Source organism: Phalacrocorax carbo, chromosome 4 (genome assembly GCF_963921805.1).
Source record: "Phalacrocorax carbo chromosome 4, bPhaCar2.1, whole genome shotgun sequence".
Taxonomy (NCBI): Eukaryota; Metazoa; Chordata; class Aves; order Suliformes; family Phalacrocoracidae; genus Phalacrocorax; species Phalacrocorax carbo.
This window is the reverse complement of record NC_087516.1, coordinates 56,843,801-56,987,979: the sequence shown is the minus strand read 5'-3', so window position 1 is coordinate 56,987,979 and position 144,179 is coordinate 56,843,801. Positions and strand designations below refer to the sequence as shown.

The 144,179-nt window shown below is 45.0% G+C and overlaps 1 protein-coding gene and 2 long non-coding RNA genes across 4 annotated transcripts; 2 read left to right on the top strand and 1 right to left on the bottom strand.

Annotated features, from left to right (window-relative positions):
• The first annotated feature begins 29,321 nt into the window (after nt 1-29,321).
• On the top strand, nt 29,322-111,491 carry LOC135313120 (uncharacterized). Of its 2 annotated transcripts, XR_010372715.1 has the most exons (6): nt 29,322-29,803; nt 39,580-39,653; nt 94,234-94,552; nt 106,952-107,028; nt 107,132-109,025; nt 109,636-111,491. It is a non-coding gene; the product is annotated as an uncharacterized LOC135313120 (long non-coding RNA). The 2 variants fall into 2 exon arrangements; XR_010372714.1 differs by having other exon boundaries at nt 107,132-111,491.
• Nucleotides 111,492-115,691: 4,200 nt separating this feature from the next.
• On the bottom strand, nt 115,692-121,139 carry LOC135313119 (uncharacterized). The gene is made up of 3 exons (XR_010372713.1): nt 121,070-121,139; nt 119,111-119,225; nt 115,692-116,745 (listed from the first exon to the last, which is right to left on the bottom strand). It is a non-coding gene; the product is annotated as an uncharacterized LOC135313119 (long non-coding RNA).
• Nucleotides 120,366-142,513, top strand: CXXC4 (CXXC finger protein 4). The gene is made up of 2 exons (XM_064450043.1): nt 120,366-121,523; nt 138,874-142,513. Exons 1-2 carry the CDS (start codon nt 120,432-120,434, stop codon nt 138,916-138,918), a joined length of 1,137 nt encoding a protein of 378 aa, XP_064306113.1. The 5' UTR covers nt 120,366-120,431; the 3' UTR covers nt 138,919-142,513.
• Nucleotides 142,514-144,179: the final 1,666 nt, after the last annotated feature.

Genomic DNA, 144,179 nt, shown 5'->3' with positions numbered 1-144,179 from the left:
CTTGTATTCACAGATGATCTTCTCACTTGTCAAGGTGAAGCTGTGGGTCCTGGTCACCTCTGGAAACCATGGCCACTGGCTTCTGACGTGCAGGGACATGCAGACACTTACACAGGGCTACTTTTGAGAAGAGAGAGGGACAGGAACACACTCTGAACCCATGACAGGGCAAAAGAAGTAGCATGTTCTGGAACTGATCTGCCTTATCTGTGTTAGCTTGTGTGAAAATGCAGCAAAGACTCAACACCCAGTCTCTAGGAAACTGAACAACTCCAGCCATTTTTTTTAATCCAGAAGCAAAGTTGTACGCTGTTACTGAGGCAGATTTAATCAACAGGAACCAGTGGTGGAGGGCAGTAACAGATAAGCAGAGAAATTCGTCCCAGAATCATTGTAATTAAAAACATCTGGGTGATGTCAGCCTACCTAAGAGGCCATTTTCACGAACAGCTTGGGAGCTCTCCTAAAACCCTTGTACTAATTGGCAGGAGCAAGCCTTTGTATTACCTGCCACACTTTTTTTCTTGTGTGTGTGAGTGTCTGTGCAATATTTATGGGTTTGATTATTCCCACAAATACTGTTTCCCTTTTTTCGGTGTTGGAAAACCAATGCCACTTAGGAATTTACAAGGACAAATTGATGGCTAGGCTCCTCAGCAGATGGAAATGTTTAACAAATTTCTATATCCACTGGAGAGATTTACCACAGATGTATCTTACCCAACGACTTCAGCCAAGTCTTTATTTGTACATGGGGAAAGGTTCTTTTTTTTATATGAGACTTTTCTTTTCACTGACACCGAGCAGAAGCAAAGAAGCTGTACCTCTCATCCCCACCTCCTGCACAGCAGAATTGGCTCTGATGGATGCAATTCAGATGGAAAACAGGCAGAGTTCAGCTTTCCTTCCTGGGATGTATAGCAAGACTTTCAACATCAGTACCCTTTAACTGGAGAATATGCCCTCAGTGGGTTGGGAATAGCGTCAGTTAAATTATTAAATAGGTGAAGAGAAATAGGTCACCTTGAGGCCAATGCTGGAGTAGAAGTGAGTTTTCCACCGGAACACCGGGAGGGTTGAGCCAGGCTCTGAGCACGGGAAGGGACATCAAGCCAGTGCCGATGGGAACTGGGTGCCCCTCTGCTTTTCTCTGGGACAGGAAAGAAAGGGGTGGCCAAGCTCTGTACCCTCCCTGCCTCTCTCCTGTATCAAAATCCCATCTGTCATCCTGAGGGGATGAATGTAACCTGGTCTTCTGCATTTCTTGCTTTGCAGCTTTATTCCTCACCTCTGCATGCATCTTCAGGTGGCACCAAAAATCTCTTCTGTGCATCCTTGGGTCAGAGGCGCAGATGGGGTGGGGACACTCTCTTCAAGCCACCGCAGCGCAGAGGAAGCGTGGCTTACTGCAGGCAGGGGCCCATGCTGCCTTTTTGGGGACTTAGGGAGGTGCCAAGGACTCCCCTGCCTGAGAAATCAGCCAAAGCAGGTATAGCCACAGGATGTTTTCCCTCTCCAAAGGTCAGTAAGACTTTCTGACAAGGAAGAACTAATATTCATAATGGCCGAAAGGGCTTATTGTTGTTTTTTATTATTAAGTTTAATTGACAGCCAGCCACGATTTTTGTCGTTTGTAGGACTTGTGTTACCCCCGCCAACAGCTAAACTTCACAGCTTATTGGTTTGTTTTACAGTCTGAGTAAGAGTCATCCTCATTAATGTTAACGTGAACCTGACAAATAAATGAGAGCTCAGGCCTTTTTCAGATGCTCTCCTTGTTATTTTCTGAGATTTGATGCAGGTGAATGGATGCTTCAATGCAAACTTGCTGCCACTATGAGGACCAGTATGAGAGGGGGCGGCTAGGGTCACTGGGAGTTATTGGAAGACATGCTGTACAGTAAAATGTCACGGACATCTCCATTAATGGACTGCTGCAGGAAATGTTAACTGCACTAAAATTAACCTGGGGTATTGTTTAAGCATTTTATCAGACTGATCTAATCTGCTTTTCCAGGTGTTTATAACATAACCATAGATGTGGTATTTATGCATGCTACAAAATTCTGTGAAACTCTGCAAATGTGTTATGCCAGATATTGAGTTTTCTCTGAGTAAAAGGTCTCTCTGGAGCAGAGAGGACTTGCCTTGTCTTTTCTGTACAGAAGTACTTAAGGGTTTTTTTAGGGTGAGGCCACTATAATACATCCCAAGCTCTTTGTGACTGACTTTATGGTTCTCTGCAGCAGAAAACTTCATCCCTTTAGCCCCATGCTTTCAGAAGCAGCCTCTAGCACGCGATGCTGCGTGCATCGGGGAGGGTGGTTCTGGCCCTGGCTCGCAGAGGTGCAGAGCTGTGGCTGCCCCAGTCCCTGGCGGGATCTTCTACGGCTCTGAAACAAGCCTGTCGGCTGAGCATGCCACAACTGACACATGAAAAAGCTAGCAGCTGCTCTGTAGTTGTTTTAAACAAAAGGGAAGAAAAAAGCCATATTCTCTGACCTTGTTGCTGCAATGTGTTCACCATATTGTTTTTCCTGACCCAAAGGAGGTTGCATTTTATAAAGTGCACAAATAGCTCTCCCAGTAGCCAGGGATATTTTGAAAACATTTGATTTTTTCCTAGCATGCAGTGTTTTGAAATTATTTTAAGTTTTTGCTAAATAGAAAATAGGTTTTCTTGAAGAGATCTGTATCGTAGGAATATGCACAGAGGTAAACCTTGGCAGGCATTAAAAATAGACAACTTAGTAACTTTATTCTCTATCAAAATGTGTTATCAATACCACAAAAACAACGGACTGCATTTGGGTGAGGTCAGACATGCTGCCTTTTAACCAAGCTTCAAGACAAGCCATGTGGCGGCAAAGCCCACCTATGCAAATCCTTAAAAGCAAAGAAATGGCCGGTTGGAGGGAGGCTTGTCATCAGCCTGACTGCCTGGTCCTGCTCTTCCTTCTCTTGCAGCCCCCAAAAACCCCCTTTCTCTATGTAGGGGGTGAGGACATCCTGCCAGCAATGTCACATGTCCTGTCGGGATTGCTGCATGGCCAGGAGGGAGCAAGGTTGTTGTTTGCCCTGCCCTCCCAGAACTAATTCCTACCCTGGGTCCCCAAGGTGACTGCAATGCATCCCAAAAAAATGAGGAGGCCAAAGGATGCGCTTAGGAAAGGCGGAGAGGGCTCATCTGGCTGTGTTTGCTGCTTTGCTCCCTCCCAAGGCAGCGGTGGATGAGAGGCACAGAAGCCTAACTTTCGTCCAGTTCCAAAGCCTTGTAAAACGTAATAGACCAGATCAAAGGCCTCAGCAGCTTAATAGCTACTTCCCTCCTTCCCTGCTGGCTTTTTGCTAAGGCGGTACCGGGACCGCAAACCTGAACCAACAGGTCAAGAGCAAAATCACGTGTTTTCACAGGGAACCACATTTGTGCTTTAACAACAGGGAGAAAAAAGCCCAAGACCAACAATTCGCTGAGTGCAACAGCTTACTACTTATATAGGCATGTACAAACCTGAGAAGATGGCTGGTCCCACAGCCTCTCGGTCAACTGGAAGAGGGCAGGGGAGGTGGCGAGGATTTCGCCACCCTTTGCATCGCTCATTGGCCTCAATCCTCTCGGCTTCAGTGGTGCAAACCAGCAGTACCCGGGATCCAGGATCTGCCATTTCTAAGAGCAAAGTGCCATGGGGGCTGGTGGGCAGTGCACCAGAGGGAAAAGAGATGAAACCGCACGTTCTTGTCACGGGGATTAACTAGAAGTGTCTGCTGGTGTGTGGGAGGCAGGGGACCTCTAACAGGCATGTTGCTTGATGAAGTGCTGCTGTTATCACACGGTATGGCTCCCGGGAGCGATGTCTATCTCATACCTTACTGTTTTCCCTGCTCCCATGCTCCACAGAGTTATTTCTGAATAACCCAGCTCATTTACAAGGGAGGGTTGATTGACAGGCAGCTTGTTGGTCATACTGGCTGATGCAGACACTGCTGAAAATTAAAAGTTTTAACTTTGAAACCATCAGATGAACAAGATCAGGATTTATGCAAAAACTTGCTCTATAGCAAGCAGATGACTATGGCATGATGCTTCCCATATATTCTTATTCACATTTAAAAAGTGACTTTACATCGGCCATTCTGGGGTAGTTGGTGTCTCTGGAGAAGATTACCTGCATATGGATCCTGGCTAATTCGTTGGCCTCGAATTTTGCAGCAAGTTTTCCAAGTGAGCCATTTTTTTTGACAGAGATGGGAATGGAGGACAGTGCCTGGGCAGCCCATAAGAGTAAAAAGCAAGGGAGGATCCCATCGGTTGCAATAGCCCTTGGCTATTTCAGCAACACTGGTCCTGAGTTTGGTCCTCAGAAGCATAGCTGGGGTAAACACTGCAGTTGTTGCTGTGATTTCACACCTTCCCCCTACAGCCTCCCACTGCCTACATACCTATACACAAACGCCCCCACATATATACCACCACGAGGCTAAGCCCTGGCAGGGTGCAGGTTGTTTTGGAGGTACTGCTTTGCAGGCTGGGTCTGCAGGGGGTTTCACGCAGGGCCAAGTGTCCCAGGCTGCCCCACGGGGTCCCCTCCCTCAGCCTGTTGCCGCACCGGCCCAGCATGGCACAAAAGCAGGCCTCCCAAAAGCTGTGGAGTGTGGGGAAGGCCTTTTACCGTGTTAGTGAAGAGAACTGAAGGCAAGCCAAATTATGGCTGCTGTTATTGTTCTGAATTTGGAAGGAAATTATCTTGATATCAGGTGTTTTATAGCATGCCTTAAAACATCCTCTGATTTTTTTCAAATTTCATGCAACAAATTTTTTTTTCCAAATACAGACATCAGAGTTTAGATTGGTAACAGTGCTGCGTTCAGGCTCTGTCCAAATATCCTGCTCAAGCTGACTAATACCCCTTGGCTAGGCAGCGGGTTTGCTCCTGATATCCAGGAGTGTTGCACAAATGGGAACACACGACAGACAAAACAGCCGTATTTGGAGGAGGCTGGTTGCTACCATGCAGATGCCCAGCTCCAGCCTGCACGTGTTGTAGGAAAGGCATCTCTGTCACTTCAGAAAAGCTGGAGATCTTTAAAAGCTAGTGGTGCTGACCATCCTTGGAGACCCCACCTGGCTCCCCTCCCGGCTCCCCCACAGCTGCCTGGCAGGTGGTGACAGCTCTGACAGCCACCGGGAATACGTTGGGTCTAAACATCTCCAAGCTGCTGTTTAGATCATTAAGAGCCTGTTTGCATTAGGACAGGGGAAAAGGAGCACACAGGAAACAAAAGAGCTCCCACAAAGCTTCCAGCGCCATCCAGCTCAGCTGCAGGTGGACTGGTTGCAGAAATCTCCTGCGATGGTTTCTGAGGCACCTCCAGGAGTCAGAATTGATGAGCTGTTTCTTCTTCCAGCCAAGGAACATGGGGCAGCTCATCAGAGAGCCCTGAGCCTGCTCCCAGCTAACTCCACTTGCAAAGCAGCTAACGGCACATCCCGCCCGCCCTTCTTACGCATTATGTGTAGAGACCCTCTGTGCAGCAGGGCAACCTGCCCGGTACGGGCCCTTGTGTCAGCCCTTCGCACTCTCCTGCATTGCGCTGGGCGCCAGCAAAAGCCAAAAAGCCCATCATCCCCCCAGCCAGCTTTGCAGCCGCACCCTGCTGCTGGATTCTGTGAGGATGCTGCTGCCAGGGCTGGTCCCCGTGCTGAGACTGCTGCGACCACTCCCTCCCCAGGCTCCACAGAGGGTGAAGGCAGCTGGGAGAGGGGAAGCTGAATTGCTGAGACTGCAGTTGTGCATTTGGGGAGGGAAATGGGTTGCTTAGGTGAGCATGCTTGCTTTAGGTTTTGCTGCCTTGGCTTGTTCCTGTATAGTGTGCCCATAGACAACCCAGTCAACTAGGGTAAAGTGGAGCACGGCTTACCAGCAACAGGCACATGCCTCTAGAAATAACCCTCTATTTCCTTGATTGCGGGGTTGGAGCCGGGACCAGCCACAGCCACACATGTTGGCCCATCGGTGATTAAAATCATGGAGCATTCCCTGCTTGGGTGCCTGGGACATGCAAGGGGTCTGCGGGAGCTGCCGCCCTCTGACTGTCTCTCCCTGGGCTGGCCCTGGCCTGGGCTGCAGCAAGCCCAAGCGCAGAGGCCGGGAAGAGGATGCATTGTGAAGCACCCCAGTACCCCACCAGCAATGTGTTTTTCTTGGGGTGTCACTGTAGGATGATTATTTGGGTTGCAATTTGTTTTCTTTTAACATTTACAGTGTGAGTAAAGAACATTTTGCACGGCTCAGCTTTTAAATGAAAACCAAAGCAACTGTGCAGGGTGTTGCCAGCCCTACCCACTGAACTACTTTTAGCTTTAAAAGACCTTATCAAGTTGAATGCAACTGACAGGTCATACTTCGAGGAAGTGAGCCAAAAATGTTTTCACTATTTAGTTGGGTAAATTTGAGCGCTGAGCAGTTTAACCCCCAAAGCACCCTCCTCACCTGCTCCATGTGCCTTTTAAAATCGGTTTTGTAACAGACAAAATGTAGCTTGGCTATTTGTGCATTGAAACGTGAGCAAAAGTCTGTGTTTTCCACAGTGTTATAAATAGATGAAAGTTCATTTGGTAAAAGGTAACTGGGGGGGAGAGGGGAAGAAAACCCCCGAAGGTGATTTCCATCAGTATTTCCAGGCTCCACTTCCACTGTTGTGCAATTAAGTCCAATTCAGTTGATACATTGGTTATCCAAAATGGAAAGACAGAAGGTTTATATTGCTTTCCATTATTATGGGTATGATGAAAGTACCACAGGCCCCCATCCCTGATAGAGACCTCTATTGTCTGAGACACAAAGCTCAGCAATAAACACAGTCCCCAGGGGAGATTCTCAGCTGGTGTAAATTATCACAGCAATTAATGTGCTATTTTGTAAGTATAAGAATTTACACCAGATGGTAATCTTCCTCCTGGCCTGGAAGAATTACTGATTTTACCACATGATTCGATAAATGCAGCTACAATTGCAAACTACTGTGATTTACATGCTTTGCTAAGAACCTTCTTCTCTGCCACGTTCCTCTGAATTAAGAGGATTAAGGGCAACATTTAGGTTTTCCCTCTTCCGTACAACATGCATCTGCTAAGCACCTACCTTCCAGATGCAGCTGGCAGTTTTTAGGCATTGCTCTTCTATAGGAGAGCCTTCTCAGCACCCCGCGAAGGCAGACTGGCTGTGCTCTGGAGACCTCACCTTCCTTGTGCTGTCTCACTGCCTGGTGTCACAGGGGTCTGTTGCTCTGGAGCTGTGGGGTTTTCCAGTTGCTGCCTTGAGGAGTCTCTGAAATTATCTTTGGAAATGGAATGGGAATGCACACTTCATAAAGCAGCATGCAGAAGGGGGTGTGTTTCTGCAGCTGTGTTGTAGCCTGAAGGGTGAGGAATGATGAGGTTGGTGGGAAACCTTTCTTAGGCCCCCTCCTCGGCATAGTAGCTGCCACCACTTATTTCTCTTTGCTTTGAGACAAGCTCCCAAAAACCCTGCAGGGTATCCTCATCCAGCACCTTAGGGAATTTGAATGTTTATCTGCTATTACTTTTGTTACCCCATTTGGGATTTGGTGTGTGTAGGACACCAATATGTTCTACTCTGCCACAGCTGAAGTACTCCTGTCTTCCCAGAAGCAGAGGTGAAGGCTCTTGGGGAGCTGCTTTTTAGAGATGCATATAGGGCTTCCACAACATCTGAAGGAGGATCTTCAGGATCTGCCTGTGGATTTAAGCACCTAAATTATCTAAATCCCTCTCTAGCGGAGTGAATTTTTTTTTCTTTCTTTGGGGTGGTGGGCTTCTGTTGTTTCTTTTTGTATATATATATTTTTAAAGCTATGAATTACACTGTGATTACTCTTAAGAGTGAGGACTACTTTTGTGTACTTTACACCTAGCACAAATATGTGCTAGGTTGAATCCTGGCCTGGTTTTTAGCCTGGAGATGTTCCAGATGCCACTGCTATTACACATGTGCAATGGAAACAGGATTTCTTTAGCTGGTTAAGTACTTTTGGATCCTGGAGGATGTAGACATTACTATTATAATAATGGTTATGGTAATTTCCAAGATAGGCGATAAATCTATTGCTTAATCCATCTCTTCCTTAATTAGACAGTAAACATAACATGAGTATCTGGAGTAGAAGGAGGCACAGTAAGATCAGCATTTAAAATCTAAAATTCAGATTATCTTTCGCTTTATGAAAATGGGGGGGGGGGGGGGGGGGGAAGGACTGTTTAAAAATAACAAGCTCCAGTGATTTCTGTGGGATCCTCTTGTCTTATCAAAAAAACACAGATTCAAATTGCAGAAGCTTTAGTGGACCCAATGGAGAAAAGTCTTAAGTTTAATCCTACCAGGCATTTTAAAACCATGAGATGATACAGCATGCAGATTTTAAAAGGCAAAATGAAATGCTTAATCTTCATCAGTTAATAAAAGGCCACTCCAATAACACAGAATATTATGTAACTTTGAGGAGAGGGTTTAAGTGGTTAGTGCAACCAAACTGAAGTGGGATGGCAAGCGCTGGGGGAGAACCGCAAGCAGACGACGTGAGCAGGGGTTTGGGTTTGACTCGATGTTGCAGGGTGTGTGCATGCAAAATCTAGACCTCAACATGTAAGTTAAGATCCTGGATCACACGGAGTCCACTTGCACGAGAACAGCCCAAAGTGAATCAGTAACTTGAGAGCAGCAGGACGAGCCATGCGCATCCCCGCGAGACTGAAGCAGGAGCCAAAGCGGTGCAAAGGGGTGGCTTGGCCAGTTTGGCTTGTACGGAGATGGATTGCCAGTCACGCTCTGTATTTCTGTTGTATTGCCTTCATTTTAACCTGCTGAAAACAGTTTTTCTGTAAGTTTTGCAGCTAATTTTTCTGGTTCAAGATGCCTTTCAGGTGCTGATTTAGAGCTCTCCTGCTCATGAGCTGGGGCCCTTGTAAAGAGCTCTGTGCACTTGGCATCAAACCCACATAAGCTGTTTTCTCAACCAGACATAGAACAGAGAATAAATTACAGATTTTGCAGTAAAAAAAGGGGCAAGTCAATCCGTTTAAAATTTCACCCAGTGTTAGCTTGCAGATGCTCTGTTAATGCTGTGTAACTTTTTATTCCACCAACTTTTAACAGGATGCATTTGAAACTACGCTGTGGCTGCAGTTCATCCCTTCCTCTCTTATTTTTCACCCCTGTAAATTTTTCTTTCAATTAAAAAAAAAAAAAAGCTTTCTACACTCAAATCAGAGTGTTAGACTCTGAGCGCCTCTGATGCAACAGGTGGTTTTAAGAAGAAGGAGGTTTGAATTTAAGGTATTTTTAGCTGATTTGCAACATAACAAGCGGCTTAGGTCTGTGGCCTTAAATGTGAATGACAGGGGCTTGTCACTCATAAAGCCTTATCTGATGCAGAAGATTTCCTCCATCTGGAGGTTGTCTGTTTTGCCAACTTTTATCCTACTGCTGAGAAGCTGTAAAGGCTCAATCATTAATTAATAATATCCTAAGGATATTGTCTTAAGCCAGTGCAGTAAAACAAAGCATGGATTTATTGAGTTGTTTCATTTTTCTGCCTTAAAAGACTTGGAAGAAAAAAACAAATCAAAACAAAACAAACCCCTTACACACAAAAAAAACAAATCCCAGAAGGCTTGTTGTAGTGATAAAATCTAGACATAGTGAAACTGTTGCATGTGCTGGAGCATGGCGGGAGAGGTTCCCCCCTGCTTCCCGCTCTGCCAGGAACAGTGTATACAGAACAGCCAAGCTAGTTTAGAAAAAAAAACACCCCCTGCAAACTAGGCTGAAAGCAGCATGCAGCGGTGCCTCAACAGCAGCCTCCAGGATGTCCTATGTGGCCTTCGTGGGCCTGGCTGCAATGGACATGTCCAGCTGGGCTCAGTCTCTGCAGAAGCACTGCTTTCAGAGATGTGCAGGTTAATACCAGCCATGGACCTCCCCTTCCCCAGTCACCAGTTTGGTTTTTTCTTTTTTTTTCTTTTCTTTTTTTTTTTTTAAGGGTGCTACTTTTAATTTATATCAGCCTAACTCAGATTAAAATTGGGATCGGTATGTCATTGAGTCCACAGACCCATGTCCTGATGGGGTATGAACTGGTACCCTTTTACTTAGACCTGCTTGCATTCAGTTCATATTCCAACATAATTGTCAGGCATTAGCATCCAGATGAGGGTATTAAAAGAGGAAAATTAACGCAGCATTTCAGAGATGACATTCAAATACAAAGTCCCCACCGTTTTCTTGACTCAAATTCTGCAATTACAAAAAAGAAAAATGAGCCCATTAGGTGCTGGGGATCCTTTCAAGCTGCAGGGCAGCCTTGCAGGCGGGGAGCGCAGCAATAACGCAAGCCGCATTTTGTGTTCAAACAATGTTTGACAGCATTAAATATAACATAGGCTCATCTAACCTTCACATCTCCATTCAGGTGCCTGACAACGGCAGCAGTGTTGTTTATTATAGATTGAAGTGCATTTTCCATTTCCTTTGACTAGCTTTTCTTTCCCCTTCGGAGCACGGTGGAGAGATCTAGACATGCTTTTTATGGTGCATCGAGACAGCTAGGAGTATTTTCTTATTGCTCTTGTCTTTTCCATGGTGCAGGCTGTCCCCTGCAGCTGGCCGTGTCGGCTCAGCATCTCTGTGGCCCCACTGGGAGCTGAGTCCCGTGCTCCTATTTCAAGGGCAGCGTTGAGTATTTGGTGAGCGGTGAGAGGCTATTTGGACGGAATGAGAAATGAAGGTGCAAAAGATTTGCCACAATGGTGCTATTTGACTTTTCATGCAACCGGCAGCAGCGTGGAGGGGAGGGAGCAGAGGATCTGGGGGTCGATCTGGCTGCGGGTTAATCTATCCTGGCAGCAGAGCTGTCAATGTATCTTTGCTTAATGGGACCCAGAGATAATTGGATTTAGCAGTCAGGGCCCAGCCGTGAGCCCTGGGGCAAAGGGGCTCGTAATTGGGATTTCCCCCCATGGCGGGGGTCGTGGTGTCTGCCTGGCTGGGAGGTGGCTGGGGAGAAGTCGTTGCTGCAGCCTCTCTGCTTTCTGCAGAGCTTGGGGTAATGAGCCAGAACCCACAGCTCCATCCTCAGGGTGAAATCCCTTTTGATCCCTTTTGGCATCACCTTCTTCTGCTCCCTGTCATCTCAGCAGATTTCCTCCCTCCCTCCCGCAACGCCCTCCCCCCCCCCCCCAATGGATAATCTCAAAGGAATATTTTAAGAAAAAAATTGTACTGATATAAACTTGTTTTTTCTTTTTTAACTGCAGTCTTATACAGTGTTTTGAGCCATCCTTAGGAAATAATAACTTACAGAAGTCAGAGTGAAAAGAAAGATGAAACACAATTATCCCAAAAAGTAATTTAAAATGCAAATTTGCTGAAGAAACGCAACCCCCTAATTGCTGCGTTCTCTCTTATCATCTCTTCAAAAGCTCTGCATGCTACCTTCCTCCCTCCGGGAAGGGCCTCAGCCGCGGCTGTGCTGCCACACTCTGACCTCTCCGGCGAAATACGGGTGACCCGAAATAAAACCGGGAGGAGAGAGGGGAAGGAGGGGGCTGAGGTGCCTTCACCCCCTGAAACTCAGCAGTTCATGGCTGGTGCCCAGAGCGGGTTGCCTGCCCTACGGACAGGGGTGGGAGCTATGGTTTATAGGGCAAAGGCTGTGAATATGTAGGTCTGGAGAAAGCTAACCTGCTGCGCGCTCTTTCATATAGGTCTTCAATGGCAAAAAAACATAACTGCACTTTAAAAAAGTTTAGCTGAGAAATTTGGAAAGACTCCAGCTCTTGAAGCACCTTTGAACAGAGCCTGGTAAGTGAAGACCTAACAAGAATATATTTAGCTGTGGAGCAAAATATTTGTACCTCTGGAAAGTTGTCCTTGGGGGCTGAAATTCCCAGTTGGGCTCTGTAGCGGACAGCACCGATGCGCTGCATGGACCACCGTGGCCTCCTGGCCAGCACTTCTCCCCTCTGCTCATAGTGGCTGGGGGCAGAGGGGTCTCTCTGGCATCCTCTACCCTTGCTCGATGCACGGCTGCTGCCAAACGTTACAGTAGAGGTGCCAGTCTTTGCCAGCCGGCACGTGGACCTGTGGCTGTGGTCTAGCCATCAAAGATGTCCTCAAGGACATCATGGAGTTGATTATACCTCATGGTCTCAGGCAGGCTGGCCTTTCATAAACATGTCTAAGCACTTTCTGAAGCCATTTGTACTTTAACCTTTGCAATAACCCTGTGCAGTTAGTCCCCATGGTTTTACTCTTATTTCTTGGGTGGTCTTGGAGGGTCCTGGGCCAGGCTTTGGGCTCAGCATCTCACAGTGAATTCAGAGGAACTGGGTATTTCTAACCTGTTCAGCCATACTCTGGCCTTTTCTGCTTGTGGTCTGGGCCACTTTTTATTCAACTATGCTTTGTATACAAATTTGAGGTTTGAAATAGAAAGCCCCGAGGCTTTCTGATTACTGAAAGGCAGTGGAGTCATCTCAGAAGCACCATGGGAGAGGCTGACACCTCCATTTTCACTGCACAGGCTTCCCACGGTGGTGACAGCCAGCGAGATGGCACGAGTTACTCGGTGTGTCCCTGCCTTCCACGGGACCCTGAGGTTTGCTCCAGCATGGGAGGCAACAGCAACAGCAGATCTCTGCTCAAAGGCACCAAGCAGCTTGGGACCTCTGGCCAAAATTGCAGAATTACAGGTGGGATTTGCTGGCCTCATGCCTGCCACAGTTGCAGGACCCATACTTTTCCCTTTCCAGCCCACCCTGTGCTATAGGGTGCTGTGTCTTTGTCTGAAATTTGGCAAAGCACTGACTTTGTCTTTTCCCTGGCAAAGTTTCACAGAGGCTGGGGCACATCTGGGATAACAGGTAGGATGTCTCTGGTGCTTGCCTGCATCTTGAGCTGTGGTGGGTCTGAGGTAGGAGGTTTTTCTTCTGCCTCTAACCCAGCGGGGTGCTAATGCAAGTAGCAGAAAAGCCACGCCAGGGTATCACATGTTTAATGGTCCTAGCCAGGCCCTGGAAAAGAGAAGATGGAAAAAGGCAGGACTAGGGATGAAGGCAAGCATACGGCAGTTTCCACTCCCACATGGAGCTCAGGAAATAATCAAATGTGTTGTGCTGGTTCAAACACTCACTGAGTCCCAGTCTCTGTTCTGCCTCTTTCCCATCACAGCATGAGTGGTAGAGCCAAATCAGTCCATTTGGTGACTCGCAGCTTAGTTTAAATCCACCTCCATCAGTAATGTGTGTTCAGATTCTTGCACTGAAGCGCCTGAGCTGCATCCTGCTGTGCTGGTATCCAGGGTGGGAGCTGAAGGACAACAAGGGGTTGTGGGACCAGCTTCTGGGCATCCATGCGTAGGACCTGCTGTTGCAGTGGCTGTTGATTGCTGCTTAATTTTGCTTATTGTTGCTTTGCTTTTTGCAGGCTCTGGTCTGCTTTTTAGGGTTGCATCCTGCACAGCTGCTCTTCAGCCACATGGGACTGAGTTCCCTCTGTTATTCCCCACCAAAGGCGTACCTGAGCATGATGAAGGCTTCACAACCTCCATGCTGGCTCTTAGAGGATAGATTTGTCATTGTAAGGCATCGGGATGCTCTAAAAAAGTGAGCATCTGGGTTCATCGGGGTGGCTGCTGCCGTCTCCTCTGGGTTTGCATGCGCTGGGGGACACCTGTGGTACAGCCAGTCCCACGCCAGTTCATTCTGTGGTGGAGAGGGGACAGGGCTTTGCAGGCAGGCTGGCATGTGTATTGCTATCCAGGCTGCTTTGGGTAAAATGACTATTGCTTGGCACATCCAGCTTCGTGTAACAGCATGAACAGCTTGCTTGGCAGGTACAGTGCCAGCTGGACGCATGGTCACAAATGTAAGCACAAGGAAGAAGCATTCACGTAATCTGAGAATCAACACCTGACTCTTAAAGGCCAGAGTGTGTTGTTTTTCTTGAGCTGAGATATACATTGGGATCTTGAATCATTAATGCAGCCTTATGCTGGAGATATGTATTAGATGTGGAAATTTTTGGTGTTACCACTTGTTGGTGACCTTTTTGAGTTGGATTTTGCCAGTCTCATTGACTTAATCAGCACTTTGTTGAACAAAGTCTCACATTTTCTCTGGAAATACTTATATAGCACTACTTACCTTGTCACCTAATGAAATGGTTTAATCTGTCATGTCATTATTATTGCTACTGTTACTGTGCCCTTCAAGCACTGCAGTGTTGCCTGGACTTCTCACCGTGCAAGGGCCGGCCAGGAGGGTGGTGGCAGCAGCAGCAGCTGGCTTAAGGAGCTTATAGCAGCAAATTAAAATTTTCAAGATGAGCTTCCAAGTGTAATTTTTGCCCCAAGCCTGGGTTGGATGTTGTACCCATTCAAATGCAGGCATCGCCCCAGTCCTGAAAGCTTCTAATGGCTTTCGTGCAAAGGTCTCAGAAAGCTAACCACAATGCACAAACACTAGTTAGGAAGCTGTTTATAAAGCCAAAATGTGGGACATCCTTAGTTCATGTAGATGGGGGAAGGCAGCAGGCACTCGCTTGTGTGCTAGCTGTGATATGACTCTCAAATTTTGGAGCTGGAGGTTGGGTATTTACACTCAGTCAAGGGAGCCGCAGCCGCCGGTCGTGGCTTGACAGCAGCAGAGCTGAACGAAGATTATTTATTTCCATGTAGCAGAGCGATAATGAAAAACTTCTTGCCTCAGACAGGCATGGTGCTCACCTGGCTCCTTCTGCGCTGATGGATGGGAAAGTGAATGAGGTTTTACTTGCCTGTGGAAAAAAAAAATCCACAAAGAAAACCAGCCTGAGCTCACCTCGTTGGAAGGGCTGCCGGGGACTTTTAAAGCCATTTTTGGTGGTAGAGCAGTAGTGAAGTAATTATTATCTGAATGCATGCATACACTAAAATGGGTATGTTTTCTAAATGGTGTCTTTTAAAGCAAAACTGAGTAGTAAGTAGGAATGCTTCCCTGCAGGCTGGCAGAAGGACACAGTTGGTATCACACGTTTTAGCAGCTGGCATGTTAATGAGGCCATTTTTATTGAAATGAGCTAAATACTATTAACATTTGTGGACTCCCAACTGATTTCTGAAGCATTTATTGAACTTCAAAAAGTGCTTCAAGAACCAATTAAAAATAATTTTTTAGATTTGATAGAAAGAAGACCAAAGAAAATTGTGCCGTCACGTTTATGTTTATCTGAACAGATCTTACCTTTGTGTCGCTGACTTTAAACAGTTTCCTCTTTTTTTCCTTTCTGTGCTCTAAATAACACTGAAAAATATCTCTTTTGAGAAAGTGGTAAGGTAGTTTGTAGCCAGGATGATTTTCTTGGTGCAGGTTCTGTCCTGCGTGGGAAGATGGTTGGTGTGTAGCTGGAAGTGAATATATGGCTCTGTCATACAGCGATTGCACTTGGCCACTTCTATCAGTGAACTTAAAGTGTATTTAAAATATTAATGAAATTATTAATTAAAATATTAAAAAGTTGTAGATAGCAAGAAAGCAATGAAGCTCTGTCTGGCTTGGCATTGCAGAAAGGGTGAATGGGAAACGGTGCTTCCCATTTCTCCTCTCCCCAGGCAGATCTGGGGGAAACCCTTGAGCTTTGATGTGTTTTGGGAAGCCTGAGCAGCCGGGTCTGGGACCAGCGGTGAGGGGCTGCTTGCCATGTCAGCGGGGCATCTGGTGGTTCAGCATGCCCAACCCCACCATGGCACGGGGAGGTGAGGTGCTGCCGGCTCCTTGGCTGCTTCCCTCTGCTACGTGAGAGCTGCAGCCAGCCCAATATTTAAAGCGTTGTGACAAGCTCTAGTATCTTCAAGGCAGAGTCAATTATTCGGTGCTAAGGTGAGGGGCTCGTTGGTAAAGACAAATGTTTAAAGGAACAATCAAGCCACGTTCTTGAAAGCGACATTAATCTAAGCAGCGTGTCAGCCCGCAGATGCTAGTGGAGTCATTATCCCAAGCTGAAAAAACAGCCTATGCAATTTTATTTCCCTCGTTTTGTATTTTTTGTCACAGCAGGCATTCATTGCCTGCAAATATGTGTAATGTTTATCAGGGACAGTCAATGGCAGCCCCAAGCCTTGACGGTGTACTGGGGTGGTAGGAGCCAGGCATGCCTTGGCAGCCAAGGGTACCCTCCGAGCGATGGGCTAACAGTGTCCAGCTGCGGCAGGTGGGGGTGAATTCAGAAAAAAGGATAACAGACCAGTTTGTTGAAATAAATCTGAATAAGGATGGCCAGGCCATCCCCTGGCCTCCCCCAGGGGCTGCAGGGGCATAGGTACTAACTGTCAGACAGGCTTTATGGCCAGAGTAGAAAACCTGCTCTTCAGGAAGGCTCCCAGAAACGCAAATTTGTGCATTGAATGCTGTTTGAGGGACTGACACAAAAAACTGGTGTGGGACTTTTAGTCCTTACACCAAGTGCATCTTGCCTATTTACTAATGAATCCAGCCTGTGGCAGAGAAATGCTGTTGGCTCCATTTAGCAGCTTTGGAGAGGAAGGCAGAGTGTTAGGGTATGATCTACGGTTATGTACCAAAAATACGGGCTGTTAGGTCTGCATGCAGCCTGCGAGATTGCCGCGTGCCACAAATGTGCAACTGTGCAGCAGCTAAAATGAGCAGCGTTTCTGTTTCTGTACCCATTCCAAAAAGTTGTATCATTGCTTCTAGTTTTATCTCATGTCTAACCTGACAATTACTGGCGGCTAGGGTGATGATTTTTTTAAATTGTTTTCCTCTGAAAAAAAAAAAAAGACAACAAAACAAACCCTCAAAACAAGCAAAAAGATCGCACGATGAAAGCACAGCACGTGCAAAAATAAACCAGTAGGCAGGAGAAAAAAAAAAAAGACTACTTATTGTATAAATATGCCTAAAAGTGGTTGGTTTTTTTCTCATTTGACTTGAATCCTTTCCCAAACTTTAAAAATAGCCTGGTCGGAAGGAAGGAGAAGGAAACCAGAAGAAACAGCCTGTCACTCCGGTGCCTTTAATAGCAAACCTGCGCTTCTCCAAGCCGCCAGGCAGCCACCCAACCAGCACTTAGGTGGCGGGAGCGTGACACACAAGCGAAGGAGGCCAGAGCTCACCAGGCAGTGAAGGAAGGAGCTTCTCCCTCCCATAAATGCTGGAGATGGACGTGTAAGCCTGGCAGGCCAGGAAAGCGTGGAAGAGAGGAGGCGAGCGGCTGTGGTGTGGGCTGGAGCTGGGGCAGCGGCACAGGGAGTTGCAGGCTCATCCTGCCAGCAGGGAGTAATATCCCCCACCTGCTTCCTTCACCCTTCCTTGCTGACGGTGTTCCCTGCATGCTTGTGCTTCCAGCTGCCAGGGGTTACAGCACAACACTGGAAAAAGCTTGGTGCACCCTACATGGAGGTTTTGGGGACCTGTCATGGCTGAAAAAGTCAGCAAACTACAGCTGATGTAGGAGAAATTCCTCGGTTTATGTTTCTTCACTCTTCTGAGTCCAGTTTTGTCACATGAAAAAGAAATATGGATGATGCTGTTGCCTAAGTTAGTTGCTAAATACTGATCTTAATTATTTAGCCCTGTGGCAAAATCTGGTTTACCTGCTAGCTGTCTCTGAGGCTGCACAATTGCTTCAGGCTTCATCCAGGGAGGACTTTATCCTTTTACCATTATGAACATCACGGACTGTTTCTCAGCGTGTGAGATACAGCATCCTCGATGAAGTGCACACTGACTTCCCTTCTGTTGGGCACAAACACACACATGAGCACCCAAGGCGCACTTCAATTTCTTACTCTGTTACCCTATCTGTAAATGATCTCTATATTTGTATTTTGCATTTATTTAAAGAGTCCCAGGTCAGTGTTCTGGCTGGCACAATTTGATCTCTTTTCATTTATACCATTTTCATTTTGCTGATGTAGCACAGCTGTGGATCTTGACCATTCTCTTTAAAATACAGATTCAAAATACTCTTAAAATGCTTTGAGTACTTCCTGAATAACCAGAAACCATCTTCCAACTCCTTTTTGCTGAGGTTCACATTACTCACCCAATTCAATTGGCAGGATGGGGCAGTGTGCAGGTAAGCCTGCTAAACGAGGGCCATGAGCATTACCGTGGCAGAAATCAATCCAAGATAGATATACTTGTGGCTGTGCTGCAATTTCAACACACAACAATTAACACATTTAAATAAAAAGCCCAGCTGAGGTGTTTTGTGATAAAGGCAATGTTCAAAAGTTCCACAAATTAATCCCTGGGTAGGTCTGGGACTTCCCAAGCCTAGGGGCTGCTGTGGCGCTGGAAGTGGGGCAGGGGTAAGGGCTGGCTCCAGCCCCAGCATCGTGCAACCAGGCACAAATCCAGTGGATTATTGTTTGTTGGTTTTAACATTGCTTAGATGGCTTGCGTAGGTCTCTCTAGATGCTGAGTGGTTTTACGGCAGCTGCTGCCTGGAAAGCTTCATGTGCCAGTGTCCTAATCTTCAGTCATTTAGGTGATAGATTTACTAAGATTAATAGCTCTGTTTGACTGGAATGGGATTGTTCCCAGTAATTAACCGTGTAAGAGTTTGCTGGAAGATGATGCAGCTGAAGGTCTGAAGTCAGCAACAGGATGTGATAACTGATAGATGTTGGATGAGGCAGAAAGGATAACTAAGACGATGGCATTAGTGAGACAAAATTTCAGTTTAATTCTTCTTACTGCCATACAGTTTCCCTCCTATAGTTTACTCTTGGTCCTATTTCTGGCGGTTTTTTTCTTTCTACAAGTCTCCATTCTCCCCTATTACTGTTCAGGGAAGTCTACCTCATCCAGTCCCTGGCTGTCTCAGTGCCGTTGCTGCTGCAGGGAGGTCCTTGCTCCTCTGCCCAAATTGGCCATGAGGAGTGCTGGCAGTGCCTCCATGGGAAGCTTTGCAGTTTGGATGCTGTTTCACTTATTTTTAATTTCTTTTAAATGAGGATATGTACTAGCAGTGGGGACCTTGCCCACAGGACCCCAGCATGCCAAAATGAGTGGAGCCAAATGGCACTGGTTGCAGCTCACTGTCTGCACCATGCCGCCAGACCCGAGCAGCGTTTGCTGAAGCTGGGTGAGCGCTGGGTGGGATTGCTGATTCTTATATGACACAGTGAGAAATGTTAAAAGGTGGGGCTGGATCTTGCTGGCAGAGAAAGTAGGTGGCTGCTGATAAGCAGCAAAAAAAAAAAAGATAATTGCTGTTTATTGCCTGAGAGGGCAAATAGCTGCTTTCTCTGCACATGAGAGCTTAGAGTTGGCACGGGTAAAGATTATCCTTCCTCGCTGCCTCCCATGTGTGAGGCTGTCCCTGGGCGAAGGTCTGGGAGGGGAGGGTTTGGCGAGTGGGGAGTGACCTGTACGGGCACTTGAGAGGGGAGATCCCAGAACAAACACCGTGGCCAAACCCCTCTCCTCTGGGTTGGCTTTACCTGCCCTTTTGCTGGGAAGGAGTCTCCCTTTCTGGGACAGACAGCCCTCACCCAGCATGTGTGACGAGGAAGAGCTTCAAAGAACTACTGAGATGAGTGGGCTCCCTAAACGCAAGAACAAAAAATGAGCTCAGACAGGAGCTGGCGTCTCCTTTATTACTCACTGGGTGACAGCACCAGCCTCGGCTGCTGTACACAACCCAGAGGTTTTAACTCGAGGAGACTTATTCAGTAAATAATGTTTTCCCTCCTTCCCCCTCCAACCATTCCTCTCTTCCAAGGCACGGGTGCCTCCTCTGTCAGCTCAGCCCTTGCCCAGCCCTGCATGCGGGAATACCAAAGCTTACCTCCCTACCCGTGCCTGCCGGCGGCTTGCCCAGGGCAGCAGCAAGGAGCCAGGGGCTCCCCCACAGATGTGCGAGGGAGGCAACAGTCATTCTGGGGACACTTGCCCAAAACCAAGCAGGCTTCTTGGTATGAGCTGCTGACGTGGTTTAAATGGTTAGTTTTGGTGAATTTTTGCTGTTCTGGATTTTAAGCAAAGTTATTGTTCTGCTGCTGTCTCTTCAGGAATGGTGCTGCTATTTTTTTACTTCCCTGTGAATGGCAAAAACATAAAGCAAGCTGGCATCAAGGATTGTGCTTTAAAAGACAGGAAAGAGAAAAGATAAAACAGCTACATATGGCAATATGGACAGTTTCCAACCTAATGGAAATAAAAGAGTCCGATTTTTGCAGCATATACTGAGAGTTGAACTGTATTTTTATGCAAATGCTACAGAAAGTGCAGCTCAGCAAAGACTGTTTTCCTAACATTGACTGGAAAGCATTCTGAGCGCCTAAAGACTTACATTTTCCACGAGAACTTGGTGAGAAAGAATATAAAGAGGTAATAGAGCGTCTAAAAACATTATGCCTACCACAGTTGGTTTTTTTTAATCCAAGTTTCATCTCGAGAATCTGCTAAAAGGAAGAAATACTACTGAGACTTTGACGAGACTAAATAGTGATTATTCCTTGCTATTTTGAATATTATTTTTTTTTGAATGCAGGTCAAGAGCAATTTGTTTGTGGAGTAAAAGACCAGAAAATCAGTGCATGTCTGCACAGCACGATCCAGCCCTGAGGGCAGCTACCAGAGGTACCTTAGGTACAATATAGCTTTAATAGCATGGAGCTTTACTTATCAGAGGGGAAAGGCAAAATATAGCAGCATGGCACTGTTGCACAGTGGTAATTCATCTCTGCTACTGAAAGGGCCCAGACTCATCCAGGTACCCCTGCGTCAAATGACAGTGTGCCATGTCGACTGAAAAACTCATTGCATGAGGTGAATAAGATGGTACCACCATCAGAGGGAGCCCCATAATCCAGAAAAACCTTTGGGATAGGGTAATTGTGATGCATTTTGGTGTATGGATGAGTGTGGCTCAGAATGAGGATGATACTCAGAGACAGAGCTGAAGGATCCAAGCTCCTTCATGAGCATGGGAGGGGTGGGCTGACTTCCTACGTATTCTGTTAACATGAAAATAAATCACATGGCGTTAAGCCTGGGAGTCTGTGCAGGGTATTCCAGGGAGTATATAAAAGGAAAATATCTAGAATAAGTCTGAAGGAAATGAACTTGCTGTTACGGTGACCCAGAAAGGAGAGAGAAGGAGTTTTAGGCTGCCTGCCTGTCACAGTAACTTCTCAATAAACCTGTTTGCCATTAGAGTTAATTGTGACTGAAGGTGACCGTCTCCTGCTGATAAGCAGAAAGTGGCAATATATAAGCGTAAACTGGACTGAAGAGAAACACGCTAGAGACCTGCAAGGGAGGGGGATCTGACAGGTAAAATATAGAGCCATATTTAGGACAGACATTTGTTTTATAAGCAGCACAACAGGAAGGGTGGAGCGAGCAGGCGACACTATTTCTCAGTTTGTGCAGGCGAGGCTATTGCCGTTTGTGGAGGGGTGGCTGGGTGGATTGGAGGGGCAGTGAGGTGCATTACAGAGGCAGGGTGTCATTTCCCCTGTGGATGTCAACATGGGGGCTGTACCAGCCGTACATGCTCCCAAGACCCACGGCAGGTGAGGATTTGTGGGAACTATAAAGTCACTGCAAATGGATCAACACCCAATTCCCATAACATAAGATTAATTCACAGAAGTTTTGAGAAGGGGAGAAATCACATCTCCAGGGTGGTCGGTCCCAGGTCCTCCAAAAAGATCTGACAGTAAACATACCCACGGGGCTATTTACGACATGACATTAACCCTCAGAGTGACCAATTCATATGCCACAGGATGAGGGGGTAAGAGTTAGCTGGTTTTTTTGGATAATGTATTAATGAATGGGATAAGCTCAGAGGAACACTTCTAAAAGCTGGAAGAGATTGCAAATACATGGCTTTACTATTAATAGAAGTAAGCACATTTCACTCCACCAGACTTATCTGGAGCACTGTATAGGTGCAGAAGCAATCTGCTTATAAAAAGGGAAAACAAAAATGACTGAGAATGTACCAGTACCACATAATACCACTTCTGGTCATGTTTAGCTTTGATCAGCTCGATGTCTGGCTTGTTTTAAAAGAATAAAAAAAATTTATTTCAGAAGAGTGAAATTAAGTATTTTGGCAATCAAATAGTTTGAGTCCTTTGATACATTTTATTCTTTAGCATTAACGTTAGTACTTCTGCTGGAAGGGCTGGTTCCTGTCATTTCAAACATCTATTAAGAGATGAGTAAGAAAAACCCCATATCATTATCTTACCGAACATTTTCAAAAACAGTCAGGATTCCTCTTTAATACTGCTCGGCTTCCCTCCTTTCACTACAAAAACCTTTTGTCTGTCATTTGCAGATAAACGCTAAAATGGCCTGTTGGGATGAAAATATTGTCCTCATCACCAATCCAAAACTACCACTAGAAGCATTGAAGAATGCACGAGAATACGTGCTTTTCCACTGGCAGAAGCCAGATAGCAGACAGTGAGTTTTGTTAGATAACCACTTTACAAAAATATTTTTTGAATAGTCCCTCAGAAATGCTTTCTTGTACTCATGGGGTGGGGTGGGGGAGCAGTTCAGTGTATATTTTCTGTTCTACAGGCTTTTTTCTTAATAGTGCTAAAGAAATTGTTCTGGAAACAAGAAATAACTCCATTTTGGCTATAGTTATACACTCTGGACTTCAGGGATGGCCACATTACCTCACCGGCAGCCAGCTTAAGCCAGACTACTTTTAGGAAATTGACATTTTCCTCAGTTCTTTGCCAGGGGGAATACTGGGGACAATAAAAAAAGCTTACAAAGAGCCATACCGGTGTAATTACCCGAGTAGGACCAAGAGATTATTAAACTGAAAAGGAGGGAAAAAGTAATTTTACATGCTTGCTACTTTACCCCAAGGTAGACACCAGCAGCAGTTTGAGTCCTCACAGCAGGGCTGGGGCAGGGCATGCTGTCACCCGGGGACATGTGCCGTGCCACCACGCGTTAATTTTGCAGAAGGGAGAAAGCCCATTGCTTTCACGGGTGGCTGCTGCGGACTGCTGGTGCTGGGACAGGATGCGCAGGACAGGACCCTCTGCTGTAAAACAGCCCAAGCGCTTCATGAAGCAAAATTTGCTGAAACCAGACCCAGCTAACCCCTGTGCTGATCGCAGTCCCGGGCTGCCCACCCTGCCAACAGCTTCCCTTGGCTCACACGCGTCAGCTGTGCAGAAATAGTCCCCAGGCACCTCTGACATAACGCGTTCCCCATGCTGAAATCAAGCAGATTCAAAATGTCTGTCAATCCCCTGTATGGGTTCCCGCTTCCCCCATATAATGCCCTAAGTTTCTGCTCAGGGCTGACAGTACCAGTATGGAATTGGGTGGGACAGGGAAATTTGGGAAAAGGAGTGGTAAGAGATTTTTGGTGCTGGTGACTTATTAGGTAGAGGTTAAGGTGGTGCAATGGAGCGACACGCTGATTGATTGTCTAGAGAAAAGCTTAGAGTGGATGTAATATGTGGCCCTGGAAGTTAATAAAAATGGCTTCACCTTTACTGATTTTTCTTGTGTCAGAAAATGATAGCCAAGGGAAGGAAAGGATGGAAAGATGTGCTGGGTCCCAGAAGAAATGAAGAGCAAGAGAAAAATCAGACATTGCGTTCCCGCCCTGATGCCCAGCACTGACCACTGTGAATTCAGAAAGCTCCCCTAAGGTTAGGCTTGTGATTTATTTTTATATTGGGGATGTCATTTGGGTAACATACAAGGGAGAAGTGTGCTGTATTGACAAGCTGTGCAGATGCTTTAAAGCTTATGGTGCTGCTGATTTCCAGCCCGCTGGGCAAAAAGCGTTTAAGATTTTGTTCTTCGTTTCAATCATGATTACGGCACAGTAGGGGCTGATGGTCCTTTTGTGGCCGCTTCCCCGGAAGAGTTACTGGTTTTTAACTTCTCCATGTATATCAGCCCCCTAACTGTTTGGGAATGGCTTATAGGAATTAATATCAAAGATAACTGGAGCGATCTAAAAATACTGGGTAGAAATTAATTGAAAAACTGAATTGTAATAATCTCCTTTAGATTTTTGCAGTGGGAAGAACAAATTACTTAAAACTGATAACATTCTTCATCAGAGAGATGATACCTTGCTTCACTGAGAAGACAAACACCCACATGCCTTCAGGAAGCAGGTCCTTAACACACCATGAGCGCCCACCCTTGCCCACGGTGTGACCGCTCGCTTGGGCATGAGCCATGGTTTGGTCCAGGTAAAGGGATGCTACCCAGCTGATGGCCCACGGGGAACCTGGCCAGATAGTGCTTTCGTTGGTTTATTGACCCCCAGGCAAAGGCAGGAGAGGGTCTGTGTTAAGTCCTCTGTGCTCCAGGTTTGGTGCATGAGCAGAGGGCTGGGGGTATCCCTTCCCCAAAGGGGGAAAGGTGGCCCTGGACAGCCCTTTCCCTCTTTCTTTAAGGGCTACACCTTGCAAGATATTTATACCCCAGCTGCTGCCTCTTCCAGTCTCCCACATTTTTCAACTACATGATTCAAAAAGGAAAAAAAAAAAGTCAAATTGTAATGCTTAGCTTGCTTTTCCTAGAAGGATGAAAATTTGCTCCTTTGGAAGCCATTAGGATTTCCAAAGATTACTGTTTAAACAGTTATCTCTTATGGACTGTCCCTGTAAGTCTCAGAGCTGTCTGCACCTTTACCATTTGCCAGACCACAAGCAGAGGGGGAGAGAGAGCTTTCCTTAAAGCTCTAGCTCTGGGATTCATGTGATGAAGCTGGATTCTCATTTTCCATTGAAAAAGCAACTTTTCAGCTGCTCTGATTGCAAAGAAAAGGTTGAAAGTGTAAGCCCGGAGTACGCAAAGCAAGAGAAGCAAATATAAAGACTATGAGGGGTGTTTTTCATTTAGTCCTATGTTTTGAACTACTCCTTTCTCCAGAAGGCTGATTCATTCTTTCAAAAGGATTGTGCTGGCAATACTGTATTTTTTTGTTCCCCAAGGGATAACCTCAGAGCTTTTCTTTCAAAACTACTTTGCCCAGTTTAGACATCTCTTAGAAAAACTAAATGAGAAGGAATTTGTAAGAAAAATTAATGATCTGCCACATAATTTTTCACAACTTTGTACACGGATGGAGTGGGTTTGTAGAATTACAGAATTGCAGTGACTAATAATAGTAATAAAGTGTCTGATTGTATTGTGTGGTTAAAGATAGTCATAATACTCTCATTGTCTTTGCCATTTTCCCACTCATTGCTGTGACATCAGCCCATCCCAGACCATCACATCATGCTCATGGCTGTGTCTTTGTTGATAAATAATGAGTCATTATATGCTCTGCTCTGAGTTGTGCAGCTGTATTGCCCAATTTTCCTTTCTTCGTAATGAAATCCCCCTTTGCAAGGATTTAGTATGCCTTTAAAACAGCAAAGTTTAACTGGTGACAAATATGCATTTCAGCAGGAGGGATGTATGAAATAAGGTTCTTTCTGGATGTTTGACACCTGAGGTAGGCTCACCTACAGTAACTTATGCATTTTTATTAATGACAAAACGCCACCGCCAGTTTGTATTGGTGGCACAATCCACCGCATACCGAAGCCATGATTTCCATGGATTGTCCCTGTATGGCACATTTGATCCAAAGACCCAAAGAGCCCTGCTGCCACACAGGCATCAAAACTCTGCATGAACTATTTGGATGTTTACATGTAAACAGATACACAGGGAAGCTCCATGTTTTCTCCACAAACACCAAATTGATTTAGTAACACTGAAATCAAAGCTTTTGCACTTCAGCATGCTGCTACCCACACAGCACACTCAGGAAGCTCTCCTAAAAAACTTGACATGAAATCTAAAACAGATACCAAAATGTATTAAAAAGTGCAAGAAATAATTGTAATGTTTTCCAAAAATTCAAAAATACTTATGCACCCTGTGCTCTGACACCGAGAATGCTGAAGAAGTACCATGAGCAGCTTGGCACTCTAAATAGCTGATTTGCATGGTTGGGAGGTAGTTGTTTCCTTTAATTTTCATTTAAGAGTATGACCAAGCATGTGGCATAGCAAACTTCCAGCTCTGCAGGCCTGCTGAACTAATACGAGTTTCTTATCAACAGCCAACGTGCAATCCAGCATAACTACTTTATACAGAAGAGGTGCAGGAGGGAAGATCTGAAGGTATAACAAATCCTCAGGGAGGTAGGACATGTGATGTGTTTGGTTTTCTTTCCTCCATTTTAATCAGTTATTTTGCAACTCACCTTTGCAAAGTGTGACAGATCAGGTGGCCCAGGGAGCGGCAGCAAGCGTTCATGGATAAAGGAGGGACAGCTGAAAACCAGAACAAAACATGTGGTCCCTGCTCACGTCTCCATGCCCTCTCTTTGCTTTCTCTAGTTTGAGGGCGTCAAACCCCAGCCCATCAGCTGCCAGATGTAAGCTGCACATAGACAGGGGTCTGATGTGAACAAACCCTTGGCCAAAATCTTGGCCATAGGTCTTGCTCTGCTGGTGAACACCCGTGGGGCTGCAGCTGTGTCTCTCAATGGCTTTCCACCCAGCTTTCCCCATCTGTAAGCATGGAGGTGTAATACCCATCCCATGAGCGTGATGTAAGATGGTCAGGTAACGCACAGGGGTGCTGCTATCAAGGAATATCTACCCTTGCAAAATGCTGCATACTGGTGTTCAGGGGTGGTTGAGTGGGGGTGGTTTATTGATGCCCATCACCTTGCTAGCAGAGCCTGTGTGTCGCGTTGAGCGTGCCCTTCCTTGTGATCTGGCCTGCAGTGCCTCCTCACGCACACCTCTTCCCTACTTGACCCAAAGTGATCTAGGAAAGCCCCGTCTTGAATGTCTCCCAGAAGGATCTTGAGTGAAGCGTTCTCACCCCTGCCTGTTTGTCGTGAGCTAGCCTGGGGCTGGTGCCAGGGTGCCACTTTCAACTTGCCAACAAACCTCCTGCAGAAATTAAGATGTTTTGACTGCGACAAACCAAGGTATTTCAGAGCAAAACAACTCCGTTGGCTGCTTGTGTGCCTGTTGCTTTCTTCCCCATATCAGAGTCCCCTCCTTTGGGTTTCTGGGGGCTGGGGGGCACCACAAAGCCCTGCTCGTGGTGCATCAGGGATGGCAAACCTATGGAAAGGCACCCCCTATTCCCTAGGGTCTCCATTTAAAAGCCTTTCTCATGCAGAAGAGGGAGTGGGTTTGGGCAAACAGAGAAGTGGCCCTGCAGCCAGGCATGGGAGATGAGCTGACTGGCCATTCGCTGCCTCTCTCTCTGTTCCTTCTGATGTATTTTTGGGTGGAGTGATCGCAAATTTGATTTGTTAAATAGGTTTAAAAAAATGTAAATGATAATTATAAAATTCCACGAGTCTTTTTTTTCCATGATAAATTTTATGTAGGTGGCAGTTAAAATAAGTGATTACCCCATAAATACCATTTTATTAGCCTAGTCAACGGTGTAGCCTCTGCTGTTCTGAGATTTTTATCTTGGAAAAGGGAGGGAAAAATCCTTTCCCGTGGATTTATGTTGCCGTAGTGGCGGCTGCTGCTGCTCATTACTTGCTGAGTAATTTGGGGGGAACATATTCTTCTAAGGCTGGCAGCCACGGGTGAGTGAGTGTGGATGCTGGTGGGGGCTGGACACCGTGTGCCCATGCAGGCACCGACTGTGCCCTGGCCGGTGGTGGCCTCAGACAGCACATCAAGTGCTCCAGCTGATGGTTTTGGGGTAACAACCTCATGTTTTCCACAGCCAGTCACTCCTGTACACAAGCTCCTTCCTCCTCCAGCAGCAATGGCCGGGCAGGCCAGGACCCTACCAACATCCTCGTCGCTAAGTTGGAGAGAGATGGGTTTGGTGGCTGGACTATTTGATGGACAAGGAATTGGCTGGATGGCTGCATCCAAAGACTTGCAGTCAATGGCTCAATGTCCAAATGGAGATCAGTAACAAGGGATGGCCCTCAGAGGTCCATGTGGGGACTGATACCATTCAATATCTTTATTAATGCCGTGGATGTTGACATAGACATGACGTGGGATGGTGTGCTCCCTCGGCAAGTCTGCAGATGACAGCAAGCTGGGTGGTGCAACTGATTTTCTTGTGGGAAGAGATGCCATCTGGAGGGATCTTGACAGGTTTGGACCTCATGAAGTTCAACATGGCCAAGGGAAACCTTATTGAGGCCTTTCACTGTGTAAAGGGGGGCTTTAAAGACATGGGGAGAGACTTTTTACCAAGGCCTGTAGTTGCAGGACAAGGGGCAATGGTTTTAATTTTAGATTGGAAGTAAGGAAGAAATGCCTTACAATGAGGGTGGTGAGGCACTGGAACAGGTTGCCCAGAGAGGCTGCAGATGCCCCATCCCTGGAAGTGCTTGAGGCCAGGTTGGATGGGGGCTTTGAGCAAGCTGGTGTAGTGGAAGGTGTCCCTGCTCACTGCAAGGGGTTGAAGTAGATGATCTGCAAAGGTCCCTTCCCCCCCGCGCCATTCTGTGATGGGAGCCCTCGAATTTCAATTAGAAAACCGTTAAAGACAACCCTCCTCCGATTTCCGAGCAAGGGGCCGCGGGGGCTGTCCCCGCAGGCAACCCGCAACGCCGCTGCCGCCACGGGGGGCCCGGCCACGCCGCCGCCGCCCCCAGCTCGGGGTCCCCGCTCCCCCCGCCCGGGCGCCCCGCTCCCGCGGCCCCGAGGCCCGGCCGGCGGCGGCGCCGCCGGGGCGCTGCGGGCGGGGCGGCAGGGGGCGCTGTGGCCCCGCCGTTGCGGCGGCGCGGGGGCGGCGGGAGCGTTGATCCTAATTGGAGCCGACGCGCGGCTCCTCCATAATCCTCCGACATCCCCCCGCCGGCTTGTAATTCCTGGGCGGGCGCTGCCGCCGGCTCCGTAAGGGACCCGCCGCCGCCGGGGCAGGTGTTGCCGCCGGGCGGGTCGCGCCGCGCCGTGTGGTGCCGCCGCGGCTCCCCGCCTCCCCGCCGCGGGGGGCCCGGCGGCCATGTTGTCCCCTGGCGCGGCGGCGCTGGCGCGGCCGGCGGGTGGCGGCTGTAGCGGCCGCGATCCCCGGCGGCGTGACGAAGCAAAACGGTGCGAGGAAGGCACCCGCCGGCCTCGGAGGGGTTAATAATTAAGCATTAAACGTTCCTTTATATCCTTAATGGGCGCGCGTAGCTCAGGCGTTGCGCGTGCGAGCGTTGGTGTCGCTCCCGTAGAGGCGGGAGATGGCGGAGCTGCCAGGCGAGGAGCTCCCGGCCCCCCCGACAAAACCCGGCCTCCCGGCCGTGGCTCCCCGCGTTCTGCTCCCGCAGCCGGCCCGGCCGGTTCCCCCACGGCGCTGCCCTCCCCGGGAGCCGGTCCTTGTCCTCAGCGAGGGGTTGTGGCACCCCAGGTGGCGCGTGGCTGAACTCGGGGCGCCTCAGGAGCCTTTCTTAAATAGACTGAAGGGCGGTCATACCCTGCTCGGTGCCTCGCAGGGTAGTTGTGCTCCTGTGCTGTTTTGAAGTCAATATTTTGCTGGAGAGACTGGCTGGGCAGCATTTGAAGGAAAAGTACAGAGCAACTGGGTCAGGCCCTAAACCCGCATTTGCGTAGGTACCAGTACTTCCAGTAATAACGCGAGTGACTTTTCAGGCTGCGTTGGAGCTCTTCCTTTGGCATCGGCAAGGAGTCGCGGAGTTCAGCATGGCTGCTGGTCAGTAGAGGAAGATGCAAAGTGCCCCCTCTTCCCAGCCATTGCATCTGTCCGGGGCCTGTCTGAGAGGTAGAGATTTTCGCTCTCTGCACAGCGAAGGGTTTATGTTGATTTTGCGCCTGGGCTGTGCGGGGCCCCTGGACCTTGCACAACTTATGTGCCAGGGCCAATGCAACATGTGGGTGTGTCTTGGGGCATGGGACAGGGATACCAGAGGCTACTGGGTCCCGGTTCCAGGCTGGTATTAACAGATAAGCACTATCTGCCTCTGTATTTGTGTAGATACTAATTTTTTTCCTCTCTACGTGAGCATACAAATGAGTCTTGCTAGGGCCTGCATGGTTCTGCAGGTTTGCCAGAAGTGGGAATGTGAATTGTGCAAGCTCAGTCTTAAAGGTTTGGACTCTAAGGTTGTTTCCACCCTCGTTTTAAACAGATGTAAATCTAGAGTTTGCTGAAGGAAGAGTTATGCAGCACAAAACCATTGTGCATGTCTGTGAACAGATACAGCTGACTGTCAGAGAAATAAAAATAATGAAGTAGCGGTGAAGAAGCCGGGCACCTTACTTTCAGCCATAATAAGCAGAGTTTCTGAGAAGCAGATGTTCTTCTCCCTCTTGCAAGTGCTGGTCTCTAGCTGAACATAGCTGAGAAGGCAGTGAGGTCCCCGAAGCCTGTGTGAGGCATGAATGTATATACAGGCTGTAATAGAGGCAGAGTCCCTGCAATATGATTCTTACATGCAGAATTACAATATTAGATACACTGCCAGATGTGTTATAGACGTGGATTGGCTTTACAGGAAGCTACCTTTACATGTCTCCTCATGTGTTCCATAAGCTATTAAAGCAAGATTAATGGATGTATTCTTCTGCCGCTTTGTTCTCTCGGGCAGATTTATATCCCTAGGTGGGTCCTGTAAGCACTGGTGCCATACATTACACCTCCTGCTGATTGCTAGTGCCATAGTGTAACATGTAAAAGGCTCTTTTAGTCCTTTACAATAGGTAGTAGTGCCATTTTCAACAGGACTGGGCAGCTCTACTGCCCAGGGTATTGTGTAATAGTGGGATTGATGAAGGTTCCTCCTGTCTTTTCACTTTAACATGCTACCTGATCCCAGAAAATAGATGTGTACTGAACTGGGACAATGCTTCTCTGACCTTTCGTGTGCTCAGAACAAGCATGAGGAGAAACTCTACCTAGTCTACCCCTCTGTTTCTGCATTTGGACTTCAGGTAAACCTGGCCTCTGAGAATACTCCATTCTCAAATGCTTCTGTTTTTTTCTTGTGGCCACCTAGGAAAGACTGTTTATTTTATGGTTTAAAGAGGTTTGCTTTACAGGAGTTTCTAACTGTTTGCTGTATTTAAATAGCTTTTCTGTTTCTTCGCATTGACTTTCTTCCCCGTGTAATACCTGTGTGCTTTCTTCTCTGGTATCTCACAGTCACCTAGAATGGAAAGCAAGGATGTATTTATTTATCTTTGCTGTTACACTGTCAGAGAACATCCTGTATTCCCCAACAAGAATTTTATTTTTCCTTTTTGTGTGTTTACTATTGGATCTTCGCTTGTGCTCCCAGCCCCTGCACATTTTAATACCTTTTTAGCTATTCTCTTTTCAAAATCCATCAGGTTTTTGTTTCCTCCCCCCCAGCCCCTGCCTGTACCTTCTGGAGTTCTTTCTGAATTTCTTCTTTTTCATTCTGTGGCTGTTTGAAGTCCTGGTTCTGCTTTGTCATTGTGTCTTCCAGCTCCTTCATGGTGGCTGTCAGGTTCCTCTTCACAGCTTCACTTTTTAGCCATTCTCCTCCTGTGCAAAGCTGCTGGTAAACTTTGAAAGAGCTTGCTGTCTCTTCTAGTTGTGCTTCTAGGATGTTCAGTTTGCCCACACCTTTTCAGTTTGGAGCTGAGTATTACCCAGAGTTGGTCACAAGGCTTTTTATTCTTCTTTTGAATGTTTGCACTTGCAAATGCTGAACAAGCCGAGTGTCATCCTGGGAATGGTACGTCTTCTGTAGTGTTGCTGCTCAGGAGTATGGGCTCATACTCCTCTGTCGTTTATGCAAGTGCTGCAGTGGTTTCTGTATTCAGTAATTGTGTCTTTTTGTAGCTTTAGTAATTTGTCCCTTAAAGCCTTGGCTGTCTAGGGAATGTTAAACAACAATTTGCATTGTGGTCTTGTGATCCAAGGCAGCAAACTCTTTTGTGGATAGTAGTTGGTAGAATATAGCATAAATATTGGCCAGTGCCTTGTTCTGCATGTAACATGGGCTGGGAGGAAAGAGGTTTAAATAAGCATTTACCTGTGTCCTGCTGTCTTCAACAGTGACTTACATAAAGTCTGGGGGACTGGACTTTTTGATTCGGGATTGAGCTGGAGACTTCTGAATATCTCTCTCTCTTGTCATTCTAAGCGTATTTTGTTCCAGTTCTGTATATATATACTTATGTATCTGTTTCTTCTAGTAAATGGTATTGCTTATATTTACAGCGGCAGTTCTACAGACTTCTGAATTTTTTCCTTTTTGTCCTTCTGAGCGAATTTCATTCTAATTTTGGTGTTTGTATTTATGTAGCAGAGGGTACCTCTTCATATTTACCAAAGCCAGTTCAGCTGTAGAAGCTCGTTCTGTGGAAGTAAAGGAGCCAGCTACCAACCCAAACAGTCCTCACAGAGCTGTTGGATAACCGATAACCAGCGTGGCTTAAACCCAAGTGTGCTCACGCCAGCCATGCATGTAAGTAACAAGTTACACAAGCTTGTGGGAACGCACTGGTGGTATCTCATCGACTTTGCAGTAACCAGTGGAATCCATCTGTACCTTTCATTTCACAAAGGCTCTATAGCAGGAGGGAAAAAGAATTCAGCTTCTGAGTGAAGAACTGTGGCTGTGGTTTTACTTACAGGAGAACAAAACAAAGGGGTCAGTAGTTATGGTGAGTAAGTGAGGCTGCTAGTCTGTCCTTCAAAGGTATTTGGTCCTCTTCTCCCTTCATGGGAAAAAACTCAGCAATCAGATTTTTCATCTATAGTGATTGAGTAGATCGGTTTTCTTACTTGAAAACTTGGTTCTTTCTTCTTAAAAATCTGGTCACTAGATCTCTCTGGTTCAGACTGTACAGTCCTTCCTACAGCTAGACTTCAGCAAAATGTTTTTAAGTAGTAGGTTTGCTGAAGAAGACAAATTTTCCAGGGAGACCAGATCTACTTTGGTGTGATATGAAATTTGGTGAAGGTTTATTACAAAAAAAAACCCAACCCAAAATCAAAGAAAGGGAAGAAAGGAAAGGTTTAAAAAAACTATTTAATTTTGTGGGCATTTTTTCCTTTTCAGGTCAAAAACAGAACAGAGGATTTACTACTTTAAAGGCAAACATTTCCCCCCCCCTTTTTTTTTTCTTAGCTAGACCACCCACCTTAGCTTTATTTTAAGTAAATTCAACTGAAATTTTTTCTGCCCATGATTGTTTTTTGTTTGGCTGTTGAACCAGGTAATCCAATATTTGCACCGCTCTCCCTCGAGCTGCACATAGAGGTAATGCTGTCATTATGACAGGTAGACCTCAGGAGATAACGTTGAAGCACGGGGTCTCCTAGCAGAAGCTCCCTGGCCTTTAAATGTTCACTCTCAGATCTTCAGGATTTCCCTGCAGACTTCTGGACTATGTTATATTAGAGGGGGTTGAAGTGTCGAGGGGGTCTATGCTTTCCCGAAGGAAGGCAGAGGAAAAATGGTATTCTGCAACAGGGCATGGAGTTCCTGAACTGTTCATGAGTATTTTTCCCCTAGGTGAAGATAAGGCTTCTGGTGCTAAATGGTAGCATTTACTCCTATATATATTTGAAGTTTATTTTCTTTTTAGTTTATGGGGTTTTTAAAAATTGTTTTGAAAACATGGTGACATACATAATTCTTTCTTGCTATTGGTTCTTGCTTAGGTCAATGTACCTTGTTCTGTTTGTACAAAAATATTTGTTCCTAATTAAACTCACCTTCTTCTGCTTGTAGCAAAACATCTTGGGCTCATAAAAACTGCCTGACCCATGAAGCTGTCTGCTTGGACAGACAGCTTTTGCAGATCACTCAGTTTGCATGTGGAAATTCAAAGTTTTTCCTGTCTGGCTTAGATGGTTAGTAGTATAAAATTTCTAAGAAAATGCTCACTGTTATAAGCAGCTGTAGGTTTTGTGCTTGTGAAACCTATTTACACAAATATTATAAGCCACCAAAGTCTCCACCCAAATCTGCCACAGTTACTCAGATCTTCCAACAATTACAATCTAATTAGACCCGGCATTCAAAGTTGCCTCCAGCGTTTGAAACAAAAGTAATTTAGCGGTAATAAAAGTGGTGGATTGACAGCTCTGGAGGCTGAAATCAGCTTATCTGCAAAACATACCCAGGGTGGAAAAGAGCTACAAGAATCACCACAGTGACTGTCTGAAGGGCTTGACCCCTTGCCTTGAAATGACAGCCTCCAAGGGATGAACATATGGGTAATTTTCTACAGGTCCCTCTACTGCCACTGCCAAGAGTGCTGCTAATTACTGACAATAATTAGTATATTGTCTGTGGCATGAATACTTTTCCACTAGGAAAAACACCTGATTCATTGTGTGATAACAATCAAATGCCCATCATGTAGCGATGGTGTTTATGAAGTTAAGAATTATTCTGAATTTGAACCGCAGCCTGTGAGGTGAAAGGCTTTATCCTATTACCAGTCCCCTGAATCACTCAGTCTATGGTGTGTGAGGCACAGGGCTCTGATTACCAATTCATTTCATAAAGGCCAACCATTTAAAATTCTCTCAAACTAGCAGATGCTCGAGGAATGAAAAAGCACCTGGACACTGGACAAATATCTTTTTCTTCTTCTGGGTTAATTTAAAAAGAAAACTAACATTCTTTCCCCTGACAAATGAGACTTTCAATCAGTGTTGAGCTGTTGCTGCAGAAGGATAACCCGTCTTTGCTTACTTGACATATGGGATTCTTCCAGTTCCAGAGGTGGAAGTCATGGTTAGGGTGAAGAGCACTTGAAAAAATAAGCTGCTTCATGTTACCAGTCAGTGAGAGGAATCATTTGGATTTGATGTGGAGAAAAGAATAGGCGACCCACCCGCTTCAGTTTCTCGTGGTGTTGCTGGATTCTTTTATTGCTCTGCTTATAAGCACAGGCAGAAACAAGAAATACTTTTTCTTTTTCCCTTTCTCTCTTCAATGTCTCTCTCTCCTCTTTCCTCAATCCATTGGTTTCTGTGCTCTGAAATACTGAACTGTAACATAGGAAGGACCACCAGTGACTTCTGAAATCTGACAGCTCTTAGCTTTCCTCCGGATGCTGAGTTAACATATGCCTTACTGTGGCAGGCAAACCTTAATTCAGTTGGCAGTAGGATTACAGCAGGTATATTTACCCTCAAGAACACTCATTTTCTGTATGTAATTATCTCCTCATCTGCTGAGTCAGGAGGAAAATCAAAATTATCCTCTGTTTTAGATTATGTTTTCCTAGGACTGACATGAGAATTCTGGGTGACATTCTCGAAAGCATCCAATTTATATAGGATCAAAAGACTCTGGCTTTCAGGGGATCATCTGCTCCTCGGATGTATTAGGGGCATTAGAAAACAGTACCTTTGGTTTCTAACATTGGAGATGGAGGCATAGATAGAAGATTGCTGCCTTCATTGCCGTCAGTATAGGATAAGATCATAATTTATGTTTTCAGATGAGGCTTTGAAAATGACGATCTTGTATGTTCTAACTGGAAACCAAGTTGCCCATGGGTCTTGTTTCAAAAGAGTATGAGTTTGCACTAATTCAACTGTATTTTTTTTTTTTTGCCCCTCTGCAATGTTTCGGGTTTTTTTTTTTTGCCAGCCACAATCCACTCCAGAGGAGGAAGAAGGTTGGGGGTTTTGTGTGTGTGTGTGTGTGTGTGTGTGAAAAGAGCTTTTAATTTACACTGGGGGTGGCTGGGATTGTGTTCTTCTTTTCTGCAAGATTCCTGTGTTGGATTCACAACAAAATCAACACAAAATCTGCTAATTACTATTCCCTATTTGAACACTGGGTATAAGCAAGACACTTTTCTGCCACCTTCATCAGTCTATTCCACTTAGCCTACAAGCAGGTTCAGACAGAGGCTGTCTCTCATTCCAGAATTATGTATGCCTCCAGTATCCATCCTTAATGATCTAGAAATACTACGCTTATCCCACTCACTAGCCAAGGCTGATGGGGAGCAGTTGTACCTAGTGATACGCACTGCAGGTCCTTTTCTCATCCAGTTCTGTTCCCTCATCTCTATTCGAGAAAAGCAGAATTTCCTCGATATAACCATGTCTGTGAGCAACTATGACAGCCAGCAGCCTGTCTCCTCATCTCTGACTGCATGTAGCTATATCAGCAATTTGGCCCAGCATCTAACCCAACACCTCCTGAATCTCACCAAAATAACAATACAGATGGAGTAAGATATGTAAGATAACAATACAGATGGAAGCATTTAAGTTAGTATATGGTTTGTAGAGTAGTTTGGGATCCTGTGGATTGATAAATGCTGTGTAAGTTTAAAGGACTATTTTGTCTCATGCTCACATAAACTTACATTCCTTGGCTCTGCATTTTGCGGTGTGGATTAAGTTATAGCAGGTCTGTCTGGAACACCCATTGAGGCTGAACAGTGGTGTGTCTTCCGCTTCGTTGTTTAATATTAGATGCTTTATTATGGGAATTTAAATAAAACTTGACCTAAACAAGGCAGGCCTTCCTGCTATTTTTAGAATGTTATGTCATATCCCATGTCTGTGTTTCACAGACCAGCATGTAATTAATGATGTGTGTCCTTCCTTCCCTTGTTAATTGATGCACAAGCTTTTGGGAGGTATGTATCATTATCTAATGTAATCATGCAGGAATGTGAAAAGCAGAAAAGGGAAGAAAAGAAAAAAAATCCACATGCCTTGATGTCTTATCACAGTTGAAGCGGGAGGTGGGGGGGTGGGTTGCCCTAGCAAGTTCAGAACTGGACTGCCTCACAGCATTGCCAGGATCCACAAGCTTTGAAGAGTCCCTGGCTCCAAATGCCTCCATGATCCTGTTTAGAGAAGTTGTTTTAAATGTGTCTGTTCCTTCTCTTGCCTCTTGCCCTGGCACCTGGCAAGAGGGCAGAGGAGCCTCTCCCTCCATTTTCTGCTCAGTGATCTCCATCTCACTGTCGTTTGCTTTCAGGTTGGAGGCAGGTGTGCGGGAGACAGTAGGTTCCTTTAATCCCTATTAAGAACAGCAGATCACAGTAGCCCCTCTGGCCTTGTTCCCTATGACTATGAACTAGCTTTAGCAGCACAGAGATTTAACCTTTCTAGTGGAAATGTAGTGCCGGTCAAAGGTCTGCACTCCATCTTTTAGGACAGTTTCTTAGCCGTGTGAAGTTAATCGTGAGGCTGTGTCCGTTCCAAGTCACAGATTTTAGCAGAAGGCTTGTGCTACAGACTCACCTTTCTGCAACTGTGCCGTCTTCCCTGGGAGACATCCCAAAGAGGAAAGCCACAAACTCTGGCAGAGGTGCAGAGCAGGCCTCCGGCCCCTCTTGCATGCTCATGTTCTCACCAGCCTCCTCTTCCCACCACCTACGTGGTGACCAGTGGGAGAGAACAAGCAGCTCTGGGGTGCACTGTGAGCTCTGTGGGGATAATAAGCAGCTCTGTGCCTCTCTGTTATCTTTAAAACCTACCTGGTGCAGTCTGTCAGCTGTTTCAGGTCCTGTCTGAGACCACAGACGAGGATGAGCCAAGGTGCCTGTGCTACACAGCGCTCTGGCTGTGCCCCTGCCAGTGCATGCAGCAGATAGGAAGGGCTGATAGGGAATAGCCAGTCACTCCTTCAGCTGTTGCTCCCCAGTTTTGTTCCTCCATCTTTAGTTAATTTAGATTATACCTAAAGTGCGTCCACAACTACGTTTAAGCAAAAGCAGTTGCCATAGTAACACTAGAGATTTTCTAAATGCAGTCTATGATGTAAACAACTAAAATGACTGTCACCCCAAATAGTTGTTTATTTCTTCTGTGTAGTTTACTGGGTATTTAAATCTGTTGTAGCACACACAGATTTACCACTTCTAAGTATAACTTGGAGGAGTAACACATTTTTTCTTATTGCTTCCATTTCAGCAGATCTGTTTCCATGTCAACAGCTCACATTGATAAAGAATTGACATTCTGACTGCATTTGGCAGTGTAGGCTACAAGGTGACAATTAAAATAAATCAATGTTTCTAATGATGCTGATGTTAAAACCGTGCCAAAATACTGGGATTCCCATGCGCAGTAGCCAGAGATTGGTTCTTGAATCTGCAGAGAGCGAGGCAGGAATTCTCATGAGAACAGACTTTCTTTGCAAGGTTTTCAAGCCTTGCTGCTGACAGATGCAGAAAGACTGGGAAAGCAGACTCTCTCTTACAGAAAAACGCACCTAGCACTCTGTGTGTGCGCGCGCACATGTGTGTTTGCTTTGGCTCATCCACTTCTAATCTAGGTGAGGTCTAGAAAGGCATAAAGCATGCAATAAAAAATAGAACACAATTCTTGGACTAAAAACCTGTTTTGAGTCAAGTTTCTGGCAAAAATTGTGGAGCAGGAGGGCTTAATTAACCCCCCCCCCTTCAACTCCTGATTTCCTTGTAGTGATTATATGTATTGAAATTACTGAGGGACAAGAAACACAGAAGGGCATTTTTTAAGCTTGCAAGCCTGTTCAACAAAGACCCGCACTTCAAATTGTGTATTTGGGGGATGAAAGTGGACTGCTTTTCTCTGTCTGCGTGAGCAGCATATAGATACACAATTGCCACAGTTGAGGTGTCATCAATGTGTTTGTTTTCCCTTAGTGCCTAGAGGGGCTAAGATCAGTGGCCCACTGTATCAAGCACCCTGTTTACACCGGATGGGAGAGGTGGACAGAAGCCACAAGAATTCCCAGACTAAGCAGACAGCAAACAGGGAAAGGAGAAAAAATGTTATTCCCATTTTACAGGGACACAGAGGGATTAAAAGGAGTTTTTCAAAGCTGCAGATAGGAGTGGTGGCTTCCAGGTGATGCAAGCTCCCTACCTGCAGTTTGGATGCTAGAAAATCCCTTATCTGGCATTTGCTCAGGGTCATACTGGAGTCTCGAGGCAGATGTGGAAATTCAGCTCAGCGCTTCTGAATTGAAATATGCTCACCTTCAAGGGTGAGCAAAGTTTGGGAATAGATTTCCATGGAGGCATTCAGCTGTCTGAAGGCTCTCTGCCTAGCTTGAAGTAGGTTTGAATCTATAATTTCGGTTGCATTTGGGGACCATACATACCTCCTAATGTTAGGCATCCAAATGACATGTCTAGGGATCTTAGTTGCTGTGGGTTCTTTTGGTAGCCAGTGCAAAGGAATAGTTGTGTCCAAGCAACAGTTCAGATCACCTTCAGCAGGTGTCTAGCACTACCTGATACTGCTTTGTGAATGTGTAAATTCACTTGTTATGTCTTTCATATCATGGGATCATACAGTTTTTGTGGTTTTGACAGGTCCACAAACTTACGTTGCCTAGTGAGACTTCTATTTTTAAATCAAATTCTTAGACATTATTTTAGAGAAAAGAAGCAGGAATGCTGGTAAAAGTGATGTGATTCCTGGTACCACTGAGGTGTACCAAAATGCGGTGAGTTTTCACGCTCATACATGTACACAAGAGCAAACTCCAAACCCCCCAAACCAATTGTTTGTGTAATGGAGAATGGAGATGAATATATTAAAACCCCCACATGTACTGATGGTAATGATAATTTTATTTCCAGATTGCTTTCTTCAGAGGATCTCTGAACATTTCAGAAGGACTAATGAATTATGCCTCACAGCAGCCCATAAGGTGGTAAGTATTATTACTGTATCTTGTAAATGTGAAAGAATTGTGGGACATTGATAAACAGAGAAATTGCCAAATCAGTCAAATCTGTGGCAAATAACTTTTCCCTGTAGAAAGATACCACTCTTTCTGACACAAGACAGGTACAATGTTTATATGTTTCAGCAAACAAGCCATTGCTGAATGACTTTAATTTGATTGCACAGGAGTGAGACACTTGTAGGGCGTATCCTGTGAATGTCACTGAGGTGCTATAACATAAAAAATAGATTGCAACGAAGAGGGGATGCGTAATCTCTGTTTGCTGGTCTTGAATATTGGCTGTAGCTGACAGTGGAACGGCAGCTGGTTAGATGGGTCTGTGCAGTAACGAGGGCTAAGAAGATGTAGTGCTCTCTGTTGAACCGTTGTTGGCCTTCCTTATCAGATTACCTCATCTCCTAGCTGCAGCGGTTGGCTATCTTTCAAGGAGGTATGTACAGTATTGTTTTCCCCTGCCCTGAACTGGAGGTATGAAAGTAGCAGGGACTGTGAGAGTTGTTTCTCAGAGGTTTGGCTGAGTGAGGGGTCCTGTGAGGGGGTAACCTCCAGTGCCTGTGGGATATGGGTTTGGAGGGCACGAGGGTCGGGCAGGCATCTCTCCTAGTGCCACAGCTTCCAGTACCTGGCTCTGCCTGAGCTCTGGTGTCTCCTGTTGAAAGTCCTTTACCACAGGATTGTGGCTGCCAGCTCTTAAGCCAAGTTTCAGTGACTATAGCCATTGTTTCATGGAGACATGACTAGCCATATGGTAGTGCTGCTTCTACCCCGATTTTATTAGCTAAATTTAATTAACAGGCAATTATAATAACCAGACAGACAAATATAATAACCTACTGTCATGCTTCGTTGTAAATAATGGCTGTAGTAGCCACACCAATATTATTTGACTTAATAAGAATGTGTTTGACATACGCCATCGAGAATGAGATGAACATGATGACTAAGACAAACTGTATATTAGCATGTGGTCCCCATTGTTCAAAAGCGCTGGAAACCCAGCCATAATCAATAACAGTAAAGTTCTGAAGAATGGATGTTCACAACCATTTATACACGAGTTAATGCAAACCAGAAGAAATGCATAACCAAATGCAGACAGGAGTTGAAGAAAAACTATAACTTAGTCCCAGAAATTCTGTACTAAAGGCCTAGACTTTAACAGGAGTAAACAAGACCCATTCCTAAGACAAGATTTCTGAGAAATCTTTGTGCAAAACAGAAGGAATATATAAGTGAAAGATGTCCAACGGTGTTTGGCTGTACTTGGATATAGCGTGAATGCCCTGAAATTGTTAAGATAATTCTGTCCCAAATCTGAAACCAAACTTTGCTCTTGCCACCTAAGATTTCTTCTAAGCTTTGCTGAGATGCAGTTGTGGAACCACTAATTGAAAGAAAACCTTAATTCTAATAGTTGCACATGCCCTTTTGTCACCAGTTTTGTCCAACACTAGAAAGTGGAGGAGGAAAGAAATCAGTTATTTTACAGCCCTTCATGTGAAAAAAAATGGGGTGGGAAATAATAAAAAATTTAGTTTTTCTAATAAATCAGATATATTAAGCTGTAGGCTTCTGCCCTTCTAAAATAAAAGGAAGCAAGAGATTGTCAGTGGCAAAAGTACTACCTTATGGGATTTTAATAGTATTGTAAAAACCATTCCCCTGCCTTTGGGATGATGTAGTGAAAATGCAAGGTGTTACTCACAGTTCTGCTTGGTCTAATGCAGTGTCTGAGTTGCCTTTTGTCATCAGTGGGGTGCGATTCCTGTGGAGTGAAACAATGCGTACAGCATGGGCTAAAGTGCCTCAGAGCAGCTTTGTGCTGCCTTAGGCTGTACCTTAATGGTTAATAGGAGCAATGAATGTGCACACTAACAACAGTGAACGCAGCCAGTTTAAGGATCAAGACCAAAGGTTGTTTTTCAGATAAGAGAAAGGAGAGGGTGAAAATATACAGGCGTGCAGGAGTACAGTGTTGTGAGCAGATTTAGGGCCTTGGCACAGGGAGAGGATTCTTCTCCCTCTGTTGTTACTTTGCAACAAAGGTTGGAACCTAAAACATAACATAACTAGAACACTGCTTCAAGCTTCCTTAAACTTCAAAGAGGCTCTCTTCTACTGGTGTGGGTTGGGCAGAGCAGAAGGAAAGTGTAGTAGCTAAGGCTTACTAGAAACTAGTGGAGCTTTCTGCCGGGGCACATGTTATTGAGCAGTCACTTTGTTACCTTTTAAAAGGACAGGCATGCCCCTCCTACTCTGTCCATGCTGGTGAAGACAGGTGTGCAGGCACAGAAACATGGTCCCAGAGAGGATGCTGCAATGATTCAGTGGTAGCAGTTTTTGACCAAAGCAGAGTGAAAGGGCATGCAGTGACACAAGTGATACCCATGCCTACCTCTGCTGACCTGGATGTGCCAGGTACAGTTCTGTTCTTTTTCTAGTCCACAGCAGAGGAGCAACATAGCAAGTAATTTTCTGGCTGGTTGCTCCATTCACTCTCCTGTACCTGTAAGATGAAAAGCTGTTGCTACCGCAGGAAGAGTAGCAGTGGGTCTCTGGTGACAAGGTAAGCAGGTACCAGTGACTGGCAAGCGCATGCTGCAGCGAAAGGGGAGATGGCTGGGTGTCAGAATGTCTCACCTAGGTTCTGTGTCTGGATGTTGAAATGCTGATCCAGCATCCCAATGTACGTTGTGATTCTGGAAGAAAGTTACTCCATTTACTCCACAGCTTCCTGGAAGGATTGCTGGGGTCAAAGACTGGCCTATAATTGGAGCTGTCAGCTCACTGTTAAATGGAGAGATGTAAAATACCTCCTTGCACATCATTTATTAACATCTAAAACCCGTCAGGGGACATATAAAACATTTCTCTTTTTGTAACATTTATAAACTACTGAGGAGCACAGACACATTCCCCTATATTAATTACCCTAATTTAGGCAATGTCCATGGAGGGCCTGTGAGCACAGCAGCTATGATTCCCCCCCCCCCTCCTTGTTTTATTTCTAGGCATTGAGGTTCCTGTGAGCCCATTCCAGCTGCAAATTCTCCTGGCATGAAGCAGGGTAATGCTGGAGAGGGAATGTATTTTCAGACCTTGTATACATGAGGGAGTTGCACTAAGATTACTGGTAAACCTACTTAGTTAAACCAATGCAAAATGTGACATGGACAGTCTTATTTCATCTGGTCGCTTCTTTTAGATTTGGATTAGGTTTGAAATCGAGTAAACCCCCATTTAACATCTTTAAATAAAGATGTATGAAGGCATTCGCATCAGTTTAGCTTGAATTGTTTCAGTCAGATTTAAATGAAACCGGTGAAAGTTTCTTGTACTGAGGTGACCTCAGTAAATACAAATTTCTGTCTCTCTTCTACAGGCCTGAGGGGTTGCAGCTCTTCTGGCTTTTCACAAGGCATAATTTTAGTCACCTATGCTAGGAGCCAGTGGGAATTATAAGCTCTGCCGGATCAGGGTAAATCAAGTGAGGGGCATTTAGTGGTCAAAGAAGGAACACGAAAGAAGGCAGCTTCACTTGTCTCACTTGGTGAAAACAACCACAGTTGCTCCTTTGAACCTTTTCAGGCCTAGTATGCTGTGAATGGGGTGGGCCTGCCATAGATCCTCAGTGTCTTGTTGCTGTCAGGGTGTCCAAAGGGCATCTGACTGGGGAAGGGTCAGCCTGCAGCATCTTTAGATGGCAAATTCCCTTTAGAGCATTCACTCCTTTCTGCTGGGTTTTGATATTGGTACCTATGTGTGAGAGCAAGAAAATGGGCGGGTACCCTTGGGTTATTTCAGCCAGCTGATAAAAAGTAAGAAATGTGGCTACTTTCAGTTCATGAAACGTCTGCAGTGGGCAGTAGTGTGACGTTTGGAGAATAAAATAAATATGTTACACTGAATGTCATCTTGAGTTTCCCCCATGAAATAATTTGAAGTGTTCCCCAGCTGCATGTGCTGAGCTGTGAGAATTGTTGCTGAAAGCACATAATGTGGTGTACACTTAATTTTAAATGACTCCACCATGGAGAAGTCTGTACGTGTTAGAGAATTGCCGTGCTTTTGAGTAGTACAGATCTCTGGTTTTCTTCATCAGAGGTGAATCCATATAAACGCTGCTTGTCACTTTCCTGCTATGCACTTGCCATGTCACCTGTGAATGTTTTAGTGAGTGTCCCAAATCAGTGACGGAAAAGCACTGAGAAGTATCTATAGAGTAGTAGGGTTCTTGGGCAGAGGGGAGCTGATTAGGTGCAGTGCCTGGAGGGGGATCCTTCTGCAGAGGTATTCCTCCCGTTAGCTGCGCCACTAAGCCATATATCATAGCAGGGCTGATTTTTGTTTTTATCAATTCAGGAACAAGATCCTACATCTGTTCCTAATTACAGGTAGGGGTCTCAGAGGAGGTCTGAGTTACAGTGTATGTGCATATCAAAATGCATAGCTCTCATTACTTGAATGGGTAAATAATTTTATTCATCATCTGTGCAGGGACATAGGAAGCGTAGCCCAGGAGATGTTAACAATTAACTGTAATCTCGTTTGCATTACTGGCTATCAATATCTTCACCGCTTCTGCACAGGAGTTTAGTATTGACTATGTAAACCTTCTAAAAATGGGTTAACTTTTTTGTGTGAATTGGGCATTTACAAATATATTTCTATTTTTGTCAGATTGAATTTGCGTGGTATTTTTCTGTAGAGGATGTGTTTTTTATTGTTCTTTGCTTTCTTTTGGGGAATGAGGGATCAAGTGTCTTCTGTAAAAACTCGGCTACCACAGCTTATGACTGGCTTTCATTCAGCCACCACGCAGGACTGTTTCCTGTGTCTGAAACAGGTAATTTCTCTGGACCCAAAATTTTAGTTTTGGCAGAGTCAGTGTTGTTGCTTATCCTTTTGAGGGAAGCTGTCTCTGTCCCATGCTGTATACAGATTTTACAGTCCCATAAACGCAAGGATTTGTTCTTGGTTTTTTAAAGGACTTGCCCTCACTGTAGGGTTACTCTAGTTGCTTGCAAAAAAGTCAAATATAAGAAATGCACCAACCCATATTGATACAACTTATTGCTACAAATTCAAACAGACATGAGAGAAAAATAATGAGAACTGTAGCTATTTGCAAGCAAATACACTATTATTCATATTTTTAACTTGAACTGGCTTAACTGAAGCATGCTGGTGCCTTTTACTGAAGTCATCCGCACAGTTGGAGAGTATAGGCAAAAACTTGAGTTAATACCACACACCAGATGCTAATATGACTCCCTGTATAGCTTAACTACGACACTACAACATGGCTCTTTTCCCTGTAGTAATCCTAACTCAAGGGTTGTTAACTCAGGAGTATGTAACTGCTAGGAAACTTTTTTTTGTTCTGTGAGAAATTCCAACTGTATCCCAGGCAGTGCAAAATACTGCTGACAGATTGGTTCTGCCCTCTGCTAATTGTGGTAGCAGAAGTACTTTGATGGTTTGTACGTAAGGGGCTGGGAAATCCCTCTGAGAACCTTTACATGTGTGGTAATGTAAAATACGCTGCTGCTGTTACTTGAATTGCTAAGTTTGTTGAGGTGAACAACAATTACCTGCAAATGGGAACAGAAGAAAACCTGGTGATTTCAAACCAGTGCATTTAACTTGAATGCAGTACCAAGCACATTGTAGGAGTTATTAGTAAAGCAATCAGTTCAGAAGCAACTACAGCAATACAGGTGGTAAATAGATGGCAGCATGGATTTATTAAAAGTAAATCATACAAACTAACTTAATTTCTTTCTCTGATAGGATAAAAAGCTTAGTGGATAAGGTAAATCCACCAGAATAAGGTGGCTCCATGTCATGAACATTTTTCATACAGTTCCATACAACAGTCTCGTAAGAAAATTAGAAGCATGGCTAAGATATAATTTTTATAAAATAAGATGGATTGTAAGTCTTTTTGAGTGACAGTAAATATATATATGTCAAGGTATATCTAAAGTGCTTGTCACACAGGTGCTTATATATATATAAATAACTCAGTTTTGAGAGAGGAGGGAGTGTCTTTCAGGAATCAATTCTAACTCCGATACTAAGTTAATGTGCTTGTTTTCATTAATTGCTTTGATGGTAGGATTAAGACTTCGCTGATCGTATGTATGAATAATATTAGTCTTGTTGGGACTGCAAATACCATGCAGAGAATAGTCATTAAAATATATCCTTCTCTGGACATGTCCCTGGTGTACGCCCTAGAGTCTCAGACAGGGAATATGTGCATAGCTGGGCCACTTCGGAATTTCTCTAGAAAGCAAAACTCCCTCTGTCCTTCTAGCTGAGGTCAAGATATTTGCTTTATATCTGCAATTACATTAAAAGAAAAAAAACCCAAACCTTGGAAAACTTACATTAAAAGAACATTAAGGTTATAAAGCCAACCATGGAGTAATTAGGAAATAATAGAATTCAAGTGGCCTGTATAATTTTATTTCAGCTTCCTAATGCATATGTATTATGAGGCAGTCTTTAATTCCAGGAATCCATACTATTTTTAACTCAGGATTCTCCTTTGGTAGCCCTCTGCATAGGAAGGAATTGCATGCAGACTGAGTTTTGTTTCATGCAATTTCATGAAAAATTCCTCAGAACTTAATTCCAGGGCAGTTTGCAGCCCACCGTTTCTAATGATATTCTTGCAAATTGGAGATGTGCATGCAGAAACGTGGATGCACTTCAGTGTAAGGTCTCAGAAGCACTAAGAAGCAGCATGCAGTTTTGAAGTGCAACAATGATGTAAGGAACCGGTGAAATCTAACATTTTTTAATAAATCAAATAAAACTTCAAAAATCCTTCCAAATTCAAGTTTCAGTGCAGATATTTTGTAATGTCTGTAATTAAAGTCGTAATATGTACACTGAATCTTTGTGTCTGAAGGTTTGCACTGTTGCCTTAGATGCATGACAATTAGGCATTTTCTGTTGGATGCTCTGGATAATACCATTAGATGCAAAATAATTAGGTGTTTTCATCTCATTAATATTCATTTTCATACATTTAAATGCCTTTCTTATAGCATTTGTTAATTAACATACATCTACAATGGTATATTCCTCTTCCTCATTCACCCATTCTGACTAATTTAATGAGCTGACATATCAGATGACTTCTCTTACAGGATTCTGCTGTTGTATCTTTGGTGGGAACAAAGAAGTGGTTATCGTGCTGTTTGCGAGCGGTATTAGCGCAGCTATTTTTTCTCACAAAGAATCTGGGGCATGGAGAGTCTGTCCTCAGTGATGCTGTTGCAAAATAGAGGACTCCTCGCTGTCTGTTTCCTTTTATTCATATTAGTAAAACCTGCATCCCAGAAGCCAAGTCTGGGCCCTAATGTGTTTTTTGAATTGAAAGTGATACAGTTTGTACCCCTAAAAGTTTGTGTTTTGTGTGTCTCAGAGAGCAGAGTGCAGCCTGCAAACTGTAGTGAGGGACACACCAACATTAAAAAATATCCTTCCTCATTCTTGTAAGTAGGGCTAATTTAAAAGGTAAACTAAAGTATTCTGGGGAGTTGAAGGAAATCCCTGTCTCCTGAAAATATCTGCAAGGAGGTGAAGTAGTAACTGAAATGCTGCTGTATAATTACACCTACTGGGGATATTCATTATGATTCTTGGGTTACTCTAGAGTCTGACTATTAGTATTAAGTTAGACAGCTTGCCTGTATATCGTACAAATATTTTAACCGACTGTGCACAGCACCTCCCACAATAATGACTGTGGTTTCAGTTCCTGTGTTGCCGGTGAAGTACAAATAATAATCATAATGATAGTAAACATACAGAAAATAAACATAGTTCCTTCTGTAGATTTAGCAGATAAGAGCTTTTGTGACAGTACGCTACATTTTTTTGACTCTGGTTTCATCAAAAATTAAGGGGAAAACCTGTAAAATTCTTCATACTGATAAATCAAAAAGCAATCTCAGCAGTTAACAGATTATTCAAATTCAAATGGAGAAAACACACCTGGAGGGGAATTTTCAAAAAGGCTCAATGTCATCTTAATTCTGTTCCCACTGAAGTCAATGGGAGTTAAGCCAGTACAGAGCGTTCTTCAAAATCTTAACCCTAGGATCTGCATACCCATCTAGGTTCGATGAGGTTTATTCTTTAGGAGATTCCAAGTTATTAAAGAAGAGATTTTCAGTAGCACCTGGGGGATTTAGAAGCACAGTTCAATTAGTCTTTCACTGCAATTTGTGCTTCTAAATACCTGAGACAGGTTTGAAAATCTCGCGTTAAAACCCTGTCTCAGCTGTTGGTTAAAGCCTCAGTGCACATGTCTATTCCGATAAAAATAGGATTCCAGTCTGAGGCACATGCAGAGTTTTGCGTGTGGTTAGATGGTACACCAGGAGAATAGGCTGTCACATTATCGTTAACTATAAATGAAGGGCACTGTCAAGTGAGGAACATTTGAACAACATTGCAAATACTGCTGCCGTGGTCCTGTGGTGGGTTCTGCTTAATACCAAAGAGTCACATTCTGTGACCTGTGTTATACTGAGAGGCATGTAACTCCCTGAAGGTGCCACGAGGATAAGTTAGTATTCATTTCGAGCACGATGGAAGGATCTGGTGTCCCACTTTTTGGATTGGCATATCATTTAGGAGTGATGGATGTGGTTATACGTCAGTGAACAGGATTTACATGGGTTTAAATGGCTCCTTTTGACGTGGTTTTTATAAGTGTTACTGCAGCCACCCAACAAAACCCTGCCCTGCTAGTGCAATGACGATGATCAGATTTAGGTGTCTTGACAGCCCTCGCTTTTTCTGCTGGCAAGAAAAGACATATCCCTGCTTTCTCAAATTTCATGGAAGAGAAAACACAATTCCTTTTAAGTGTCTGGAAGAGAAAGAGGAGAGAGATCTGTCAGTGTGCTAGAAACTGGGAGAGTTTCAGCCGTGGTTCTTAGGAGGAAGGGTTCAAAGCCCAGTGTTACTTCATTTGAGAGCAGCTTGGCTGGCAATGCTGAGTTAACCCCCTCACTGTTTGGAAGCTCCAGCTGTGACATGCCAGTGGTTCAGAGTTTGGTCTACCTTTTTTGCTCATAGGATGCAATGCATGTTTCACACAGAAATGGGCATATGCCTCTTCTTAGAGGTCAGATTCTGCTTCAGATACATCTGAGCACTCCTACTGGTGGAAACTAGTTGGATGGCTACTGAGCGACATTACTGCCACAATGATGTTTTGTACCACACCAGCCCATCTCAGGACCTCTTGTGAAGGTGCCTTGCTTTACATTTTAAACTCTGCCACAGTGTAACTGAACAGGAATTTGGGGGTCGGGCAGGAGGAACTGCGAGTAAGGAATTGAGAAACGTTTTCCTTTAAAAAGGATGGCTAAAAAGGATACTAAATTTGAATCATTTTAGTGTGCAATACACCACCCAAAAACGAAGAGGAAGCTTGTAATTTATTACAGGGGCTGTCCTAGTCATGCTAAAATTAAGCCGAACAGGACAGCCAGTCTTAGTCTTTACTTGGGTAAGCAGATGGGTGAAGGAGAGTAAGTCTGTTTTTGTACCATCCCTTCTTCTCAGCAAGCCTTGTACTCATGTTACGGGGAGGAGAAGCAGGAACATTACAGCAGCATACCTAAAGAAATGCCAGATGCTCTTCTCCTGAGAGTAAAGGGGGATGAAGTGGCAGGAAATGAAACGAGCCTCATCCTGACGAATGCAGGGAGGCAGTGAGCTCTGCAAAGCAGGGTGAAATAGATCCCTGCTCTGTGAAAGGAGGGAGTCTGGGAGGTGAAATAGCTGTCATTCACACAACTCATGCCAGCCTATTCAAGGGACTACTGTGTTAGTCACTACAGAGTGAAGAATTACCATCTTTGTACACTATTGAACCTAAACCAAGCCCACTGGGGCCAAACTGTTTTAAGAGAGAGCATTTGGACTTGCACTGGAAATAACAGTTAATGAGTGGCTCCAGAAGGTTCAGATTACATTAACAGTTGAGGTTTACTGTCTGACCAGGATATGTCTTTATGACAATACCTTTATTTAAATATAGATAGCCCATTGGAGCCGCTTGAGAAAGGAGAATAGAACAACGATGTTGTGGGCTTAGCCCTTGAGGGAGATGGACTCTTGCAGAGAACTGCTGCTCCTGCTTCTGAGTACACTAAAGCAGGGAAGCCCTGGGCATCGGAAAGGTGGAAGAGGGTTTGAAAAAGGCAGCTCCTAAACTGAACAAAGCCAGGCAATGTGGGGCTCACCATTAGGTCAAAGAATGGTTGCATTGTGGTGACTCTAATGGCATCGGAGCCTAGGATAGGTCAGGAGGCCATGGAATTGGAGGTGAGAAAAGTGAATCATAGAATGGTATGGGTTGGAAGGGACCTTTAGAGGTCATCTAGTCCAAATCCCCTGCCACAGGCAAGGACATCTTAACTTGATCAGGTTGCTTGTCCAACCCAGTCCAACCTGACCTTGTTTCCAGCAATGGGCATCTGCACCTTCTCTGGGCAACCTGTTCCAGTGTTTCACCACCCTCATTGTAAAAAATTTCTTCCTTATATCTAGTCTGAATCTACCCTCCTTTAGTTTAAAACCATTACCCCTTGTCCTATCACTACAGGCCCTATTAAAAAGTCTGTCCCCATCTTTCTTATAGGTCCTCTTTAAGTACTGAAAGGCTGCAGTAAGGACTACCCAGAACCTCCTCTGGGCTAAACAACCCCAACTCTCTCAGCCTTTCCTCATAGGACAGGTGCTCCATCCCTCAGATCATTTTTGTGGCCCTCCTCTGGACCTGCTCCAACAGGTCCATGTCTCTCCTGTGCTGAGAGCTCCAGAGCTGGATGCAGCACTCCAGGTGGGGTCTCACCAGAGCAGAGCAGAGGGACAGAATCACCTCCCCTCAACCTGCTGGCCACGCTTGTTCTGATGGAGCCCTGGATATGGGTTGGCCTCTGGGCTGTGAGTATATACTGGCAGCTCATGTCCAGCTTTTCATCCACCAGTACCCCCAAGTCCTTCTCTGCAGGGCTGCTCTCAATCCCTTCATCCCCCAGCCTGTACTGATACCAGGGGTTGCCCTGACCCAGGTGCAGGACCTTGTACTTGGCCTTGTTGAACCTCATGAGGTTCACATGGCCCCACTTCTTGAGCTTGTCCAGGTCCCTCTGGATGGCATCCCATCCCTCAGGTGTGTCAACTGCACCGCTCAGCTTGGTGTCATCTGCAATCTTGCTGAGGCGGCACTCGATCCCACTGTCTGTGTCACTGATGAAGATACTAAACAGTAGTGGTCCCAATACAGATCCCCAAAGGACACCACTCGTCACCGATCTCCATCCGGACATTGACCCATTGACCACTACCCTCTGGATGTGACCATCCAGCCAGTTCCTTATCCACCAAACAGTCCACCCATCAAATCCATCCTCTCTCCGATATACAGAGAAGGATGCTGTGGGGGACCGTGTCAGAGGCCTTACAGAAGTCCAGATAGATGACATCCATAGCTCTTCCCTTGTCCACTGAAGGGATAAGCTATTGGAGTGGTCACAGAAAAATGTAGCATGTAGAGAATGATGCAAAGGAGTGAAAAGAAGACAAAACTATCCCTGTGACCCATGTAAAAGACAGAAAAGCTCTGGGCAACTTTTGGTTTGGGACAGAAAAGTGCCTTGATGCACAGAGACTCCTGTCTGGTGATCAGTCTCTGAACAGGTACTTATGCGGTCTGTTTTACTTTGGTTTCTGTGAACAACTGCAGCTCCTGATAAACAAATGTTAGAGATATCCTTTCGATTCTGCACGGCTTGTCTGGCCTGCAGGCTCAGTCCAGAGTGGTGTGTAATGGGAGCTTTACTTTGACAGGATCTCTGCACAGATTGGTGATTTAGAGAGTAACATTTTCTTCCCTTTTGGTCTAATCTTGGAGGAAGTGAGTCACTACTGTCTTTCATTTGCTTGGAGGTTGTGCTGGTAGGGAGAATATATTATAGAAGAGTCAAGTTTCCTATTCTTCCTTGCTATACCTGTTTCTCTCTTGTGGTTACTCATCCCACTTAATGCAGAAGAAACACCTGGACTTGAAATGGAGTCCATGAACAAGTGGTTCTAAAAGGGACAAATGAGCTATTTAATTAATGGTTTCTGTTCATTCCTGCCACCCAGCCTACCCAACTTCTGCCTTTACCTGGCTCAAGGAGAAGAGATGATTGGGCAGCAGCGCTTTACTGTTCCCTCCCAGGCAGAACCTGAGACGTGTTCAACTTCATGGGGAAACAGTGAGCCTGCAGCAGCAAACCCTCTGTGAGATGTTAATCCTGTTGCAAGGATGATAGCAATGCAAAGCTGTCTTCACGTTAGTGTTCACAGGATGGGCAGGTGAGGTGTAGAGATGGGTGGTACAAGAATTCCAGGACATTTCTTGGGGCTATCCATAAACTGGTGCAAGTCCAGGGTCTCTAAAGATGTCTCCTCTACCTCACCCCCAGCTGAGCTGCTCTCACAGCACTGAGGCCGAGGGCTGGGACACAGTGCATATACTAAGATAAGGTGAAAATAGCAGCATACACTGCATTTTGTGCCATTCTCTTTCCTGACGTAATCAAGTACTGTAAGTTTTACACACCAGTGCACAGATTACTGGCATTTACTAGGAAGCACGAGGAGCAGGCTGGCAACTGCTTGGAGGCACGCGGAATATACAGGCAATTGCTCTGGAGCATGGGGAACACACAGGCAATTCAATTCCCAACTGGTTTCTAGGCAGGAGCTACCAATTAAAATTAAAAGAATAAAAGACTGCAAGCTTGGGACTGATGATATGCTCTGGAGAGAGGAGTTGCCAACAGCTTGTGCTACAAAGATGCCTCTCTTTCAGTGGATTTCAAATGGCGAAAGAAACTCAGGTAACAGATCATTCTTTTCTTCTGGCTTCCCTGATTTTCATGTACTCAGTCGTGCAGCCAAAATTCCTACAAAGACAGACGGGGCTGCTCCCCGTGAATTCCAAGCAGTGAGCCAGCCTTTTGAGAGCTGATGCAGTGAATATGCCAGCAGTCAGCTATACCTAGGAAGCAAGATTTTAAAACCAAGCATCAGGTGCCTGAGCAGAGAGTTGAATGACAGGGCTCAGATAATCTACTAATGAGAGCATGGTATTTATTTATATATATATATGTGAGAAATTATTTAAGATTAAAAAAATATTTTATCCATCTAATGTGTCTTTCACATTAATTGTTAATGAGTCTCTGAAGCAGACCTCCCCTTCTGAAGGAGAAAACTGAAGCCTAACTAGGTGCGGTTATTAGACATACGTGGGATCTGCAAAGCCAGGATTTATGGTGTGCCCACCACAGAGGTCCCTGAGGATCATGTAGGAAGTGGGCAAGTTTTAACTGCAATTATCAAACTGCAGCTACCATGGGGCAGATGAAGTCATAAATCACAATCTGTCATTGGTTATGAAGTCAAAGCATGCTTCCCTTGCTCCTTTCAGAAGTCATGTGAATATTGATGAACTAGTCAGGTGGAAGCTGCTGGATGGGAGAATTTTCACAATAGCAGTGAGTTTACCCAGTTTTTTAAATGATCTGTACAAAAGAGAATAATGCAAAGACTATGAGTGCTTAAAGACGTGGAGGTTGTAATGGCGGTACAAGGCAAGTATTGTGATCTTACCTGAACTCCCTGCCAACCAGAGAAAAGCTGTGCCCACGGGCCACTGAAAAATGGTGGCACTAGTCCAGTCAAAATGTCTAGAAGTAGCGTATGCATTGTTTTAAGATGCATTTTTGTCACAGGTGGCCTTTGCCTGGGAAGCAGAGGAAGAAAGTGAAAACCTTCCAGGCACTTCACCTCCGTTGGGTAACTTGGGAATCACCAGACTCCACACCACAGTACTTCAAAGTCACTGCGGTACCTCATGTCAACACAGTTCTGCCACGTTAGGGATGAACTGTGTGGCTTTCAGATTTCTCTTTCGGAGAGCTTAACGCAGAAACTGATCCACTAGCAGGTGCAGGATGGAATCATTTATTATTGCTTAGCTTAATAAACTGCATCTTAAATTATGATATTGATTACAATGTTGAATGAAAAGGCTGAGCTGGTGTTATAGTATTTGAAACAAGTGGCATCTTAAAATGTTTACACTGATTGCAGGGTGCATCGGTATTGTTTCTGGAAAGCAATAGACTTAAAATATGGTGTTGCATAAAGTGCTAGGTGCTTCTGAATTCATTTACTTAAATGTTGATCTAAAATCAAAGACATTGCATGGCAAAAGGTGCTCATCCAGCGTTCTTCTCCCCATTAACAAACACAAGCCAACATTTGCTGTATCAGTTCACCAAATTAATGACATTAAAGCACAGCAAAAATGCATTTGCAGCAACCCTAGTAAGTTCTGTAGGATCTCCTGACAGGATAAACATGTCTTCTCTGCCCTCCTTTTTTTCCCTCCCCCCCAAACAAGCAATAAAAACATTTTGCATAAACAAATTCCAAATTACAACTAATCATAGGAAAGCTGACAAATGTATGCTATGCTAGTCTGTGAAAATACTAATCAAAGCAGCCTGTCAATTGTTAAAGTTAATGATTTAGATATGCAAAACTCTGACTAAATTTTTGTGGATAATTACATAATTACGCCTGGGTTAACACAATCAAAAATAGCAATTGCATGCTCCATCCTGAAATCACCATGGCAGTTCCCTGCTATCTTTTAAAGGCCTCTTTACCCTTGTTCCCCCTGCACACAGAGTGCAGTAGGGAAAGGAAAAATACCTGGGAGCCACCTGGGAAAGAAAAGGAACTGTGATAGGTGCCTCCTGCCTAGTCCATCCACTCTTCGCCCTCTGCAAAAACAACGCCCTGGAGAACAGAGCACCCACTAGAGTGGGTGGAGGTGTGGAAAAAGCCAGCCAGATAATGGAGGATTGGAAACGGGAGTTATCTGCTGTAACAAGCTGCAGTAGCAGCACCTCTACCTGTGGATTAAAATATGCATGACAATGAGCTTTTCCAGTGGGGGCCTTTCAGACTGAGGAGGAGGGAGTTTATACTTTGTTTTAAAGGTCGTGCTATGATACAGGAACCCAGGACTGCCAAAGCTTACCTAGGTCATTCAGTTTTTCGTGAAATTATTAAATCTTTTGATTCTAAACAGTCCCCTCGCAGGTGTTTGGTGTAGAAGGGGCTGTCATACTCTTCCAGCCAAACTGCCTCCCCCATGAACTATGAAATGCCCCCTCCGCCTGACCACATGCCTAAAGCCTTTGCTGGGGGTGCCAGAGGAAGGGAGACTCTTGGTGGAGGGGAAATGAAAGGGGGTAAGCAAACCCAGTCCTGTCAGGCACTGGTCTTTTTCAGCTCCTTTGAAAATAGCTCTGAGTCTATTCTAAGCACCTTTGAAAAGCCTAGTCCTTGGAAATCTTGAATTTATCTTCCAGCACTGTTTTTTTTCCTTCTCCTGTTGGCTTCTTGCTCTCTTTTTATACTAGGTCTGACTGATACGGTGTAGAGATTCCAGATGTCGGGAATCTCAGGGAGGTGACACAGTATAAATAAAATTAATATTGGGCTCTTTCCTGAATGTCACATTGGCTGGGATGGGGTAATGATAGTGATGGGGATTTAAAAAGTAATATATCTCTTGTGTAATTTTTTATCATAATTTTTCTATACAGCTTCCATTAAATAGATAAATGACCTAAATGAAAAAGAGAAATAAAGTGAAAGCATAAAATCAGTCCCTGTCAAGAGCTACATAAAAAGAAGGCCCCAGCCTTCTGAAATTGGCTGCCTAAACTCCTAAAACTGCAAGTAGATGTTCAGGTAGATTGACTGGCTTTACTAGTGGCTTACTAGTAGTAGGGACCTAACGTGAGGGAAGCAAATGCACATTGATGTAGACGTATTCACTCCCCCCAAAATATGCTGTCAAAGTCAGCTTCAGCTAATTGATGTTATGGGGCCCATTATTGCTTTTGTTATATTTTCAAGAGTAACTGTTACAACCCACCCACTTGGTGGGTTGCTCAGCCTGTAATATGGGCATGAAATTAAATAGTAGTGCGGTTGGATGTCTGAATGAAACCTGAAATGTTGTTTTGGAAACCTCGCAAGCACCTGGAGCAATAGCAGGGCTCTGAGGCACTATTCACCAGTCTAACACTGCTTACTTCTGCTGCACTGATGAAGCAAAAATAAACTTCCTGTACTTAGACAGATTTTAAACATTTTTCTACAAGACAGAAACCAGATGGAATATTTTCACAGCTGACACCAAAATTCACAGTTTTCGTGACTTCTGTGATATTGTGATTTATACAGGGACTTTCTGTATCAGCAGCCCTGAGCAGACAGCCTCTTGCCATTCAAGCTTTTAAACATTATTTGGATTGGTAGGTCAAAGGATTGTATTAGCTGTGTGAAATGTGAAGTATCAGTGGATTTAAATGATAGCTCTGTGGGCTGTTCTGTTTCTGCATCTTGACTATAAGTCATAATAATAAAATATGTTAAAAGTACACTGCTCCAGAATGGATAGCAGACCCTTAAATGCCTTGAAATTAATCATTTCTAGAAGCAAACAAAAAATTCTTATGTCAGGGCATGAGCACAAGGCAGGCTGTTGTCTTCAAGCATTTGCTGGCTCTCTTAACGGGAAGACATGAGTGGCAGAAGGCATTCTGCTTCGGGCTGCACGTTTCGCAGGCAGTATTTTCAGATAAAGATAAACCTGACAAAAAAAAGTGTTAAGGTTAGTTCTGGGGGTTTTTCTGTTTGTTTGTTTTCCCCCACCAGGGACTGAGAAGTCAAGTTGAAGCTGCTGGTACCAGGTAGAAGGAACCAGTGGAGAGTGTGGGGAGCTGGCAGAGCTGGACGCAGGCAGGGTTTTTTCCCTGTGTCCTGTTTCCTTTGCTCTCCATTTGTGCCTGGATCAGCTTGTTGTTCTTCGCAGTCGAGCTTCTTCCCACCTTTGTGGGAATCCATGGTTTCCTGGGAAACTTGTGTTGACCTGTGCCTGAAGAAAACTTCAGAAACGCATTGATTTTTCTGTTTTTATGGGGCTTTCTCTACACACAAGAGCAGTATTTCAGCAACCCTGGTGGCTGCCTGCCTGTTTCCAGGTGCAGTTCCAGATTTTACGTTTTCCTTTCACAGAATTAGGTGATGTGGCTTTTGGCTGTGTGATATCCTCACAAATATGGAGCAGCACGTTGGTGTTCCTGGTGCTAACAGTAGTCAAGAGTTCGTCTTGCTGAGGGAGGCAGTGTTTGAGGTATTTCTTGTGCATGTGTATTTATAGGATCCCATGCTCTGAAATCCACCTCTCTCCCCATCCAAGAGAGCTGGTTTGTGCAGGGCTTCAGCGATCAGAGGAGTGCCTTAATCAGGTGTTTGCTTAGGAAGGGATGGGTTGTTGCTAGGGGATGTAATTTCTTTCCAGCTCTGAGAAAGATGGAGGTATATATAATTTTAGGTGCTTATAATATGTGTGTCTTATCTTTATAGGAGGATTTATTGTGTAAATCAATGACAAAACAAATGGTAACAGCTCTTATGCAGCCAGGGCAAGGGAAAGGCTCAGTCTGTAACGTGTTTTTTCCTGCTCAATCAGTTCTAAAGGCTACTGGCATATCAGTTTCCTTCAGTCTCTTGTTACATATGTGCCAGTCTCAACTCCAGTGCAATGGTCAAATGAAGTAGCATAAAACCACATTTATCCTTCACGTTAAATGGTATGTGATGTTGTTTGGGCCTGATGTGTAAGACCCACTTCCCCACCCCCACCCACCCCCACCCCCCCTCTAAAAAAAAGGTAGAAATATGGTAGAGGCAGAGGAGGATGATGGTTAATAATCTGTAGCAAATCTTACTGAATTGTGTGCTAAATAAATATTGGTTCCGATGGTATCTGCTTGAAACTGGCATACAATGAAACATTTGGTGATAACATATGTAAGGAGGTGTGAGAGATGGTTAGAAGAAGATTTCCACTACTCTGTACATGTTTATAATCTAGTGTCCTCAACATTATAGGTACTACATATTGGAACTGCCTGTATGCAACCTAGCTTACAGAAAAAAGTGCCGGTACGAGTAGAAAATGCTGCCATTCTTAACATGTTACTTCCTCATCTGGACGTTTTTTTGCCAGCTTTTTTCTTTTTCCACCCCACTCCACCACCCCCGTTTCAGTGAATACAGACACTGTATTGTAAGGTTCATGCTAATGAGCAATTGTTTAGAAGGCTGTAGTACAAATCCATAATGTTCTCCTTCTATAGACAGTCACTGAAATCCAGGAAACCACATTTTAAATATAATGGTGATATATATCTATGGCAGTTTAAACAAATGCAGTCACTTTTGCAAGATACTTCCTTTGGCTACGCTGATCTGGCAAATTACTTAAATATATGCTTAAATCCCATGTGTACTTGCTTTGAAGTCAATGGGATTACTTATATGTTTATATACTCTGGTGGTTTGAGGCCTTAAAATGTAGGAGGACATTTGGCATTTAGAAAAATAGGGCTGGAAGGAGCCTCAAGAAGTTACCCTTCTGCAGGATTGGTTATATTTATGTCATTCCTGGCAGAATTTTTTTCTATGCTGTTCTTAAAAACATCTGCTGATGGAGATTCCAGATCCCATAGTTTTCCCAGGCTCCACCCCAGTGCTTCACTATCTTAATTATTATAAATGTTTTTCTCTAACGTCTGACCTGCGTCCATCTTGCTGCAAGTTAGACCTGCTATTGCTGGAACTTTCTAACATGCAAGAACCCTGTGTGTGACAAGCTTTTACACATTCAAAGTTTTGAAATTGCCTTCCCAAGAATTCTTTTCTCTGAAGACCCCAAAGTTTTCAAATCTTTTCTCCTGGACACGTTTTCTGGATCCCTGGTCTCCTCCATTGCTTTTCTTCCGGGCCCTCCAGTTAGTCTATCTCTGCCTTGCACTCCTCTCCATCCCCCGCTGAATTTTGGCCCTTTTCTTGACACCACTGTAATTTGTCAACATCTCTTCAAACTCCGAGCCTCCATACTTGCAGCTGCCCTATGCACACCATTTGTATAGTCTGCAAGGACAGTAAGCGTGCTGTTTCATGGCCAGACGATTCATGAAAGTACTGAACAGAATCATATCCACAGCAGAGTTTTGTAATCCTCCTGCCCCACCTCGATGGCTCACTTCGACTATGGACAAATGATAACTTTCTCTACACATCATGCCCAACCACTTTCGTACCTGTCTCATAACCATTTTGTTCAGACCATGTTTTGTTAGTGTGCGTGTGAGAGTGACATTTGAGACAGCACCAAAAGCTTTACTAAATCAAGAAACGTGACATCTCCTGCTTTGCTTCTGCCACGAGGCCTGTTCCCATATGGCGGAAGGAAATTAAATTGATTTGATGGGATTTATTCTCTACAAATCCATACTAGCTGCTATTCATTTCCATGTTATCTTCTAGACGCTTACAAATAGTTTGATTACTTGTTCTCATGTTTTTCTGAGGATTGAAGACAAATTGACTGGCTGGTAACTCCTTAGCACTGCTTTCCCTCCTTTTGTAGAGCTAGATATTCTGTTTGCTCTTTTCCAGCCTTTTGGCACCTCATCTTCTGTTCTTGCATTCTCAGAGGTGACTGTCCAATGATTCAGAGATTGCATAAGTGGCTATTTGAGAATCCTGAGTTGAAATTCATTGTGCCCAGTCAATTTGAAGACGTCTGATTTATTTAAGGGTATTTTAATCTGCTCTTTTTAGGCCATTATCTTCCTGCTACTACATCTGCTGTTCCTTGTCTGCTCTGGCATCTGTGTCCTTTGAAGTTTTTCAGTGGCATTGCCAATTCTCCTGAACTTTTTTTTTTTGCCTTCTGTGAGATCTCTTGAGTTTAGGTCAACTGCCAGAGTTTAATCCTGCTACCATCAATGGTTGTGTTGCTTCTGGAACAAGGCTTAATTGGAGACTATGGAAAGAACCTTAATTTCTGGTTCTTACTTGGACGGTAGTCTTGCTGAAGTGCGAGAGCCTTGAATGAAACTAAGAACGGCAATAATGGGGCCTGTGGTGGGTTGCCATTTGGGATGCGTGCTGACCGACTTGTGTAAGGCAGGGTTTGAGCTGGTATATTGATTCGTTTTCAGCCAGATCAAATAGCTCAAATGCCACTCTGGGAGCTTAATGAACACTTGTGCCACAGCGTCTCTCCTCTTTGTTAGAGCTGAGAATTTGTTTTAACAAATAGTATGTTTAGAGAATAAATTGACCACATGGTATTTACCTCCTAAAGTTGTTGTTTGTGGTGGCACTTTCTCGTTTGCAGTTCTTCACCTTGGTCAGGTACCAGAATGGTATCTTCGTCCTTGATCTGTTTCCCAAAAAAAAAGTGAAGTAGGGAGCATCATTAGAAAGTTGCGTACATTCTTGTTCACGACAATTTCCATCATGTCAATTTTTCCATAGTCAAAAGAAGAACGTTCAGCTGAGATTACTCTTGAACTAGTAACAATTCACTGTATATAAATCAAAACTTTCTGTGCAAATTATAGTATATTTGTGGGGCTTTTAGTTTCCCATAGAAGAGAATTTTCATTCCTATTATGTTTTTGCATAATCTTTTTTTCTGAAAGGAAGAAATGCAAAAATTCCGTAGCTGAGGTTGTCATTTTAAGATGTGCAATGAGAGACTAGGTTAAAAGAAACTGCAATATTCTATATAATTTCATGGGACCTTCTAAGGAAATATGCCAATTTTATGGGGGCTCTTATGGAAAAATTCTGATTTCATGTGGATAGAGGTGAAAAGGTAAATTTCATGGGATTTCTGAAAATGGCTGGATTTCACTGGTTCCATGAAATCTGTGACAGCCATGGAAAAATGCACAGTTCTTGTCATGGAGTAAATTTTTATTGCGGTCTGCAGAACTTTTATTTTCTGTGTACATCTGTTCCTCTGACACATATTATGCATTCTGGACCTCTTCCTCATCTTGTAGTCTCTTCCTGTGAATATTTTACAGTTCTTGATGGATGCATAGTGCTCTGATCCTCAGATGATAGAAATCCATGACTGCCTACAAAGGAGGTTCAGTGTGCAAGGGTGGGGGGAGGGCGTGAAAAATAAATACTAAATACAGTCCTAGGGATTTCATATTTTATGGTAATACCAGCTTATTTTATGCAATATAGGGGGGAAAATAATCAGGACTAAGGAATGGGAATGATTTATCATATTCAACGTGAGATCTAAGCAATGTAGCATCAAAAGCAACCTACTTGCAATTTGTAAAATCCCGGCTTGTGCAGAGGGTCCAGCACAAGACCACCCAAGGGGCATATAAAGCTTCAGAGAATGACTGTGTTGTGGCATCTCAATTTATCCTGTAAGCAATGCCCTCGTTGGCTAGGATGCAAGTGTGACTGTAGCATGCTTGCGTTGTTCCCTGTCTTGATAGAGGCAGCAGAGCTGAAATAGATCTTGCTTTTCAAGGAGAGAAATTAAGACACAGAGGAGAAAAGGAATGCATCCTCAGACAGGGCTTGAAAATCAATGGTGAGATGAGGTGAAAACTTACAGGAAGGCTGTGTCGGAAGGGCATGGGAAATGACAAAGAAAAGGCGATATTAGATAAGTGGATGAATCAGAAAGGAAAGAATTGTGAAGCAGATTAAGCCAAATCTATGCAGGGTTTTAAATGAAGAAGTCTGAACAGTGTCTTGAGAGGAACAGGGAGCCATCTGATTAGCTTTGATTTAATGATATTCTTGAACATCTTTGTGTGCCTGAGCAGCCAAAACTGAGAACATTCCTGACAGTGGAGATGAAGCCTCTCCTGGGGAGCTGCCTTCCCCTCAGCTGAGGGGAGACGTGGAGAAACGCCACAAAGTAAAGCAGAGGTGGTGGGGCTGTGGGTCGCTCCTTACACAGGAAAAGGACAGGAAATAAATACCAGGGTCCTGGATGATGTCCTGTACCACTCCCACTTCCATGAGAAATGGGAAGCAGAGAGCTGAAACTAAGGCTAGCTATTGATGCACATCGAGGCTTGTCTATATTTAGCGAAGCCAAGGGGAGGTTATGAGAGGCAAGAGGGACAAATTAAAAGCAATGTCTGGTGCATGAGGCAGTTGTTCGTGTTAGATGCAATGGGCACAGGTATTTGTGCTGCACGTTATGCTGTTCTTTATTGCCTGCTACCCACTCTCTTCACTGAACCTAATAAGTTCCTAGGATCTGTATTCCCTTTTGCTCAGTTTCTGTAAATGCTAAATAGAATTTTGCCATGTATAATGTTTTCTGGAGAAAACATCATCACCTTTTGTTATATTATTTTGAAGGAGTTTTTGGCCTTCTGGGACTGAGAACTGCTTTTCCCTCTTCCCCATCAAACAACCTACAATCCACCTCTCCTTTGCATAATCCTATTTCAAATATGAACAATATGAATCCTCTAGTTTATGCTAGCAAGGAAATTTGGGTGGTTATATTTCATCATTGCCTTAGAGAAGAAGGGCGGGGTGGCTGCCAGGCTGTCTTTGTACAGCTTTTCTCTGCTGAAATCTAGTGAAGAAACTGTAGTTGTCGTGATAATATATTCAAGCTTTTTTTCTCTCTTTTGCTAGCTCGCGGTATCAGCAAGTTGTGGCTGTGCATTTTTCACTTGCCGTAGATAAAAACAGCCTGCCCACCTCATCCCCGAAGGGTACAGGTCAGACAAGGTCCTCCTGTCTCTTTCTCTGGCTTCGCTTCCTGATGTATCTGCCTCTATCTTGGTGACCTGCAGATCACTGTAGTGATGCCTATATCACCTCCATGATTTCTAGTAAAAAATGGCGAGTTAAATTGTTCTATACCAGCATGTAGTGAACTAGTTGGAGGCCTACCTTTTAGCTTTAGGGAGCTTTTCAACACAGAAAAGGGGTGTTCAGCTAGAGGATAGCAAAGCCCAGGAGGAGATGTCTGTACCAGCATTGACCAGACAAGCCTGTAGGTCAGGAGGAGATGGGAGCCTTCACGAGGAGCTGTGGGAGGTTGAGGGGGTTGTTCTGCATCTGGCCTCTGCTGTAGTGACCCCACCTTTGCCAGGGAGCTGAACCATGCTCTGCAGGGTTGGTTACCAGCAGAGCTTCTCCACCCCCACTCTTCCTGTACGGCAGGGAAGGGTTGGAGTTTGTGTCTCTCTGGCCCTCCCATGCTGCACCTGGTCCTTGTGGTGTAGGAATCAAAACGAGGTGTGATGTCTTGTGGGGTTAGAACAGGATGCGCTGGTACTTCTAGTCAAGAACATAGGTCAGTTTTGTTCTTTGAAACTTTCCAGTTACTCCTTTTCCTTACATACAGTGTATGCTTGCCTGCCTTGTATGTTTTGTCAAGGCAGGTAAGAAGAAAATGTCGGCTCTGTAATATGTTTTGGCAGACTATCCCTTTTTCCCCAGAAGCAATCTGGGCCAATATCTAACTACTCTACCAACTAAATATACATGGCTAATGCCTACAAACTTATTCATGCTGATGGGCCCTGCTTGCTGACAGTGTTCTGTTCACACCAGATGCTGAAACCCCGACCATATATTTGTGGATTAGCATGCTTGATTAAACATGCATACAGAACTGGAGATCACAGCACAAGGGCATGGAGTACCTGAGCCTTTAATCTCAAACGTACCCCATGGGTAAGGTAGATGGATTAGTACCATCACATGTAATTGTACAATTTTACCTCTCAACCCCCTTGATTGCCCCCACTTTGGGAATCCCTGAAGACCGATGGAGAGCCGTGAGGTCCTGGGATGCCTGGGTTCACACAAGCAGAGACTCACATTACCTGTGGCAGTTGTTCTTTCCACCAAGGGAGAACATAGTGGCAAACCCAGCTATTTGCTTTTGGGTGTCTCATATGAAAACGATCAAAGGCAGCGGGTCTTGGAGTACCTGACGCCCTGCTGTTTGCATGTGTCTGACGTCGTAATTTCTTCTCCAGAGTAAGCTGGCTAAATTAATTTGATTTTAAAGAAGTGAAGCACTGAGACTGTGCCTGACATTTTCAGGATTCCAGGACGCTGTGTTCCCAGATCAATATGCTGATTTAGTAACATAACTTATGCTCAGGAAGGCCATGTGACACTCCCAGACCCATCCATCTTAGTCGAGCATTTCTATTAGAGCTGTGCAAATCCCTTCCAGGGCAGCAAGTGAGATTTCACAAGTTTCCCATTAGAAAGGGATAGTGTGGAATTACAAACATCCCCTTGCCCCCCCGCACCAACTACCAGATTTGAATATACCCCTTTTCTCCCATTTGAGTCTCAAGCAAGCCCTGACACAAGACCATCTCTGTATTGCTGGCAGTCAGATAGACAGGCACATGTATACAAAAATGTATAGATATAATAATAATAGCCTACTGCCCAAAAAATGTGCACTTGCGTATGCCGATAAAGAAGATCCATTTTTAATCAGGCACAGAAACAGCATATTGGAGTCAGTGACTGTTCCGTCACTCAAACAAAAAGTGACTTTAGGACACAGACAATATGAGTGAACTTCTTATACTTTTCCAAGACTTCTGCCAGAATATCAGAAAAAATAGTAGTTCCTTTTCTGTGTTAAATAGCTGGTGGTGTAGCTTTCTTACATGACACAGTGCTTAGAGTTTATACTTCCTTTTACTTATAAGGTCCTGGCAGCTGAGACTCCTAATAGTGCTAGAGAAATTTTTGTATGTAATTTATTTCAAGGTGCACAGAAGCTCTATTTTAAATAATGAGCCAGCTTTCTCTTCTGAACAGAGCAGAAATTAATGTAGTTAGTTGACCATAGCAGTGAAGTTGCCTAACTTCTAAACCAATACTACTTGTTTCTGTCTTCGCCCAGCTTTGGTTCAGGATATTTCAGTACCACACTGTTTACCTGTAGGGACATTTGCCTGACTGCAACTTTTAAGAACAGGTTTAAATTTATGCTGGAAAGCATCTGCTCCTTACCAAAGGATAGAATTTTTCTAAGTGCCTTTCCTACTCCAAGTAGCCCAAGTACTCCTGAAGGCGTCACATCCTTTACGCCACAGGCAATGGCTGACAGATCCTTATACATCAGAACCTTTTGTGCTCACCAGGGAACTGGGATTTGAAGGATCGCTAAACTTAGCCATTTTTTATATCAATCCACGAGGCAGCACTTTAATCATGTATTTTCAAGGTTAGAGTGTTCATTTTGGCCTCATACTTGCTAAGTGGCATAGAGATGTTATGCGTGGTACATGGTAGTGCTATAATCTATCGCTTTCTAAAAGCCGCCCAAAGTACTGCACTATAATCAAATAGCACTTCTTGATGACATTTCATGCTCCAGATGTATCCCGAAACAGACTGACGCAAATAAGACATTTAAAGATGCACAGCCAATCAGCCAAGATGCACACCTTGCTAAACTGAGGATTGTGTATAAACAGTTTTCTATCTTTTTAATGAAGCGTTTGCTAACAGTGAAGCACGTGTTTGGTCTGTTCCTGTTATTCTCAACAAGGTAACTGATGTGGCCACGTTCTGGTCTGCAACATGGGACCAGCATGAGGTTAGTTTGTCTCAATGAGGAAGAAAATAGGCCTCTTACTGCTACTCCTTACTTGACTTTGGTTGCTGTGCTAGGTTTGGCTGGGATAGAGTTAATTTTTGTCACAGTAGCTAGTATGGGGCATGGTTTGGATTTGTGCTGAAAACAGTGCTGGGATAATAATACTGGGATGTTTTTGTTACTGCTGAGCAGGGCTTACACAGAGTCAAGGCCCTTTCTGCCCCTCACCCCACCCCACCAGTGAGCAGGCTGGGGGTGCACAAGGAGTTGGGAGGGGGCACAGCTGGGACAGCTGACCCCAACTGACCAAAGGGACATCCCACACTGTATGGTGTCATGCTCAGCATATAAACCTGGGGAGGAAGAAGGAAGGGGGGATGTCTGGAGTGATAGCGTTTTTCTTCCCAAGTAACTGTTACATGTGATGAAGCCCTGCTTTCCTTGAGATGGGTGAACACCTGCCTGCCAACGGGAAGCAGTGAGCGAGTTCCTTGTTTTGCTCTGCTTGTGTGTACGTCTTTTGCTTTACCTGATAAACTGTCTTTATCTCAATCTCAACCCATGTGTTTTCTCACTTTTATCCTTCCAATTCTCTCCCCCATCCCACTGCGGGTGAGTGATTGAGTGGCTGTGTGGGGCTGAGTTGCTGGCTGGGTTAAACCATGACGGTTGTTGACCAAAAACTCACGCTGGTTTTATACTTGGGCGGGGTGGGGGGTGTGGAATGGGACAGGGGACACATGGACAGAGATGGGACCAAACAAACAAAAAAGCCCAACAAAACCAAGCAAAAACCCAGAAGATGTAAACAGATGATGAAAGCTACCCTCAAAGTGGGTGTTTCTAACTGTTTTTTTTTTATTCTTTTTAACTGCAGAACCTATGAACCTTCCAAAATCTAACTGCTTTCTGACTCAGGTGGTTCTTACAAACATTAGCAGGTTACTTTAGATAGTATGGAGGACATTAGTTTTTGTCAGGCTTGTTTCATTGAAAATGTCTCCTCTTTTGTTGTCCTTTGAATGTTACTCAAAGGACAGTCTTCCTCCTGACTTCCCCTTTTTTGGGAGGAGTCTCAAATGACCACTTCCCACCCTATTCCTCCAGGAACCCCTGGCTGAGCAAGCTCACAGTTCGTAATGCTTCACCTCTTACCTTTGCTGATACCCTTCTGACTGCTTAAGCAGCCAGTCTTCTACCTGTGCTGCCTTCTTGGCTCTACCAGACATCTAGCACTAAATGTCTGCTGGTTGGCTGGGGCATTGTATGGCCCAATCCAGGTGTGTTTCTGCCACACTGCCCTACCATTCTCCCACTGGTTACAGGAGTTTCTCTTTCATGCCTCAAGGTACCTTGTCCAGGTACCTTCAGGTACAGAAAACAGCCTCAATTTCCCTTGATTGCAGGAGACAGGCAAATCTCTGCATCTTTTCACTGTATTTCTGAGACTAATGAAGAGGTGTTTGTGTGGGTAGGCCAGCCTCTGCCTCTCTGTGTGAGATGCAGACACATTTACAAAGCGTCAGCCAGATTTTGAGAGCTCTCTGGGACAGGCATGCCTTTAAGTCTCATGTGGAATACAAAGCACATACATCATTATTACTTCATTACCAATCGCTATTGATAATGAGTAAACAAAGTTCGTAGTATATTCAATATTACTCTTCATTTTGGTGGAATATTGCTCTGTGTCTCTGTGGAAATGTAACCTATATCTTGGGAAACAATGGACCAAGTCTGATATTGCGAGTATGTCCAACCACGTAAATACAACTGTTGTACCTTAATTTGCAGAAATGTAATATTTAGCAACATCTGGTGTATTTTTAAATGCTTTTCAGCACAGTTCACTTGAAGATAATTTATTTTGTAAGACAGCTTGGCCAATGCTATGATTCTTGGACTCCTGTGTTCTGTAGCATAAAGAGAAGCTAGCATATTTATGCTTTCTGAAGCCAGTGGAAGTCTGTCTGTTGACTTTCATGGGGCTCTGGATTAGATCTTTAATGAACATCTCCTGATATCATTATAGGAGCAAATATTGGAACAGCATCATGAAAACTTCAGATTTAGTCGATACGAAGGATTTATTAAATTTTTTTTAGAACATAAAGTAGTTTGAAAATTGCTTCTTGAAAATTGCTTCTTCACCTGCTGCTCTGTTCATGCTTATCCCACAGTGACCTGAGCCACCCAAAAGAATATTTTGTCAGAAAGGAGCTGAGGCCAAGATTAGGACAAAGGAAGAAACCATGCAATATAAAATCAACCAGTTGCTTTGAAACAAATAGTCAAGTTGCTAATTCAGAAATCGAATCTGAATGGTCCCAGAGATGTGGGGAGAACTTCTTGAATCTGATATTTTCGGAAGTGTTGTGTGTTGGGCTGCAGAGAACCTGGTAGTTTTGAAATGTAAACACACAATATGTAAAACATAAGCCACAGAATTAATGAATCATGTTAATTTCACACTGCCCCCGCTTTGGACTAATTAGCGCAAATTAAATGCTGCACTTGTCAGGCAGAACAGTTTGTACACCGTGTATTGCATTAAGAAGTATTTTTGGATCCATTTGCACAATGTGAAAATAGTGTGAAAATATTTTTATTTCAATTAGTCGTAGTTTTACAGTCATTAAAAGATTTCTTTAATAGGCTTAGACTCCCATGGCCTGCACAGCTGCATGAGGTCTGGTTTGCATTTAAAGGTGGGAAAAGATGTAGTGGGAAGGAAGACATTTAGCTGACTGGATTTACTTAATTACCCCCCACCCATTCTAAAATGCCAAACCAGGCTGATCAATTTCTGTCCCTTCATCAGAGGCCAATTGCTTAATTGCAAATTATCCCTAATAATTACACAGTCAAATAACTACTGGATTTATTTTTAATGAATGTGGGAGCCCTTAACAAGGATTTAAATGTACCCAGCAGGATTACTCAAAATTGACAGCTATCAAAAGGGCTGGAATCTGCCACTCTCACTTACGTGGAGGAGAACCTCACTCCGCTTATTTTCTGTTCATTTTCAGTGAGACTTGGGGAAGCAAAGATGCCGTGTCCATGCTCGCTAATTTTTTTAGGGTCTAACATTTCCATTGTTTCAGTGGGACAGACTGGAAATGAGAGATTACCAAAAATGAGAAAGGGTATCAGAACGTGGGATGCTGTGAAGCTGGGGCAGAATATAGGGCAGAGCGTGGAAATGCTGCCTTTGCCAAAATGAGATGGAGTTCTGCCAGGGCGCAAAGAAAGGGATTGTCAAAACAGCAGCGTGCTCCCCCTCGGAGGCATTCCTGGTGCAGGGAGAGGGGGGTCTGCCCGCCACTGGGGTGGGAGGCCTTCCCCCTCGGTGGGATCCAGCGCTCAGAACTGGCCAGCAGCAGGGACGTAATTAGCGCTGACACAAAACACAAGGCAAGGCTTTTGACGCTTATTTTCCAGTTTTGACAGAGAGAGGAAGCAGAAGAAAGGTGTCTTTTTTTCTTTCTTTTCCTTTTTCCCCTTCCCCTCTCTGTCCCCCCCTTAAATAGCTTTCTCCATCAAATTACCTTAAATTGCTGGGTCCGTGGGCCGTGGTCCATGGCGCTGGCCACTCCTCAGCACGCTTGTCAGCCTGGAAACCAGAGGTGTACTTTGTAGAAATACTAAACCAAATGGGAACAGGAATTTAAATATAATGCTGTGTCTGCTCACAGGCAGGCGAAGAAGATTCAGTAGTTTGAGTAAGTAGCAGCAAATCTGGAGTGTGAAGGAGGAAATAAACTGAATGCAAAGGAGCATGCAGAGGGGAGCTAAACTACACACGCTTTCTAACATGGTGCAGGTAAATTAAAGTGGCTGAACTGTTTTCAAAATGGAAACTCAGCATCTGTCTGCTCTTTATCTTTCTTATATTGATGTCCAGAGGTCTAGTTCAGAAATCGGGGTCCCACTGTGCTAACCACAGTAAAACCACTGCAGCTCCGTGTCTCCCACCACTATTGCCCAGCATCTAAGCAAAAGTGCGCTCTCAGTTCTGATTTGCTTTTTCACCCCTATGTTGCCTGCTCTTCGTAGGTCATGTGTAAGCAATTTTTTCTGCTGCTTTTTCTACGAGGTTAAGTAATTAACTTGGTGGAGAATGGAAAGCTGTGATCTCGCCTCACTTTGAAAGGCCTTTTCCTGAGATTTCTGCAGCGTGCCTCTTCCTCTTCTGAAATGTTGTACTCTGGATTCTTGCACAGGGGGTTGATATTCTTCACATCAAAGCCCCAGCTGGTATCTTTCTTGATTGTGAAGCATCCTATGCTGTCCTAGACTCCTAAAGAAATTTTAGCACTGGCAAAGTAAGGCATGAGGGAATATTGGACTGTTTTGGTTTGTGGGTTGTTTTTTTAATGCCTGAGCCCAGTCTGCTTGTCCTCTGCTATGATGGGTGTCAAAAGTTTGCTAATGCGATCGCAGCCTGAAAATTTCAGACTGCGCTTAATGGCTCAGTGGCTAGAGGACACAATCCCCAAGTTCCTGAAATATGGCTGGATCTTCTGGTTGTCACTACGTGAAACAGTCACCTCATGACTGGTATAAACTTGATCTGTCATCTAAAATCTGGATTTATTTGAAATGCAGGTGATCCCCAAAAGATAAATTCAGTAGCATTCATCATTTTTATGTATGACTGAATATCTTCTGTAGTCTGTCAGTGCTGTTGTCAGTCTGTTGGGTTTGTTCCATACAGGGTTAATGAAGAATACACTCTAGTTCTGTATGCATGGAATTAGCACGTTAAAGTCGATGAGGGTTTCTACCTGCACACCTTGTTCACAGAAATGAGACCAAGACCTTGCACTTCAAAAGCAGTTGCTGTATTTATTCTCCTCCATACCAGATGCTGGTAATGGGGTGGGGGGTGGGGAGGAAGAACCAGCCACCCATCCTTTTAAACTGAGCAGATCTTTTCTTTCCTATTTTTCTAACTGATTTACCTTACTCTGATGTTTTTATCATTAGTTTGTCCTTCCTTCCTCCTTGGTTTTTTTTTTCCCCTTAAATACACCTCTCAGTCAGCACTGCTATTAGCTCTTCAGTTGTGATGTAGTCTTGACTTTTAGTCACGTTAAGAATACCTTTTCCCAGTATTTGCACCCCTGAAATAAATGCCCATAATGGCTAAGGGTGCCAGAATCTAGTTCAATATTAATAAGAAAATGCCAGCACTGTTTTTTTTCTTCTACTTTTCTTTTTAATCTGGAATCAGTGCATCTTCTAGCTTCTTCAACTCCCTAGCAATTTGTTCAGCATGATCACTTTTCCAAGAGCAATACTAGGTACCTCGCATTTTTTTTAAGATCGCTTTCAATTCCTATGTCTGATGTGGCTTTTTATCCATCAGAAATAAAAGCATAAAGCAACCTTTTCCTCAACCTGGTTTGAAGCATTTTCTCAATGGATCTTCTCTTCCCGTGTTCTTTGTCTTGTCACAATAAACAATCAACAGTTGCAAAGAATGCTGTAATTAAAATTTCCAAGGAATTGTGGTTGTTATGGATACTGTTAAGTATACTGTGAAGTGTCATGGGTTACTGAGGAAGCAGAAATACTAATGAATAGTCTTTTGACCTTATTTTGACCCGGGTGGGGGTAGGTGAAATAGAGATCTGCATTTTTTATCCCGATCGTGCATCTGGGCAGGAATGCATCCATCCGCGCGCTCCTCTTCGGAAGCGTTTTCAAACAGCATGAAAGCCCGGGCGGCAACTGGGAACCCGGCCTCTGGATGTCACAGCCCTCCCTCCCGCCGGGATCCTCGGCGGATCCTCCTGCGGGCCGGGCCGGGCCGGGCCGGGGCCCCCAGAGCCGGGCCGAGCCGGGCCCTGCCGGGCGGGCCGGCCGGCGGCGGGCGGGCGGGCGGAGCGGGGCCTGCTCCCCCCGCCCGCTGCCCCGGCCCCGCCGCCGCGGGGTAGGCCCCGCCGCCCGGGGGCCGCCCTTCCGCCGCCTGCCGCGCCCACGGCGGGGCGGGGCGCCGAGGCCGGCCCCGCGCGGCCCAGCCGAGCCGCCGCCGGGCGGGGGGGGCTCGCCCTCGTGCTGAGGAAGCCCGCCCCTGAGTGCGGCGTCGCCGCCGTGCTGTGACCGCGGGGGCGGCGGGGGCAGCGGCAGCCTGCAGGGGGCTTGGCGACGGCTCTTGGGAAGTCCGGGCAGTCTGTGGCGCTTGGGTTTTCTCTGTGTGCTCTGCCGGCAGCCTCGGAGGGGTCTAGCGGGTTAGAGAGGATTCTGCCTCCCTCCCTCCTTTCTCTTTGGCGTTCTCTCTGTTTTCTCTTTTATCTCTCTTTTCTCTCTCTCATATTTTTCCTTCTTCCCTTCAAGCAGGGCAGGTCTGTCCATATTCTGTTTACCTAGCTATATCTTCAACCACTATTGCCTGTACTAAAGTAAGGCTCCTGGCTCCACAGGCACTCTTAGCCATAGATACATATAAACTTAACTTTATACCATGTTTGCTTTTAAAAATTTGGCAGAAAATGACATTGTTATCTGCTCAGCCATTTAACTCTCGGGGCTTTTTTATATTGTTTAATCCAACCCATCTACTTGTTTATTTGGCCTGCTACCAGGCTGCTACCATTCTATTTTTACTCCTCCTAATTGAAAAGTAAAGGATAGCGTAACAGTATTCTTTGCTGCAAATGTATGTTCAGAGAATCTCGTTGCAAAATAAATAATGGTTCAACCAAGACAGAGAGTATAGCTTCGCTTCTGCACTGTATTGCGGTGTCAGTGCTGCTGGCATTGCCCCCTGTAAGGGGCAGCGATCTGCCCGATAATTCTTTAAAATGCATAAAACAGGTTACAGGGAAGAGAGGAAATGACCCAGGGACATCCTGGGAAGCCCTGGAAAGACCTACCGACAAAAGCAAGAAAAGTCTAGAATGAGCTGGAGGAAAGACAAAGCTTGAAAAACAGTTAAAATGGGGAAAGCACAGAATGGTCTCTCAAGTGCTGTGAAGGCCTCTTGTATTTGAATACCTCATTAAGCAGCTGCATGGGAATTGAGTGCCTAAATACCTTAAAATCTGGCCCCAGATAACTCACATTTTAAGCTGTCTGACAAGGGAGGTGATCTGCTGTTTCAGGATATGAAAATACAGGATGAGCAGTTACTTTCCACTCCACATATTGAAGATTTGTCTCATCAATCATAAGCCTAGGAAATAATAGTGAAGATTTAGATCCTGTACTGCTATGTACTGGTTTATTCTCAGAAATACGAAATGAGAAGGAATGCTAGAGGTCCTACCTTATGAATGAAACGTCTTGTAAATGGAGGTTGTATCCTGTGAAGTGTTTGGCTCTGACCACGTGTAGAGCTCTATGGGACCATCCCCATGCGTGGTTAGGTGGGTACGTGTGCGTCCCCTGGTAGACTAAGGCACATCCTAGTTCAGCCTGGAAAAGCTCCCAGGCTGGGGCAAAAGCGCTCAGGCTGCACAGAAATACTCATACCCAGTGGAGATGTTTCAAACTTCTGTTCCTTTAAAAAGACAAACCCAACCCTTTTCATTCAGTTCTAGGCATGACAAATTTGGAGTTTTAGGAGAAAACTGCTTTTGGCTTATGACACTGAACTAAATTAGGCAATGGGGGGGGGGGGGGGGAAGAGCATTCCAAAGGTACAATTTGGAGTTAATGCTAAAACATTTCAGCATATAGACAGGATTGTAAGTAGCTAAGAATAGGAATTTAAAAACTACTGTGCCCTCTCAGCTGTGCCATCGATGTTGCTACTATGACAGTACAGTAATTTATTGTTGCAGAACATTCGCTCCTAGAACTCTCTAAATATTTTAAGGAAATTCAGTTACATATTGCAGGGGAACGGATTTAAAAGTGTTCGGGTTTGCTAGCTTTAGGGACCTTAGAGGAATCTGTATGCAGAAAAGCAAACAAAACCAGTGAGAAATGTACACTGTTTAATTAAAATACCAGTTTTTGGCATGTTCTTTTTCTTGCTAACCATGGCTTATTAAGGAAAAAAGCCCTGCATAAAATCCTTTAAGTGTACAGATAGAGTTCTTTTTTTTTTTGCTTCCTTCTGAGCTTTGTTCCAATGGCTTGTATTGTCACCAGGAAAAAAAAATAGGTTTGGGTATATTTTTTTGTTCTTTTCATATGTTAATAAGTTATGGACTGTTTTGGACTGTTTATGTGATCAATAATTTAAAGGCTCATTGTCCTGAGAAATGTTGAATTCATTCTGAAAGAGAGAAGTAATAGGTTCAGTGTCTTCATCTCAGTCACCAATTGTTATGATAGATGTTCTATTACTGTGGATGCAGGCAGGCAGGAGAGCTGCTCGGTCAAGAGTACTGCCGCCCTCGGTGCCAGCCAGAGCTCGCTGGCTCTCAAGTTTCACATTGAAACACAACGGTTATTTTTGCTACATGGGTGTATGCAGCTAGGAGGTGTAGTTTCCAGGCTGTTGCAACAACAGAGTTGGTACTTTCAACACAAAACAATTCTCCTCTTTGCACTCGACATGAATCTTTAATGATTTCGAAGAGCATGATTAAGAAGGGGAGGAAGGCTTGGATGCTTCAGTAATTTGCTAAGGACCTTTTGTCACTCAGTTACAGGTGGCAGTCCTGTACCACCTGTCTCTGCAGTGCAGTGCAAGGTACTTCACAGCAAAGTAGTGCTATGTAAAGCACACTTCAAAATTTCAGTCTGGGTGGCAGTAAATAGAGTTTCTGTTTTCTGACTGGCTTTAGCTAGGAGCCAAAGTTTTCCTGATTTCTGTACGACTTTGGCTTCGAGATTGCTGCGATCCTCTCCGCTTGACTTTGATGTTGGACTCTGCTTTTGTCTGCTTTGTGAAGCTGCATAAGTGATACATCTCCATCTTTAGAAATAAATGTTTGCTTCCTTTCAAAGTCCACACTGAACCCACTGCTGGTAGATTAAAGTTAAAAGGAGTTGTGAGAGGGGGTAGGCCTGCTACCATGATGATAGGTAATGGAGGCCTTTTGGAGAGTAATGCAGATATCTTGATGCATCAGGAAAAGTGTGCCTGTTCCTTGTTGGTTTCTATCTTATCAGGAACCAGCTCTGCAAGGGAGGGAGGGAAGATCCTGGGCATGATTCTGGGCCTTGTGGACTAGACCACACGGCTCAGTGAAGTACTCCATCTCTGCTTGCACCAGCCTAGCTTCTCCCACTGGGTACACCAAGCTGCAGGAGCTGATGAGTAGTGGTGCCTATCTCTTACATAGGTACGATCAGTATTAAAAATTTGTTCCAAGTTTTGCTCTTGGTGACACCAGTGTTCTGCTAAAATCAACCAGCAAAAAAAATTGTAGCTGAGAGGAGAGCATGGCTGTTTATTTTTACATTCGCTTGTGTCCGTGGTCTCAGGTGGAATCTGATGCTGTTGGCGCCCTAACTCTGAGCATCTCTCAGCAGGCACTCAGCTCACCAGCCCTGACCGGGCTGTAGAATGCTAATTAATTCTAGAGGGCTAAGTGGGTTCTGGGTATGATATTATTAGTACTAAGGTAACCGGGTGACACACCAGAAGAATTTGAAATTGCTCAATTATGAGCATAGGGGATTCTGGTTTATTCTTCCTTAAATACACTCTTTCTATATTCCCTTGACTGCAACTAAACTGCAGAATATTTACCTGCCTGATTGTTGTTTGTAAATCTAGGCTTTTTCCTCACCCCCCTTCTAAATCTTCCTTAGATGCGGAGAGGAGAAAATAGCATACAAGAAAGTGGCTGTAAAGCATTTCTTTTCTGTTCTGCCTCTCTGCGTAGAGCTTTTTGTGGTACTCAGGAGTGCAGTAGGGCTTGAACAGTCCAGACAGTGTGCCAAGGTGTATTCCTGTAGGACATCGCTAGAGATCCCTGCTTGTAAACCCTGCCTGCAGAGCTGTAACCGGGGAGAGAAAGAGAGAGAGGGAAAGAGAAGGGGAAAGAGGTGAAGCAGGGAGGATGCAGAGGTGTGATTAAGGGCTTTCAGAGATGGCAGAGAGGGAAAAACTGAGAAAGTAGTGGACAGATCACGGACATGGGAAACAACAGCATTGAAGTGCCAGGCGGAAGACGAAGGGGCTGAAACAGAAAGTAAAGGAAAAAAGGTAGTTGTAATCCTAGCATAATATATTCAGAATAAAATCTGGGCCAGCGACAGCCAACCTATATGGAAAGTCCTAGAGCTGGCTGGGAATCAGCAGGCAGAGGCTGTGAGAAAATGGGAGAGGTGGAAGAAAGCGGAAGAAAATGTCCCTCACAAATGAAGGATTGAGAACTGTTCAGCTGGGAAGGTCTGTTGGCCTGTGGACAAAATGCTCAGAAGTCTACAGGGAGGGATGGAAAGGGCCTTTTGCAGAGAGGCAGTATGGAGAGCTTCACACAGTGATAATTTTTAACAAAGTAAAAAGGGCAGTGATTTCATTAAAAACTGCTGGATGCTTAGCATAGTTGAATCTCAGGCCACTTACCTGAATATCTAAATGTGGATTTAAGGGCACAACTTTACACATGTGAAAGAAAAAGAAGTGGAGCAGGGGGCTTAGTCTACCTGCTTTGCTGGTGTAAATGCTTGGAAATCAGAAGACTTACCTGGATGGCAGAAGGCACAGATTACTGCTATTGTAATAGATTGTTACCAAAACAGTTTTTCATTCTTAAAAACAGGAGAATCTGAGATTGTAGAAAGAGAAGTCAGTGGAGCTCTTGCAAGCCTTGCTAGTGCAGAATCTGCCTGGATGTTTTTAGTTATGAATCAGCTTCATCTTGGTTTCTAATGAATTATTTGAAAACTGTTGCCCATTTGTGAGATGCGCTTGTATGCTGCCGATATTCTCATCTGTGTTATTTTATTAGTCTTGTAATTTATTTCTGCATTTGGCTAGCTTTCCTCAGACATGTATAGTTTAAAACTGAACACAAGTTCTATACAGCCTATGGTGTTAAATACCAATTTTAATGCAGGATTTTATTGTATTTGGCTGTGACTGAACAGAAACTAAAGAATCCAGGCAGCATAAGAGGCTCTTGAAAATTTCAGCCGTCCCCTTGTTCTGACTTCCGATGCTGTGAGAAATTGGAAGTGGGATTAGTGAATGGGGCTGGTTAGGGTAGTTCAAGGGCTGCTTCTTCAATTCATCGCAGCTTTCATTAAATTATGGATAGATGCTCAATAAGAACAAAAGAGTAAAAGAGTGACAGCTGAATTTTTAGACTCTGATGACCTAAATAAAGACATAAGGAAACATAAAGGATTGAAATGTATGACTGTAAACATCCAGAGGCACATTATATTGCCTTTTCTCAGATAGATTCAGCTTCTGATATTCATGTGCATGAATAGCCCATTTCAGTGACGTTACTGGGACATGATCCCTATGGGTGTAATTTCTGTTACTTCACTAACATCAGTTCAAGTCAACATCTCTGCAGGGATTTGAACTTGTTTGATTAATTTTGTGAGCTTCGTGTAATACATGCAACAAGATGTGGCTGCTGTCACCAAATGGACATATATTGGAAGCTGGGGGCAAGTACTGTCATGCTAGTCATGCGGGGAGAAGGCTGCAGAGTGCAAGCAACTCAGGACTCTGTGAGGTGTCCTGTGTGGGGAGGAGTGGGAAGGAAGGTTGTGAGTGGAGAACATTGCACAAGAGCAGCTGAGGACTCCCAGAGAACAGGCACTCTAGAAAAGCACTGAATGCCCAAAAGCAGTTCGGCAAACACATTTTTTATGAAGTTGAATGGAGCTTCCAAAAGGGAATATGAGCAACAGGCAAGGAGCTTTATTAATATGGCTTGCTCAGCAAGCTAACGTTGTTTAATAAGCTAAGTGAGGAAGTAGAAAACTGTTACCAAACGGTTGCAGAAACGTGAGGAATATTGCAGTTGGAAAGCATGAAACTCTGGAATGACAATATTATTTCTTATGAGAGGCCGAAAGAAAGGGGGACACTAGAAACACTTGTAACAGGTTTAAGACTTGGGTGTCGCACAGGTGACTTGTAATCCTTCGTTCAGAAATAGATGGTAATGGGCATCAGAGACCCAAGCTGTGAACAGGGATGTTAGAAGATCCTGAGCTAGCCTGAAAAAAAACCCAGTTAAGGATGCAGGAGGCCACAGCGCAGAGGCAGACCAGACTGCAGGTGCTGTAAGGAAAACCAAAGCAACAATCCCCTGAATCAGGGCCACAACCCATCACAAGCCCACCGGAGCGCAGGAGGCAGAGCAAAACCAATGACTCCAAGGGGAAATCTGCCAAATGTACCCGGAGCTCTCTTCAAACACTGCCCCGGCACGCCGCGCTATCTGCATGTGATGGCTTTCAGCAGGCTGCGTGAAATGAGCTGGTAGCCTTAGCGGAGTCTCACCACAGAAATGCCAAGCTTCTTAAGCTGCTTAACAGGATTGGCGAAGAGGATAATGATTAACCGTTTATTAAAGTCAGCCCCTCCAGGTCAGGATGAGAGATACTGGTAGTGAGAAAGCTCGCACTGCTGTTGCCTTCCCCGTGCCTTTTATGCAGATAGGGGGCTTCAGCCTTTGGGGATACAGTCCCTGGTATTAAATTTACTTAAAAGTATGAAGTGGCTTCATTTCTGTTCTGAATACCACTGTGGGCCGTTGTAAACTTCCCCTGTGCAGTTTGAATCTCCTTAAAGGCAGGCATGCTCTGGTTTCTAAGAATAACTCTACAGAGAGCATGCAGTGTACATGTCAACTTAATTAAATGAATTTGTTTAAAATACGATCGATGGTGTGTGAAATTATATAATTATTCCATAAATACACTTTGTTAATTAATTAATATTTTAATTAAAGGGTAATTGGAAACTCTTTGCATTACTACCTTTTTTGAAGGACATGAATGTGTCTTTACCTCATACTCACTGATGATGCCAAAAAAATTAAAAAGAAAAGTATTAAACTAGGAGCCCAGGAGATTAAAAAAAAAAAAAAAGCACAAATGACAGCTATGTCCCAGTTTGCCATCGGAAGGAATTCGGCTGCCCTTTAAAAGCTTCCTTCTCAATCAGCCTTCAGTTTTTCTAATATCCTTCATGTCTCTCTGGGAGAGTGATTGTCTCTCTGGGAGGCTTGCCTTGAAATGTCTCCCTGGAAGACGAACTTGGAACAAAGTGCTGTGGACTACTTGTTGATTGAGACTGCTGATATTAGTAGTTTGTCAGAGCTAGACATAAATCCCTCTTTTCCCCTCATAATCATTTTCCTCCAGTATCTTTCAGTTTACCTGTTTATTTTGAAGACTGTCTGCTTTAACAAACTCAGATTCCCTATTACTCACTGCCAGAATGGCACTCCAATCCCCAGACCACTTTTTGTAACTGCTGGTGTGGTATAAATGAAAAGAAATGGCTGGAAATCAAGAAGAGAGAGAAATGACTGTGGCCCTTATCTTGCCCCTAGAAATTCATACAGAATTGACACTGAAGCCAATAGGATAGGAAGGGCAAACTTGAGGCCTGTCTGTGAAAAATTATCAAGAACTCTCAAATTAAGGCCCTGATTTTGCAAAGTTGCCTGGTTAAATGTGAAGGCCCCCGTGAAGGCAGTGGACAGGATGCTTCTTGCAGGTCTGAAGTGAGCTCATGCTTTTGTTTGCAGCTTTGGGACACAGGCAAATATGAACCAGGAAATTCTGGACAGTAGACAGTTATTCAGCATGTTTTGATCTTCTGCTTACATGGCAAAATTAAACTGATAACTTTCTGCAGCTGTGAACTGCTCTACAACTGCTTGCTACTCCTGAACGCATTAAGCATTGTTTGACTGTGACTGATCTGAAATGTCAGCACTTTTGGATTTCTAAGCAGTCCTGCAGTACCATACCCAGCGTAGACCTAGAAGGTCCTAAGTCCTAAGAGAAATCATAGTTCATCGCAGTGACAGTGCTTTAGTGTGTGATATAGAGGATTATATGAGACTAGCGCAGAAAGAACAAGGAGCACCGTAACTAGCATAGGGACAAGTGAAAACTAAGTCAGTCAGGAATAGATTACAGCACATCTAAGGCAGGCAAAGGACCCAGTGCGCATATATTTGCATAGAAAAAGTTACACAGCTTCAGTGATTTACAGAAACCAGTTTGCCAAGGTACATTCTTAAAACAAAATCTAATTTGAGATTTGAAATATTTTTTAATTCCTAATTGCAAAATTGAGCTCACTGCGTTGTATCCTCGTAGAAAGCTACTCTTATTTGTCTTTAAATTCAACAGTGAATCACCAGCCGTGCCTGACTTATTCATGCGTGAGATGTCAGGTGCATGAGAGCTTACATCACATGCCATGCCGATGCATAAAATTTTTAAACCTGCCCTTGACAACTGAACAATTCAGCAACCTGGACGCAAGCTGCAAGGATCAAAAAGTAGGACAAAAATTACAACTGTTTATACAGCTTTGCACAATGCCATGGCAATGCTTTTTGCAAGAAGAAATATTTACTGAGAGTAAACACAGTTTAGAATGAGATTTAATGTCTGTGTCTTCTCTGTGGGGATCCACATACAGAACACTGGGTTTAATGCTGCTTGAAGAGCCAGAGCTTTTACCTTGGTGAGTCCTCTGTTTTTCAAAGGTACAGGAATGACTGGGGTAAGAGAAAAGTGTCCATGGCGTGAAGAAGAACTTGCACAGGCGGAAGGGAAATTTAAGTGCTGCTTCTGCTTTTTTGCCATACTGCAGATTGTGTGACAAGGATGATACCAATTAGTGCCAACGGTAGCATAGTTTATGACACTGACATCTGTCCAACAGAAACTGGCCCCAAAACATCAAACTTATTTTGCAGATGTCACTGAATAATCATTAGGGGGTGATAACTTTCAATTGCCCAGTGGGGAAAGGTTCCAGCATATTAAATGGACAAAAAGTTTCTGAATTTCAAAAATATTGCAGTGAGAATTTTCACTTGAGACAGCGGGTTGAGGGTTTGCAATCCATCTTTCACTTCCTTGCAAAGCTTAAAAGCAGAAGGAATGGGCTTTTCAGCAAGGCTCGAGAAAGTCTGAAATATTTGTGGGGATCTATGTTCTGACTGGATTTACAGGTCCAAATTTATCTTGGGGCTAACTCCACTGGCATCTCTGAAGTTGTGCCTGTTTATCTCCAGGCTGAATTTGCACCAACGGAAAACTGATCATTCTGGCAGGGCCATTCTATTACATTCAGGAACTAGCTAAATGTTGAGGTGATTTTAGTCAATATCTGTTTCACATATTTTTATACGATCTGCAAACATTCAGGCTTGCAAAAACTGAAATTATGAACCTCCATCTATAGGAAGCCACCTAAATAAATGGCTTGATTTTTCTCCTCCCAGGAGAGCTGTAAACAGACAGGGCTCAGCAAAAGCTGTAGCCACACAGCAGCTCTGATCATTGAGCTTCCCATTTAATGAATAAAAATGAAGTTAGGTGACACTGGACATTCGTGTGTCTTGCATTTAGAGATCTGAGTATGTCCTGAGTTATACTGGGGACCATATAACTCTATATATCCTTTTTGTTTGTTTGTTTAACTCTAGAATTATCTCCCTAAGAAAGAACACCTCCCACCACTTCCAGACAAGACCTTAAATGTGGAAGGGACAAGTCTACACAATACTCGTATCAGGCCCAAACTGAGGCGAGTCTGAATAAATCTAAGATGCTATATTGTGTACTTCTAGATTCCTTAGCCTCTTCCTGACAGTGATGGAGGGATTGGGATTCCTTTCTGTGTAAATCCACCAGGAGGACAGCCGGAGCCTGCAGGGAAAATCTCGTCCCTTCTCACACCCCAGTGTAGATTTTACACCTTCTTACACATTGGCTCCGAGATTAATCCTCTTGGTCTAACTGAATCTGAAGGAGTCTGACATGGAACGATTTACATGATGAGGGGCTGAAAGAGATGTGTAGCAAGAAAGACAGCAATCAAAAGGATGTAAGAAGATAGAAATTAAAGTAAGTGGTAGCTTACTTATACCGGCTAGCTTGCTTTAGGTGGAATACTTCAGATTCACTTAGATTTGTATGTAAATTTGGTCCTTGCTGTCTGAGGGAGAAAGCAAGACCTCATCATTATTTCCTGTTGCTAGATGAGAGAGATGTTAACAATATCAACATTTTTTAATTCCTATACCTGATTTGAGAAGGAATTATGAAATGGAAATGATTCTTGTTTTATTTTCACGTTGTATGCTGGGAAAACAATGCACTCATGTAGATATGAAGAGAAATCATTTCAGCCTGTTAAAACAAATTAGGAAACGTGCTTTCAAATCTTAATATAATTTCTAGAGGAAGGAGCCTCTTGACTTGAATGGTAAAGGTCTGAAAATGGTCAGAGAGAGTCATAGAGCTAAGTGGGGATCCCAATTACAGATTAGCAATAATGCAAATGTTGCTGCAGAGGGACCACTCAGCTTCTGCAGCTCAGGAGCTGTGGCTGTGGCTAGAGCACAGGCATAAAAAACCTCCCTTTCATTATTGTTTTTAATTATCTGCACAACGACAGAGCTGGAATACCTGCTGCATGCAGAGGCCCTTTGTGCAAGCCCATCAGCAGAGGCTATGAAGCCCAAAGCCCATATTTTTTGCCTTCTGGAGATCTTTCAGCTGAATTTTGCTTTCATGCAGATGCCTTTCCTATTTACTCCTTGTCTTCACTGGCTATTTCCCCTGCTCCACTGAACATCAGCAGCAGATGCAGCCTTACGTGACGACACCAGGGTTTGGCTATCCAGCTGCGATCCTGAAGTTCTCCAGTGCAACCGTAAGACTCCTGTGTTCCAGCGAGGAAGCGAGGGTGCTCTGCGCAAGGCTGGCCTCGGAGCACAGACCTCTTGGAGATGAGGAGTGTGTGTCTAGCCTCCTCCCTCTTTCATGAGGGAGCTTGCAGGCATGGACAAAAAAGTAGGAAGCTGACAAGCTCTTCGTTAAACTCAGGAATAAGGCATTAGTCCATGCTCTGATCTTCTCGTTTGTTAGGCTGATATTCGGTGTGCCCTTGTTTTTTTTTTAGCTTGTCCCTGTATTTTTCCTATGTACCTGGCAGGCACAATGTATCTTAATGGAAGGTGTAAAGCAATGTGGAAAACTAAGAGGAAGAGGCAGGAGTTGGCAAGGGGAGGTTCACTTTCTTGCAGAGGGTCACTGGAAGTAATCTGCTCTGAGAAGATCTTGCCAAAGTTATATTTTAAGTTGTGCTTCCAGCTAGAGGCTGCATCATTTGAGACTGTGTGAAAACTTAAAATACAGCTGGGTTACCTTTGAGTGGGACCTACTTGCTTGTGTGTAAGAGATGCTGTGCCTGTAGCACTGGGAGAACAAAAGGGCCTGACTGGGCAGTGTGGGTGTCCTGGGGCAAGGAGGGTCCAGGCCAGGACACGTGGACAGGTGAGCACAGGCTGAGCACAGGTGAGGAGCGATAACTGGAACCAGTCAGAAACAGGGAAGTGCAAGGAAACCTGGCCCAGGTTTTTGGCCCCTTGGCAGTGCTGAGCTGCTCTAAGAGGGCAGGAAAGAGGCAGGAACAAGGTAGCTGAGCTGCTCTCCACAGTGAGCACCTTCTTGCCCATTGCAGAGCCTTTGCCCCCAACTCGGTCTCATTGCGAGGAGTCCTAGGAATGATTAATAGCAAAGGGTACAGGCAACTTCTGACCGATGCTGCTAGGGTATCAGGGCTTGTGATAATGCAGATGCTCCTCGTTCACCTTACCTGTTTTACTGACGGCTCTGTGCCAGAGATTCATGTGGCAGCAAATTTCTACCTGTTGTAGACGCATGAGGGATGACTCCTATATATGAGGGCATAAGGTACCCTTTTGTCAACAGAGAAGCAGGCAGACAAAAGCAAGCAAAAGCTGCGTGGAGTGATGGGGGAAGTAGCAAAGTTGACTAAAACTGGTCTGGGGAATGAGAACCAACTGTACCAATGCATCAGCAGGAGGACCAATGCTACAAAGAGCATGCCCGTTAATAAGTGAGGAGGAGGAGGAGGAGGAAAGGAGTGATGAGTAAAGTCATAATGACGCTAAACTTCTTTTAAAATAAGGGTCCATTGGAAAGGAATACAGATCTTAGGAAGATAGCTCTTGGAAAGCAGAGAGGGGATAGCGGGAATAAATGCAGATCAGCTGGCCTACATCAGGCATATCCACATGAAGGCAATAAAATGACAAACTTAGTGAATCGCTAATCGCTGTTTCTCAGAAATCACCAAGAGCTGCAGCAGCTCCCGAGAGCGGGGGGGGGGCGGGGAGAAGCAAAGGTGAAATTCTACCCCGAGCCCGGCTGGGCTGAGCAATTAAAGCCCAGTCAATCCAGCAGCAGTCCTCCGGGAAATAACGCAGCAAGCGAACGGAGGAAAGAAAAATCTTTAAGGAAAGAGGAAATGATGAATGGTGGGGGTGGGGGGCGGCCCTGCACAGCTCTCCTCAAGGTGATAAGAGCGGTGCAAACTGAATTCCTGAAAGTTAAGATTTGAACCTTGGGCTGTGATTCGTGGCTCTGTGTTGTTCTCTGGGCAATTTGGAAGGGCAGTGTAGGGATAAGCTTTGTGTGGATATATCTGCAAGGCGCTTCTTGTTTTTGTGGTGAGAAAAGGAATCCTGTGCAGTAGGGTGTATTCTGCTTTGAGAGTTAATAAGATGTTTAAACATTAATAGTAATAAATATAATAATAATATATACTGTATAAAACCATACAGGTAGCGCTGTGCCATTTAGGATCTAAATGAATGCAGAAAAACGGGAACCAAGACTTCGGGGGACAAAATAAGTGGTAAGGGTTTGAAATATATTTTAATTTCCTACTGTAGTTAGCCCACTTTTCAAATGTTTTCCTGATGTTATTTCATATCAAAACATCTGCTTTACACAGCGAGGGTTACGTTTTCAGTTAGAGTCTTCCTCTAAGTAACCCAAGGGTCTGCCCTGAACCCCAGAAACCTTCCCAGCTTAAAACTGCCAAAATCCGGGATGTCTTTGCAGAGCGATTAAGCTTTGTCAGGTCTTTGCCAAAATATGTCACTAATTGACATAGTGAATTCTGGTTATCTATGACTGAGAATACATTCGTATTTAGGTCTAGACCATGGTAAGAATTGGATATGGCTGAAAAAAGGTATCCTTTTTGATCAGGTTTGATTTTAAGCTGGATCGGGTTTTGGATCAGGATTTGGGTTTATTTGTGCCGTTGCATGACTGCTGCTCCCAGCGAGAGGACAAGTGGGAACAAAGGCCTCGGAGGGGGCAGGGTGCTGTTGCCTGTGCGGCAGCAGCAAGGAGCCCCGTCAGCGTAAGGTGATGGTGTAGTTATGGGTCTGGTTACCATTGCATGTAAGTGCTTTCAGGATTCATCGTGTTGGTGAGTCAGACAACAATTTCAGTTTGCTTGTCTTTCACTTTTTGCTCTTGCAGGATGTTAGCGCTTTTTTTTTTTTTTTTTTTCTGAGGGGGTAAGAGGAGGTAAGGAAAAGTGAAGGGGAGCTGGGATTTTTTAGTTTTTTTTTTAAATTTTATTTTTTGTCCATTAACCTGGCTCTGAATGGCTGCAATTCAAACACAACAAAACCTGAGTGATACAGCAGTTATAACAAAGGAAGAAATACCGAGAAAGCTGGATAGCTGGAAAATAGGAGTGGGAAAAGTAATAAAAATGAGAATACAAAATACTTGATGTGAGGACAGAGTGCCTGGGAAGAGAGGAAAGGCACAGAGAGCTCAGAGATTTCTAGCAGGTGTTGAGCCTGATGCACACATCCTTTGCACAACAGCAAGTGGCTAAGCAGGGAGAATACAAAGAAGCATGACTGACATAAGCACAGTCACCATGCCAATGAGCACAAGTGCCTGTATATATTAATAGGCCAGAGGGAAGATGTGAATGCGAAAGGAACGCTAGCTACTGGAGGTGAGCTCTATCATCAGCAGTATGTGGACGTAGGGTGAGAATTTGCCATCTGATCGCACCACTCGCTCTCTCCGGGGAAAAAGGGCTGTTCAGGCATTTTGGAAATGTGCCTCCCAAGGATAACCCAGGTACTCTGGGATCAGAGCAGGGGATTGTGGTGGTGAGACTAGGTAATGTGCAGCTAACATAGCAAAAATACCCAGTGGTCCTGAGCCTGTGCAGCAGCTGGGGACAGATATTAGAGCACATCATCAGGGTGGCCTTTATTGACTGGGTTACAGAGCAACCCTCAGCCAGAAGCCTCCAAAAGCCCTGGCTGCTCTCCAGGGCACCACAGCAGGGAGCTACCCCCTGCCTTTGCTAAACAAACCTGGGCTGCTGTGGCTCCTGGAGGTGCTGAGCCCAGCCAGCCATTCTCAGTTCATATCACACAGTTCAGACTTCCAGGATTTAAACTCCCTGCTTTGTAATTTCCTTTATTTCTAAAACATAGGGACAGATGGGAATGCACTCCCTCTTTCCTGTTCTTCATCTGAATGCCTGGGTACCTTTCCCTGTTTCTCTTGGAGTGTAGCTGTTCTCTTTCTGTGGATTATCCTGGCCCTACAACCCTTGCGGTGTGTTAATCCCTGAGCACGGTAAACATGCAAATGGCCTGTGATGTTTTAGTGCTGGGGAGAGCTATTCTCCTTGCTGATTGACAGCTGGGCCTCCACTGACACACTGGTTTTCATAGTATGAGGGTGAATGGATATGTAGATAAACAGTTGAGCTTTCCTAAACGTTTCGGAAGCTATTGTGTGTCTCTCTGCATGTACCTACACATGGACTTCTGCTGCACTCCACGTGGGAGACCTCTTTGCTCACTGAATACATATGGTTTCTGCTTTAACCGTGGCTCTTAATTTATTGCTGTGGCTTTTCATCCCTCCCCTCTGGTGTTAAAGCCTTCTTCTGCAGAATTTGCTCTCACTCAGTAAGTGGACCCCCAGCTTTGTGCTCTGTGCCTGTGCCATTTCTTTGCTTTACAGAATATTGGCAAAGCCATTTGCCTACTGAGACTGTAGTTGAAGCGCCTCACCTAGCTTCATCTTTTTATTCAGTCCTTCTATCTGCCTGTGGCTGCTTCTGGTTGGGAAACATCTGCCTCCTAATTTTTTTTCCCCAGTCAGGCATCCAGCTTTTTTATTCCCTTGCAAAAGGCTCTCCGCTGTGTTTGCACACACACTATGTAACACCTGGTGGCCCGAGCAAATCCGACAAGTGCAAATGTGAAAACTAGATAGTTTCTGAGATACTTAGGGGCAAGCCCAGTAACCTTGTCCTCTTTTAATATTTGTGTGTCTTTGGGGGAATTCCTGGCTCCAGTTACAAACACCTGAAGAGGTCCTTGGCTGAATTTAGTCGTTCATATTTTAGCAGGTTTCTGCAGGTCTTCGTGATTCCTGTCTTCGTTCTCTTTTCCTCATAGAGATGGATAAGGAAAGCTTGCAGGAATTTGGTTTGTAAAACGCACTGCCAAAAAAAAAAAGGTGGAATATATCCTAGCATAATGGCAAGTAGTGAAGAGGGAATTTAGTAGGCTGGAGGAGTTTTCTAAAGCCCTACTCAACATTTCACATTTTATGATCCTTAATGACAAATGGTGATTGTGAATATTCATGAATTTTTCCCTGGGTTAATGTCATAACCTTTGCAGTAAAAAGGCTGTTTTCACCGGTAATAACTACCTTTCAATTTATTTATGCTTGTTTTTTTTACAGAGATAGACCCCAAATTAACATTCAAAGTGCAAGAAAGTAATTTTGCATGGTTGTTTGGTGGGGGGAGGGGAAAATACGTTTTAAAAGTCTATCATGTTATGTCTTTTTTGAGACAATGCAGCCCTTTACTTTCAAACTCTCTGGTTTTTATCAGTATTTTTAGAGTACTGGAAAAGGCATTCCAATTCAGCTGTACTGAGGAGACAACTCAGCGTGTAGTACGAAGAATTTGTTTGTCCTTTTGAGCATGAAGAATTTGCCTGTCTTTGATTTTCCTGGTTATTCTAAGCATTATTTTAGTATTTGATCGGTAATTACCGTATATCCTTTCCCCTGGTCAGTATTCCCTCTTCTCCTCCCTTTTTCCTGCCTATGATTGTACTTGGTGCCTTGCAGTCATTATGTCTTACTTTGCTGCACTGAACTGAATGTGCCCTTTATCTGTCCATAAGCCTAATTTATTCAAATCATTTAAAATTTGCTTGCTCTGTGCACCATTTTGCACTTATGTGCTATCAGCAAAAAATTTCACTTTAAAAATTATATCCCCTGCAGGCCATTTATATAAAAGTTGGAACAAAAGCAGGTATAGTGCTGAAATTTGGGAGTACTGCCTTGTTCCTGTCCCTCTAGTCACCCTGAACCATGCCGTTTTGCTGACACCCTGCTTCTTGTCCCACAGATAATTTTGAAGTCATTTGCTATTGCGCTTTTTCTATACCGTGCTTTACTGATTCTACAGATCAGTCTTTGCGGGGTGTGGTGCTAAATGAATCTCTTTCATCTGGGTAAATTATGCCCATCACTTCACTTTCGCCTCTCTGTTGAGGAAAGAACTGAAAGAACTTAAAGCACATTTGACAGACATGACGTGAATCCGGCTGCCTCTTCTTCCCGGGCTGGCTTTTCTACATGTTGCATAACCCCGTCCCATATTAATGTTTCCAATATCCGTTCCGTGGCTGCAGTTGGGATTACTGGTGAGTGGATTCCTAAATCCTCACTTGATTTAAAAAAGGAAAAAAGTTTTGGGTTTTTTTTTTTCTTAAATGTATTATTATTTTTAAAAAGTAAAGCTGGAGTAGCTACTTTCTAGGCACCTCCAGATACACCTTTCTCAGGAAGCTATCAAGCAATATTACTAAAGGTTTGCCAATTTCCCTTGCTATTTCCTTCCAACTTTGGAGATGCAGTTAATCTAAGTCTCAGGTCCTGTCAACTTTTAATAGTTCTAATTAACTAACTACCTGTCCAGAATGGATCATAAAGCCTTTTAACATTTCATTTTTTTCCCCCTCAAGAAAATGGATCCTTGTTTCCGGGATGTGACCTTCAGCTTCTGTAAATACTCAGGCAAGGGATATTAATTCAGGCTCATCTGTCACTGGCTTCTCACTCATTCCTTTTGTGGCCCCACCGATTCCTTCCCTGGTCCTCTGCTTTTCATATATCGGATGAAAGATCTCCATTGAATTTCTTCACATCCTTGCCATTTTTTAAAAAGCATTTGCTACTCCAGCATTTCCTGCCAGTGTTTGTAATTGCTCCATTTTGAACACAATGTCATTGGCAGACCTGCTAAGTAATATAATAATAACGCAATAGAGGAAACTGAAACCATGGCAGGGGCCCGAGTGGAGAACTTGTCTGGAATTGGATATAGTGAAGTGGAAGTGGCTCTAGTTTTACAGCTTGTGGTGTGAGACCAGAATCTGGCCTTGTACGTGAAATAGCTCATAAATTACCTGAGGCTTTTTCGCACGACGTAGCGGCGATGCTATCTGGTGTTAAGAGCTCTAAACAATGTTTTGTAGGGCGTTCGCAAGGAAACCTGAAACTTGCCAGAACACCTTTTGGAGGAAAGCTTATATTTCCTCAGGAAAAAAAAAAATCTGACCTAGTTCTGAAATAAATCCCTTTTTCTTCCTAGAAGGTTATTATTGCTGTATGTCTACGCTAGATTTTTTTATGGCACCTTGCATGTTTTTGTGTTTGATTACATGGCTGTGTTTGATTTACTGTGTCATGTTCCATCCCACTGTCATAATGAGCTCGAGTCCTCATCTGATAAACTTTTTCCTTCTACACACTAAGATGTTACACTTCGGATACCTGCTGCGAGGCTCTCTGTATAGAGGGAGGGCATGGAGGGAGTTGCCTTGGGAGGGATGTTTCTCGTATGCAAGCGAGGAGACTCCCGACAGCTCTGTGACCTGCAAAGCACCTTTGAGAGGCAGCTAAAACATAAACAGGCCCCCGAGCCTGCAGGTGTTCCTCGCCTGCTTTTGCAGATCATTAAGCAAATCGAGAGGTGACGTAAAACTACCATAGTTTATCTATGAGGTCTCCGTAGCCTGCTTGAAAGACTGTCTATTCGCAGGTTTGCCGGCTGGCTGCAGAAGGCACGCTGCCTGTGCCAGCGCTGTGCACTGGAGCAGAGCTGTGTAGGTGTGGGTGAGAGGTTTCACGGGCCCAGCTATTGCTCCAGTTGGGACGTGTAGGCACAGGAACTCCTATCTCTGCGCTCTGTTTCGGAGGGGATGTACACCTTGTAGCTGGAGTACAGAATGTGGCTGCAGAAGCTGTTTTAGCTTAGCAGTCACTACTCCTTCTACCTTTTTTTTTTATACCTTAATATCCTAAATCATATTCTCTGTGTTGCTTAATACCACATCTGGCATTCTTCCCTTCCTTGCTGGTTTATGTACACATTAAATTAGAAAGCAGTCCTGTACCAGATCAAGCTTTGCTTCCTCCGCTTAATGTAATCCACTCTGAGGTCTAGATAATTAAACTCTCCCACTATCACTGCCATGGTCTTTTAGGTGTTTTGCTTCATGTATGCTATACTTCATACCTCCTTCCTGGTCAAGCTGCGCACAACACATTCCTTTTAGTACATCTCCAGTGTAGGTATAATCCATATCACACTGCTACAACCTAGTTTCTTCCAGGCTTCATATTTCAAGATGGGCCAGATTCTCTTTTGTAAGCATGACCAAGACTCTGCAGCTGTGTTCCTGCCTGGTTCTCTTAAACAACCATTTAGATACAGGAGTTAACCTAGGAGAGAGCCTGGGTTGGATTCGGTGAAGGTCAAGACAGTATGAAGACAGTGGCCCATGGAGCTTGTCCTTTTGTCCTCCTCTTTTCCCACTTCCCACCTTCACTTCTGATCCCAAAAGAGCCTGCAGTCAGGATGTTTTAAAAGGAGAGGCCTAAGTTTGAGTTCAACCTCAGACTCAGACTGAAAGCCAGCTCTTTTTTTTTAAGTAAGTATTTGATTGTCAGATAAATGGCTCCAAAATAAACAGTACTCCCTCTTTTGGCACTGGCTACCAAACCACAGTGGTGAGGCAAGAGAGGCTTGAGCCAGAACCCTCCAGAGCCGTGCTGCTTAGTGCAGCTCTGTCTAGGACACCCAACGCCATGCACCTGGGCAATGTCTGGAGCAAAACAGAAGGGGTAAATGGACAGAGAGCGGTCTGTGGTCTTACGAAATGGCTGTGCCTTCTAAGTAGCATCCATAAAGAAAATTTTGAAAACTGTGGAGACAGGCTCTAGACATTCACCTGTGTGGAGTTGTCCTTTCATCTGTTTTGAGTCCTGGTAAACAGTAGTCTCACAGTATGTCGTAAAGAGGTTTAGAACAATTTGTCAGGATGGGCTCTAGAAGTGAAAAAGGAAGGGAGAGAAAAACAGAAATATATTGTCAATGCATTGTGCACAGAGCATGCTTAGCTCTAGCCAAGGCTTTCTCAATTTAAATTCGAAATTGTTCCAAATTTATTTCAAAATAGAAATAAAGTGTTGTACTACTGTACACAGCTGTTTTCCCACCTAAGCTTTTTCAGTCAGCAAAAGCATAGATAATGTAAGATGTTATGTCACTTGAGGAAAAAAAAAATTGCTGATCTTCTTTGTCATGTTGTGTAGTGGCAATACCACCACCAAAACAGCATTAGAGATTTAAATATGTTGCTATATGTCAGGCCATGACTTGCTTCCAACTTATTCTGGAAAAGAAATACAGACATTCTGATTTCTGTTGTTTTAATTTTGCTGTCTATGAATAAGTCTTTCTGTCACTCAGTGTAGGTGGTTTTTAGTGCCTACAGGGTACTAAATATTGGTATTTATGTTAAAGTGCAAGCATTACATGATTGTACTTCCGCACAGTGCTTGCTGTTTCTTTCCCACATGGGAAGACGTGCTGCTTCATTGGTATTTTGGTTTTATGAAGGTGGCTAGGGGCCTGTGTAAGCAATAGCAGCATTTTGCCTCAAGAACTGATGCTATTTAGAGGCCAAAATAACAAGCAAAATTCCCTGAGATTTGAGCACATTGTGCTTGGTCAGGATTCCCGAGAAAGGAAGTGCTTTGAATGTTGTTTGTGTAGAAATGACATTGCGGGTCGTCCCCGTGCAGCTGACTCACACTGGAACTCTAGGTAGACAAGGTATCCGTACCGCTGCCTGCCCGTTCTCCTGCCCCACCCTGTCACCACCACAGCCAGGAAGACTCATGAGGGTCCTGGTTGTCTTCTGCTACTCAGCTCAACACTGAGGTTGGAGGAATTGGCCTTTTTTTTTTTTTTTTTTTTTTTTAGCTAAAGGGCCTTCTCAAGGAGTCCCCTGTGTCCTTCTCTCCCAGCAGCAGCCAGCCCATCAAATTGTGGGCTGCATCTTTCCGCCCCTGTTGGGTTGCAGAAGAAAGCCAGCTGCCTTGATACCTTTTTCTCACCGAGCAGGTAAGTGACTGTCGCTGTTACACTTCCCAGCCCCCCTGGGAGGCTGACGGATGGAGCTGTGCTCCCGAGGCCTGAACATATAATTTGCAACACGCAATTTGTGTCGCATCATACCTAGCTGGAGCTCTAGTTCCAGGAGTACCCAAAATATATCTACAAATAGATCATGTCATGTCAAAAATTAAATGGAAGGTGATAGTAATTGTGGACTATATAATTAGAAAGCAAGAATCAGAATGTCTAACTAATGGCAACAGCTGGAATACCTGCACAAAAAGCTAATCAAAAGTCAACTTGAAATCCAGGGAAGCCTATATATGGCTGTTTCTGCCCCTTTAAAAAACTGCTGAGAGTATTGCAAATTACACTTCGATCGCACTTCGGCTGGTGTAAACCACATAGAAATCAAGCATAATACAATAATCTGACTTTTCAGGAAGGTCACATCTACTTAAATGTACAAAGTTGCACAGAGTAGGTTTTTCTAAATGTAGACGCCTACCTATAAAATCATGGTGAATCCAAGTCTAATAAGGTTTGCTTGATGTTATGGAACCTAAAAATCTGTCAGAAGTACAGGGGAGGAGGAAGAGGGAGAAGCGGCTTTAGGGACGTGTAAAAACAAAGCCTTTCTTTCCTTTTAAATATTTCTGCTGAGCCCTGATTGAACATAGGATGAAAAGCCACTGTCTTGAGATTTGAGGAAAACAAAGGATTCTGTTTCCACTATTACATTGAAAAGTTCTTTACTGCATGAAAGGTCGTCCCTTCTAAACTTCCTCAGACGTGTGGTTTAGGTTTCGGGGGAACTCAGCTGCTAGTACCATGGAAGTCTATTATCAATAGGATGTGGTACCTTGGAGGAGTCCATGTGGTCAGGAACATTAGCCCTCTATTCTTTATATCAGTTTTACACTGTATCTTGGGTGAAATATTTCAAGAATGAGGTTTTGGCTTTTAAAGGAACTGTGATGGTATAGAAGGGTGGTATGTTTTAACCCAAACTCTCTGTTATTAACTGGTAAGAATGACAGAGCAATGGTCTGAGGTATTGTACTGAGGCTGGCAGTCACGGTGTCAGTGTAAGCAGTGCGCGCCTCCAGAATCAGGCCCTAAGATTTGGTGTTGCTTTTGAGCTGATGTTTCTCTCTTTATCTGGATTGTCAAAAACACCCCTAGCATCCATTAGAGCTTGTCATAACAACGGTTTGAAAAAAAAACCCCAAACTTCCAGAAAACGTTCTTCTGACAAAATACAGCGTTTTACAAAAATACAAAATGTTTCATGGGAGTGTGTTGGTTTCAGTGCAAATTTCCCAGGGAAAAATTCTCAGGACTAGGCTGGAGTTTTTAGGAAAGAAAAAGAAGAGAGATTGACTACCTGGGAAATAGTGCGGCCACCTGGGGCTCTGGTAAACCCATATACTGTCCAACCTGGGTGCAGAGATGATTTACAGTATATGTCTGCCTATCTACCTGCCTCTCCCGCTTTCTCTCAGCCTTGTCAGAGGTGTTTTTATTGGACCAGAGAATGTTTGGACCATTCTCTGGTCCAAAGAGTTACTCTGCAGGCCAGTGGTTAGATTCCTGGCATCCACCATAGTGGACAGAGGCCAAAGTCCCGGTAGGGATAAAGGCAGGACAATGAATTTAAGCTCAGCTTTTGCACTTGTAAGCAAGCAAGTTGGCCACCTGGCTTTTAGCAGTCCTGTGGTGGATATGTCCAAAGGTATCTCTTAACTTTTGTACTTTTAAAAACATTTCCATTTGACACTGGAATGAAAGGCAGCTCTGAAACTGGGCTTTCCCTCCTGTCTCTGAAATGAAATTGTTATACTCCTGACATTACTTCTCAAGTACATTGTCCATCAGGTAAAATCAAAATGAAGCAGGCTGTAGTCCAGTAGATGCTAGACCCAGGCACGCACAGTTTATATGCAGACCTTGCTAGTGGTCAGGGTGAAGTTTTTATGTGAGGAGAGGGGAAAATCATGCCTGCCAAGGAGTGTCTTCATTTGTGCTCACGTGTTCTCCACAGTTTGAAGAGGGTGCAGGCTCTTCTATAAGGATTAGCTGCTATTGTGGTGTTCGTAGTAAAAACCAAAAGTTAGCTTCAATCTGAAGACAGGAAAGAGAGGGTTGAAGTCATTGCCAGCTTCCAGCTGCTGCTATGTTTGAGTTGTGTAGTATGCTAATAAAAATAATGGTATAATTAACAATGCGTAATTGTGCTTTCATCCACATTTTCAGGTCAGGAACACCCTCTTGTACTTTCACTCCATTATGTTTCAAAGCGGAGGGGAGCAGGACTGTGGTCTAGTTCCTCCTCATGTCATTGCATGCTATTTGTTTTTTAAAGTAGATGGAAAGAGATGAGGAGGCTCTTCTTGGGCTCTGCTGTTGTAAGAGGCTGCTCCACAGACAGCTCATACAGGAGCTGTGATCTCTACAATTTCCTCTGCTTCTTCCCTTAGGACCCTTCATGGCCAGCTGCAGCCTATCCTGCAAGAAATATTTCCAAGAGAGTCAGATATCACTGACATCTTCACGATAAACCACTTAAACACAGAATGAAAGACTCACCTTTAGATGTTTCCATTGAAGTTGTTTTCAAAGAAAAATATGAAGAGGCAAACTCTGCTCTCCCTGATATTTTTATAAATCTGGCGCAACTCTACTGAAGCCAAGAGCTAAAACCAAAATAAGGCCTGGAAATTTTGTCTTCTGGCTCAGAAAACAAGAGTCAACAAAGGGCCTGATTCGTCATTGAGGAAAGCCAAATCAACACCAAAGGTACATATTAATTTGCTAATTTGATTTAGGACTTGACTAGTGAGGCAAAGTGACCCCCTAAAGCATTTACTTCAGTCAACTTGAGCTATTCTTAAAACGATATGAAATATTCTTGAAGACAGGCATTGATCTACCTGCAGAAGGGAGCAGCTTTGGGATGTATTATTACTGCAGTGACTGGGCAGCCTAGTCCCTGACTGTGATGCAAATATGATGGGTGCTGAAAAAAACAGAGACTTTGGACACGTTTTGTGCCAGATACTTTCCCATGTGCAGGGGAGCCATATAAAGTTCAGGCATTAGTTCACAATCACAGTACTTGTAGGAGATCTTTATTCTGTGTCGAGATGTCCCAGCCTAGCAACGTGCGGACCTTCCAAATGTATAGTCTTGGAAAGCTCAACCATCAAAGAAAGGCATCTTACCAAATGTCCCAGTCTGAATGACAGCCCGTCCCCAGAACCTGTTCGCTTGACCTGCGTGATGAAGTAGATGGAATGATTTGCACAGGCAAGGTGCTTGAATGGCTTTGGAATGGAAATGAAAAAAACTGCTGCCTTGCCTGTTGGGTGGTTGAAGCTATGGGTGAACTGAGATGCCAGATTTCCTACTGTAACTCCATATAGCAGATATGATCCAGTTTGGGGGTATAATATAGGAGAGAATTTTTTAAATTATTTATTTACAAGTGATTTTGCTGTAGCAACTGTATGAATTTGAACACAGTGATATAAGGTTTTTATTTAAGCAAATTAAGAAACAGAGGATCTATACGATTAATGTCTTCCAACTAAAAATCTCCAACAATCTATTATTATCATTAAAATATTTTAAACTAAATTGGTTATAATATTTTTTGAAAGGCTAGTTTGTGAAGGCAGTAGTTTCCTACTACATGCAATAAAAAGCATTTCACATGCATGAAAAACTAGTGGACCAAATTTCAGGCTATAAATAAGGCAATTGTAAAATGTAAATGCTTAGAAACACTAGCAAAATTCAGCCAACAAAGCGGGGATCAGAAATTTATACCCTCATTACTGGTAATTACAGTCACATTCTTTACTGAACTGTATTCCCAGCCAACACATAAAAGTGTCCTGATGCATTACCTGCTTAGAACTAAGTCACCCCTAGCACACATGTGCCAGAAAGCGAATCTGCAGCTCTGTGGCCATGTTAGCACATGGAGCTCTGCATGCGCTGCTGTAAATGTATCTGTCTACCTTTTAAGCAAAGTAGCTGAAAGCCCCTCAGGGTGTTCTTACGAAATGTAAATTCACTGACTTGGAGACCTCAGCATAAAATCGCTGCTTTTAGTGGATGGCTGTTTAACACTCTCCTGTCCACAAGAAAGTGAGGAAAAAGAAATGCAGTCCCATGGCTGGTTTTATGTACATTCAGCATTTGTCTTTTTTTCTTATTCTTTGACAAAATAAAAGCAGTTTAGGCATCTATAAAAGTAGCCTTTTTTTTTTTTTTCCAGAAATGAGCAATAAATTCTTAATGCCCTTGTGACAGATCAATCTCAACCTGTCAATAATTCATATTTGATACTTCCGCTATTTAAGTTAAGAAGGAATTGCGGGGAAAGATGAGCCTTCTTTTGGGTTCAGATTGACACCTCCTGCCAAGACTGTTAATATGCCTAAGAAAAAAGAATAGCACACACATGGGAGATTATATTCATTAGTGGTCGTCTTGCAAGTATTTTGACAGTACTGCATGAATCACGTGCTTTTTCTTTGAATGGTGCACACACAGACTTGATTAATGTGTCTTTAAAAGTCCAACTAACTATAGATTCAGACACATAAAAATACCCATCCAGAGTGGAGGTACCTACATATTTAACTTCAGTGGAATTGTTGCAGTTCCTTCATATCTGAAAATCAGACCCTTTTCAATGTAGAGTGAGGTGCCAAATGCCATGTGTCCAGTTCTTATGCCACTAGGCTGTAGCCATGAAGCAAGACCAAAACACAGGTGCCCTCAGGAAGAGACTTTGTTGCCTAGAAGACTGCTGTGACTTGAGCACCTTCTGCAAAAGTCTTAAAGTCTTAAATTATTTTTGTGGTAAGGTTGGATTTGTGATGGGACAGCCAGCCCAGGGCATATTACAGAAGACTGGAAGAAGATACTACCATTCCCAGAGCAATCAGATGAGCTGAAGTCCTCACTATTGCTAGCCAAATACTGGATGCTTTCAATTTGGAAAACAGGGTATCTTAAGACAAATCACAGAAATCAGGAACCAAAAGTTTTTCTCATGATCTTTCTAAACACTTTAAGGCTTAAGAAAGTAAGCATTAAGAATATTTAGTTCATTTAAACATCTTGCATGCCTTTCTTGTGTGAACAGACCCACTGTCCTACCAGTGCCTTTCAACTTTTTCCACTCTGAACATATGTAAACATTCTCCAGTAGACTGGCGGACACTCTGGGTAGCAGGTGTAAGTTTCCTTACAAAAGGCTTCCTTTTCTCAGTCACTTTTTCATCCTATTGGAAGTAGTTAATGTAAAACCACCAGTCTTAATGCAGTTCAAAAAGCTGATTCTCTTTGGGATCTTTAAAAGGCAATGCTAAAACAACCTGGAGTTTTAAAGTGTAGTGATGCTCTATGTAAAAATGTTCTCTGGGTTTCTTGTATATGTTGCTGGTGATGTAAACAGTGAGCTTTCTTCCGTTTAGAAGTTAAAATTAGAGGTTAAATTTTCCTTGTCCAGTTCTCCAAATTTGGCTGGGCTCTGATGGTCACATATCTTGTTCTTTTTATTTTTCATCACCATCTTTTTTTTTAAAGATGAACTAAGCTATTTCATAGACTTACCAGTTAATATTGGTTGCCTCCTGTCCTAAATGCTGTACTAACATAGAGGAAGAAACTGGCCCTTCCCTGAAGGTCTTCCCTGATGATCTAAAACCAGAAGGAGCTGATGGAGGTGTGCTAAAACAGGTCTTGCAGGTCAGAATGTTGTCCGTAAATTTTGGCCAAGGGGCTGATTGAAAAAGCTAGCAGAAAATTTCATTGATAATGCACAAATCAAAGTGGTTTATTCAGCACCAGATGAGAGATGTGTACAGAAGCCAGGGAGACCCTCCTCACGATATGCTAAGGGAACAGGTCACACTCATCCTGTTCTCAGGGCTGCGTATGAACTGCTTCACAAAGCCTAAAGGGTGTATCATAAGGCTAGAGAAACGGTGCAGTCCTGCTTACCCCCCAGGGAACAGGTAAGAGGGAAGCCACCTGAGCCCTCCAGTTATATCATGCATTCTTCCTGATGTGCAGTAAAGTCTTAATTTCTCTGGGCCAGTGTGGTCCTGCAACTGTCTTCCCTGGATTAATCACAGGTGATTTCTCAACCCAAGCAAACTCTTGTGGAAACTTGCATCTCTCTCCTGTGAGTGCATGCAAGAAAGTGCTTTTTTTTTTTTTCACATAGTCACATTTCAGATCAGAGCTAGATGATACAAGCACAAGACACATCATTAACTAGGGGAACCTGTTAATACCCATAATCAATAAATGGGTTCAGTACTGTTTCTTGTATTACAGTCACAAAAAAATGCATAGTGTTTGCTAACTGCTGTTCACTTCTAAATACTGCATGTTACTCGCTCATTAATTACTGCCACAGTTTGCAGGAATTATTCCATAATTAATTGGCCTCTAAAACACTCTGCTGTATCTCTTTCCCATTTTGGGAAGTGCTACTCAACATCCTATTTTTTCATACAAGTTTTTCGTACAAGCTTTGCCAAAGCTCTTCAAACATGTCATCTTGGCAGATAAAAACATGACTTAGGAATGGCTACAAGAAATGAGGTGGTGTGGAAAGTTTTAGAAGCAATGAAATATCACTATTAAATGTAAAATTAATGTGGCATTCCTACATCATGAAATCCTTCCTACCAAACTATAAACCAGACAATACTGTAAAAAGTTGTAATGCAGACTACTTAATAATTTATGTAGTAATTCAGGAATTGGTTCAAGTCTTAGAAAGACTAATTTATTTGAATCCGTTTGAAAAACCCAACTGACATAATGGCATAAATAATAATCTATACAAACCCAGCATCCTTCACTAGCATGGATCCCAAAGTAGAGCTTCAGTTGTGGCAAAGAAGCCAGCACTGCAGGCACCTGTGCCAGCTGTATTATAGATCCAGTCTTCGCCACTGCCTCTGGTGAGCCATTTATGAACCACAGGGGTTCAGTGTCACAGATGAGAGGGCCAGTCGCTGTTAGGAAAGAAGCATCTTCTCTAGTAGGAGTTGCAGAGAGAGAGGGACGGGCAGAGATGTAATTATTTACGTGACACATAGCTCTTTATGATTTCTAATAACTGAAAATACTGGGAATGATTTTAAGTCTCATGTGAAAGAGCATCACAAACGTTAAATAGCACAATCCCCACTTCACAGGGCTCAGTTTTCAAGAGCCAATCTCATAGTGCCATTCCACGCAGCACTCAACATGCAGGGCTCCTGGAAAATCTTGACGTTTACTTAGGTGCTTACACGGGAGCAGAAATCTGAAAAATCTAGTCCCAGCTGCGGAGGGTGCAAGACCTTTGGGAAATTCCAACCAGTAGCTGGATTGTAAAGCAAGAGATCGCACAACAGCCTTGGAGTATTATGCACTGTTAATCTGCACCCACTATCCAGCCAAAATAAATAAAATAAAAGCTCTTTGTGCATTACACTAATGCAAACCCCCGGATAATACAGGGGACGTTCTCCCATGAGCCAGAATGCCTCTTTGGCTGAGGTTGTGAACGCTGATGATCATGGCACAACCAAGCACACTGAGGAAGAAGTGTCAGGGGACAGAACACGAGGCAGAATAGGAAAAGTTGTCTACAGGTCAGAGGACGGTGTCACCCTGTCTGTCAGAACCGCACATGCCACAGACTTATAACTCCTGCCTGCTCTGTGCTGGTAATGACATCCACGACAACACGCCTGTGTCCTGCTCTAGCAAACACCATCTTGCCCAATCAAAACAACTAAAGGGCATTTAATTTTCCTAAAAATCCTCTGTCTTGAAGCTTTTCAACTGTTCCTCTCTGGCTTTGGTTAGGCCAAATGGCAAGTTGAGATCTTTGCTTTTCTGCTAAACCCTGTTGGTCTTCTCACTTCTGGTCCAATTTTGTCTACACACTGAAGCCATACTCAGAAGGCAAACTTCAAGCAGAACAAAATCTTCCCAGGTACAGATCTCTAAAGTGCATAGTGATGGGGGCTGCAACGTGCTTCTGTGAAGATGAGCTCCTAAGTCATCCCTGCTATGTAGTAGACACAGTCATGGCCTTTTATTGGAGAAAATTATTCTGATCTGTATATTCATTTAAAAAATAGATGGTGGTTGTGGAGATGGAGGAGATCAGTATCGCGGTGGCTCCGATCTTCAGTAACTGAAGATTGATACAATTTGATGTGGTTTGGGTGCCTTGATGAGATTTGAAGATGGATAGGTGCATACAAAATGAAACAAAATCATAACCATAGCTAGCACGTCATCTGCTTCCTGAACTCAGAAGGACTAAATGGCTACTGGAACTGAAGGACTGACCTGTAAAGGTGGCCTCCCAGAATAGAAAGTGATACATGTTACACAGCTAAATATGGTAGAAGATTGTATGGGTGCATATTCAGCTCCTGTAAATACATTAGTGTACTTTGATCTCCATGGTTGCCAGGCCAGCTTTGGCTTTTGTTAAATCAGATGCCTTTTTTTTTTTTTAATGAATATGCAGTGGATGTGGTGGGTTGATGAGGCTTACACTGAGCTAAAACTACTAAGACAACAGTTGTGGACCATCTAAGCTAAAGAGCGTTCACAGCTAAGCTTTGGTGGCAGTATTTGATAAAAGAAAGGTACATTACCCTAACTTTGCTGAAAGGACTTCCAGTGTTGTAGAGCATTGGATGTGACTCCGAGGAGAGTACAAATGTGAACTCAGATTAAATGAGTAAAACATGAAGGAAGTTATATTGAATTAAATATGAAAATGGCTCAACTGTAGGTTTAGTCTGGAAGTTAGAGACCTGAATTTTTGCATAGTAACAGCAATTTTACCAGCTATTTGATGAATGTATCATTGCATATGAACATATTTGATTAGAAACCAGTGGTCAATAGTGATCCAGAGCACAAAAGAGAACACAGAAATATACTGAGGAATGCAGAATTGACTGGCCCATATTAATACTGTGACAGCAAATACAGCTAAGCTATCAAGATAGTAGAAGGGCTTTCTAGCTCTAATACAAATTCCCAAATTGTTTTGGCGCTGAACTCAGAATTGCACAGGCAGATGCATAGGATGACTCTGAACATGAGAGGAACGCAAATAGCTGCTTTTGCTGAAACATGGAAACGCTATCCTTTAGTACTAAATGGAAGAAACACGATTTGAGGAGACATCAGTAAAAAAGCCAAGTGTTGTCAGGTGAGAAAATGAGGTCAAAGTAAAAGAAATGTACTTTCTTCTAATGTTTAAGGAGGCAGAACCAAAGCTGAGTTTCAAACTGGCAGAAAAATCAAGAGATAAAATGATGCAGGAATCTGACTGAGACTGCAGCTAAATCAAAGAGGTAGGAATTAATGATCTACCCTGAGGTATAATACACATGACATAGTTTAGGTGGCCCAGCAGAAGCAGCAAATCAAGCTTAGTGAGAGGTCTGGAATCGGGAAGACTGAAAAGGAAAAGAAAAAAAGGATCGATTTATTGCAGAGGGAGAAAAGTTTATAATAAATGGGAAGCAAGGTGTAATGCAAAGTGAATATGTGGGATTAGCTGGATGTATTGTTTTCTTCCTGAGTAATATGACTGAACACTAATATAGCCAATATAGATGGAAAAAGTAGCAGGGCTTTACAGGAAGAGCTTTAATGTCTTATCAAAAGACGGTTCTCAGCCTAGAGCTTCAGGTAAAACACTGCATTTGTCACCCCCCCTCACCAAGCTGATACCGAGGAGTCCCAGTTAGAGCAGCTGATACACTGTACTTTCCTACAAACATACAAACATCTTAACCAAATGCGTTATCTGTCTGATTATCTGCTATGGCAAGTCTAAATGGTACCCCAGACTGTGGAATTAATGTTACTCGATCCTCTTTGTCCTTAGTCTGCCATAGGTGAATAGCACTTGAGGACAAAAATTATTTTAGGTTGAATGGGGAAGTAATCCATTCCCTTCACTGTTGTTGTTAACGCTGTGAGAGTGTACACAGATAATACCATATTCTATTCGATCTACCTGACTTCATCTCAAGTATTTTAAAGGATGGTCATAGTCAGTCAAGGAAAACATCAGACAAGAAGCTTTAACTGAGATGAGAGTACAACTGAAGGAAAAATGCAGGTTTAAATTGTTGATGCTTTTTACAAATTACAGGAACTGAATCATCTATTCCCTTTCCTCCTACCGCCAAATCAAACAATGTACAACTAGAACCAAGAGAACTGTCCTTTTGAGCTAGAAACAACATATGATCATTATGTTTTCTATGCTGTATCAAGCCATGTATCCACTTTTTCCTGGGTCATAACCAGCCGCAACCAGGAGACCGATAGTTTCCTAATGAAATGGAAGCATTATGATATCTGACTGTTATCGCTATTATTGAGCCAACAGACTTCCCTGCTCACTTGGTCTATTTCAGAGCCTATGAGATAAATCCTTTTGGGTAAAAAGCACTGGAGGAATTAAGTGGTATTAGGGACGTGTGTGTGTATGCAGATCCCAATGTGTTCTAAGGATCTTCCTGACAATTTAAAAAGCTATCTTAAAAGATACACCCAGTGTACAAAAATGATCTCCAGAAAGCCCTTGTTGGGCAGTCTTTAATAGTACCTCTTACAGCAATTCCTCTTCCAAGACAGGGACTGCAAGAGGTGTTAGAAATATGGTTGCCTTTGACTTAAATGTGTTTAGACTTTCCAGCAATGCAAGAGGTAAAGCTCTTTCCCTACTACAACAGGGCTAGTATCAGACACTTCTTTTTGGAGAGATCTGAATACATTATCCTTAACGAAGAGAGAAGAGGTGAGAGTTTCAGCCCTTTTGCTCCTTTACACCAGATAAAAAGGAAAGAATAAATTAAAGCCACCCTCAGTATCCTGTATCTGGCTGACAGAGATTGCTGGAAGCACAGCAGAGGCCAGCTGTGAGAGTCCTGTTTTCCTTGTGGCAGGTATTGATGGGGGCAGGGCTTGGAGTGGCAAGCAAAGACAAAAGGCACAAGTCTAGGGAGGATAACCTTGGGATGTTTATGGAGACTGTAGGACTTAATTACATCACTGACTTCTCCAGCGACCCAAATCAGGGTGACCTAAAGCTCTAGGACATCTTCTCAGCCTGGAGTACCTCTGATTTTAGTCTGTTTAGTTATATTATTGGCATAATGGATAATCAATTAGAATCACATAAAATGGGGAGGAAGCATCAAGGAATTTAAGTTACCTAGAGGAAAGAGAGATTTCATAAATATAACAATAAATGTGAAATTTAAACTATACTATTTTTTTATTCAGTAAGTGGAAACATAGCAAGGGGAAGCAAATGTTGGAAATGTAATCCTGAAAACTCTTGACTTGTTGAATGATATGTTAATGAATTGTGAAAACCTAAAACTATAGAGAAAATAAACAGTAAACAGAGAAAATTCAATTGAACCATAAGAATCTGTTAAAATAGGAAAAATAGTTCTTTGAGGTGGTTTTCTCGGACCTGACTACTTTCTCTGACCAGCATATATTTCTGCCTGTTTTCTCTTTTGCTCCTTTTCTCCCTCCTAAATGTAGTAAGTGAGGAATGCATCAGGGTCGATGGAGAACGCACTCTGATTGTACATGAATGTGTTGTGAAACTTACTGAAGAGCTGGTGTACAGGCTGGGCTAGCGTAATTGCAATAATTATACATTGCTACTAACATATTGATTCATCTTGGTGGCAAGATTTACTCTGAGGGAAATGTTAGCAGGTGTTTGGTGGGGGAAGAAAGTAAGACTTGCATACTAGAGATTCCTGGAGGCAGATAATACGGTCAATCTTACAGCTGGAGCAGACTCTTCCACAGTGACAGACAGAGTGATATTATGTGTCCGCTAGACAGAAGGAAGACCTGTGAGTCTTCCACCTTTCATGTCCACCTTTCCCTCCTGTGGCAATACTCATTTTCTCTCCTTCCATAAGGATCTCTAATCCATCCCAGCTGCGTCTGCCTTTTAAATCCTTCTTCAAAAGCCACTTTTTACAATGATGGTTGAAGAAAACACCTTGCCAAAGGTACCTAGCACGATTGGTAATTTTATTTATAGTTAAAGAGGTCGTATATAAACCAGACTTAGTAATAACTAAAACTACTTTGATTCACAACTACCCTATTGTGCATAGTTGCTGTGAACATTTGACTGTACTACTGTTACTCATATCTTTTCCAGTCTTCGCCTTTTCATTGCTCCTCACTCTTGCTAATCGTATTGCTTCTTAAATTAAGTCTGCTGTAAATCTGATCAGTATTTGAGCTTTGAGTCTTCTCTGCATCAGTCTTGGATTGTGCTTCAGGAACCTGTCGTTTCCCTGCACACTCTGTCTTACAGCATCTGATGCATCAGCCTCCTCATTGGGAATGGATCTTCTGGGCACCATAGGTTGGACTCATATCACCTGACTTTACCTTTTAACATATAAATCTGAGGGAGATAGATAAGAATCTTTAAGATGCCGCTCAGACCTGTGACCTGTACTTTAAAGCGGATTATGTTATTGAGAGCTCAAGTTTGGTCTCCCCAGGACCACTGCACAAGCAAACGGTCATTGTACGTATGTAAATGTACATATGTATATGCATGTATTCACTTTGAAGTCTACCCTGGGAAGCAAAAATCATCTGGAAACTTCCAGTGTTTTGTTAGGAAAAGTGAATGGGTTTGTTGAGTAGGAACAAATGCAGAGGAAGGTCAGGTGCTGAAGTGATTGCTGTGGGAAGCAGTGGCCAGGGAAGAATATCAGCCAAAGTGAACAGTAAACTCAGTTCTGGAGGCTTAGCATGGGTGTATTTAAGCATGGGGTGCATATATTATCTGTAGACTCATATATCACACTGGAACAAGCAGGATGCAGACAGATATTTGAAATACAGTTTTGATAACAATAGAAATGAAAGATGAGTAACCTTAAAATCCCTAAATATAAAAGGACATTTATCATGGCTGCAGCAGGAAGTGAACAACAGGAACGTAGACAGAATTATACACAGTGATGAATTTCATACAGTAGGAAAATGTGGGAGCTTAGTACTCCTGTCAGCGTGTGAAAACATACATTCCTTAAAGGTCTGTTTCTTCTACGTACTCTACAGGTCTGCTGCGACTCCATTGTTTTATAGTCACAGCATGGCACGAACAGGAAGCTCGAGCGTTCGTGTTTCATTGAACTTTTGCTTTTGTCCACAGGCTGCAGTGGATTTGGCAGTGGTGGGTTTTAGCAGCTGAGATTCTCCAGACAGGAGAAGGAATAATGGGGGAGCAATAAAAAGCTAATTCTGAGACTGACTTTAACGAAGAGAAAGGCTAAAAAGCTCCAATCATTAAAGTCAAAATATTTAGAAGAGTTCCCAAAGGATACATTTAATTTCTGATTCAGAACAAGACTAATGTACCACTTAACCTACAAGTTTACATGAGACTTAAATGATATGCAGTAGGAACTCTCTCCAAAGAGATACAAAGCTCTAAAACTTGCAGCATGAATTGAATGGTACTTGAAGGCATTCATATTTTTGAGGTAAACACATTATTGGTGTTCTCAGTACCTTGCTTTTAAAGATGCAAAAACAATACCTATTTTAGGTGACTATTTATTCACTCGTACTAGTGCTTTCACAATAACACAGACATTTAAAAAATCATAAGATAACATCTGTAATTTGTCTAGAAGTACTAAAAGAAAATAATGTATTGTTAAACAAAATGATCAGTGTCTGAGGTCTTCGACAACTGCAAGAAAAAAAGAAAACCACTCTTTCACAGGCAGCACTATTAAATAATTTTTAACTTGCAGTAATAGTGGGGTTCAGGTTCTCTAACGATCCTGTGAAAACATGCACAAAAATATTGAGAGAACATTTATTTTGTGGCAATACTAATCCTAGGTGACAGACAGTGTTCTCAAGGCTTTTTTTTGTTGTTGTTGACAAAGACAACAATAATACTTCCTCATAAATAGCTGTACTATGACTACAATCTGCAAAATCCAAAGTCATTTTAAAAAATCTACATTCAGAGAACACAGTCCTCACTCTTTCTGAAAGACGGTTTCCTTATTATGACTTTTTCCATTTTGATTGAGCCAGATGCCAACAAATTTCTTTTGGGGTCTATTCTTTAAAAACTGAGCAAATTATTAGCAGAAGCCAGCAGCAAAATAACAACAGAGTGCAGTTTGCTGTAACAAACTTGAGAAATAATTACCAGACGCCTTATGCGTCTTTAGTTTCTCCATGTTTTTGCTGCTGTAGAGCAGGATGATCATTTCCATGCAGATGCCAGAGCACAGCTCCTTACTCGTAACAGGACTTGGTTCAGCACAGCTGCAAGGGGGAGCGTGGATTCACACCATCTTAATATACCAACTGGCAGTCCCTGGGACTGCAGAAGACTGGCACAGCCTCTGGATTAATCTTGAATGGCATCATTTTGCCCTCAGCACATCAAATACTTCTGACCTCTTTTAAGTCTGACCCACATCTTCTGATCAGGGCCAAGAAATAAACATCAGTCTCGAATTAGCATTCTTCAGTGTCACAACCCCATTAGAATTGGCATAAACAAAATCAAGAAGCAATACGTTCCCCTTCCCACCTCCTGGCTTCCTCCTAGGACGGCTGTGGCCATAAAACAAAGATCATTAAAGAGGACTTTTGTATTAATGATTGAGTGTACATTACAGTAATCAGATAATGGCTATATCAGCTTTCATTAGAGGTCTCAAGAAACCCATCTTTGCTATGCATGATAACTTAATTTATTCTAAATACTTTGACAGCATTGTTGATTAAAGCCTTAATGTTCACTTTATCTATAAGAGCAATTGTTTTCTGGTCAGTTTATTACTTTGTGTAACAGTAAACCTGAATATTAAATGGTCTTGAGAGGTGTTAAGGAAAACTCTGCATACTGATCAATGTCTACCCTAAAGTATTTGTATAGCCTTTTATATATATATATATATACTTACATACAGTCCAGGCTTAAAAGAAATAATGCCATTGCTTGATCTGAATTATCAGCTAAAATGTCTTGGACCGTTAAGTACCAAGAGTAATAAGGTAATAACATTAATTATCAATGGGTATTTCTGTCATCCTGCTTAGGATAACTAATGCTTTGTAACTTGGAATCAAGCGGATCCAGTGGAGCCAGGATAACAGACAGAATTTCAAGACTGAAGGTATATTGGTCCTTGTTCAATTGCTTGATAATATCTCCTGGTCTGCCTATAGCATGTTTTAACAAGATCTCTTACTCAGGGCCTTGTTTCTTCCGTTCCGCAGATGCAGTGTAAAGCAGGTGTGCGTTTGCTCAAGGGGACTAAAGTTACACCCAGAAAGGGTTGAAGCACTACGTGAAACGTAATCATCATTCAGAGCACGTAGCGAGGTGCGCAGGGAATCGGCTGGCACGCCAGCGAGTGAGTGAGAGGTGAGAGGGCTTTCTCTAGGGGCTCATCTAGGCGGCGCAGCCACTGGCTGCCATAATAACAACCCTCCCGCTGGCAGGAGAGCAGCTTAAAATATTTGTGTGACTGCACATTTGGACGGGACTGCACAAGTGTGAGAAAGGATAGCTATCTTGCGGAAACAAGAAAGTTTGCTTATGTCCCTTGTGGCACCTTCTGTGTTTTTTTTTTCTGCCCTAATTTTCCTGTTAAATCCTCACAGTGTAGTTATCCATATTTCTTCCACTGCCCTTACCAGCTTTTCTTTTTTGTTTGCTTTTCAATACCTTCATTCTTGTCCTTCCCAAGTCCAGTAGCTCACATTTTGTTGCCATTCTTGGGATGTAAGGTATTTTTCTGACCACCCATTGGCATCTGGGGTATCGTTTCCCTTTCCCAACATCCCCTTTCTTGAACATCTGGGGCCACAGCTGTGTGTAGGTGAATATTAAAAAGCCTTCAGGGGACTGGGGTAACAGTCATAAACTGATGGAAACTGGTATTATCTAAACTTCAGTAGTTAACTTTTCTGTGAGACGATACCTGCTGCTAAATGTCCCGCCCTACAAAGGAGGCGCTCAGCTGGAGTCATGTAGATGACAGAGACTGTGCTGTCAGCATCCAGCTACTTGCAGCATCTTTCAAACCTCCTGAAGTGTAGAGCAGCCAGCTGGCCTCTGCACCTGTGCTGGTTTCAGCGAGGATAGAGTTAATCTTCTTCACAATAGCTAGTATGGGTCTATGTTTTGGATTTGTGCTGAAAACAGTGTCAATAATACAGGGATGTTTTAGTTACTGCTGAGCAGGGCTTACACAGAGTCAAGACCTTTTCTGCCCCTCACCCCACCCCACCAGCGAGCAGGCTGGGGGTGCACAAGGAGCTGGGAGGGGACAGAGCTGGGACAGCTGACCCCAACTGACTAAAGGGACATCCCACACCATATGGTGTCATGCTCAGCATATAAACCTGGGGAAGAAGAAGGAAGGGAAATGTTTGGAGTGATGGCGTTTGTCTTCCCAAGTAAATGTTACATGTGATGGAGCCCTGCTTTGCTGGAGAAGGCTGAACACCTGCCAGCCCATGGGAAGCAGGGAATAAATTCCTTGTTTTGCTTTGCTTGCACACACAGCTTTTGCTGTTTACTTCACTTTACTGCTATTAAACTGTCTTTATATCAACCCACGCCTTCCTTTTCTCACTTTTACCCTTCCAGTTCTCTCCCTATTCCCACCAGGGAGGAGTAAGCGAGTAGCTGTGTGGGGCTTAGTTGCTGGCTGGGGTTAATCCACAACAGTCCTTTTTGGCACCCAACATGGGGCTCAAAGGGTTTGATATAATGGCAGGTTTGATTGGAATGTGCTAGATCAAATTTATAGCTGTTATTGCTGTTTAGCTATTAATTGGCAGGCTCCTGTGCTTGCCATGGGGCTTGCTTGCCTTACTGTGTATTAGAGTCTAGTGCTTGTTAGTGGCTGCTTTTTGCTTTCACTGCTTGCTGTGCTGCTGTAGTGCTGACCACCTTACTCTGCTGTGCCTGGGAACAGCAATAGCGATGGGCCTGGGCTGGCAGATGGCCAGGGCATTGCTGCTGTTTCTGTGCTGCTGTACTAGACAGGCTGGAACTCCAGTGTGAACTCAAGTCGAAGGGGCTGTGACCTGTGGATGAGTCCACGCAGGAGCAGGACACCCTGAAGCATCTGTGGCCATGAATAAGTCCACACCAGAACAGGTACATCTCAAAATGTCTGTGACCGTGGTTATGTCTGTGCTGCAACAGATATATATCTGAAGGGGCTGTGCCCCAAGGATAAGTCCATCCTGCAGCAGGTACACCTTGAAGCATCAGTGGCCATGTATGAGGTCATGCTGGAGCACGTTAAAGTGTGTGGCCATGGATAAGCCCCCAACAGAGCAGGTACTCCCCCAGAGGGACTGCAGCCAGGAGTAAGGCCATGCTGGAGCAGGTTTACTTCTTCTGAAGGGACTGTGGCTGTGGGTAGGGCCGCTTTGGAGCAGGTATGTCTCTGGAGGCTTTGTGGCCCATGGAGAAGGCCACACTGGAACAGGTGCGCATCAAAGTGACTGTGGCTGTGGATAGGTCTGTGTACCCCTGGAGAGACTGTGGCTCCTAGATAAGGCTCCACTTGGAGCAGGTACATGCCTAAGGGACTGCAGTCTGTGGATAAATCCAAGCCAGAGCAGGGGCAAGGGGAGGAGTTAATTGCAATGTTAAACCCAATGGTCTGGTCCAAAGGGACCAGGGGTGGAGATTTTAATGGAAATACCTTTAAACTGTTGTAACCCAGGATTTGAGTTGCATGTTATGGGAATTACTACAGCAGGGACCACCAGGACCAATGGAGGAGAAGCCTTACAAGAAGCAGTGCAAGTGCGGCAGCGACCTGACCTGGGCTGGCCTTGGTGCCCAGTAACTCCACACAACACCCCACCTCTCCTGTCCTGAGTGACCACCATAACCGATGGAGCCCAAAGTCATGGACTGAATGAGCTCCGTGGACATTTATGGATATTTTACAGGCATTTCACAGAGATGGTGCATAGACTAAGGGAATGACATCTGTGTATTACATCCAAGGATGGGAAGGGGGGTGGTGGTGGTTAATGGGATTTTATTGGATAGTGTGAGACCTGAGCATGACGTAAATGGTGTGGAATAAGGGGTGGAGAATGTTCTGGGTTTGGCTGGAATAGAGTTAATTTTCTTCACAGTAGCTAGTATGGGGCATGGTTTGGATTTGTGCTGAAAACAGTGTTGATAATTCAGGGATGTTTTAGTTACTGCTGAGCAGGGCTTACACAGAGTCAGCGCCCTTTCTGCCCCTCACCCCACCCCACCAGTGAGCAGGCTGGGGGTGCACAAGGAGTTGGGAGGGGGCACAGCTGGGACAGCTGACCCCAACTGACTAAAGGGACATCCCACACCATATGGTGTCATGCTCAGCATATAAAACTGGGGAAGAAGAAGGAAGGGAAATGTTTGGAGTGATGGCGTTTGTCTTCCCAAGTAAATGTTACATGTGATGGAGCCCTGCTTTGCTGGAGAAGGCTGAACACCTGCCCGCCAATGGGAAGCCGTAAATAAATCTCTTGTTTTGCTTTGCTTGCACACGCAGCTTTTGCTGTTTACTTTGCTTTACTGCTGTTAAACTGTCTGTCTTTATCTCAACCCATGTGTTTTCTCACTTGTACCCTTCCATTTGTCTCCCCCATCCCACCAGGGGGGGAGGGAACAAGCAGCTGTGTGGGGCTTAGTTGCCAGCTGGGGTAAACCACAACAGCACCCCTGTGTCTGTGGATGCCTCTGAAATCAGAGGAAGAAACAGGTTCTGGGGACACTGATAGAGGATCAACAGTACTTCTCTGGGATTATCTGTCAGTCCCACACCATGCAGCGTTTGGAGTCCCATTTTTATGCCTTCTGACAGTAAAGCCGAGGGCTGATTAACATGACCTCAGGGGACAGTAAGGGAAATGACCATCCATGGCCTGCTGGTGCTTATTGCAAGTCAGAATGATGGCCTGTGGAAGGATATGAGTGCTTCTGGCACTGAGACCATCTTTGAGTCATGATTGATTGTCATTCTTCCCAATGAAGCCTTAAGCATAAATAATAGTATTGTGTGAAATCAAGTCTTTGGAATACATAACCTTATTCCAGATGAGCCTGAATCTTTAATGGTGAAAATTGTGACAACAGATGAGGGGAGCAAAGCATTTACAAAACTGGATAGTAAAATATATCTGTGCCTTTTGTCAGAGCATGAGAACTGATAACAGAATCTCTGGCTGTTTCAATGAGAAAGTGACCAACATCACAACTCAAGACTTTTCTCTAGAGAAAAATCTCACTCAAATTCCCTTCCTACAGAAATCACCTGAAGCAGATACTATTTTTTCTTTTGTTGTTTTATGAGGTAGTAAAAAAGTTGGGTTTACTTCCTGTTTTGGTTTCAGACACTCTTCCAGTCCAACAGAACCGGGAATGGCTTGATGCAGCTATCCTGGGCATCCCAGGACCAAAGTCAGGGCTGGGTCAATAGTGGTATGGGCTTGATTCTTCATTTGTATAAGCTACCAGAGGTGCTTGATCACAGTGATATGCACATGATGTTAAATAAAAATCTGGCTCCAGATGACTGTCATTCATCTGAAGCTGGTGTTAAATTGACAAAACTCTGCTTTCTAATTAAATCCTTACTCCTCCTGATTCATTAATTGTGACAATGGAATTCTCTCATCAAAAACAAGTATGGAGGTAAAGCAAAACCTGTCACTGCCAAGACAAGTACCAAAACTCAGAAAGCTGCCAAGCCAAGGGGGTGGAAACCTCCAGAATCTTTGCAAAGGTCACAAGCTGAAGTTCTCAAAAGCTAGGATATGCCTGAGTTGCGTTTATCCATGCAACCCTTACTTTACCAGCTTCATATACATGCCTGATCAGGCTCTTAATTGCCTGATCGCAGATTAGTCTTCCCACAGGATTGTTTCCTCATTTAGTCCATGGTCCCTTTTAAGCATCAGTCTTTTCTTCCTTCACAAAGTTGCTCCAACTCTACACATCCATATTCCAAAATTTCTACAGGTTGTCTCTGTGGTACCTGTGTACTTCTCAAACATCAGTGAGTCTGTCTCCACGCTCCAGAAGTGGGATCATCCTTGTTTTGGTGACTTGATAAAAGAGATCACTAAACTTGAACGCTCCGTGGCATTACCTTTTGCTGTTGTCAGATCATTTAGCATTTCCCGTGCAGGGAATGCATTTACAGAGGGAATCTTTTTCAAAGATCAGCCAAAAAGAAACACTTCAGAGAAATTTTCCCTGCTGCACTTCTAACAATTCTCTTACGTGCGAACTAAGATTTTTTTGTACAGCTCAGAAATTTGTGCAATTTGGCCAAATGAGGTATGTTCGTGATGGTAAAATTTCAAACTTTTGCTTCTAAGTGCAAAGGCATTAGGGCTCCTTAGAAGAGTAGTCCTTAAATAGTTATTATTTTAGCACAGAAAATGTGTTTGTTAAGAATGAAGTCTGGAAATCAGCTGAACGGTTTTAGAGACTGCATACCTCTTGAACAGGGAACTTTTAGTCCAAAGAGGTGAAACTTGACAAATCGAGAAGTATCTGAAAGTAGGGCCTGAAAACAAAAACCCCAAAACCTGTCAGGCATCCTGAGCTAGCAGCAGTGATACAAGCCTTTCTTACAGGATTTTTGGGGGACGTGCAAACCCCGAAAGAACAAATACACTTTCTGAGTAGCTGCCCCAGCGGAGCTTTTGTGCGATGCCGCTTGACAAAAACAGAATACAACCCCCTTAGCACCGAGGAGCCCTAAAGCTGATTAGGCGAACAAGCCCACGCTTGCTGCGTACTGGCCAGGGAGTGCTTATTCTAAACCCCCTTGTTAGCTGCTGGCATGACATTTCTGGCATGTCATTTAGATTCATACAGCATTTGCAGGCTAAAAGCCACTCCAGCCCCCCTCCAATAAAGGGCAGGTTTTTTAAGAACCAGCAAGAAATGAAACCGTGGCAGCAACGCGTGGGCCATCATTCACGGAGGAGAGATTTCTGGAGATACTGGGGTGGTCTAAACAAACCCAGGTGTTTTTAGTAGCCAGCTCTTTGGACCCAGGTTTCAGAGCTCTCGGTCCGTGTCCCATGGGGATCCCAGCATCGACGGTATGAGGATCGCTGTGGGTTTTCTTTTTCCTGGGCACCGCTGTTTCTCAGCTGGCAGCGTCCCCTCGAATGCGGCGCTGCGACGTTGGCTTGCATCGGCGATGGATCGAGCCCTCTGGGAGTCGGCGTAATTGGAGATCAGCAACCTGGACTCCTGCCTAGGAAGCAGCAGGAAAGCGGCTGTACTTGAAGCAGAATCAAACCAGATTCAAAGTAATGGGAATAGTTAAGCTGTGACAACTTTTAAAAAGATCGCTCTGCTACATTATTTTAGTAAATATTTGTAGGTGTCTGTAATGGGGGTAATCACTGCATTTCCTTTCAAACAAAAGCGAGGAGAGCAGTTTTCAGTAATACTGGATGATAAGCAAGGCAATCTAATGGGTGGCTTTAACCTTATTTTTGCTGGCAGATCATGCGTTACAGCAGTTCTCAGGTGTCTTTTCCTGCAGCACACAAGAACTAGTTCATGCCTGGTCTTCTCCTTTACTGATGCAAGAGCTCCACAGTAGCTGGCAAGCAGCAAGGCGTCCCTCTTCGGCAGGGAGCTGGGATGGGCTGCGTGCGTGGGTGGCAGTGGGGCCAGGCATGAAGCAGGCCTTCAGGACATGCCTGGCCACAGCCATGAGAAGGAGGAATGGCACCTATGTGACAGCAGAGGTGGGCACCTGCAGAGGAAGGAAGGAGGGTGCCTAGCACAGCTGGAAGTCGCAGAGATGAACCACAGCTCAGAGGGGCTGTGCTCAGTATTATGGCAGTGCAGACAGACAGCTTTCAGGCTAAATTAGAGCCCAGGTCCCCAGAGCCCACAGAATACTTTGTAGCTCAAAGGATGTTAAAGAGTTATGAGGGATTGCAGGCAATGGGGTGCAGGTGTGCTGTTGCTATTGTGGATGGTGTACAAGATGTTTCCATACGTTTCCTTGTGTTCCTTGCCCCAATGAAATAAAACCAAGGAATCGGTTTGGGAACTTTGAGAAAGCTTGTGCATTTCTTCTTCAGTTTCCCCCCATCCCAGAAGGGGAGGACCATACGTTTGGAGTGCCCACAAGACTGGTGCTAGAAGAAAGGCTGTGCCAGAAACATGTCTCTTCTTGAGGGTGGAAAAGAGCTGAGCCACCATTTCCATTTTTGTCCAGGGGCGAGGCACAGAGCTGGGGGCCAGTACGGGAACATGGTCCTGAATGAAAACCTACCGCTTCCAGTGCAAGGCGGGAGATCTCCCAGTGAGAAAGCAAGGCAGGCAGAGCGGAGCAGAGGCAGCTGCTTTCCCAGTCCCCCTCCGCAGTTCTTCTGTAGCAGAGGCCCGTGCCCCAAGGGCAGCCTGCTCAGGACTCCTGCCGGGAGCACCCAGGGAAGAGCCAGAGTCACAGCGCCTGTGGTCAGGGACAGCTTAGAGCTCCTGCCCCAGATGAAGGGAACCTGAACACAGCAGCCGAGTGAGGAGTCCAGCCCTGGTGGTGGATCTGTGGGCTTTAGGAGCCCTAGGAAAATGGCACACAAAAGGAATGAGTAATAATATTAGAAAAAACCGACCCAGCTAGCAGTCTGTAATGAACTGCTGCATTCCCCAAGGGCTTGCTTCACCTCCTTTTTCTAATTCTAGTGCAATGCTTGAAGTACTGATGGATCAGGGTAGGTTTACAAGGGCCAGTTTGTAGATACACACTAAAGCCTGTCACAGAATGAACAAGAACCAAAAGTGAATTTCGGTTTGTTTCTTCTTTTTTTTTTTTCCCCCCAAGTAACTTTCAGACCAACCTTAATATTTACAAAGGCAGGGCAGCTCCCATGTTCACAATGTCGCAACATATTGCTTTCACTGCATTCCTGCTAAAAAATGAAATAGGAATGGTTTCTGGATGAAAAACAGAGCCTGTGATTTTTAATTTTCCGTCCCTCCCATCAAAGCATGGATTACGGTGAAAAGGACAATCTGGAATTGCTTTCTTAAGACTCGTCATGAAAAAGTTGTAGCTGGAAGGTTGGCTACCTCACCAATAAACACCTGCATATTTTCTACTCCTCCAGTCCTCCTCTGCTCCCAGGCTTAGGGCAGACTGCAGGATGAAACAGATTCGTATCTGAAAACAAAACAAAACAAAACTCAACTGAGCAAAAAGTTTCAGAGAAAGCCCGTCTGAACTGGATTCCACACTTCTTCCCCGACACCAGAAAAGAGTACAAGTTTTCCAGCCTGGAACAGAAAGGTTATATATAGCACTGCAATTTAATTCATGTGACAATTAAAAAATACATGAAATGGTCTTCCTTATGCATGAGAAAAGATTATCAGAGTTTTCCCCTTTTTCTCTTTTAGGTTATTAAAAATGTAACTCCTTCAAGAGTAATAAATTAACTCGGAAAGGATTGCTTAAGTGAGACCCGGGTTGTGATTAAAGGAAGTTTGGAGTTCAGGAGGAGACTGTGTTTGAAAAACGTCCTCGGTGTTTGGAGTATCGCATATGGCTTTTGACAACTAATTTGGGAGAAAAGCAGTAGGGAATGAACCTCAACAGGAGAAAGCGCTTGTTTTTCGTCACTTTGTGACATTACCGAAACATCGTTTCCCCTCATTTGTATTTTTCCCCACAAGTTCATATTAAAATGTATAAAAACCAGAAAAGACACTGAAAAAGGCAGCAGAAGTGTTGTAAGGGATGGCACTAGCTAGCCGGGAGGTTACGCTTTATTATGTAAATACCTGTTTGGGGGTATTTTAAAATGCATATTGTGTGTTTAAAGGCAGATTATTAGTTTGATAAACTGTACCCTTTCCAAATAAAGCGTACCAATCCGTAACGCAAATAGCAGTGGTGTGTCTCCTCGGAGATCTGCGAGCTACCCTATCAACCATAACTGTCCCTCCTCGGTACCAGATGGTCTCACTTGTTGGAGTATTAACCGCGAGGCTGCTGGTCCTCACCAAATCCTGCCGCCAAATCCACCTCCTCTTACTGCTCCCAGGACACGGTTCCTGTGGCCCTTTCCCGCAGGTAATTCCCGAGCGTTGAGTGCCCCGAGCTTGCGTTCAGACTGGAGCGGAAGGTAATTAAACTTCAGCCTGCGAATAAAGCCTTCATTTACTTACAGATAAAGCCAATGAAAAGGTACAACTTCCCCTTCTTTTGCTGGGCCGTCTTGTCTAGACTGCGCTCTTCCTAGAAAGGTTGGACTAGATGACCCCTGAGGTCCCTTCCAACCTGGGATTCTGGGATTCTGTAATTTTACAAGTTGCTAAAATGATTTCCCTGGGCAGAGTCATCCATTTTCTCACCGCCTGGTGCCTGCGCTGGCCACACCAGGCCGCAGGAGCATCTCTGTAAGTGCCAGCCCTCGCTCTGGAGGTACCAAGAAGAGCTGGATGAAGATGCATTATTTATTCAGTGAATATAGGCACTTTTTGTGCTTGCAAGAACTCCAGGGAAGGCAGGTGTGTTTGGTGGTGGTTTTTGGTTTTTTACACTCAGCTGTTGAAATTCTTTAAGGAACTGCTGTGCATTTGCGTGCAGTGTCGGCACGTCAGTGGCTTGTTGAGAGAACTGTTTTGAAGGTTGGCAGCTCAGGTGCGGGGTGCGTGTGGCCTGCACGGGCAGATGCCACCCACCTCCGGGGCTCTGGCACACACCGGCAAGCGGCAAGCGTTTGGAAAGCACTTCCAGTGATCCCCGAGACACTTGTGTAACATCCACGACTCAGCCGGCTGCGTTTCGCCAAAATACGCCTGAAATCTGCAGCACCTCGCACGCCTGCCAAAAAAAAAAAATGGGGGCGGGGGGTGAGGGGTGTCACTAGGGGTACACAAACACGATTGAAAAATTAAATGTCCCGCGGCCGTGCGGTGACCGGGGTGCTGACCCCCAGCCCCCACCCGCCGGCCGGTGACCCCGCAAACTTCCCAGGCACAAACTTTCCCGGCGGGCAGTTCCCTGCCCGGGGGGAGGGCGAAGCGGTGCGGTGCAGCGGGGTGCCCCCCCATCTCCGCCCCCCCCCGCGATGCGGCGCCGCCCCGCCCCCGCCGGCAGCCCCGCACTGGGCGGCCGCCGGCCGCAGCGCCCCGCCGCGGGGACGGGGATGGCGGGGGGATGCGGGGGGGGGGGGGAGGGGGGGCCGCGCTGCGCCCCGCCGCGGGGACGGGGATGGCGGGGGGATGCGGGGGGGGGGGGAGGGGGGGCCGCGCTGCGCCCCGCCGCGGGGACGGGGATGGCGGGGCGATACGCGGGGTGCGGGGGGGCCCCCCGCGCTGCGCCCCGCCGTGGCCCGTGCGCGCCTCTCGGCGGCGGCGGAACCCGCATCCCCGCGCCCTCCCTCACCTCGGCGGCGATCGCCCCGCCGCCGCCGCCGCCTCCCGCCCGCCCGCCCCCGCCCTCCCCTCCCCCCCGCCACACACGCACACGCACACACAGACACACGGACACACAGACACACGCACGCACCGCCGGCGCTGTGTGCGAGGGCGGGCGCCGGGAGACGGGCGGCGAGCAGCGCCGGCGGAGGAGACCACCGCGCACCCCCACCCCCCCTCCCTCTGTGCCTGCTCCTTCCTCGCCCCCCGCCGCCTCCCCTGCTCCCCCCTCCTCCTCCTCCTCCTCCTTTCTCTGCAACGAGAGAGAGAGGGAGAGGGGGGAAAAAAGCCACTTACAGGTATTTGTTTAGTGGATCGGCGGCTTCGTTTATCCACCCCCCCAGCCCCCCCCCCCCCGCAGTTTGTTTACAAGTATCAAAGTTGTAATTGAGGAGCTGCCAAGGCACATCTGGATATTCTTCTTCTTCTTCTTTGTGTTAGGGACTGATGTGCAACTAATTAAAGGCAGACAGGCTGGTAGCGTCTGCACGCTCAAGCCCCCCCAAATAAAGAGCCTGGTAAGTGACTGGTTTGCTTTTTCCCCCCGCTCTCCTTTCCCCCCTTATCCGTCGTGGGTTGTTTGATTATTTTTTTTTTTAGGGGGGATTTTTTTTAATTTTGTGTTTTTCTCGTGTTTTTTTTTTTTGTTTGTTCTTGCCCTCTGGGATCGTAAAAGTAGATTAATGCTAGACTTGGGCAATAAAAGGCGCCGCTATATTAATTTATTAATTAATCTGCACCCGCCCCTCCTCCTGAATGTTAAGTATGACCTTTGATCTCTCTGTCTTTGGCAGAGCAGACATGCAATATTGAACATGTATGGTCACATTTAGCTTCAGCGGGGACAGAATCGCGAAGCCCGGCTGGCAATTTCTATTTATTTATTTCATTCGTAGAAATGAGGGCGATAGTTAAGGCGGGGGGGGTGGGGGGGGGCGGCGAAGAGAAATCAATAACTGCGTCTCGGGTACCCTTTTCATGCTCCGGAGATGCATCGATTAAACAATAATGACCCGGTTGGTGGGCACCATCATTTTCTCGCTCCTGGTGGCAATAAACCCTGAGAGGGGGCTGCGGGGAGAGAGGAGGTAGCCAGCGAGGGAGGCTTTTGTGGAGGGAAGCTACTTTAATGCTGGGGGGGGGAGGGAGGGGGGAATAGGGCAAGAAAATGCGTATGTTCCTGGACTTCTGGCATAAACGGCTGAACGCTAGCGTTTTATTCCTTACCAGATGCGTGGCTTTCCCACACATGGCTGGCAAAACTAGTTTTATCGAGTAGTTGTTACCGAGGACATGCGGCTAGGTTTTCCTTTCTGGAAACGGGAGAGGGTTGGGGGGTTTTTTTGTTTTGTTTTTGTGTGTGGGTTTTTTTTTTCGTCGCTATATGCAAATCCTTCGCATCCCTCTACAAGCCGACGCTTAGCCTAGAGCTTCCCGGGGCAGCCTTTGTATCGCCACCAGACCTCTGAAAGGCGGCGAGAGTCTGGGTTTTTCCCTGACGTGGAAACACAGAGGTGGCTCCTGCGGGCTCGGGGTCTCTTTTTCCGATGGAAGGACGCCCGCCAGTCCCGATTGCAGCCGGGGGTGAGGTTTCTCCTGTAGATTTACGCTCCCTTCATCTGGATTTGTTTACATAAAGCCCGCTTTTTAGTGCACGACGTCGGGAGAAGACGAAGTTTTTGCACTCGGTAGGTTGGGCTGCAAACGGTTCATTAATCTAATTACGATCGTAATTACCGTAATTGATAACCATTTTGAACTAAACATACCGGAGTCTGGAAACTAGCCGTAGCCCCCACGAGTGCCTCCGAAGTGAACGTTTCTGATCGATAGCCCTACGGCAGAAAAGATGCTGGAAATATCTAAACTATTCAGGTAGAGCATCTGGAAAACAAAGAGGCAGTGTTCGTAAACTGAGGGCTTTTTAAGTTATGTTTACGTTTTGCTTTAGTTCGCGCAGGCTGCCATCGTGTACCTTCCTCATTGCCATAAACTAAAATAACCCCCTTCACCTCCCGGGGGGGGGGGGGGGGGGGCGGTGGGTATAAACCGAGCGCCGTGCCCGTACCCTCCTCCTAAACTTTGCTAACCCTGAGGCAGAAAGCCATCTTTCCCCGCCGAGGGCTAGCTCAGAAGGTACAGCGACGTGTCGTGTCCCCGTCCCCCCGTGTCCCCCCCCTCCCCGAGTGTTCCCGGGTTTTCTCTCCCTCCCGCGAAGCCCCCCTGCCCCGCAGCGGGGCTGTCCCCGTGTCGCTGTCTGTGTGTGTGTGTCCGTGTGTCCCCAGCCATCCCTGCGCAGCCCCCGGCGGCGGTGGCGGGGAATCCTCCCGAGAGGCTGGGATAAATACTCCCTCTTTAGTACAGCTGCAGGCGCCGGGATCACAAGCTGTGAAATTGCCTGCCTTAAGTATTTTTTTTTTTTTTTCCCCTAGCTCCGTCCTCCCCCGCGGCCCGCAGGCAGCCCCCCCCCCCCCCCCCCCCCCCCCCAGCCCTCCGGGGGGGCCGGTGCCGCCGCGACCAGCGCCCGGCGGAGCCAGCTGTGCCGGCAGGCAGCTAATGACCGCCGGGCGCAGAAGGACACCGTGGCAGCTGGCGGCTCCCTCCCCCCGCCTCCCTCTCTCTCTCTTTTTTTTTTTTAAATCTTTATATTTATTCCCCCCCTTTTTTTCCCCCGCCTTTTCCATTTTCCCCGGCGGAGATGGTAGGTGGGCAGCTCCCGCTCCCCGTGTGTGTGTGTCCCGCCGGCTTGTCCCGGGACCGGGCTCGCTTCACCCGGGCCGCCCCCCTCAAGCCCTCCGCCCGGCGTGTCCCCCCCCGTCGTGCGTGTGCGTGTGTGTCCGTGTGTCCCGCCGCGCGCGCGCGCACCCCCTCGGAAATGACTTTCTGTGTTTCAGCTGCGGCAGCTCCCGTGAGGATGCAGGAGGAGCGGCTGCCCGGCCAGGCACCACCGACCGCGGGAATGCGCCCGGAGGAGGAGGAGGAGGAGGAGGATTAAGCGACCCCCACCCCCCACCCCGTCCCCGTCCCTCTCCCCCCCGACCCCCACCCCCCCGGCCCGTGCCCCCCGCCCCCCCCCCCCCCCCGGCCACCATGAACACCAACGTGTGCGTGGAGAGCGGCCCCAACCCCGAGGCGCCGGGGCTGCCCAAGGACAGCCACCTGCCCGAGGGGGCCCTCAACAGCCTTGTGGATTACAACTCGGAGATGGAGAGGTACCGCTCCTTCGCCACCTTCTACAAGACCAACGGCGGCGCCTTCCCGCAGGCGGCCAAGATCGCCCGCATCACCACCCCCATCTTCCCCAGCGCCGCCGCCGCCGCCGCCGCCCGCATCGGCATGTCCCCCTGGAACTGCGACACCGCCACCGCCGCCGCCGCCACCGCCATGCTCTGGGGCAGCGGCGGCGGCGGCGGCGGCGCGGCGGCGGGCGGCGCGAGGAAGCCCTCCTCCGCCTCCGCCGCCGCCGCCGCCTCCGCCTCCGCGGCCGCCGCCGCCGCCTCCTCGCTGCACGCCGGCAGGGGCGGCATGCACCACCGGAGCGACTCGCAGCGGCTGGGCAAGCCCGGCTGCCCGCCGGCCGAGCAGCCCGCCCTGCCCATGGCGAACGGCAACTTCCTCTCCACCCTCTCCCCCGAGCACTGCCGGCCGCTGGCCGGCGAGTGCATGAACAAGCTCAAGTGCGGCGCCGCCGAAGCCGAGATCATGAACCTCCCCGAGCGCGTCGGCACCTTCTCGGCCATCCCGGCGCTGGGCGGCCTCTCCCTGCCCCCCGGGGTCATCGTCATGACGGCCCTGCACTCCCCCGCCGCGGCCTCGGCCGCCGTCACAGACAGCGCCTTCCAGATCGCCAACCTGGCGGACTGCCCGCAGAGCCACGCCTCGGCCTCGCCCGCCTCCGCCCTGGGCGCCGCCGCCGGCGCGGGGGGCGGCGGAGCCGGCGGCGGAGGCGGCGGCGGCGGCGGCGGAGGGGGGGCCGGCGGCGGCGGCGGCGGCGGCGGGGCCGGGGCCGGGGCGGGCAACCCCGCCAAGAAGAAGCGGAAACGCTGCGGGGTGTGCGTGCCCTGCAAGCGGCTCATCAACTGTGGAGTCTGCAGCAGTTGCAGGAACCGCAAAACGGGACACCAGATCTGCAAATTTAGGAAATGTGAAGAGCTTAAGAAAAAACCGGGCACTTCGCTAGAGGTCAGAGGAGATGATTTCTTTTTCCCCAGCCTCCCGCCGTCCCTCCTCAACCCCCTGCCCCCCCCCCTCCAGTGCTTCTTGTCTAGCTTCAAGATGCAGCATCCCTTTTCCGAGGCCTCCTTCAGGCTCTGAGGGTGCCCCCCGCCGCGGGCGCGGCACCCCCCCCACCCGCGGCGCCGCCCCGCAGGGAAGAGAAACGCCGCCCCCCCGCCCCCTCCCCGCCCCGCCGAGCTCGGTGCTGGCCGCGGCCGCCGGTCCCGCCGAGGAGGGACGGACGGACGGACGGACGGACGAGAGCCGCCCCCGGCCGCCGGCCCCGCCGAGGAGGGACGGAGGGAGAGCCGCCCCCGCGGGCGCCCCCCGCCGCGGGCCGCAGCGCCCGGCCCCCTCCGCCGGCCCGTGGGCGTTACGAGACGCTGCTCGCCTGGTTTACCTGCCGTGCTCTTTCTATAAGACTGCTGGCTGTCTCTGGTTTCTTTATTTTTCGTTTTTGTTTGGTTTTTTTTTTTTGTTTTTTGTTTTTTAACGGCGATCGTGGCGATTCGGGGCGGTTTGTGGGGACGGGGGAGGTGGGAAAGGGAAAGTTTTAGCCCAACGCCTGGCTCCCGCCGTCGGAAGTTCAGGGGAAAGTAATGGTGAGTTCATCTCCAGGGTGACTGGTAGCGGTTTGTCCAAGACAGACGACTGGCCCTAGGGCCTGGTAGTCGGTGAAACGTGCCCAAGTAATCTCTTTCGCAATACCTTGTACGAAATAACCCGCTCACGGTGTATAAAATGCAATGGAAAAATAGCACAGGTATGACGGGACTGACTTCCGACAGCACGGCGCACACGGTTGTTTTTACGACGTGCCCTCGGAACCGACAATGTATTGCATTTCCCAAAGCTGTAACGACAGGTTTTCAGGTTTGCTAGACGTACGAGAGACAGGCAGATCCCACGTCGCAGACATTTCGGTTAACGTATCGGGGACAACAGACGGTGGGAGCCCAAAAAACACAACCGGGAGGAGAACGGCGATCGGTTGGTGTCATTAGGCAGAGGAACCAAGCGAGAGGAAAGACTAGCGCTCATACTTAATCCCTTGTCATTATTAAAATTATAGTGTTGCTGGTTAGACGCACGTATCGGATGCGTCTGAAGGTGTCGAGGATGATGGATTTAGTACAGAGGAGCAGTGTGTGTATGCTGGGTGACATCAAGATTTGTAGTCACAGAAATTAGCAACTAAGTGAGAAATTACAACTTCCCTCTGCCTGCGCGCGCGCACGTGCGTGCGGCGGGGTTTACCCCCTAACTCATTGCTTGCAGGAGTTCCCTCCAGGAAGAGGTGGGGTGAGGGGTTCCAGGGAAAAAGCAACAACCAAAAGCCCATTAACTTGATCTGCATTAAATAAATGGGGATAGTGGCCTTAGTATTGGGACTGCCGTGGGACAAAAGCAACATCTGGGGATTTAACTGACATTTGGCTGATGCCATTAACTGTTTTCTAACCGGCCTCATCAAACCGACTAATTGATTCCTCCTTGCAAGAGTGAACTGTCCTTCCTGAAAGTTTGATTTGTAGCTCTGCGTCCTCTTCGCTGTTTTTTTGGTGAACGTACGGTGACACAGCATCACGAACGCAGAAACCAGGATAGACTTCCCAGGTGCTAGAAACTAGATTGGGTTTTCAGCTCTTGTTTTTCTCAATGATACACCTTTGTTGGTTTCGTAGCACGTTTGCGAAGAAGATACTTAATGCCTCGGTCAGTTAATGACGGATGATAAAGCTGAGTACAGCCAAAAAGAGGGACTTCTCTGAACCAGAGACATGGAGAATCCACCCCGACACTGGGGGTGCCTCTGAGCGCCAACGTTCCCTCCCTCATTAGGCTTGCAAACCAGGGCGCTGCCGGGATTTAATGTTTGTGGTAAATGATAGGTTCCGATGGCTTATCGATTTGTGCAGAAAGTGAGCTATCTCTGGAAGAAACGAATTTGTGCGTTATCAGATGTTCCTATGGGTTTGTGTGCATCTCTGAGCACATTTCCAGAACTTCCTCGCTCTCGACAAGAGGTGTTTGACAGCCTTAAAAACCGCTCAGGCGTGTTACGAGAATGCCGCCCGTTAAAATGGTTTAACCACTGTGACTGGTAAAAACCATGGTTTTATTAGCCACTTGTGTACTCTCATAACCACCTGCCCTCACTTCTTTTCTTCATCCTCTCTCTCCCCTGCTCTCTCCCTCCTGTTCGTGCTCCGTCAGATACATAAACACAAAAGCTCCTCTGCTGCCGTACCGTGACTCGAAGGAAGCGGGCTTCTCTTTCCAGCTTGGAGATGCCAGAAAGGCATCGCTTCTCTGTGGGTCGTGGCCCGTTGCGAAGTTTTGTCACGGGATGTGGCTAATTCCTGTACAGAAGTACGGTTTGTCAGTAGGAGAGGAAAAGCGCCCAAACTGAGTAACTTTCTTGGATCTTCTTTCTTTTCTTTTTCTTTTTTTTTTAATTCAAGTTAACTAATAAAGAGTGACAGCAGGGCTGCCTGAAGCACACGTGCAGCAGCAGTGCTCTGGCTGTAAGGCCACCAGCTGGAAGGGTGTCAGAGAGTGACAGGGCCTACGGGAGGGCACCGCAGCAGCGGGAGGCTGCGGGTGGGCGAGGGCAGCCTCCCCGCGGAGCGAGCTCCTGGGGCTCCTTTGGCCTGCGCTCTTGGGGAAGCAGCAGCTCTGCGTGGGCGATCCCCCACCACCTCCCTAGGCATGGCCCCAAGGAACCGCGGCGAGGATGGAGGGGCTCACGTTCCACTACATGCTTGTAAGATTTGTGGATTGTGCTCGACAGTGGCTGCAAGTGGCGGAGATGATTCAAGGCAGGGGGCGGAACTGTGTTTAAAAACGAAATAAACGAAAAATGAGAATAATAACAATAAACAGTAAACTGGCTGATCCCACGGAAACCATTTCTCTCTTTTTCCTTTAAATCTCTTCTTCTACTGGTGCAATGAAGGCGTAGGATATAACTCTCAAGGTTAGTACATGGAATTGAAGACAGATTCACATGAATGCTTTCCAGTCCCTGACCCTTGCATTTTTAATGGAATGCTTCCCTCCCAGCATTTTTTTTTTTTACACACTTGAATTATTTTTTTCCTATTTTTCTTGTACTATTTTCACCTTAAAAGTGTCCCAATGCTCTAGTATTTTTCATAGAATGTTATTATTACTAGCAAATTTTATGTACGGTAATAATAAATCTATAAAAATAAGATTGACGTCACGTTGCACGCTGCCTACTTGTGTATGTATATTCTGTGTTCATTCAGATTTACAGTCAGTTTAAAGAGACATAATCTTTATTTACCCGTGGAGACTACTTATTTTCCTCTGATTGGTATATGCGTCTGTAACTTCTGCTGCAGGTTATGAAGATTAGGAACCTGACATTGCTTTACACCCCCCTCTCTTTGAAGTAAGCCATCCCGACTCAGCAGGTGAATCTTAGCTGCCCCACTCCTCATTTGCCTCAGCGTGGAGGCAAAGCCCGGCCGAGGGGCTGACGGGCTGACTCAGTTGGCAGGGACTGAAGGGATCGCCCCCAAGGTGGGATTTCTGCTGTTCGGGCATGCTGTCATCATAGCCGCTGCCGCTCGCTTTATTTGTAACGGCCGCGCTAATTGGTATGTGCGCTATTAAAGTAAACGTTTGCGTACCGACCTGAAACGGTAAATACCAGCATCCAAATCCGCGGCACCTCGCTGAGTCGCATTTCAGGCCAGCGGGAGTTTGAGATGGCCTTCGCCGGGGATAGGATTGTGGTGATTGATTTCAACAGGCACCGGTGTCTGATCCTGAAAATCTTAACACCATATGGCATTGCCACGGGGGAGAGAGGCTGCGCTGGCAACCTCCGAACTTGCACTTCGTGTTGTGGTCGCGCGTGTGAGCGCTGCTAAGGGAAGACTGCTGAGCTCTGCGGATAGGGGTCAATTAGTAGGGGCCTCAGAGGAAGCAATTTCCCTGCCATCTATCTAGCTTTAAATTACATGCATAAGTTGAGCGGCGGCACGAAGGAATTGAGTAGCGTGAGGGGGAACTGAAAAGCTTGGTAAGGAGGAGGCAGCTGACGCGATCCAAGTGGCTGACCGGCAGGTGGAAAGACAGACCCCCTCGTAGCCTGCGTTGCTGTTCTTCGCTGCGATGTTCCTATATGGCAGTGTTTCTCACCTCCCTGCTGCTGCCTCGTGGCCCTCTGTCTGGTCGAGGCTCCCCATGTGTTAAACAACCGTGCAAGCAGGCAAAAAGGCCGTCCCTGTCCCCGGGAGTTTACAGCTGGAGCAAGAACCGCAGTCTGTCCTGAGCGCAATTCACATTGGCTGATCAGCCCCGAATGCTGATGACTTTTTTTCCTCTCTCTTCCTCGTGTGTGCCCGCTGTGTTGCACCAGGGTGCTCTTTGTTTTTCCATGCCAGGCCAGAGCCTGCAGGGAGGGCGCCTGGCGCGGGAACTGGCTGCTGGCACCACGCGAGAGCCATCGCCGGGTGACTGCGGCGCGCTCCTTCCGACACAGCGCACGATCCTGCGGTGACGCTGCTGGCAGGGAGCGGGGGTGGCAAGATTTGACCTTTGTTGAGTGTTCTGCGATGTTTTTTGCCACTTTCATCCAGATTTTACGTGTCTGGGATAAACACGTGCTCGGCGATGAGTTTTCCTTTTGACCTCTGGAGGTTCTTGGGGACAATACAAGGCCTCCTACTGCCACCTCTGGCAGAGACCAGAGCAGTCTTTGCTCGCCGGCACCCGATCTCTGCCGCTCGGAAACCTTGTTGAAGCGCTATTTGACCTTCTGCGTTAGGATCACATCTTGCAAGGCAGGAATGCATTGCGGTTGGTGGGAGACGTGGGATTGAAGAAGACGTTGAGAGCCCACCGGAGTCGAGCTGTTGGTCTTACATTTCTGGTAAATTGCTGAGTGCAAGGGATAGCCTCTGAAATGGAGTCGGATGTCCTCTGTTTTACTGTTTCGCATGTTGTTTCCCTTCCCTCGCGCGATACTTACAAAGCAGAGAAAATGCCCAAACCCCATGATATTAGCATTCAATTTAGAATATACATTATATAAACTGCTCTTTGATATAGTGTAGTTTGTTAAAGGCGGGGAGAAAAGGAAGTTTCTCCTGCCTAAGGGAATCTCTTAGTTGTGGGATTTGGTACTGAACTGAACAGAATTTCAAGGAATTCAGCAAAATTGTAGGTCAGTCAAGGGCATAACAGCCTTTCATACAAACACTGCTTTCGACTTGCATTGGAAGTTGCGTGCTTTAAATTGCTGAACTATGATTGTTTGCCAGTGAAATTGTCCGTGTGGTAAGAAAGGTTAACTGGTTGTGGTGGTTCCGCATTTTGATTGCACTGAATAGTTCTTTGCACATTTTTCGAAGTACTACTATAGGTTATACAGTTGGGGCGTCAGGATTCTGCGCCGCACTTTGGATTTCAGTGTTGTGACTGATGGGTTGGTCTGTTTTTTCAAGCGGACATAACGAAATCTCTGCGTATTGTTTAGGCTGGACAAGTTGCATGTGTCATGAGAAAGATGATGAATGAAGCCTTTTTTTTTTCCCCCCAGAGCAGTAATTAGCATAGTAAGTACTTTTTTTTTCCCCCCTTCAAACTGTCTAAGTCACTTTGGAGTACGTATTTCAGTTAGAGGTGCATAGGACTGTCATGACTTGGACTCCTTTGCCAGCTACAGCACTGTTGGAAAATCTTAACAATTCTGTTTTTGTACAAAATGTTGTGGGCTATACACATCATGCCTTATTCATATATGGAGACTGGTTTAAGCTGGTAGATGTGTGACTATCATGTTATATACTGCTAATTTGGGGTGGGTAACAGTAAGAACCAGTCTCAATTTTTGCCTGCCTTTTCATGTGTGTTCCTATTATTGGGTTTTGGGGCCACTTTCCATGTAATTCTGCCTGCTAAGTGGACACCTAACACCTTTACTGAAGCCAGGGAAGACCTTGCTCCCTTGGAGAATGAATTAGGATGTCAGAAAGCGGTCCCTTTTGAAGAGGAACATCTTGGCACTGCGTTTTTGGTTTTAAAAGAAATGCATTCTAGAGAGTTAAACAAAAAGTAGATATTAACTTCTGTACACCGTGTCACGCTTTTGATGCATAGCAATGACTGAGAACAGGTCCTTTCCAAACAGCCTAAAAATTTGCATCTGCAAAAAGAAAACTAGTGGTCTTCTGACACCTAACATGCATGTATTTTAAGGGTTAGCCTTGGTGAAATCTTTCTAAGCAGGCAAACCTAGAATGTACTCCTTAAAGTCTCATCAAATACAGCATAATCCTTTCGATCGCTGGTTGCAGTGGGAAGCGGCTGCTGATTGCATAGGGAAAGGCTTTAAGATAAGCGTTGCGGATGTACCCGAGTGAGTTAGGAGCAATAAGTAACTCGTGTTGCCGCCAGAAAGTCCCTGGGCCTTGGCCTCGGTTGCTAACGATTCCTGAGTCACCGACTATGTGCTTAAAAATTGCCAGCAGATACCGTGTCTTCTGAGGAGTACCACCATCCGAAGAAAGTGTTTCCCTGCTTCTGTAGTGTCTGTATTTTTTGATAGCTCATCTACTTTGAATGATCGTACAGAACCACAATGTCTTGAAGCATGCGGTTTCGTTTGACACTTTTTTGCTATTTGGGAGCCCAGCCTGCTGTGTATGTCTTCTCTCTTCTTTTGGGTACCTTTATTGTTTTCCCCAGTTGTATCTTGTTCAGTCACATGCGAACACCTGTCCTGAAATTGAATTACTCGGCAGTGTAATCTAAAGTCATCCCCTGTTTCAGCATCCTGTGCTTTCTGTTGTGCGTTGAGTTATGTTGCACCATACTTTAGATGCGACAGCCATTTAATAATGTTGAAGCCTTAGCTCTGCAGGGGCTAAAAAGATCCCAGCAGGCTTGTTACCTTCTCTTCTCAGACATTACGGGAAATATTTTCTCCTCCCTGGAACGCCTAGGCATCCTCTTAATTAACACTACAAAACTCCATAGCCAGGTATGTGTGAAGCCTGTTGAAATTTTTTGCAGTTTGCCAGAGTTTCTCCGTTCCTTCCTATTTAACCAGACACTCCAGTGGCAAGTGAGATACGAGAACATAAAAGGAATAAAGGCAGCCGGGTCATGCTGGATACTGCGTCCTTGGCAGGCAGCAAACTCATCAGATGCCTTTCCCTGGCTCACCATAGGTTTTTTTCCTTTCCCCTGCTCTACTCAGCATTTTCCTTTATTTTGGTCTCTGAAGTGTTGGACATTTTAAAACTTTGCATCTCTCCTGTCTCAGGACAGTATTCCTTTCAGTTCCAGACTGCTGTGGTCATGGTCTCTGTTGCACTTCTATATAGGATCTCCATTACCTAGTATCAGAATTTATTTGACAAGGAATTATTTGTACAGAGATGAGAGAGATTATTCAGTGGTTTAGGAAGTGGAGAAGCGGTATTAAATTTGCGGTAGATGGAGGAACTTAAAAAACTCTGGAAAATGATGGGAAATCCTAGGGAGTTCAGGATGGGTATCACTTGAGATGAGGACAGAGGAGGAGGAAAGAAGAGCTGCAGAGTGCTCAAACAGAGAAGGACACAAAAGTGTTTGAGGGTTGGTTATAACGCTCAAAGCCTCTGTGAGGGGGTGCCTGCTCCTCCGCAGGGGTGACTCGGTTACTATGGGGCAGACTCACTGAGCACTGGAGGTGATCTGCTGATGGGAAGGGCACAACGGTAGTGCTGAAGATGACCGTGAGCTCTCCTCTGGTGAGAAGAGTGTGGAATATATCTGCTGCTGTGAGCAGGAGGTATGCCATTAGTAATTCGGGTGCGGCAGCTGAAGAGCTCACCAGTAACTGACTTCCCAGCACTTCTATGGGGAAAGGCCAGGACTTCATACAGCAAGAAGGGGCCTTGATGAGGGTAGGCAGGGCTTTCCACGTGCCTTGTTGATAGGCTAATCCAGTTTCTTTAATTCATTTTTTAAACTGACTAGAATTTATGGAGAGTATTTGGGTATCCAGGTGAGCATGTGGTATGGGAGGAGTCGCATGATCCGAACAAGTTGTTCAAGAGCTAAGGAAATGATAAAGGCCTGCATACAGACAAGCTGACAAATGTGAAGGAGGGAGGGGATGCTTGCAAATGAAAGGCTGAAAATGGTGATTTGTTGCATGGGGACTGCTTGGGCTTAGAGGTTTCTTTGGTGGTGTGTACTGCATGTCCTAGGGAAGCTGGAGCATGCTGACAGCACGTCAGTCTGCACTACGTTAACACAAAGAATTTGCTCCATTGCCACGAAAGAAATACCCCAAAACAACAGTGGTTCAGTAACATTCTTCCTTCTGCACATCCTAACTGCTGGGTGGGGATGCAGCGGTGGTGCAGCAGCCTTGGCAGTGAGAGGCTTGGAAGAGAGCTGAAGAGCTCTAGCCATCTGCGTTGAAGGTACAAGGAGGGCAGAGCGTGATTATCGTGGTGCAGTTGAAGAGGTCAGAAATGGAAAAGGAGAGGCAAGGAGTATATGTCGTTAAATATGTGATCTCCAGAGTGAGTTTTATCTGCCAAACAAAGGCCGTTGGTTTTAGAGTGAGGAAAAGAGCAGAAAATACATTTGGAAGGGCCGTGGGTTTGAATAGCTAGCCACCAGGGAGTGGGTGGGAGAGGACTCGATGACACAAGCTTAGTAATGATGTAAAACCTATTCCCTCTAAATCACCGGTTCGGCTGAGCTCTGGGAGGTGGTGATCACAGTTGGCTGGTTGCTTGGTAGCTGATGTAAAATAAATTGGAGGTCAAAGTCCACCAGAGGTGACAGTGTCATGAAAATAATCACTGAGATGGATCTTAATTGTCATCCTTGAAAATTTCAGAAGACATACCCGGGAATGAATGGGGTTCAGAGCCATTTACAATCTTTTAATGTTTTCCCCTCCAGTCAGGAATTGCAGTGACCTGCTGTGTGAGAGTTTGCATTGCTGCTCCTCTCCCTGCATCTAATCGGGCAATACATGCTGCTCGCTGGCTGTGAGAGAGCCAAGCTGGCACCTGTAATGAGTCTTAGGCGTTGGCTGAAAGTACTCCCTCACCCCAGATAACTGGCTGGCTACTGCATTTGAGTGAATTTTTTTTTTTTTTTTTTTGCAAGTTTTGCAGAAAAAGAAACAAGCAAGCAGAGGCCAAGCATTTAATGGATATATTTTTCACTGGCTCTTTTATCAACAGCATATGAAAAATCCCAAAGGACAGAAGCAGTTAGCTAACCAATGAGGCATCATAGCCGATTTTAGGTTCCATGCAGGAGAAAAAGATGCTGAAGCCCCAGCAGCTCTAGGGGAAAGAGATTTAAATTTAGGTTTGGTACTGAGAAACGTGCCTCCCCTCTGCTCGGAGACCACTCTGTAAGATTACTGTACCCCAGAGCAGCAGTTTGGAGGATGATAGAGATGTCAGCCTGTGAGTGCAAAGACTTGTACCACTGGATGATGAACCAGCAGGGATTTCATTAATGGAATGAATGTTAACAAGAATAATTCTGTTTTGTGAGCTTGTGTGTGTGTGAAGGATAAATGATAGGGGCTGATGGATGGTCTTCACAGAGGTTTGATTAGGGAGAAGGTGAATAGCAGTGTGTGTGTGTGTGAGGGGGAGGTGTATGCACACGGTACATCCATTGCAGAAGGCAGGCACACTTTGTAGTTGATAATGTCTGACACAGGAGAGTCAGCAGAAGTAACCAGGCGGGTCCTAGGCGAAAGCAGAAGCTGAGCAGCGGTGTGGGTATTTCATTTTTAGTGTCTTCTGCATTGTAGGGTCTTGGGTTTTATGTTGCATGGTGGTAACAAACCTGCATCCAAGAATTTCTCTATAAAACTCTTCTCAGTAACAGAGGTTTCCGCTTTATGCTAATAAAACGTTTGGCTATTTGACACTGATTCTCACAGTCAGTATGGGAGCACTGAGTGACAGCTTTTCCGACCTGCTTAGCATCAGTCTTGGCTCTGAAGTAAGACTGTGTTAGAGCTTGTACGAGCCTTTCCCCATCCCTGAAAAAGCAGGAGACAGGCCAGTCCTTCTGGCCGAGAGGCCGGGCAGGCAGAACCAACAGAAACAATCCCTCATCCTGCCTGAGGCGTTCAGATGCTGCTGGAATGCAAATAAGAAATTAAAAAAAAAAAAAAAAATAGTCACATAAATTGAATAAGCACTCTAGCGGGCTTAGCAGCTCCATCCTCAGGTACAGGGATAGCTGAAAAACCAAAGGAACTGCACGAACTGCTTGAGAGGTATGTAGATATAGGGTGAGAAATGTGAATCCCTTTGGCAGAGAGATATGAGAGACCCCTAACCTCTGATGTCTTGCGTGCTGCCTTTGCCAGAAAGCCGTTAGGAGCCCCCGAGGCCGGAGCGCGGCCAGCTGGAACACGGCTGCAGGGTAGCAGACGGCAGGAGGAGTTCCCGACCCCGGCTTGCCCAGCGCTGCCAGCCCCGTGTGTGGGGTGCCAGGCATGGGGAAGCCGGCGGCCAAGCCGGCTGCTCCCCTGGGGAGCGAGCGGGACGGCAGAGGTGGAGACTTGGCTCTGTCCGTGGGCTTGCTGGCCAAAAGAGCTGCACTGGCACAAGGGAGGGAGTGTGCTGGAAGACGACCGCAGCCAATTACTCCCAGCCCGGGAGGGAAGGGGGAGAGGAGATGTGTTCCTTTCCAGGGCTCTGCCTGCATCCTGGAGTGATGATTGTGCCTGCCAGCCTCGGTGCAAGCCATGCTTAGCAGCTCAAGCAGCCCCCTCAGGGATTTCAAGGCCAATGGTAGAGGATGTGAGCCTCTCTGCGGAAAGCTACCGTGGCTGCTCTTAGCTGTAGGTGCTCACCGGCACGGAGAGGGGCTCCGTCGCTAACATTTCCTGGGACTGAGCTGTTTTTCTTTGACAGCATTAGTCTGGATTCCTTATGATTCCTGATCTATGTTTGCCATCTGTTTTCCCCAATGGTGTTATGCATCTTTTCAGATCAAAAAAAGTGAAATTGTTTACCCATTCCCCAAATTTAATCTCGTATATAAAGTGAAAAAAATAATATATATAAATTAAACTATGGTGTGTACTGAACGTAAATGAGGGACGTGTTTGCTTGTTCTTTCTCCTGTGGAGAAAAACATTACTCCTCAGTCTAATCCTATTGATTTGGTTGGGGAGCTACTGCCTGCTGTTGATGCTGACTCCAAGTGGCAGGATCTGGCCCTACAGTGGCAAGTCTCTAGCTCTCCCATGACCATGGGCACATGCCCGTTGTTCCCCAGCCAGCCCCACTGAAACCTCCTGAGGTCACCTCCGAGTGAGCTGTTTGAGAGGAGCTGGGTTTTCAAAACACAACCCTGACTTAGGAGTACGTTTTTTAAATTTCTATTTGCAATGCCTGGTGGTGGAGGCTTACTTTTCACTTCATGGAGCTGGTGGCAGAGACAGTCAAATGAGTTTCCTAATCTGGTATGTTCTAAATCTGGTTTGTCTCAAATATGGCCTGAGAGATATGCAGCGCAAGTGGAAAAATAACTGCCAGCACGCAGATGCGTGTCCTCTCGGAGCAAATAAAGCTGACTTTTAAAATAAATGTTAAATCTCATCCTTGGTATGAAGGGAGACAGGCTCGTAGCTCAGGTATGGGGAGTGATATTTTAAGGTGGGCTGCGGAAGCAAACTCACCACCAAGCTTCTGACCCCGGTGTATGTGTCCCTTTTTATCTGCTAAGCCCAAGAATAAGCTCGTTACTAGAGGACATCTGCTGCGGCCTGGTAACACACACAGCGCGCGAGAGCGCAGCGTTAGTGGGCAGCCAGGGATCGTGGCAGCTGTGGGGAGCAGCAGCCTCGTGGACTGTTTCACACCCCGTCCAGAGCCGGGGATTCCCTCCTGCAGGCCTGCGGCTAGGTGGGAAGAGGCCAGGAGGGAGAGGCACGGGCTGTTCCCGCGCAGAGCTCTCCATGCCAGCCGGCGTGCACGCGTGCAGGAGCAGCGCCTCGTGCCCCCGCAGCCGCAGACAGGCCCCTCAGTGTCCGTGGGACTCCCGGCATACCTTCAGGGCAAGGAGCAGAGGGGCTGGGAGAAACGTGCTGTGTGCTGGGCTCTGCCTTTTCCTCCCTTCCCTGTTTCCAGGAGATGCATTTCACACACCAGTTTCTTGCCCCTCAGCCTCCTCGCCTGAAGAAAAACATTCAAGGAGACTCTGTGTGAGCTGAATCTGAGCGTCGGGAGGTTTTCCCCAAAGTCATTGCTGTAGGTAATGTATATTTATGAGCAGAACAAAGTGGGCCATAGATACTTTCAAAGGCCGCTTTCCTCTCAGGGTGGCTCAGTATTTAGGCAAGTAAGGAGCGGAGGTGCTGTCCAGACCGCATTCACCGGAGGCAGAGCAGGCTGGCATCCTTCACCCACCAGCTGGTGGGCTGCCTCTGCCGCCGGGAGGGAGGCCTGCCTGCGGGTCAGGAGATGGTGTTGCTCTGCTGGGTGCTGGCACGTCTCAGCGAGACGCACAGCCCCGTTCCAGCCGTGAGGCCGCGTCCGTACCGCCATGCGTGCTCTGCAGCCGGGCGCTTGGCTGAGGAAGGGTCTTTCCAGAGAGGGAAACTGGGGATGGAAAGTGAGTTTTGGAGCACGTGGATTTGCACCAGATTCTGCACTGTTCATGTGTGAGCAACACTGTGTTTATACTTGACGTCATTTCCAGCGTGATCAAACTGACACCTAAATTAGCTTGCGGTGCTGGAAAGGTGCAGTGTGGGGGAAAGGTGCAGTTTGCAGTATGTGTGAGTTTTGTGGGACTGATTAGGTGTGTAGCCCACAATTGCACAGGTGTAAGAAGAGCACAGAGTCACTGCTTTATGGCCAGTGGCGGTCAGCGTTTGCTGGGCTGGGCTGTTGATCGATCCAAATTGCGTTTTGTGCAGGGGCTATGACTTGCCAGCTGAAGTTTCTGACCATGGTGGAGCACCAGATTTCTCTGTCTCTGATCATATATCTATATATGTACGTATAGGTGTATATTGAAATACACATACACACATATATATGTATATAAAAATGCGTGGATCAAATTTCATGCTGTACATCCACTGGCCTAAGTGCTAAACTGCTCCTCTTGTGGAAGACATTTCAAGAAGGGGTGAGAAGCTCATGTGGGGTTCTGCGCAGACCTTGGTAAGGTCGTTTTTGCCTGTGTGGCCTGCAGCAGTCCCACTGTTTTGGGAAATCCACTGACATAATTTGCCTTGCCGTGTGAATCTGAGGTTCATTAAGGACAAAGATCCTTCACCACTGTCTGTTTCTATGGTTGTGTAGGTCTTTGTAAAGACTGTCAGGTAGCCCAGGTCTTGTTGACTGTACCTCAGCTGCGATACACTTCCCAAAGGGCCTCTGTTGAGCTGGATCGTTTCGGCCAGGACTCTTCAAGAAGAATGAAGAGTGCCAAATCTGGCCAATAATTTGCTGTAGACAGTGTGTGAGTTTGCTTCAATGAGAGTGGGACTTTTGCTCATGGATCAAACGTCAAAGGATTCTTACATAATGCAAACATCTTTTAACATCGGTAAGGCATTAGCTCATAATCATGTAGTGCTCTGATATATTTTATTACTCTATTTTATTTCTGAATGTGGTTCACCTCAACCCAAGTGATTCCCTAGCCTTGCAGAAAATAATACTACAGATGACTTACAGTGAGTCTTGGTTATGCAGCTGTGAATTTGGGCTGCACACCAAGCAACAGCATCCTGAGCAGGAGCGGCCGACTTTCCTGATTCCTGATCTCCATACCCAATCTTTCAGGTGGCTGCAAGACACGAGAGGCATCTCTGGCTGGTTTCACACGTGTGAGCTCGCTAAAGGATGGGGCTGGGCTGGACAAGCCGAGCCCACCTTTTGGCACCCCGTGCCCTGCTCCATCAGTCAGTCGGTCACGCCAGGGGGCTGTGGGAGGCATCATTCTTTAATGAATGCTTTTGCTGTGAAACTACAGACCTCAGCTGTTGAAACAGAGTCTCTGGTGAGGAATTTACAGCACCTGCCAGTGTGCTGTTTTCACGCGTTGGCAGCGTGTGCGTGCACACACGTGTAGCAAGGGTCGGCTTTTACGTTTCTCCATGGGGCAGCCAGGACAGATACGTAGGTATCATTTTTCCATAATTGGTGTGATTTTCACTCTTCCATTGGTTTCGATTGCCTTTTTTACCTCCTCCTCCAAAAATGTAGCACGCTTGGTTCCCTGAGTGAAGCTGATTTTTCAAGGCAACAATTAACATTTCAAATTTCAAATGTTTCAGCTACCTCTTCAGCAGTAAGAGCTGGCGAGAAGGGAACAGAATAGAGAGTTTGAAAGCATGGAGGTCATTTCATCCTGGGTTTGTGCGGGGATAAATTCTCTCGAGCGCCACGCTTTATGGCATTACCTGCTCAGAGAAGGTGGGGCTTCGGGTTTCTGAGCATCCTCCTGGGAGTGAGCTTGCCATTTGTCAGCATTTGCACCGGCATGAGCGGTGAAGGCTTTCACAGCAAAACCATGCCGATCAGCTCTGGTTCTGCTCCTCGCCCCCCCTTCCCAGGCTTCCAGGGGGATCTGTCTTTCCTGTCACTCAGGATAACGATTCCCCGCCAGCAGCACAGAGATCCAGAAACATGCTGTAATCTTGCCGGGAGTTTGATTCCCCATCTGGGACTCCTGGATTTATACAGCCAGGCAGTAAGACGGTCATTGCACTTAAGCTTGTACGTTGGTGTGCTGAACCACTAAATGGGCTGGAGGGTCTCTTTTTGTCTGAAAGTAACTTTGATTCTTGGAGTGGTAACATCTATGGTTTTCATCACATAAATTGGTTTAGGCTTAACTCGATCCACCTATACAATTTTAAAAGCTTTCTTTTTTGTTTAAGTGTGGATTAATAATTCATTCCCAAATCGGGGGTTAGCGCAATGGATATTTAATTGTAAATGTATGTCTTTAATTAGAGCTTGATACACGGATGCAAAATTCCTTATCTTGTAGTTTTTCAAAAACACACATATTAAACCACAGCTTTGCCCTTCAAAAATATTATTCTATGTATTTAAAGGTCTGAATGACCTTTTAATCAGACATTGCACCTTTACTTCCAGCTGATACGACAACGTCTGACAGTAACTCAACCTGATGCTGCAAAGAAATAAATAAAGGCCGTCTCAGTCACTATGTCTTTAAATCTCTCTGTCTAGCTGTGGTTTTGTGTTTAGGCAGATGGACCCACAGCGGAGTATTACGTTTCATTTTCAGGTGAAGACAATCTACTGAGTTTAATACATTTGCATGTTTGTCTGTTCTTTTGAGGTCAGGTTAGTCACATGATTTTTTCCTGTCGTTCTGAACTCCAGCCTCTTCTGCAGTCAACCTCTTTATAAATTATAAATCTGTATACCTCGCTCTCAGCAGCCATCTTACAGCCCACACAGACGGGTGCGGATGGTCTAGCAATTGCATTAGCTCTCCTCGGCGTACCTTGGGAGGAGGGCTGCTGTGCTTTGTCACTACTTGTGCTTATGCTAAACACACGTAACAGGGCAGAGCAGGGACTGGTAAAGATGGATATGAACAATTCCTACTTTTGGACAGCAGACACAAAGAAAACTCATGCTGGTCAGGGCGATTGTATTCAACAAACCAGCTCGTTGTCTTTGGAAGTTAATTTTTGCATGATTTATTAAAGCTTAACATTTGTGGAGGGGGAGCAGGTATTGAATTGACCACAGGTCAGAATTCTGGTGACACAGCAGAATTACTTTCAGCTCTAGTATTTTCATGGGCAGGAGCGATAAACGCAACAATAAGAGCTCTCCTTTCATACAGCTTTTACAAAAAGAGGAGCCGTGTACTGCTTGAGCCTGACTATCACAAAATGGGCTAATAATTCAACAAAAAATATTTGCCATGCTAATGAGCAGTTTCCTGGAATCCAGAAAGAAATATTCGGACATAGTGTACAATGCGCACTGTATGCTGTAGGGTCCATGTTTTATTGTATTTTTATGGAAAAACTAGGAAAACATTTAAAAGATCCTCTGTGAAACAAAAATGAAAGAATTCCTTCAAAAACAGAGATGGTATTTGTATATGGCACCAGCAAAATCATTGAGAACTCTTTCATTGCAAGTATTGATTTTCAAATTTCCAGAGATTTCCTTTTAGGGGAATTTCACTGGATGTGATGCTACTATTTGTGGGCAGTTCTTAATGAAACAAGTGGTTGTGGGCTGGGACTGAGTGATGCAAAGTCGTCTCAGGGCTTGCTTTCGCCTCCCTGGGCAGTGCATCATCATCAGTTCTGGAGGAGAGACATGTGGGTCTTGATGCATGGGTTCAAGGGCACTTTAATCACCTTTTGGCTTTGAAGGAAATTGAGGGCAAGAAGTACCTCACAGAAATGGCACAGCCCTCTCAGGCTCAGTGCCTCAGTCTCTCATGTACGTTGTACTTTAAAGCCGCGAAGGGAAATTTGCCTGTACGCAAACGTGTGTGGAGGCACCTGAATGCAAGTGGATACAATTTTTGGGGGGAACAACAGGCGGGGGAAGGAGGGAGGGTAGCAACTCTGCAAGTAGGCTATTTCTTTGTAAGCCAAGGTCCAGCACTTGCGCAAAAGAAAGTACATGGGCAGCCTGGACAGTCCCCCGCAAGTCAGTAGGATGTTCCCCTCCCTGAAATGAAGTCAAGGATGTACTTAAGTGCTTTCTGCACTCGCAACCTAATTGTGGAACGAGGGGACAGGCCTGAGGTTTGAAAATGCCGACCTCTGCTCCAAAGCCGCCTGTAGACACAGCACACGTTCTGAATGACAGATCGGTGCCTTTGTTATTGCCCTATCAAAAGAAGTGTTCTTGCCAAAGTGTGTGTCTAACCTGCAAAGCCACCCAGCCATAACTGCCTGTCCAATATGCCAAGACACAGGCAGAAACCATTGTACAGCTGTGTGGTTGTTCTGAAAGCACTGTCTGTTTTCCAGGAGATTTTTTTCTAGCAACGTTTACATTTCCACAACTACCTTGTTTAACTAAGGAGAAGACAGCATGCTCGGTGTGTTACGCACTGGGCACGATGTATCGCGTATGATCCTAAAATGGTGTGTGTTTGGAGGAAGGATGTTTCTATTAATTGTCAAGCAATGTGAGGCATCGTGTTGTTCCTAGATAACTGAAAGTATGCCTAAAATGTAAAGGAAAAGAACAACTAGAAGAACTCGAGTATGCCAATGCCGCAAAAGAAAGCTTAACTTGTTTTCTTGCTTTTTTTTTAGAGAACACCTGTTCCCAGCGCTGAAGCATTCCGATGGTTCTTTTAAGCAGTAGTGTATCTTATTTTCAAGGCAGTCCGAAGTGAATGGCAAGCTAAAGTCTTGTTTTAAGAAACTGCTTAGTCCACCATTGAAGAATATACTCAGATACTATTTTCATTTATGTATAGGGGTTTCCTCAAAAGCAAAAGACAAAAATCTGGGAGCCTGGGGAATTGGCCAGCTTCTTCACATTCAGTACACTGATTCTTTCTTTGATGTAACTTAGCTATACTAGTGAAGTTGTTGTCTATTTTTAAAGTGGCTGTAAAAAAAAAAAAAAAAAGTTTGGGTAAACCCCTGCTATAAAGTCATGTATCTTTGAAAAGTAACATATCTATACTTCATTTTCAAATATATGTGTTTCAGTACTGTAAACTGTACAGATAGCCGCTTGTATTTTGTGTGTTTAGACACAAGGAGACAATCATGTCTGAGCATCTATGGAGATTAATGGTTTGTACACAACGGTGTGGTTCTGCGAGTTAAATCTGGAGCAATAAATTCTAGCTTTAACTATTATTTTGCTAGTTGTTTAGCAGCAGCAGCAACAGCAGCACTGTTTTACCATGCATCCTTCCATAGAGACTTGATGCCAAGTTTTCCAAGATAAAAAGATTGTGATGCATCTAGCAATTACCTTCCGTCGTGGTGGTGTAAGAGGGGAAGATATAACATTTAAAATTAATCTTTCAAGCACTATATTAGAGTAGTAGTTTGTGCACTTGCATTGCTTCCAAAGGAGCTTTACAGAGGGGTGTGTCTCCAAAAATGCTGTCTGGTGTCTGACTCGCTTTTCACTGTGCTCTGAGGTGAAGTGCCCCGCATAGGCGGATGTGCAAAACCAGTTGTCTATATAAAGGTTGTTCTAGGATGCAAAACGAAGTGAGTACAAGACCTTAGAAAAAATGATGACTCAGCCTAATTACCCTTCACCTATGAGTTCTTATGTAAAATTTTCAGTCAATGGAGTAAATTTTTTATAAAGTGGAATGCAATATTTTTGGTCCAAGTGGAGCTCTTCACAGTTAAGTGAGTTTTGACAGTTGGACTGGTTTGGGTCTCACTTGCTCTTGTGTTCATGTAAGAGCCTGGATATTTTTGCGGTATAAAAATGAACTTTTTTAAAAAAATGTTTTAAAAAAACCCGCTTTTCCCCACATGTTTCTTGGTCCACTGATCTCGGCTTTGCTGAACAGCTGGTCCCTTAGGCCCCCAGAAGAATGCTTCGCCGTTCTTCTTCCTGCTCTAGCTGCACGGAGGAAATGTCTGCTCCTTGAAAGGCAGTGCACGGAGGAATATAACTCACATGTCGTAAAAAATATGGAGGATACTGAACTTAGGGATACTTTTTATCAGTTGATCATCACTTTTTATTGCTTGGCTTCGTCATACCACTCATGAGTGAAAAGGCCCTCCCGTCAAAGTAAGCGAATGCTGTTGTGCCATGTATTTGATAGATTTATCATTTTATACAAGATCGGACTACCAGTAGTTTCACAGACAAGGTGCTGAGCATGGAAATAACCGGTTAATGATGCACAGCACGTTGAAATCTCCTGTTGCTTCAGCACTTTCTCTACTTTTTCCTAAGTACTTCAGCCTTTGGCCCCTGGTCACACTCACTTGGTGAAGTACAGGGGATGCTTGGGAGTGCCACAGTGTGGGGCCTGTGCAGGCGGGGGAGACGCCGGCTTTGGCAGGGGAGCTCGCTCGCAGGACCGGCGGGTGTTGGGAATGGCCCAGAAAGCTAAGACCGAGGGTTGGAGGAGGAGAAACCTCCTGAAGTCACGTGTGTGTGTCGGCAGGGCCGGGCAGAGCGTCGGTGACCCGGGGTAACTGGAAGAGCGTGGGTGGGCTGGGCTTAGACCTGCGTCCTCAACTTAGGGTCGATGCACATGTATACGTCTTTGCGTGGTATGATGTCACATACATGGCTTCCGAAATGGAATATCACATTTGAAATGCTTCTATCATGGTGCCTCTCTTACAGTTTGTAAGCGGTCCTCAGTTGAATACCCATTCAATACCCATCCGATGAGCTTTATGTTTGTTTGTATGGCAGCCGTGTATGGATTTTTTTTTGTGTTGGAGCCTTTTTGGTTAGGGTCTCTGTTACTGACCAATATGAGCTTTGTAAGGTCTTCTCTACCAAAAGGCTGACTGATTTACAAACTGAAGCCTTATTTGCACATCTGGTAAGCTTGCCTTGCTTTTTGGAAAATCGTGATTGTTCTTACAGAAGCAGAGACAAAATTAACTTCAGGCTACATTAGGTGTACAAAGATATTCATAGCAATGTACTTACTGTCTAATACCCTAATGTTGCATGTCTTGATGTGGTTTCTTTTTTTGTTTTGTCATTTTGTTTTAAAGAACTGATGGATCTGTATATTGTAATTGTGGTGTTTTACATGTCAATTCAAAATTGTTAAACAAACAAGCAAATCTGTTAATTATTGAAAATGAACAAGAGTTGATTTTTCTTTGATTTACCCATACGGTTTTCATTTCGGATGTTGCTCCTTTAAACCATCAGATTTTTAGATTTTGCTGAAACAGTACTTATACCATGTAGTGCTCATAGAGCATTTTAATTAGTGATGTTTGAAGAAGGAAATCCCTTTTCTGGCCTGTCTCTCTCCGCCCCAGCCCTACACCCCCATTTATACACATATTTGTCAGTCGGATTACTGTGAAGTTCTAATTACCAAATCTGTGCTTTTCACAAGGTCCAAACACAGTTTCCAGTATGAGAATTTGTATTCCTCTATGTCTGCCTTTCTCATGACGCAAAAGAAAAAAAAAAAGCAGGGCATACTTTTGCTGTCTTCTAGGTGTGAGCACTAAGCCTGATGGAAGCATTTTTGGCATACCCCAGATAAACTTATGAAAAATGGTAAAGCTGAAAGGGAGGCGCACGTACGCATTCTGTCAATTAATACAGACCCTCCCTATGAGGTGAAATACTCCCTTTTGTACAGAACCCCTGGTATGTAAGTCCTACAGTTAATGTTAAGGAATATAAAGTCTTTAAATGGGCTATATCTGTAATCAAATAATGAAGAAAGAAAGTAGTTAAATGAACATACCATTCAGGGTCGAATGCATTCAGCAAAAAGCAGTAGTGGGTCTTTGATCATGGTTAGATGCATAGTGATATCAAACAGTGGGTTCTCATGTAACAGCTAAATGTTTCAGATTTTGTTTTTATTAAATTTGGCAGTTTCACGCTGAGCTCTACTGTATTCTTAGTGAATAAAAGACAGCTCCTATGTTAGAAAGTACTCCATTTTCACAATTGCAGGGAACTAGGAGGGGTTTTTCAGAAACACGGGCCACAGAAATGTACTCCTTTCACAGTGTTCTCCTATTTCTGAACTGTGCAGTTATCTATTAAATTTTCTAATAGATATTTGTGTAAGGTGTATGTATGCTTGTGCAATTATGGAAAAAAACCAGTTTTGGAAAACAGTGTATTTATGAAAAAAATAATCACTTATGGGGCATGTACAAAACTGTATAAAAACATTCAATTTGCCCAGTAAAGTTGTTTTTGTGATATTTCTGTGTTGTTGAATAAAGGACTTTAGTATTCAATATATCTCTCTTTTTCCATAAACAGGTTTTGTTTGTGGGATCTTAAACAAAGAAAACCTCTTTTAAAAAAGAATCCTCCAAATCAGCGAGAAGGTCCAAATGCTGACCTCAGTCTTGCGTATGGGAATGAATGCTTTATGAAGTGACGGTACAATAGCTACAAAACTAATTCCTTCTCAATTGGCAATCGATGGAAACCCCATAAGTTGTATACCTGAAGGTAACATTGTACTCTGGATTTTTTAAGGTAGCAGGAAAAAATACTGCCTTTTTAAGACTAGGAACATCACGTTGAGATTTTGAGGCTACGAAAAGGTTAGTGAAGTAGGAGCAAGACAGATTGCAGAAAAGCCTTCAACCCTTTAATGCAGACCTCTGTAGTATAAAAAGAAGTGGACTAATGAAGGTGATGTGATAAATTAGCAGTTAGCTTTGTAGGGTAAAGCATACGAAGGTGAAATCTCTTCTGTAACTCTTGCAACAAACAGAAGTCCTGAGAGTAGGTCATCCTGTTGCTGTTGGAATATTTGGGATTATGAATATGGTGTGTGAGAGAATGACAATAATATCTTCCTCTTTGTTTTATTGCTGCTCAATTCAAAGTTGTGCTCTTTACCTGCCTCATTAACCATACGTAGCAAAGGAAGTGGTTTCCTCTTGCCGTTTATTTCCCCATGTTACTCGCTGACATTAAAGCAACTCCAGATAGGTGGGAAAGTTTGTGACTCTGCCCGCAGCATGTCAGCTGATTTTGGTGAAATTTGGAACGTCATTTTTTCTGCGAATACTCTTTTATTAAACAGAATATCTGCTCTTAGGTGCCAAAACAGGATTTTGAAAGGGTTTGAAACATGAGGTAGGTCCTTTGGTCTGTGAGATTCCTTCAATGCCAACTGATTTTCCAGGGGGAACCTCAGTGTATCCTTTAGTTTGTTAAAGAAAGCAACAAAAGTGAAAGGAATAGAAGTGGATTTTCCACTGATCCTGTCTGCTCTCATAGAAATCCATAAGAATGTATGTTCTTGGGAGACGTAGACTGCTCATTAGACAATGCCAAGAGTGAATCTTGAGGTCTGTTTGAAGAGGAGGAAAAGGGCTGCCAGGTAGCTCAGGTATAGTTAGTGATCTCTCTGGATTAAATATAGAATTCACAGGGAGGAAATACACTCATTTCATGAGATGGTCGATTTGGAAGCAGGAAGAGGTCTCTGAGTTCTTATTCCTTTAATGCTTTCTCTTTCAACTTTTTTCCCCCTCGAGTATTTTTTTTATACTAGTCTGAATGAAAAACATCCCTTGGCTCCAGAGGAACACTCGCCCCAGATATGAACCTTGCAGTTTAAAACTACCTCTAGCTTTTTACAGCTTTTTTTTTTTTTAATTAAAAAAAAACCTTAAAAAACCCCAGACAACAAGCAGGTAATTCTTCAAAGCCAAAACTGACAAACTCATTACTGAGCCTATTAAGAGGAAGGAAAATACCCTTTTGTGTGGAAGCTCAATTCTTCTAGGCTGTGTTGGACTCAATTTGGTTTTGCCACCAGCCATTTCAGTGCTTTCCTATATTTCTCCAAGGAACAAGTCTGAAATTGTGAACGGTCTAGTGGTATGGGGCAACGTGCCTTCTGGGAGGCTCTAGTCCTCCCCAGATTCCCATGGGCTTTACTAGA

Bases quoted from the DNA above. Each gene is read 5' to 3' on its own strand.
- CXXC4 (XM_064450043.1), top strand. From the start codon at position 120,432: ATGAACACCAACGTGTGCGTGGAGAGCGGCCCCAACCCCGAGGCGCCG. The intron at 121,524-138,873 runs GTCAGAGGAGAT...CTTTTTTTTTAG, and splicing joins AACCGGGCACTTCGCTAGAG to AGAACACCTGTTCCCAGCGC.